This window comes from Sander vitreus, chromosome 16 (assembly GCF_031162955.1).
Source record: "Sander vitreus isolate 19-12246 chromosome 16, sanVit1, whole genome shotgun sequence".
Lineage (NCBI taxonomy): Eukaryota > Metazoa > Chordata > Actinopteri > Perciformes > Percidae > Sander > Sander vitreus.
The window spans coordinates 30603845-30728392 of record NC_135870.1 but is presented as its reverse complement, the minus strand read 5'-3'; the positions used below and the strand labels follow the sequence as shown (position 1 = coordinate 30728392).

The 124548-nt window shown below is 42.9% G+C and overlaps 3 protein-coding genes across 4 annotated transcripts; 2 read left to right on the top strand and 1 right to left on the bottom strand.

The window, feature by feature from the left end:
* The first annotated feature begins 995 nt into the window (after window positions 1–995).
* fbxw2 (F-box and WD repeat domain containing 2) lies at window positions 996–15059 on the top strand. 2 transcript variants are annotated; one of them, XM_078271443.1, is made up of 8 exons: window positions 996–1534; window positions 2778–3113; window positions 7682–7904; window positions 8888–9082; window positions 9747–9880; window positions 10071–10157; window positions 10238–10407; window positions 12329–15059. In XM_078271443.1, exons 2-8 carry the CDS (start codon window positions 2847–2849, stop codon window positions 12615–12617), a joined length of 1365 nt encoding a protein of 454 aa, XP_078127569.1. In that variant the 5' UTR covers window positions 996–1534; window positions 2778–2846; the 3' UTR covers window positions 12618–15059. The 2 variants fall into 2 exon arrangements, with proteins under 2 accessions (XP_078127569.1, XP_078127570.1); XM_078271444.1 differs by lacking the exon at window positions 996–1534 and adding an exon at window positions 1571–1876.
* A 7444-nt stretch (window positions 15060–22503) lies between these two features.
* On the top strand, window positions 22504–27651 carry minar2 (membrane integral NOTCH2 associated receptor 2). The gene is made up of 3 exons (XM_078270770.1): window positions 22504–22650; window positions 23827–24075; window positions 27460–27651. Exons 1-3 carry the CDS (start codon window positions 22504–22506, stop codon window positions 27649–27651), a joined length of 588 nt encoding a protein of 195 aa, XP_078126896.1.
* Window positions 27652–33955: 6304 nt separating this feature from the next.
* Window positions 33956–109668, bottom strand: slc12a2 (solute carrier family 12 member 2). The gene is made up of 27 exons (XM_078272242.1): window positions 108622–109668; window positions 84731–84850; window positions 78890–78965; window positions 74815–74910; window positions 71989–72128; window positions 71412–71522; window positions 71166–71274; window positions 70911–71035; window positions 70041–70125; window positions 69775–69935; window positions 69533–69640; window positions 66308–66431; window positions 63592–63693; window positions 59909–60064; window positions 58600–58699; window positions 55772–55883; window positions 52870–53010; window positions 51985–52091; window positions 50327–50406; window positions 49752–49895; window positions 48167–48214; window positions 45869–45991; window positions 43904–44015; window positions 38502–38588; window positions 37165–37300; window positions 36891–36958; window positions 33956–35037 (listed from the first exon to the last, which is right to left on the bottom strand). Exons 1-27 carry the CDS (start codon window positions 109204–109206, stop codon window positions 34902–34904), a joined length of 3492 nt encoding a protein of 1163 aa, XP_078128368.1. The 5' UTR covers window positions 109207–109668; the 3' UTR covers window positions 33956–34901.
* Between the last annotated feature and the right edge of the window lie 14880 nt (window positions 109669–124548).

The following is a 124548-nucleotide window of genomic DNA, read 5'->3' as shown; positions in this document are numbered from 1 at the left end:
TTAAGTCAATTAATCCCATCTGGAACAAGCCTGACTTGCACAGGGTCAGAGAAAAGTATCACACAACAACTCACTGGTCTCAGTTTGCCATCTGGTCCAGAGGTACAGCATCAGGGGCAACCAATACCTGCAATATTTACAACTCAAATCAGCCATCCAAATGTAACACTACATCCACTTAAATCTCAACACTTCAAGCTCAGAGTTAATTAACATTTAGCCTGCAAAAAAAACAAAATACAAAATAATATCAATAAAGTGGGAACAGGACTTGTCCATTGCCCCTGATGCTGACTTCTGGAACCGAATCTGCCAAAATAGCTACCTCATGACATAAAAACTAATACAGTACAAATAACTCCACAGAATTCCCTCCACTAGGCAGAACATTTTCAAAATGGGATTCACATCAGAAATCTGGACTAAGAATCCAGATCTCCGAGAACTCCTGATGATTACATTCACCCCATCTGGCACTGCACAGCTATTCAACAAGACTGGAAAGAAGTCCCAGAATCCCTGGCTGCTCGGGCTTAATTTCAATCATCAATCACTGGATAAGGAAATTATATTATTAACTGGTAAATACATAGACATTTATAAGTGATTTAAAAAATGTAATTTCTTTTAAATAATTGATTAGGCTATGTACACTTTTTTGTTTTTGTTGATCTGCTGTGTGCGTGCCCGCCTCCCGTACTGTTTGTTGGTGTGCCTGCACATGGTGTCAATGAGAATAAAGCTAAATTGAATTGAAAAGTCTATAATTATTGGGATGTCACGGGACCTTCCTGGCTGCATGGGACCAATGCATCAAAACTACATGCAGGAAATAATATGCGTTATTAGTTTGCCCTCTGGTGGTATTTATTCGAGATAGATCCCAGTGCACACACAACGGCACCACGGAGAAAGTCAGGCGTGGACCGGTCCACGTTGTGCGTGACACCGGAAGCTAGTGATCTGACCTGAGAAGCCATGATGTAAAAATAGCCCGCAGCGTCATCTTACAGGAGAGTTAGGTCCTATGAAGAGGAAATTCCAAGGCAACTGCAAAGCAAAAATAAAATAAACTAAATGTGTTTGTGTAGCGGATACATATGGAAGGGAGGAAGTAATGATACTTGACTTGATGTTCTGAATATGTTCACTAGCTACGTGTTGTTTTCGGGAAAATGTTACATCTACGGTGCCTCCTGTAAGACAAAGCCGAGGGTGTTAAGAGCCCAGGCCACGATTAGCGTTTCCATTATCTTGTGGTTTTCACCATCGGGCTGTTGTCTTTATACATCCATATGCTGTCAGAGGCTGCTCTCTATCTCTTCTACTGACCTCACGTACACAATGAGGAGAAGACTGACGTCACTCTGTTAGAGTAGCCTACTCTCATCATGGTGGTTAGCTAACGGGAGCTACGAAGCTAGGTCACTTCTGGGACAGCCCTGACAGGTTAGCTTCGACAGCTAACCGTTGGCTATGTGTGGCTAAGTGACTGACCGGGAAAGATAAAGAGACTCCCTGCAGCAGCTCTCTGGTTGGTGGACATTACACACGGAACTGTATTCACTGCAGTAACGTTGACGGTACCAGACACTGTTCACGGATTGTTTGGGTGGCACCGGTCGTGTTACTTAGCTAACGTTGCTGCAAAAGTTGCTAACTAGCCAGGTGGCTAACGTTAACTTAGACTAAATGCTAAGTAATCATCTGACAGTGGTTGACTGCAGCTATTTCTGTCATGTTGCCACCCATCCATAAGTCATTGTATGTGGTGCTGTGTTCTCTCTGGCTTACCAAACTGTTACAGTGTGACCCAGTCAGAACGCTACGCTGAATACTGGACCGTATCGTGAATGCTTGGTCTGTTGGACTACATGTGAGAAACGTATTCAATCAAAATGATTTGAAACATGACATTTAAAACTCTTTCACCAGCTAATTATCGGCAGTTTGACTCGATAGACTATTTAAATAGTGCATTAATTATTTATTAATTCTCTGAGATGACCCACTAATTATGACTTATGTCATGTCTATTTTTACATTATGCTGGTGTGTTTTGCTCTCTGTGAATTCAAGATATTTCAATGATGTAACACATACTGATGATGGTACCTAATCATCTACAGTGCCTGATATGTATTTACTCAAGTAACTAGTTGATACATTATGTATTATATTGCATCTGTATGATACATTTGGATGTCATGAAACAGTCAGTTCAACATCACATAAAGCCATGTTACTAAGCATTCACATTTCACCACTCACTCTGTTCCTTCACAATTAATAATCAATCAATCAACAGTATAACAATTTGATTAAAGTAAAACTGTCATAGCTGGGCCATATGGAGAACATCACATATCCCCATATTCTTGACCAAATACATACATAATGTTGATATTTTGGTGATATTGTAGAGTTGATTATTGGTGTTTTAACAAAATATCTTCACAATGAGATTTGTGATTAATAATCATCAGTAATGTGGATACAATGACTAAGTGGGTAAAGGCAGATAACCGAACATCTAGAACAGTCTGGTAAGTTCAGAAAATGACATCACTTTACTGTAATGTAGCCTTTAAAACCAGGAAAAGGCATGTTACGATATTACGATATCCAAAATCTAAGGTGACATCTAGCTTCATATATCGATATATTGCCCAGTCCTACTCTCAAAGTCTATTTATGAATGATTGCATATTGAATATCCTCGTCCTATGGGACTCCCTGGGGTTATGAATGGTAACCCTAACCCTGTGATCTTACAGAGTGGATGATGAGCTGACGTGCGGCCGGGCGGCGTTCCTGTCGGTGTTGCAGCTGGCTCTCATGTTGCCATGGAGACGGCAGCCTTCGAGGGCTGGCTGCAGTCCGTCTCGGCCTCTTTCCTTACCCTGAACGACCAGCAGCGCAACCAGTCTCTGGACCAGCTGATCTCTCTGAGCGGAGCCGTGCAGCTCCGCCACCTATCCAACGGGCTGGAGACGCTGCTGAAGAGGGACTTCCTGCGCCTCCTCCCCCTGGAGCTGGCCTTCTACCTGCTGCACTGGCTGGACCCCGAGACCCTGCTCACCTGCTGCCTGGTCTGCAAACAGTGGAATAAGGTCAATACCCTATATGTGATATGTATCGCTAATGGTTATATAAACAGTTATATTTTACAGTGTTTCTTTACAGTGTCCATCGCGATATGTCGTGGCCTTTTGCGATGTGTTTATTTCAGAAGTTGATATTGCGATGACAATATAAAAAAAAAAACTATATATTGTGCCGCCCTAAGGTGAATATAGTACTGTAGTCATGGGTGCATCAGTAATCTTCTCTTCTCATTTGTCTTAAATGTCTCCTCGTTTCCCTCCAGTGTTCCCTGTTGCTCCCTCGCGTGAACCAAAAACCTTTATTCAGACTGTGTACAGATCAGTCAAACACTTTGTCAGTTAAATTGTTATCGGCGTCTGTACTTAAAGATATATTTGTAAACTCCTCATTTAATAATCCAGGTAATGCTCAATGTGTGTAAAACGATGTAGTAGCCTAACAGTGTAGGGACAATCGGAGTAGTTCAGTCAGACGCACGGTGAGTGACTCAAAGCATCACAGACGGCGTTAATCACTGAAATGACATGAGGAGCTGGACTGTTGTAAATATATCTATCCATCCATTAGGTCGCCATTTACAGACACCAAATAAGCTACAGTTACCTGCTGTTGGACGAAAGCCACGCAGTGTAAATGTAGTCTATAGAAACAATCTTAAGGAATGATGAGATACACAAAGAACATGAAAGTGGCTCCATGTTAATTAGTTCATCTGGCCTGCAGTCAACACTGCTGCGCTGTTTAGAATTGTTGCATTGGGAATAATCTTACATGTGGCTGTGTTATTTGCCCACATTGAATCAACCAGTGTGTTGTGGTGATGCTGTTTCAGAGCAGCTTGTGCCGGACCAAGCCGCTCTCTCTCCCAACTCGCCACATACTGCCTATAAGCAAATTGTAGTGGATCCAATTCAGAACGTATCTCCGCTTTCAATAATGACTCCATGTATTTTTCAAAGCATTTCATGATAACTGAAGTCTATAACCATTATTTTCTGTAGGATAGGAACAATAGCGGCAGGAACAATGTGTAAATCCAGCGGGCGCTGGGAAACGCACCCAGCAAAGAGATGCCTTCAGGGCCTGTAGATTTCCTTTTGCGTACATGCATTTTGAGAGGGTTAACCACTAATCTTGAACAGGGATCAGTAGTTGTAATAGTCAGTAGTACATTATTAAATTCCAGAGAAGTGTTTTGTGTCTCAAACCCAAGAATACAATCATTAAGTTCATTTGCTTTTTTCAGTTCATTATTTGTTATGAGGCGCTTGGTTTGTGTGGTCATATTGGTAGCAGCTTTCCCAGAGTCCAGCAGATGAAACTCTGTTGGACGATGTCCTTGTGTTTTCTTCTTGCATTCCTCAGCAACTAATTGTTTTTACCCCCCACTCTGTCTTGATTTCTAAAAGCCATTTGTTTCCGGTTGATGCAGTCGGTTATCTCTGGTTCTTCAGGTTTATTGTTAGGATATACTGTAATGTTCTTCTTGGTAACCACACAATCCACACAAAATGTAATATCTGTAATGGTTTCAGTTCATCAATACCCACAAAAACCGCCCAGTTGGTGCAGAGGAAAGATCCTTTAAGTATCTCTGTGCTGTCCTTTGACCATACGTTCACTGTCTTAGTCTGTGTTTTACTGCTTACAGACAGTCTTATAAGTTGGAATCAGATGGACTGTATTAGGGTCTGAATTTGGCAAAGGAGGCACAGTCTTGCACTGTATGCATTATTTATATTTCCATAGCATTTGCTTGTTATCTCGCTGCATCTCTTACTACGCTACAGTTTGTTATGAACAGTGCATAACTGCAATTCGAGCTGCATTTCCACTGTGAGGAATGCATGATAATATTCCAGCAGTTCAACGTAGGGGTGTTGAAATGAATCATTGCATCGATGCATGGCGATGCGGACGTGGACGATTCTTCATGGATGCAGTGACAGACCATAATGGATTATTGCCTACTGATGTTTCTTGTTGATTTTCTGGTCGCTGCTTTGTTGTTTTAGCCTTTTGTCTGCTCTCTGCTGTGTTCAGACTCTGCTACATTCAGGAAGTGTCTTTTTTAAGAGCAGATGCAATACAAAGGGGAGTTTATATCTGACTGCTTGAATTTGATGAAAACCATGTGTAGCAATAAATAATAATATTGAGGAGGTGACGCATCGTGATGCATCATCAAATCGTGAGACCAGTGACGATTCAATCCCCTAGTTCAACGTCTGCAGTGCGTCTCTGGTGTCACCTTCCACGAGTGGAAATGTTTGGCATGATCTCAGCAACCTCCAAATAATCAGCGGCAGTACATCAAAATATTGTAAGATAGTTGTATGTACACTGTAAACTGACCACGGGTCAGTTGTTGTAGAGAAGCGGAGGACTGGATGTAGCTCAGCTTGCTTCCGTGTTGTTGGTATGTTGTTGGGACTAGAGATGCCTCGATCACCTATTGGTCGTCGATAAACGGCCAATAGCAATCGATTTCTACAGTAAGTCTAAAACAGTGGTTCTCAACCTTTTTTGTGCCAGCGCCCCCTTATCCATTATCCAGGTCCCTAACCGCCCCCCATCAAATAAGATGTAGGCTAATTGCCCCGAATATGAATGATTACGCCCTTACGCCATAATATTAGGCCTATTATTGTTGTTACTATTGTTATCAAAAATAATCAAAAAATCATATCATTGAATGACAAACAACATATTTCTTAGTTTCCCAGGTATCAAAAAAGCCATGTGAATATAGAAATTATATCTACAGGTGTTTAAAAAAGGCAAACATTTGACATTCAATTTAAATAACAGCAGCCAATCAGAACGACTAGATATGTAACATTCAAACTTTAATTAGGGATTACAGACACTAACGGTAGCCAATCAGAAACAGTTAGCAATTTAACACTCAAATATTTTTAATTCAAATCTAAATCTATAATCGAATTGTTCCAATAGAAAATAAGCTGGCAATTATAAAGGGGTAAAACTAGCAGAAGGAAATAAGTTTCCAACCTTTGAAAGTTAGTGAGAGCTCTTTGTTGATGCTTAGAAGAGTTTAGGTTTGCTATCGCCTGTCTTGCGAGTAAATAGCAGAAGAAAACGTTTGGAGAAATGCAACCCCACATCGCGCTGTGTTTTGAGGACGTGTGAGAATCCCGTACAGGAAACAGTTACATCACTGCCTCTATCTCTGCCACAAGACAGTTTTAAAACACCAAACACAAGCTCTGAACTGCCCAGGAGTTAGTGAACACACAGTCGATGTCTCTCGCTCGTCTCTTTTCTTTCTCTCTTTCTCTGTGAAATGAAGCTGCCTTCAGGTACAGTAAGAAAAGGTTGTGTCCTATAAACGATCTGACGAAAAACTGTTACTGTGAAATATAAAGTCGACTTGTGCTACATTGGGGGGGGGTTAAAGAACACAACAGGACGTCGCACCACCCTGAACGCAGCTTCACGCTGAAGTACGGAGCTCATTTAAGATGATGCTCTGACGTCTCGTTTTCATGAAGGCAGCACGGAGCTGGGCCAAACAAAGCTGACGGCAGTCATAGGCAGTTAAAGTTTTTGCAAGTAGTTTTAAAGTGTAAACATGTATTGTTATTGTGAATCTTTGGTTTAAACTAGCTTTCAAACAAACACCCCCCTCAAGGGCACCTCAATGCCCCCCTTTCCAAAATATTGCTTCCAGCGCCCCCCGTCCTCTTCTGAACGCCCCCGTTGAGAAACACTGGTCTAAAAGGACAATTGAAATATAAAACATGCACACTCTGCAGCCTGTGCTTCTGCTGAAAACCAACGCAATAGATTTAGTCTCAGTGTGCTATAGATCATAACCACCGAGAAACAATCCGACTTTACTGAGAGAGAGATGATCTCCCCTTGGCCTTAAATGTTCGGAAATGGACATGACAGTACTTCCTTGTGTTATAAATGAAGTATGGTTCTGTGTGTGTTGGACCAATCAGTGACTCTCATCCCTGCCAACCCTACCCCCGAAGATTCTTGTACTTTCTGAAAGTACCACCCTCCAATCAGGGACATTTGGGGGGGGGGAATAAAGCCCCCAGAACTTAATGTAGCCCCTGGTCCCTGTGCTCAAAACACTATGAGTTCTTCAGAAGGTTCTGAGTTCCGGGGTAACGTTCCTGTGGTTGAAACACGGCTTCGGTTAACACGATCGGCAACAACAGTGGTTGAATTACCTCCGATTTTTTTTAAACCAAAAAACTTTGGAACAGCAGACAAACATGCTTATCTCTCAAAATAAGGTGCAAGCTAATTTGGTATTGGTACTCAGGTGTTGGCACTAGTATTAAAAGTTACAGAGTTACAGGATGTTTTTATGCCAATTATGCTAAATTGGCATACATAAATTACAGTCATTTCCTAAATGGATAGGGTTACCTGATATCATATTAAAGGCAAAGCCAGAAATAATTCAATTTTAGAATCTAAACACCACATGTAAAAAGTACTGTGTATCAGCTCACCCTTTCTAGTATTGAAGTACTGGTCATTCAGCCATGGAAGTGTTCCAACATTCCACCGAGCGTTTGTCTTCTTGCAGGTGATCAACTCGTGTACAGAGGTGTGGCAGGGTGTGTGTCGGGAGCTGGGCTGGAGGATTGACGAGTCCATTCAGGAAGCCCCCCACTGGAAGGGGGTCTACCTAAAGGCTAAACTGCGCATGGTGCAGCTGCAGGATCAGGAGGCATTTGAGACATCATCCCTGATTGGCCACAGTGCTCGGGTCTACGCCCTCTACTATAAGGACGGCCTCCTCTGCACAGGTACGCTGGGGCTCGCCTTCACTTTCTACGTGGCAAAGGCTGACCATACTATGACCATAGCTTTGAAGCAACACCTCAACATGCAGAGGGCTGTTTTATTCCATTACACTGAACCAATGCTTTTGTTATGGCATCCAATCGCTGCATTCATTGATTCACCTTGTGTAACGTTTTGTGTGTTTGCAATCAGTTGCCTGTTTACACATCCAGCAGACACCAGACCAGCAGGTCCATTGTGTGTCACTTTTCAGGGGCCTGATATTGTGCTTGCTAGCTCACTTATAAGCTTTACTGCGATGCTTCACTGGAAGGGAGCTTTGATTAATGGTATTTATTCCTGCTATGACAAGCTAAAATGTCTGCTGTGAAAAGGGGCTATTGTTTGATTAATTCCGCCCTATTTCAATTACGCAAACGCAAAACGGATAGGCTTTAATAGCCAAGCGGTAGGCCTCGGCCACACAGACTGTGTGGCCATTTTCAAGGGAGATGCTCTCTTTTGCAGCACTTCTTAAAGCAACGGCTGCAGATGTATTTACATACTTTTTGTGTCCTGATATCTGCAGAGATTTAATGAACTGACAGAGAAGCTTTTCATACAGGAAAACGCAGACGTGGACAACAGATACTAGAAGAATCACTCCTAATCATTTAGAGAGAAATGCAGAATGATTTAATGATGTTCCTGCCAGTGTTCATTTTGTAACAAAAACTATGACTTAAAATATTCGCCAACGACCTTCCATGACTAAGGCCTTGTCCACATGTACACAGGTATTTTTAAAATCAGGGTTTTTCCTTTGTTCATTCTCTAAACAAATCCCGTCCACACATGCGCTGTTTAGAAAAGTCTCCACATGAACTGACACAACTTTCAACAACACAACTGAAGCGCTGTCGAGAGCATGCCAGGCCAACAGCGATGGGCTGCTCTAGGTGTGTCCTAGCTCGCAGCCGTAACAGAGATGCCCTCTTGTTTTCAGGCTCCGATGACCTCTCTGCCAAATTATGGGACGTGCGCACTGGGCAGTGCATTTATGGGATTCAGACACACACCTGCGCCACCGTGAAATTTGATGAACAGAAGCTGGTGACTGGGTCCTTTGACAACACTATGGCATGCTGGGAGTGGAGCACAGGTGCTAAAATCCAGCAGTTCCGTGGCCACACTGGAGCAGGTTGGTGTAAATGTAGCAAATATATCTGTTCTGGGCTGTTTGGAGCAATAAGCAAGCAACACTTTCTTTATATAGCACATTTCAACCCAGTGTACAGGGGTTTTCCTGAATAGAGAATTCTTTGGCGCCCCACAAAGAGCTTTTAGCCACTGGCTAAACATCTTTGACTTTGATTGTTAACAGAAACATCCTATTTTGAGTGGATTGTTCATTTAGTTTGTAGAACTTGATTTAACATGATGGTAGAAGGTGCCAGATGTAGATGCTGCTGTTGAACTGAGGCAGATCACACATTTCTGTTTACAGGAAAATACTGATATCTTTTATTGGAATTGTTTATTATAACTTTATCTTTTGTGATAAATGGTCTGTGTTTGACAGCTCAATGTTCCACGCTTATTAAAGAAAAACACTTCATATCCATGTTCTCATCCTCCCATAAGAACATAGAGCAGTGTAGATGGTGTCTCACGTTATAATACTCCATGACATGTTTTATCTGTTACGCAGGGAATATTGAACGTTAGCTAAAGTTTTTGCGATGATTTACAAAATCACAATTAGATGTGTTCACCAAATCGTTCAGCCCTATATGATATCTTGGCATTTTGATGAATCTTGCTGTATTGCATCTTCTTTTGAACGCCTTGTTGTGTGTGCTCAGTGTTCAGTGTGGACTACAACGATGAACTGGACGTGCTGGTCAGCGGCTCCGCCGACTTCACGGTGAAGGTGTGGGCGCTGTCTGCTGGGGCGTGTCTCAACACTCTGACGGGACACACCGAGTGGGTCACCAAGGTCAGCCATCTCATCCTAGGAAATGAGTTTGATCTTATTCATGCATAGTTTTAGTTAATACTGACATGTTCCCAGTTTCCTTTTGTTATAAATGCCATGTGTTAGTTCTTCAGCAGCGAGGAACTAACACAACTAAACTGACAGGATCAGAGTAACGCAGCGCTGGATGTGTTTGGTGTTCTCCCATCAGGTGTTGCTACAGAAAAGTGAGGTGGAATCTATGGTGCACAGTCCTGGGGATTATATCCTCCTAAGTGCTGATAAGTATGAAATTAAGGTAATGGTCCAGTCGTCTCCTGTCTTTGTCTCATGTTCTCATGTGTGAGCTGCTTTACCTGAAGTGTGTTCCCTCTGCAGGTCTGGCCTTTAGGGAGAGAAATCAACTGCAAGTGTTTGAAGACGCTGTCAGTGTCCGAGGACCGCAGCATCAGCCTCCAGCCTCGCCTGCAGTTTGACGGACGCTACATTGTCTGCAGCTCTGACCTCGGAGTCTATCAGTGGGACTTTGCCAGTTTTGAGATTCTCAGGTAAAATATATGGCTGCCCTGTAGCTGGTCTCCGTGACGTCATCCACAGGTTTCTGAAACATGAAGCTCAAAGTGGGCAGCTCATGCTGGCTCTGTCCGTTGCCGTCTTTTCCTCGGCTGGCTCCGCTTAACTCCCGTCTAAACCAAAGATGTGCAAAGAGGGGGAGTATGGTGAACCCGAGGTGGGGTGAATGAAGCCCTCAGTCTATGTTGGCCACATGTGACACACCCACCTGTCACTCAAAGCTGAACTAGCTATCTAGCTAGCTGTAGAGACCAAACCGTTTTTTTGTACTAAGCTGTTAACATGGTTACTTCTGCTGTAAATTTGGGCATTTCAGCATAGATGTCAATGGTGACTGACTCACTTTTGGAGCCAGTCTCGAGTGGCCATTCGAGGAAATGCAGCTTTGGCACATTGGCCCTATTTTTCAACACCTGAGGTTGCCTCTTGATTCTTGTATAGTTTAGAGCAGATGTCACAAGGTGTGTAACAGTAATAAATACAATCATACAAAATTTAGAAATGGCATAACAATAAAACAAAAATGGGTTTCCAAATTGGCTAGGTTCACTGTCCAGGTTTGAGCTTTTGCTCAGGTTTTGTGCAGCTTCTTGTGTCACTTGAAAAGAGATGGTCTTTTGGTCCCAGGTAAGTGTGAGGGTAAAGTGAGCTGTGACACTGCTGGTGTTGCCAGCTGCATGATTAAAGCTGAGATGGATCATGAGAGATCTCTGCTGTAAACCGACGACAGCTTTGAGCTACGCTAAATTGCCTTTTCAAGATAATATTGGCTGACATACAAGTATGTAGCTTAGTTTATTTAGTATTAACAGGCGTCCTATCATCATCGTTCATATACCCTAATTCTAGTTCTAAGAGATGTGTCTGAGAGAACGGTCTGTTAAGGGGACAGAAATTGCACCCAGAATGGGGAACACCAAGGCAACTCAGTCAGTGAGTGCGTAATGTGACCCAGTGCAAGGTTTTAGCAGTGTCTGAGCTGCACTGCCATCCGTCAGTACCAGTGGAGAACATTCACCTTTAACACCTTCAATCATATCGTTTCAGAAGCCAGGCTGAACCTTAACGAGCATTGGAGCTGCCAATGAATATTCTAAATCTGATTTTATAAATGGATTGTAAAAACAAAAACACAGACATTCGATTTTGAGAATGCGTAACTGTTACTTATGAATAAATGTCTGTACATTCAAGCCCTCGATAATGAGTTTACGCAATGCTGATTAAGGCTTCCACTGTCAGGGAATCTCTCTGGATCGCTCAGAATACAGAGCTGTGGTGTCTGGTGTCTGTGGAGACATTCCTGCGCTGTCACACCTGACGTATGCCCATACAGCTGATTTGTACTCGAAGCGTCTTAAGTGTTATTTACAGCCAGACGAAAAGGAAAAAAAAGTCTCTACCACATTTTGCTGTCATGTATGGTCGTGCTAGCGTCTCTGTCCTCTGCTCTCAGTTTGACCCTTAGACTGTATATAAAGAGGGACAGCTTTGAAGCCAAAACATATGGATGGCCTTGTGGCTGGCTGTAGTGTAGGTCAAAAGCCCCACCCCCTCCATGTTAGTGGATGGGACATGGGCCAAACAAAAAAATCTAAGTACATGTCAGATAAATGTTTCCCAAAGATATTTCTGTCATTTTAGGTTGTTCTGATCACGTTGATGTTTGTCCAGGTGTTCATGTTTCTGATCACTTTGGTTTTTATTAGTTATTTGATGGTATAAAAACAGTGAGACCACAAAATATCTTCCTTTGTGACCTTTTATTAATGTAACAGCACCTGACAGTTAAGTACAGGTGGAATCGGCTGGAATCATTCACTCTGTTTTATTATTATATAAATAATTATATTATAAATATATAATTATATTAACAGCATGTTTTCATGTTCCTAGGGTGATCAAAACGCAGGACCCAGGTAACCTGTCCCTGCTCAGCTTTGGTGAGGTGTTTGCGCTCCTTTTCGACAACCACTTCCTGTATGTGATGGACCTGAGGACAGAGGCCATCTCGGGCCGCTGGCCTCTGCCAGCCTACAGGAAGTCCAAACGGGGATCCAGCTTCCTGGCCGGTGTGACGTCCTGGCTCAATGGCCTGGACGGGGACAATGACTCTGGACTGGTGTTTGCCACCAGCATGCCGGACCATAGCATTCACTTAGTACTGTGGAAGGAGAACGGATAGACAGCACGCGCACTCTGGAATATAAGAACCTTAACAGCCAACATAGATCATGCATGGACCAAAGCATTTAGTTTGTATCTGTTTCTTCCTCATTCAGTCCCACTCCAGACACCCACGGATGGAAAACTAAGAAAGATGATGAAACTATTACTGTTGTGCTAGATCAACCCATCTGTGACAATTAAAGGTTCCAAAATAAACACAACAATATAATTTCTCTTTTAATATATTTGAACGTAGTGGTGTAAATTGTTTTGGCAGGTTTTCTCTTTGATCCGTTTGGCGTTGTGCAGTCACCCTTAAAGAGCCTATGTTTAGTGTCTGAGTGACTGATGGGACAACAATCTTTGACACTGGTCCAGTATTAAGAGAGATCTCTGCAGTCAGCAGCAGTGAAACAAGCTACAATGTAAGTTAATAGGACAATTGTCCAGCTTGTATTTACGTTCACAAAAGTTATATTTTTGCCGCTGACAAACTCAGATTAATATTCTGAGTGTCTGACAACATTATGGAAAGGATCTCTTCAGAGATAGAACTTTAAAACCTCTTTAAGACCTTTCTATTTAACCAGAAACAGCTCTGAGGGCACTAGCTCTAAACCCACCAGACTCCATTTAAAAAAACAGTACTTTTAGCGTGTATAGGGCCAACATATTTTCACGTGTAAATCTGTAAACTGTGTGTTTATTTCAACCAAAACTAGAGTTGTGATGGTTGGAAAAGTAGAAAGACGACCCAAAACGGCTTTTCATAGTTTTATTTTGTGTCCACTTTGAATGAAGTGTGTTTCACGATGCTAAAATTACTGTTTATTTACATGGAGTCTGGTGGGTTTAGCGAATGCAATTTTGCAGATGTTTTTATGTTTAAAAAAAAGGATCTTACTCTACCAGAAAGGTCGACCTCCTTAGAAATCCTTTCCATAATGTCAGAATATTAATCTGAGTCTGTCAGTGGCAGAACAAGCACTTTTGTGAACGTAAATACAAGCTGGACAATTGTCCTATTAACTTACATTGTAGCTTGTTTCTCTGCTGCTGACTGCAGAGATCTCTCTTAACACTGGACCAATGTCAAAGATTGTTGTCCCATCAGTCACTCAGACACTAAAACATAGGAACATAGGGTCCAGGTTGAAAGAAACAGTAGTTACCTTTTAATCCATAGTCTAGTAACTGGGTGCCAACTTTGGACACTTTGGACCTTTTCCTTATCAGGAAAAACAGGCCAAAGACAAAGTCAGGCCAATGCCACGCTGGTCACTGGGCCGATTTGCCGAAACATTGGTCTCCTTGAAGAAACGCAGGGTCGCCTTAAACACAGTTACTGTAAATAATGGAGAAGATTTCCTTTGACATCAGGGTAGATGGAACGTAACAGATCATCCTTAAGGAAGCTGGGAACTGAATGGTGTAGGAGAAGTGGTTTGGTACATTGTTGTGTACCATGTAAAACAATGTGAGGTTTCATGTAATTCACTGAGATGTCTGGTTTAAGTGTCAGCTTCAGAAATGTGATGTGCCTTTTCAGTTCATTTAATGTAACAAACTAGAAATCCTCTAACTCCGGCACATGGCAGTAAGGTGATGACTGCATTGTAAATCTTTCTTTTATGTTGAGTTTTTCATATTTACTGTGCTCCAACAGTCTGAGATGTCTGTAATTTTATAGTTATCTACCTGACATGACTTGCTCAGTGAATTGCTTTTATGAATCATTGACTGTGTAAAACATCAGCTTTATTTTTGCATTGCACAGCTGAGGAGGGGACTTGGCAAGCAGTTGGTTTTGTGCAAAATGACAATTTTAGACTTAAAAGATTTGAAAGGGTGATTTTCCTGAGAGATACTGAGAAACCATGCATTGTTCTGTGCATCAGTTTCAACATCATGTCTCAATTTGGTTTTCTGCTTTTATAAAAACTGAACTTTTACCATTAGTTAGTGCTTTGCCCTCAATTTGCATTAATGTCTTCCTTTGCATTAGGCAGACCACAGACCACAGGTTAAAATGTATTCATGTGCACCAAACCCCATTTATGACAGATTAGTTTTTCTTGTATGCAGTCTGTAACCTGTTTCTCACATGGGTCGCTGTACACAGCAGATGTACAGACTGTTGGCTTAGGTTTTTCAAATCTAAGAAAAAAAATCATCTCTACCACATTTTATCCTCCCAGCAGCACTCAATATGAAAATTCAGTAATATGTTTTGTACATAAAGTGATAAATTGAAATGGGCCAGGAAGAATTTTCAATGGAACGTAAAAGGTTTTGTTGATGTATCTATTCAGAGTTAATTGCTGTTGCATTCAAGTACCACACTGTCATTATTTCACCAAATCTTCTATTGCACTGTCAGAGCTCTTAGGTCACCTGCATTAACGTACAATCAGCTTCAATATTGCAGTCCTTCAAATGAATAAAAGTAGCAAATGCACCTAGATGTGTCTGTGTATTTGGTCATGCCACCATTTTTAAAACATATACCAGCATCATGTTCAATGCTTTAGGGAAGGCAATGTGGGTCCAAATACCTCTGTGTGTACCCATGATGCACTGACAACATACTGTACTATGCCTTTTTTTAATCACTTTTATGACTATCCACCTTATGCTGCCCCGACTTTTCTTTTTCTGGTTTGAACGTAATTGTATTCGTTACCCTGGTTAGCATAGTACTAGCACCAGTTGTCGTTCTGAACAATGGGAATATTTAGCAGCGACACTGTGGGTGATTGAATTGGTTTTACAATGCACAGTTTCTCCCACAGAATTAAATTATATTTGTGGTTGTAGCTGACCAGGAGGGGGAACCTTCAGTTATCGCTTGTAGCAACTCCACTTCATCCAGCCCCTAGCCCAGCTCCAGCATGGCGTCTGATCCCAGCCTACTCAGACTTTGCTGATCTGTCGGATCAGCAAACTTTCTATTACTGCCGTACGCGCTGCCACTGGCAACCAGCCCGCTGTGACCCCCGGTGCTGGGGTTTGTGTTTGCTGAATATTAGTTGTTACTGCCGCGTAATTGAATACAGCCTGCCCAGCAGCTTGTTTGAATGTGGTTGACTAATTACAACATAGTGTGCCAGCTGACCAATCAGAGCAGACTGGGCTTTTCAGGAAGGCGGGCCAAGAGCTTAGACAGAGTGTTTCAGACAGAGGAGCAGCAGCAATGAGCAGTATGAGAAACATAGTATTCATTTTGAACATTAAAGCATGTAGACCTATTGCAGTAGACCCCAAGAGTACAAATATGATGCTGAAAAGGAGTATAATGGGGGCTCTTTAAGATTTTTGATTTTTAGATCATGAATTCTGTTACTGTGATTCAGCCATTTTATTTGACCATCACTTCTGTCATCCCTTCATCCTTCGAGCCTTCCTCCCAATGTTATTATAATTATTATTATTATTGTTACAAAGACAATGGCGACATTAGCTGGCTATGCTAAGCAAAGTAATAGCACTTCCACTCTAAAACAGAAGTAAGATTACAAAATAACAGAATGAGAAAGTGCCCTAGTTCAGGCAAAGAATAAGGTCAATACTATGACTTTTTATGAAAAAATTTCATCATACTATACTGTGACTTTTTTTATCCCTCCCAACATTCTACACTGACTTTTTATAAAAGAATTTGACATACTATATGTGGCAAGGGTCACCAATAAGGGGGGGGGGAATTTAAATGAAGAACCGACAACGCCACCCTAGGAAATACTATGTGAACCTGTACAACAGCTGCCCCTCCAGTCACCAGTCTATCAAGCTTCTGAAGTTTGCGGACGGCACCTCCCTTATCGGACTCATCTCTGATGGAGACGAGTCCACCTACAGGTGGGAGGCTGACCACCTGGTGAAGTGGTGCTAGCAAAACAACCTTGAGCTCAACGCTCTAAAGACAGTGGAGATGGTTGTGGACTTCAAGAGGAACTCAGCCCCACCTGCCCCCATCACCCTCTGTGGCTCCACAATTGACACTGTGGAGTCTTTCCACTTCCTGGGAACTATCATCTCCCAGGACCTCAAGTGGGAGCTGAACATCAGCTCCCTCGTCAAGAAAGCACAACAGAGGATGTACTTCCTGCGGCAGCTGAAGAAGTTCAACCTGCCAAAGACAATGATGGTACACTTCTACACAGCCATCATTGAGTCCATCCTCACATCCTCCATCACCATCTGGTACGCTGCTGCCACTGCCAAGGACAAGGGCAGACTGTTCTCACATCCTCCATCACCATCTGGTACGCTGCTGCCACTGCCAAGGACATGTGCAGACTGTTCTCACATCCTCCATCACCATCTGGTACGCTGCTGCCACTGCCAAGGACAAGGGCAGACTGTTCTCACATCCTCCATCACCATCTGGTACGCTGCTGCCACTGCCAAGGACAAGGGCAGACTGTTCTCACATCCTCCATCACCATCTGGTATGCTGCAAGGACAAGGGCAGACTGCAGCGTGTCATTCGGTCAGCAGAGAAGGTGATTGGCTGCAATCTGTGTGCCACGTAGGTGACAGCGGCGCAGAACAACATCGCTCTGCTGTCTCCGCCATGACCGCTAAGCCTTTGGCTGTCCCCCGGAGTTATATCGACATCTGGCTGCACATGTCACAGTGGAACATCTGCCTGCACAGGTCACAACGCCCAGCCAATAACAGACGTGTGCTCTTGGACGGTCCCATTGCCCCTGGTGGGTTGTTTGGCCCACACCTTGGACAGTCATGTAGGCAGAGGAGGGGATGCAGAAACACACCTCCAGGAGAGCGGCACCTCGGCCACAACAGCTGCACCAAGATGTCAGCTCGAGGAGAAGGGGCCCCACAAGCTGTACCGCCCTTCTCCCCCACGGTGGTATCCCCCGCCAAATATCAAACCGATGCGGCCATAAGGCCCTGCGGGCAGCACCCACCTGGTTCAATCTATCCCTGAGCTGACTCGCAGACAGCGGCGTCAGTGGCAGTGATGGGGCACTGGGAACGCATGGGCGGCCACTGAGACACACGTTCCCCTCACACACACAGACAGGCTCGCCGCCACGCTCACACGTAGTAACACAGACAAAGCCCAACCACACTGTGTCAGAATTAACAGGAGCAAATACCCATTCAAAGTGCGTGTTGATAGCCTACTCAGTTATTCTCCACCTCCGAGCTGATTACGTGGATTGGTGAGAGTGCTGAGTCCCCCCCTTAGCGGGCCTTGTTTTCGGTACTCTGATCCGAATACACATTTTGGTCGCTGACTCCGCCATGCATCCCCAGCATATATCGGGCAGCAGCCGCACTTTCAACTCGCCTACCACGGCTTGTGAGAAACGAATAAATTGCTTCGGCTGGGAGGGCACGATCCTCACTGCTATGTAAACAGACAACACACAATGCCACTATGAAAACCAGGCTGGATGCATTAAACTCTCCGCTGTCACACATTGGGCCTCACAGGGTGGTGTCAGCACTGTCAGTGATGCGTCTGCTGGTGTTGATGCCCACGAGTCACGTAGTGGCTCCTCTAGGACATGAGTAAACACACACGTTGCACACGAGGAAAAATTGAGAGATGGTTCGGCCGCCTCCGCCTCAACCCATCACGGCACAAGAGGCGCATGCTGACCATATCTTCTTCTCTACAGTCAAACCTGGCCTAGTGGAGCCTGCCACGGTGCTAAAGTGCTGAAACACTTTGCTCTGAGTCTGTCAGGTAGACGTGTCGATAAGAACAGACAACGTGACAGCGGCAGGTACACTGAGCCCAGCTATTAGAAATAGCCAGGAGCCTGCTGCTGTGGTCACACAGACACCTGCTATTAATCAGAGTGGCGTACACTCCGGGGTTACTAAACCACGCGGCAGACCTGATGTCGCGGGGGTCCCTCTCACAACGAGCGGAAATTAAATCCCACTCTCGTTCAGATGCTGTGGAACAGGTTGGGAGAGCGAAAGTGGATCTGTTCACGAGAGAATGCACAGTGGCACTGTGGTTCTCTATGAAGGCGCGAGACTGGCCCCTGACTCCTCGTCTCCTGGCTCGCATTCAGGAAGAGAGCCTGGCGGCCATTCTAGTAGCACTAGAACACACGAGCGCACCAAGGTTCCCAACTCAGGGGGACGTCGTCATCATGACAGCTGCCATATGGCACAGGGATGCACTGTCGCAGCTGGACTGTGCAATCTCCCACCCCGCAGTGATAAGACAACGGCTGTTGCCCTGGCCGCTGAACAGGAGCGCTTCGAGAGGTTAGGGTGTCTCGTTGCGCTACTTAGGCAACAGCTCCACCCTGTGGTTAAGTCGGGGATTTTGATCTGTAACAGCAGAGCCCACTGTGTGAGCCAATATGCTGTATGTGAATACACGGATCTTAAGTCACAGAATGACTAGCGGCCTAATTCATTCAGCGTGTTACGCTTGACGGCGGTCCGCTTCCCAGCGCTGGTGTGTGGAGAAAGGCTCTGACCCCACCTCGTGTCGAGAGTTTCTGTGTGTCCCACTGTGTTTCCTGATTTATTTTCATGAATACAAATGTTTCAAAAAACATTTTGATTCAACTCTGTAATGTTGACATGGCGGAGTGATATTTTTAGTGACGGGTCAGGTGTATTCAAATGGCTCTGGGGTGACAGCACTGTCATGCTTATTTGAGCATGTTCTAAATTTCTAGTTGACCAATTAGATCACCTGATCGGATCTACTTGTTGCATAATGTAACATAATGGCACAATAATAATAAAAAATCTAAATGTATGAAAACATCCTGCTGTCATTTTCTTCACTTTCAGTTGGGTCTGCAAAACACCAGAAGTGTCCACATACTTTTAACAACAAAGCAGGTTGTATGTTGTATGTATGTTTGTTTTTTTAACAGTTAAGGTTAGGAAACGATTGTCTATGAATAAAAATATGTGTGCATCACGAAAAGGTTGGAAAATATGTGACTTGTCTGTCTTCTTTCTTCACATTATGACGCTGTCCTCCCTATGTGTTTGATGATGGAATGAAGATTGACAGCCAGCCAAACTCAGTTCAATAATGACATCAGCGAGTCAGGAAGTTGACATCTGATCTTTTGACCTTTAATGACTTTCACTCTGGCATCACATTGATCTCATTGAAAACACAAATGACCGTTTTACCAAATCATCTACAGAGCTAACCTGCTAGCCTTACAATAGATGCTATGAACAAATACATGCAGAGCAATAAACCAATAATCTGGTACATTAAAACATAAATGGCATAATATACAAACAACATGCTTAGGCTTAGTTAGTGCTACTTCACATATTCATTGTATGTTATCTATGCAGCAACACATTTACATGTGCACAACTAAACATCACAAACACAGTAATGCCAAACATCACCTGTCATAAATCCCAATATGGGCTTCTATACAAAAGTAAAAAATGTTCACTTACAGCCATCGCTTTCATAAGCATCACAAATCATGATGGAAAGGGATCTCTTCTGGTGCTGGTGCATGGCTGGCAAACAGAGAAGCATGAGGGTGACAGACGAGTAAAAACTCTCTTCTTCTTTTAGTTTTTCAGCGGTTGGCATCCAGCTTATTGGTGCATTACCGCCACCTTCTGCTGCGTGGATCAGACAATAGACTTATTCAATGGATTCATCTTCTCCTTCTTCGGTGGTCAGCAACAGAAGTTGTATTGGTTGTACATCACTGTCACCTAACCGTGGATGGATTTTTATGCAACAAATAAGAGCTGCACAACTAGTTGCAATTTTATGGAAATCGTAATATGGACTAGTGCAATATCCAAATCGTAGGGGGCGCAATATTTGTTAAAGGCTAAATATGTGTCAAACCATTCTGAATGAAGTAATGTGGAGCTGCAGAGACGTCCCGGCCTACAAATCATATCCTACAGACTAAAGGACACATCTTTGTTTGGAACAGATCCTCGCATAAATCACACTATAATCAGTTATATTTTTTTATTTTAATATTTTTTAATGAAAATGGGGATAATGATACAAATGATCATTCCCTCCAAAATCGTAAATCATATCGCAATTGCAATATCAGTCATAATAATCACAGTTAGATATTTTACTCATATCATGTAGCCCTACAACCAAATGCATAACTGCAATGCATTGTGGGTGATATCCATCTCTGGAGGGACCTCACTGGCTCCTATGACTGGCTCCCTCAGACCTCCGAGGGTCGATCTCACCAAGTCCCTTTCAGTTTTTCAGACAAACGGTGGGTATTCCCCCGAGGGGAAGTGAACAAGGTCATGTTGAACCGCTGATGAAATCCAAATCCCTAAAAAAAAATGTCCTGTTTCTGCATAGAAAAGTCCAATAGGTGGCATGATTGCACATGGTACAAGGCAGAGGACAGAATACATTATACAGTCGAATATATTTGTCTTTTAACTCTCAAAATGTCACATGCCAAGTTGCCAAATAAAACTACAAATGACACAAAGTCATAGCTTACTCAATAGTAATAATAATAAACAAAATAAAATAATTGATTGTGGTAAAATAATCCACACTTAATTAGTAAATGATAGAATCACACATTCAAGCTCCTGATCTTAAGTGTCACCTGCTGCTCAAACACCAGATGGCAGCACAGATCAGTCCGTCTCCTCAGCCTGATTGGTTGAATCAAACCCTGGAGCGTTTACCCCCTTAGTGTTGATTCACATGGTACAATATTATCACATAACCTCTGTGTTTGGCTACATATGGTCAGTAATTTGTGGTGGAATATTTACTACTAAATGGCAGAGTCACAAGGGCTTAAGATCATATTTGATCATGTGATGAGATGATACAACATATGGCACCTAGTGTAGGTGCAAAATCTGTCAAGACTGACTGGACGCATCTGCAGGCCGAGTGAGCCGTGCTGCCTTTCAAACATAAAAAGGCCCTCATCACAGTGTGTACTGGGGCCCCCTCATACAGTAAGTACCTCACGCCACTGAAAATGTGCTAATACCAGACTGTGAAAACACTCCACAAGTTTAATCATAAAAAATTAACTTCAATATTAAAAGTCAATATAGTCAATGCAGAGAAATGGCCACTGTTATTGTTATTCTATATTATATCATTAGATAATCATTTATCATGCGTTAATGTGTAAGCAGAACTGAAACTGTATAACTGGAGTTGTTTGGTGTGGTTATTTTCTTCATGGATTCATCTGCTGATATGATTATATTCTCCATTCATTCAGTTTGTGAACACTGAAAATCAGTGATAAATGCCATCACAATCACCCTTATTATCTGGCAAAGGGAAATTCATGTGGTCTTCCACGTCTCCTTAAAATATGGTCAGTACAGACATGCAGAAGACAAGCAGCAAGCAATTCCTAACCTGAAGAAACCGACAATAAAAGTAGTATCAAAAGGTAATATTTGCAGCAATGAAAAAAGAAATGAAGTGACAGAGTGTAATAACTGCAATGATGCAGCTTAAACACCAATTGTGCAGTCTAATTGCTGTAGGCAAAAATGATTCGCTGCAGATATCTACCGTTTGACCGGCTGCTGCTTCTGAATTTCTGATGGGGAGGATGAGCAGGATCATCGATCTGATCTGTCTTTTTTAGAAGAAGCTGAGCTGCAGACACCTAGTCAACCCCAATCATCCTGCTGGCAGTCTTGGCTCTCTCTCTCTCTCTCTCTCTCTCTCTCTCTCTCTCTCTCTCTCTGATACTGGTGCTTGTCAGCGTGTCAGGCTCTTAATGATCAGATTGGGTTACACACACCTGTTAGTGATACAGGCTCATGAATACCTTGCTCTCCATGAATTATTAGCAAGCATGCAAGTTGTAGTGAGCGTGTGAGTTACTGCCGGCAGGTCAAGCCATCAGTTTGGACGGAGCAGCACAGCCGCCATGGACATCTCTGTCCTGCCCAACAACAATCACCCAGAGAAGTTCTTCCAGCTGGACGTGGGGATGCTGCCGGCCACACACGGCATGTTCCAGGTCGGGGCACTCGTGTCCAGTCAGAGACACTGGCAGAACAGAGTCTACTCGCAGGTATGGAGCTCTCCTACTGTACGCTCATCTTCTCTGTATGATTGTCTTGTTTCTCCCCTTTGACATGGACAGCTGTACTTGGTTCCTTAGAAATGATTCCACATTACAAGCCAAGTCTGCAGGAATGATCTTCTATCAGAGATCATCATGGTAATCTGGAGCTGTGTAGAGAAACAGGAGAACAGGACAGTGCTGCATTCAGTATTTATCAGTCTTCATATCCAGGGACAGGAGTATCCTGTCTAATATTTGATTCAGACTCTTTGTAAAACGCTAAGTGTATATAGCTTTACAATCTGTACAACATACCACAGCATCTATCCTTAGACCCTGTTCTTTTGAGATTGAGATCTATTGCAAATGTGTAGGTGGCTTTGCATTAACAATATTAACTAAGATCACTTTCACACCAGGGGCCTGTATCACAAAGCAAGTTCCACTGAGTGTTGCTCCCTTTGGGTTACGTGGCTCCACTGAGCCTAACATAACCACTGTCATGAAGCTGTTATTCCTGACTTCTAGTCTCTCATTGCCAGCTCTATCTCCAAAGCACTGTAGAGATAGGCCTGGCTACACCACAGATGCATTCTGGGATAGGAGAAAAAAACACTTTGGGTTGTTTGTTTCTTTAAACCAATCACAATGGTCTTGGGCGGCGCTAAGCTCCGGACGCAGTGACGGTGGCTCTGCTAAATAGCCTCAGAAAGGAACTTGTTTAGGTGGAACATTTGCACCCTGCAAAAGTAAAGCTGGATACATGGTTAAACCTCATTGGCTCTTACCAGTGTATCTCCGTGTGTACTTCGTCCACAGCAATCCTTAGGGTTAGGGGGGTTAGGGTTACAGTTAGAGGGTTAGGGGGTTAGGGTTAGAGGCTCAGGAGGAGCTGCTACCCTCAGGAACTGACAGAATTACATTTAACCTTCTTGTAAAGTTTTTTTTGATTTCCAGTGACAAATAATGAGTTGATTGAGCGATTGAAGGAAACGCAGACAATAAGGAAAGCACAAATAAAAAGCAGAAATAATCCTCATCATGTATTTGATGCAGAAGAGTTGTTGTTGAGGCTACATTGTACCTGTGTCTCCAGTGTCTCCAGTGTCTCCTCTTTGTCTGGGGAAAGAGTTGAAGGTAGATGTGGTGAAAATTCAAATCGCTGCCTCATTGTCTCCGTAGAGGGAGCAAAGGGTGAAGACTGAGAGCTGGTCTCCTCCGTCCCCAGAGGGCACTCGTGTAGAGTTTGAGGACAGATACCTGGAGAAGCACATCACACCGCTCACTCTCAAGTCCAACATCAAAAGGAACCCTCTGTACATGAACATGAGATCCATGGAAGCAGCGGACAACAAGAAGTCCAAGCCTTCCTGGACTGTCAAGGAGTACGACACACAAACAGTTCACGGAAACCTGGCAGGTTATCTAAAGGTAAAGTGTGGGGAGGAGAGCTGTGGGTGATTGACAGGATGAATGGCTGCAAAACAAGAAGACAGACAGATGGGCAGCAGACAGATAAAGGGATACACTGTGTAGACTGTCAGAGGATTTGTTGGTGCTACTCTGCAAACCAGTTACTATTGTGACAGAGTTAGTGACTGCAGACCTGCCAACCTTGAAGAAATTTTATGAGTACAACCCCCCCACTCCCGGGCCCCCGCACGCAGCAATCACCCGACAGCCCACCGCCAATGTACGCTCCACCGTTGCCCACCCACCAGTGAGAAACCTATGAGATACCTAACACCATACTACATAATATACACATAATATACTTTCATCAATCAATATCTATTAGTTACTCCATAACCATATACAAGTAGACCATAAATGTTATACAATTACTGCAACCACTCCCAACATTAAATTGAAAACAAACTGTTGTACAGGAGGCATAGCCCATGGAAACTTCTTCCACCTGAAAATACATTGTTTGGCTCATCACTACCTTCTAGATTACAATAAATTATTATTACTGTGTAGAGGAATGGAGTGGATGAATGGCTGTACGTGTAGTGAAACTACGCAAATGTTTTCTTATATCCTGTCCAATATTTTGTGCCCATATATTTTTGTTAGTGTAACTAATAGGAGGCGGGGTGAGCTAATAAATATGCCTAAGTATTTCTATGTTAAAGATGAGAGTTGACCAGGTTAACACAGAGCCTTCTTCTGATTACTGAAGGGAAATGAAGTAGTCTAATGATTTACTCATAAAACAACTTTAAATAGGCCTAAAGCAACTACTAAAAAAAGCACAAGATTGAAGACTGGCAGAGATTATTATAGGCTAATATATAACATGGGTCAGATATTTTCAGATAGGCTTTTAAAAGGTTGACATGGGTGACATTGCATTATGTCAGTTGCCATCACATTGGCCTAGCAAATAGCCATATTGTAATACATTATTGATTACTAGTTACTGTCATTTGAGAGTAATTAGTTATATTACAATATTACTGTCTCTGAATTGTAACGCTTACACTACTTTGGCGTTACGTTTGAGTTACTTTCACCAAAATAAAAGCGGAAGAATGACTTGGCAGGTAGCTTGTGAATTTCACCACGGGGTCAACAAAGTCTCATCTTTATCCACTTTAATAGATCATAATTTATTCATATTATTTTGTATTATTAATCTGACGCTGCAAAGTAACTAAAGCTATAAAATAAATAGTTAAGTAAAACGTACAATAGTCTACTTGACTCTGAATTGTGGTGGACTAGAAGTAGCCTAAGTAGGATTATATGAAAAATACCCAATTAAAAGCGGTGACGGGACAGTGACGGGACAGCTCGTTTTAACACAGCGTAAAAAACTCCGGAAAATAATGTCCATGTCGCAAATGCATCCGTCGCTGCAGTCATTTCAACCACCGGATTGTAACGCGTTACTCCCATCACCGAAGGACACTATGACATTTTTTTTTCTTATCATCCATTTATTTTTAATATCATTATGTTTCAGGGGGTGGGGAGTATTTGTTTATGGGACTGTGTTCGTTACCTGTTGCCCCTTGGTGACTGATGTCGATGTCTGTGTTGCACACGGTGCATAACGCGTGATGAGGTAGCCTGGACATGTGGAGGCACGGCCATCTCTCCCGATAAGAAATCGTTCTGAATCTTTTTTTGAGGCAGTTCAGCCATGGCCATGGCATGCAAGCCTACAGTTATTATCCAGCCAGCCCGGCTTGCTTCAATTGAATTGAACGCGCAAAGCATTTGGCTAGGAGGGGTAGGTGGGCGGAGGGTTAAAATGCAGCGCTCTGATTGGATAGAAACTGAAACCGGCGAAATGCTAGATGCAACAAAATGCGTACATAGAGAGCAGCGAATCGTACAAGCGTACTTAAGGGTCAAAATGCGTGCCAAGTACGAAAAATGCGTACATGTTGGCAGGTCTGTGACTGCTGAGTCACTCTTAAAGGCTGAATAACCAACTGGCCAAAGCACCAAAAGCCCCAGGTTCTCTGCATGTCACTAGTTAAAGTTACGTTGCCACCAGTGGTGTAGTCTACGTGATACGCAGGTATAAGCCATATACCCGCTAGGAAAGGTCAACCCACTAACAAAAGTGTGAGGATAACGTTACGTAACGACGATTGTTTTGTGACAGAACGTTCACACTTTCGTTCGTAAATCCCCCCCCGTCTGCCTTGCAAGTCACATAGGAACAACTACACAGTTTCTTGGCGTTCATTCGATGCGCAAATATAAAATGAACTAATGTGAATGACTAAAGGAGACCGAAAAGCGAATTTAAACTACACTCTCACAGTGTTTTGGTGAGCCTGTCCTGAAGCTACTGGAGGGACTGCAGCAGACGTTAATGTCACAGAAACTACAGCAAATGAGCCAGATGAGGCTGATGCTATACTGTACATGGTAACGTTACAAAAAACATATGGGGTGTCGCTCTGGGACGGGCGGGTATGAGGCTGGGAGGGAAAAATCCTATATACTCACTACAAAAAACTAGTCTACACCACTGGTTACCATAGTACTTGTACTTGTGGTACTTTTACAGTACTAAGTATTTAACATATGGATTGTAATATTCAGGCATTTTGAAGACACTACAGGTGAACGGGGTCAAAAATCAGCATGAAACCTCCCCAGATGATTACTGACTGTTTTACAAGTTTTCTGAAATGTCATGTTTAAATATGCAAATGAGGCACTATCTAATGCTAACTTTTGGTGAATTTAGGAGTCTACAGACACAAATACAAAGTTTTTGTGCCTGCAGCTATCATTAAAGGAATACGAAACTGTAAAAGAAAGGGCTACACAGTACATATTCCTTAAAGTTGTGTTATTAAATTAAATTGCCACAAACTACCTGACACCCTGGCCAGGCACAAGTCCAGCGGAGCAGAGTGGTCATGTGTGGTCTGTGACAGGTTTGTCCAACAACCAAACTTCTGCATCGGACCCCCGAACAAATGAGGACTTAAAATCTGCAACTCCATCCACTCATCAGTACTTTTAACCTGATCCACACTTGTCATTATCATAACCTATATCAACAAGGGAAAAATAGGACGTTTTTTTATGACATTACAGACCAAATGGAAATGATGATCAAGGTGATATGATATCTAGATTACAATTGAACACCATTCATTTGACTAATGTCTTTCCCAAACTTCTTTTTTGTCTACAAGATGGTGAGCGTGAAGGGAAGCGCCAGGCTGTGTGAATCCCTGCATGGCTTATTATTAATATTATGCGTTATATATATTATATTTGTACCTGCTGATGTCTCAGAGTTCAGCCGGTTTTCCTTTTCCTTTGCAGGAGGAAGAGAAGAGTCCTAGAGATCTGGACTTCTGGCTCGAGGATCTCTACACACCAGGATTTGACTCTTTACTGAAGAAGAAAGAAGCGGAACACAAAAGAAAAAGACTTTGTAAAATTCTTTGCGCGATCATTGTGTCTGTTAGCGCAGTACTTATCGTTATCATAGTGCCAGTTGTGGTTCTACACAAGAACAACTGATTGATGGGGACATGGCCGTTTATTGTTCTGTTCTCACGTTATGTTGACAGAGAAGTAGAGATCTGGCTGTAGTCAGGACGTTTGGCCACTCACCTGCAGCAGTACGCTGTAATACTGTTATGTCGCTCTGCACCAACATGATGGGAGTACAGACACATGAGCAGTGGAGACAAAGGTTGCTATGGGGAGCGGTTTAGACCACAAATCTTCAACAGGGTTTTTTTCTCCAAAAATTAAAATATCTTAACATGATTCCAACATATTATTAGCAAACATAAATCAGCCTATTTGTGAAAAAACACATTGATGATAGGCTGACTGGCCTATAGGTAAGGTAGTCACTAAAATCCACAGATCCAGTTCATCCTAAGGATTCACTGTGACACATGTATGTTTAACATTATAACATGATTTATAAAATCATACCAACAATTATTTTAATAGCTTAGTATTCTATGCATTTAAAAGGTATGTAAAGGCTTTAGACTGCCCTACACATTATTGTAGGCCTAGTTTATTAAGCAAATTCATTGTATACAATATATGCAGTAGGGGCTCCCTGCTCAAGCAATTGTACTGTATGTATAATCAGACATTCAGCACCATAGGCCAGAGGGAATGATCCTTTGTTTCATAAGCACATTTTCAGACAATGCGGCGAGACTGCCGTGAGATTGGCAGTCCAAACAGACTCTTCAGAAGGAATCATCGAATAGTCGACTTTACGGGGACGCCTCTAAAAGATAGAAGTATGAATATAGATATATCCAAAACACGTGGAATGATTTTGTCATGCAAATGCTGAATTAGGGTATGGGCACCTTTTGCGGTCCAATTCAGGCACTGCCTACACCGGAAAGCTTTACTCGTTATACTGACTCCCACGTGAGGGGAAACTGATCCAGTGGCAGTATAAAACATGGATATGGCATCCATAATGTCACCAGTAGGTTTGTAAAGAGATGCCGCAGAGCAGGACACGACAGAGAATAAACCGGGGGCCCCTGACTCTCTGTCCCTCAGAATCATTTCATGTAGCCCATTTTCTCACACTTCTATAGTCTGAACTACGGTGGCGCTGAAGGACAAAACACAACAACATTTCACAAAATACGACATTTCACATTTTGTGTTTTGTGAACTGTTGGTGTGTTTTGTCCTTCAGGGCCACCGTATTTGAGTTGTGTGAAAGAACAACACTAGAGAATACATATTTGTATAAGACATATTTGAAGAGTTGTTAGATAATTAATCCATTAACTATTATAGATTTTAAAATTACAATATTATTTGTTAAACTATGAAGCCTTTTATAAAAGTCATTAAATGAAATGAATGAATGTGAAACCCATCCTCTGAAGATGGACGTGTGAACAGCTGGAGCCTGCTGGGAGGATCAACAGGCAGAAACCAGCAAACACACGGCTGAAATCATCTCAGAGTAGCCACGCAAAAAAAGTTCCAGTGGCTTCACAGCTACGGAGGTAGATTAGGATTTTATTTGAGTTCTGATTTTAAAGTCAGAATTCTGTGTTTAAACTCAGAAAATGTTCACATGTGGCCCTAATCTCTCTCCGTACACAGCAACTTAAAACCAACTGAAAATCTTTTTTGCAGCCCTCCAGTGGTTTAGCTGACAACGTTGTGCAGGTGTAGTGCCGAGTGTGTCAGTACACCGTGACATCACTGCTGGGTGCTCCCATCTGACCACATGCAACCACATGACCAACTGCCACGTTGCTCATTTGAAAGCCATGTCTCTCTCTCTCATGGGGGGGCCAAATGCTCTGGGTGGGTAAACCAGAGAAAGGGGAGGTAACCTTTCCCCTTATGACGTCATAAAGGGAAGATTCCTGATTGGCCCATCTGAGCTTTCATTTTCTCAAAGGCAGAGCAGGATACCCAGGGCTCGGTTTACACCTATCACCATTTCTAGCCACTGGGGGGCCATAGGCAGGCTGGGGGAACTCATATTAATGTTAAAAAACCTCATGAAGTGACATTTTCATGCCATGGGACCTTTAAAGAGAACAGGGACAAACCACAACCACTAAGGGCCACTAAACAAGCTCAATAAATATGTAAATCTCTGGTTTATTTTTCATTATTAGTTCAATCTTACCTTTTTAAATAGCTTTAAATGTTTGCACTTCCAATAAAAACATAGTGAACAGATGTTAAGCTTTAGCAGATGGAGTTTATTTTAGTTTGTTGTTGTGCATATTGTAAAGTCATTGTTTTAGGAGGCAAAACTAACCTAGCTTTAAACATATTGTAACCACCTTTCCTATTCAGTAACTGTTAGAACAATGCAGAGCACACAAAGAGACTTCAAATGTAACTGATTTCATTTGATTTATTTATTGCAATAAAGATGTACAAAGTATTGGTAATCATAAATGTTAGAAAAAGCATATCAGTGACTGAACAGTACAGCGTATCAAAACAGCACTGCTTCAACCGGCGGGTCGATTCCATCCACGTGTGTGTGTGTGTGTGTGTGTGAATGCAGGTTGATCTGCTTTTGACGTCATGTCTTTTCTTCAAAAAGGCAATAAAAAGACTGAAATACACAAAACCAAAAACGGAAACAATACACAATGCTAAAATCGAAAATGTAACAAAACAATGAAAGATGGGGCGACGCCTAGCTCACGCTTCTCTCCCCCCCCCCCATTTCCTGTCACTCTACAGCTGCTCTAATAAAGCTTTAAAATAACCTGGAAAAACGAACAAACATGCAAATCGCAGACAACCTAAACCAAAATATAGCAAAATCAATAAACTGTGGAGAAAATCCTGAACTAAAATAAATATCTTTCTCCATATTAAAGCTCAACATAATTATTCCTCTCCCTTAATGTATGCCATTAGACTAGAAAGTGTATTTACAGGTTGCTTTATGTTGCAGTGTGAACATGGCGACACATGACAGATTGCAAAGGGGGGGGGGTACAGTTCAGTGGAACAGTGTCATCACACAGCTTTTAGAATATATCAGGAGATAAATGAAGACACACAAACACCAGTATTTGGTAGTAAAATGTTGACAGGAGGTCTTTGTTTCATTTAATGTAACATATCAAAGACAAAGATCCCCTTCAGCTCACACTAATACATTTAATTATATATATATATATATATATATATATATATATATATATATATATATATATATATATATATATATATATATATATATATATATGTGTGTGTGTATATATGTATAGGCATAGATATAGTCTTTAATATACAAATATAAAGTAACCCGTGTTCTTGTTGGAATATTGTTGCTATGTAACAGTAACGGAGAGCAAATGCTTCACAGCACAATTAAAATGAATTAAAGACACACTTTGTTATAGTGCACAACAGCGCCCCCAAATGTCACAATCTCGTTCCAGCTCACTACATTTTTGAAACCTTTGCCGTCCCAAAAGCATACTACGAACAAAGTTGACAAAAAGTACAGTGTCTTTCATAAGACGACAAAATACTGATACATTGTTATGGCAGTTAACTACACAAGAGGTCGATTATCATTTTGTGCTAAGAGGAAGTGATGCAATATTGACAGACATCAATCAAACTGTGATTTTGGAACACTACTGCCAGTTAAGGTGAAACTGCAGTGATTTAGTGTTATCATAAAGTCGGGCTACTAGCAAGAAACAGATTTTAAAAATGGACAAAATCAAAGCAGCAGAGGTAGAGAGATCTGACTGTTAGTACCTAGTTTGGGTCAAGTATACATTTTTATAGTTTAAACAAGCAGCAGTACATACATGTGTACACGGGTCCATGTGGTTCCTCCAAACCAAGGTCAAAATTTAATTTAGTCTAATTGGATCAGACAGGCTCTCAATCTGTTGGTCAAATTGTCTAAGAATAGAGTAGGGGATATGAGAAGGGGGGGGGCATCCCCTTTGTTAGCAAAATGCATGCCCCTTGATAACCTGCCTCCCCCTCTCCACCCCCCCGTAGCAGAGAGAGTGAACATGTTAGTCTGTCACGTTTGTGACAGTCAGAGTCTACGGCCCCGACCAGGGCTCTGAAACATCAGCAGCTAACTGCGTGTTAATAAATCTGTGGTGCTGAAGTAGTAGACAGATTTGTAATTGTGACTTTTGCTCTGAGTCCCCCCCCCCCCTTCTGTCAGCTTCCTTTCAAATCTATAATGTTATCAAAACTATATAGCTGTGAAAAATACGGAACCAAAAGACCTGTTAACGGGGCGGTTTGGCAGTCATGGGAACAAAACGAACTGGTGTGCCCCCGATGTAAAAGTTACCAAATCGCCTACTGCCAAAATGGTCTGAGGGGACTATCAGCTCTGCGTCTGGTTGGGTCCATCGCATTTTGGACTGGTCTCTTCTTTTGAAAAGTTAAACATAATGATGTGTTCAGGAAGGTTTTTCACGGTCTGACGTGAGCTGGAAGATATTTGGGGGAGGCTGTTGCATGCTATAACTGAAGCAGGGATCGTCTTTGACTGTGCCTTTAATCAAAGGGTTTACAGTTCCTCAGCCAGTACACGCTGTTTACACACTTGGAAAGTACTTAGGGTATATTTAATTTACACATGCATCAGTGTGTATACAGTCAGTTTGTATATACTGAATGCATATATTCACACTCATTACAACCTCTCCACACACACACATTTGTACAGTATGTAAATCAAAGTCCTGGCCTACACATTGTGCAGGTGATGGAGGATGGGATGCAGCTGTATGAATACTAACAGCACAATGAAGCGGACACACAGTATACTGCACCACGCCAACTGCAATCGCTGCAGGAGACAGTTCATATACATGATGCAAAACAAAAGGACACTATGTATGCCAACTCCTAGGGGTAGTGTTCATTATTATACAGTACATTCAACTAAGCTAAGCATCGTGTGACAATCCTCTTTGACATTGCATACAGTACAGAGGACAGAGCACATGAAAGCAACGTTTCAAAGTACATTACGAATAAAGAGAACCCTGTTTTATTCCGTTAGTTTGGTGGCAGTTAACTGCTTCAGCAGACAGTGAAAGAATGGCTACTCCACTTTGTCCTGTGCAGTTATTGTTTAATAAACTGCAGTTAGCATGATGCTGCTTATACCACGGACTCTTTGAACATTCAAATAACATTTTTCAGGGCAGTGCACTAAAATAGAACATTTATGTGGGCACCGCTTAAGCCAACCTTCCGATTCCTTCCACTTATCTATGCTAATTTCACCATTTGAAGAATTTAAGACTAACTGTGTTCAGCCATCCAATGGGAGATAACAACTCAGATTTCATTTACTGTTCTCTGTTTACTGACTCATATGGCGTTTTTCATGTCTCCATATTTTCAGGAATTGGGACTCTTCAGGGATAATCTTGATCACTGCCCTCATGTTGAAACATTTTAACTCACTTCGATGTGTTGATGCCTCAGTTTGGGCGGCCCTGGGGGGAATTTGCATCCATTTGCACAGATTTTTATAAGAAATGGTGGAGCTTTTAAAATTCACTCTGCATTCAGTCCGAACGCACCTTCAGAATAAAACTTAACCAGCAGTTAAGTAACAGCAGAAGAGTTTTAATTTGGTTCAACTACATCTGAGATGAAAATGACCCACACCCTCTGGCCAAGTCAATATTCCCTCCGACCGCGGTCCAACAGGGACTACATTTGACCCATTTAGAACATCAGTATATACAATGGTGAAATTGTCCATGCTGTACATGGCTTTTTTTGGTACCCTTAAGCCAGACTCTGACGTGCCCCTTATATGAATGGAGGTGAGGAGTTCCTTTCACGTGGACTTTTATTACACGTACTTACTCAACACAAGCTCATATGCATAGAGGTATTTCTTGCCTCAACACTAATGTCACATTTTCCTGCCAGCAAGTCTTTCAGCGTGAAGCTTGTGTCCTTCACTCTCTCTGTCCATCTAGGCTGCGTAGGAATGGAGACCAGTGGTCTAACAAGCAGCCAGTCTACTGGGCCACTAACTCTACATCCCCAGCAAAATGGAGGTCTACAGAATGCAACAGAACAGACTGATGCAGGTGGACTATGGGAAGAAAAATGAAGATGCATATACAGTAAATTGTGCTGAAACAGAACATGGAACCAATGGATTGCTATCTGTATTTACCCAGAAACCATTCAGCCAGTATGGCTTATAAGAGAGAAGGAACTCCTGACAATCGTTAGTTCTAGCATTAAGGCAAGGTTTCAGCTAGCTTGTTGGGTGGAGCAGTTTCTCTTCAGGGGAAGAACGGGACATGTGGAGACAGAAACACAAACGTTGTTGAAAGGAAAAACTTCATTTAGTCATCAGCAGCTACATGGGACAAGGCTAATCTTTTCTAACAAAACAAGAACCATAAAAACACTTTTAGGCACTGGGCCAAAAACAAAATGTGTCTTGTGTCGCGTAGCTGAGGCTATCGTAAATATTCAACAGCTTAAAAAAGGAAGACTCAAAAGTGGATAAAAAAAAAAAAACGGCAATGGTCCAAAATAAACATATTGATTAGGGTAAAAGAAAAAGAAATGACAGAGAAAGTCTTCATGCAATCAAGTGGACACCCTTAATTAAATACAAGCAATCCACTCGAATAAATACAATGCTCCATCTAAGAAGGAATTACATTTAAAACTCAATAAAGCTAACTATTATCCACTAATATAATAGGTAACATTGTCAATCTGGATAGAGATTATAATTATTTTATCTGATTCAACTGGAAGGCACATCCATAAGGCTTTAGAAGGTGTTGCAAAGCATTCTGCATGGTTCTCTCCCAACATTTAGGAATAACAGGGTGATTATTGCTGCATCACGAACAAAACAACTGGTCCAATTAACTTAAGTATGACATCAGGATATTCCATATCATGAGAACAACGTGAACATGGTGCACGACTGCTTTGGAGCCTGAGAGAAATCAACTTGGACAAAAATGAAGGTTTCATGAGGAAATTAGAAGAAACTAGAGCTACAAGAGCCCAGACATCTTGGAATAAATAGAGAGAAAGGAGCAGAGTGGGCAACCCTGACATTCCTCCATCACCTTTAGGGCTTCTACACATCTTGACCATTCTCACTTCCTTCATCTTCATTCATATTAGCGGCATTGTTTCCATCAGTGTCTCTGGAGTGTGTGTGGTGCACCGGTAGCTTCAGACTGGATCTGGGATGTGGATGCGAGACTTTAAAAAGGTGGATTTTTTGTTCTCTGTGCGTGTGTTTAAGAGTAGAAGGTGAGGACACTCTGGTGGTTTCCGCGCACCAGGAGAATGGGAGGCAGGTCCCGGGACAAGGCCTCCAGCCAGGCCATGTACAGAGCGCTGGACACGGCGCCCTTCCTGGCCAGCGGCAGACTCCTGCACACAGGAACACAGGGACAGCATCAGCAGGCTGCTTCTCTTTGACTTCACTGATACAGAGCACAGCTTTAGAACACAAAAACTAATAATGCTTTTGATACCTTTCTTTTAAATTGATATGTTAGCAATAGTCTTGCATAGCCAGACCTTCCTCCACAGCGCTGCGGAGGAGGGTCCGGCTAGTCCACACAGCATTCTGGGATGGGAAAAAAACGTGTTGCCTCTGCTGAATAGACCTTTCTCACAGCAGACATGTTGACATGTCATAGTAGGAAGAGCACAGGTGTATTCAAACCATTAATGATGGCTGCATTCCACTTAGGAGAGGCCCTGGTATTGGGCATGCTGATACTTTATTCACTTTTTAGTCAACTTTAGCATGGGTGTATTCACTTATGCTGAGCACTGTAATTTGACAAAAAATATTGATTTAAAAAAAGATTTTATTGGCGTCAGTGGAAACGAGAACGGGTCGTTGAAACGTTGGCCACACTCGGCGCTGTGCTGCACGCTGCCAGCCTTCTGCGAGAGATTGGTGCTCATACAGACGTTACCTGCTGATTACACCGCACGGCTAACTTTACCGCTGATGAGCCCGGCTCTCCGGTGCAAGCCAGGTCGCCCCAGTGACTGAGCTAACCACAGCGCTAACTAATGCTCCGTTTGCACGGTAGCCGTTAGTGCTGTTAGAGATCCCTGTTTCCTCCACCCTCTCCCTCCCTCTGTGATCCGCTGATCAGCACTATGAGCTCCGTATGAGCACCGCTGTCCCACAGAAGCCCGACCCGAATGTGAGCTTCGGCCAATAGCTGAGCCAGGTTCAGACGGGCCTGCGGGTTTTTTGTAGAAACTCTTTGTGCCAATGCTGTGGTCTCAGTGAAATGAACGAGGGCACTTTAACGCAGAGCTAGTAGTGGTTGAACACCGCCTTAAAGTTTGTACGACGTGTCGTCCAAAAAAGGTCACAAAGCGGTGGAAGCTCCGCCTTCATGGGGGGGGGGGGGACATCAGACAGACAGACTGTCCTGCTGGACATCCATGTTCACACAGCGATTAACAGCAGTAGTTTTGTGAAGAAAAAAACCAACACTTTAGAAAGAAGTTGTCTCATACAGCCCCCCCCCCCCCAATGTTGTTTGTCCCCATTTCTGTTTCTGTCTTTTCAAATGACCCGACAAATATCCAGATACAGTCTTTGCTGGTCTAGAAGTGGGGATGTTGATACAGCTACATATCCAACTCTCTCTGGGCTCTAGAGAGAGATCTTCAACAGGGGGTCCGGGGGCCCATAGGGGGTCTTCAAAGATACTGCAGGGGGGCCACTAAATTATTGTTCATTTTTTAAAAGATGTTTCAGTAGAGAAAAATTCTTCGCACATCTGTAACGTGACACAGGTGCATCGGAGGGGGATTAGTAGGTGAACAGTTTGGGTACTAGACAAAGGTATGTATAAAAGCTTTAGGCTTCTATTGTAGGCTCAGTTTAAGATGCTATGCAGTTTTATAAAATATGTAGTAGGGGGTGCCTGCTCTGTCTCTCTTAGACAAGGGGCCCTTGGCTTAAAACATTTTTTGTAGTTGGCGTGGTATAGACCACGTGTAGTATTGACACATGGTTGCATGCAGGTAAACCGTCTGTGTGGCGAGCAATAGAGGTGGAACACATTGCATGAAAAATCTTTGAACCCATTGGCGATTTAGCTTTTTTGTTAGGTTGTTGTAAATGTATCTGCATTTATATGCAGATATCTGATTATTCTGTAGAGATTAGCCGGAATGTCGTCTGCGCGCGCACACACACACACACACACACACACACACACACACACACAGAGGGAGCGGCAGCTTACATGACGATGAGGTTGGCTGTGCTTGAGTGCTCCTTCAGAAGCTCGTTGAGTCTGATCTGACGATTAGTCTGAGGAGCCAAACAGACACAAACAGGTTCAAACATTCAGGTATCAGCCTACCAGATAACATCACACACTGCTGCTGCTGCCCTGTCCCGAGCCAGCACTGTGTTCACAGAAAGCCATCCACTCCTCTCAGCTTTTCTTGTGTGAGGTGGAATGACACTGAGTTTTGAAACTGGTGAAGTGGTAGAGAACAAGGTGAGTTACTGACCTTGGCGCGGTACAGCTCCAGCTCGTTGTCGGTGATCCTCCAGGGCTCGCTGTCCTTCAGCACCTCCGCCGCGTCCTGCTCCATGTCGTCTTCCTTCAGCCGATACGGCTCGATCATCTCCTCAAAGGCCGACACGCTGCACAACAACAACAGCAGCTCTGTGGTTAACCCCATATCAGCCAGCCAACCACATGCTAAAGCCTTAAACAGCACTCAGATGGCACACAGGGATTCAATCGGCCGCGGCTGTGTCAAGTAGTAGAGCTGCAAAGATTCATCCATTAGTTCTGACTATTACCATTATTATTCCAACTATTACATTTATCATAAACTATTTGGATAATCCAACAATCGTTATTTATCGGTCATTTTTATGAAAAGAAAGTCAAACTTGTGTGAAGTCAGTGTGTTAAATGTGAATATGTTGTAGTTTCTTCTCTCCTCTGGGACAGTAAACTGAAGATCTTTGAGTTGTGGACTAAACAAGACATTTGAGGACGTCATCTTGGTCTTTGGGGAACACTGATCCACATTTTTCACCATTTTCTGACATTTTAGAGACAAAACAACTAATGCATTGCACATGCGCGATCACAGAAGGCTTGTATCATGTAGACTTTGTGTGTAGACAGAGTGTGGTCTAGACCTACTCTATCTGTAAAGTGTCTTGAGATAACTCCTGTTATGATTTGATACTATAAATAAAATTGAATTGACGCGCCGACAGTTTTGTTGTCATTACTTAGAATTCCTCATGGGGCAGATATACAATACGCACTATAGCTTTAAAGCAGGAAGTGAATCTGTAAATGTGACGGGAGTTTGGGTTTATTACCGATTTCAATGATGGACAAATCTACAAAAGGGAAACCCACATTGTAATTAGCTGGAATGATCCTTTAAGTTAGAGCAAAAAGACAAACACTGTTATGGACCCGCACGACCTAAAGCCATGTAGAAATACGTATATAGATACATGGATTTTCAAAGCAAAGTGAAATGTGCCTGAGCTTCAGGATTCTGATGATGTAATGTGTTCACATGGGGGGGGGGGGGCAGAGGGCCCAGACTCATTTACCATTCATTTATTCAGCGTGCTGACACATACAGTACTGTAGTACCGAGTTACTGCAGGTCTACTGGAGAACGGAGGAGAAAACTCAAATAAAGTTCGTTGAGTGAAAATGCGGCAGCGATGCTGCGGTGCTCGTGCACATCTGTTTGTGGGCAGAGCCCCGAGGGGAGGGGGAGGGGTTGGAGAGAGCGCCTGCAGTTATTGGCTGATCCAGACGGAGCTGATAACAGAGGAACGGAAATGGGACTCGGCTGGTACTTACTGCTCCTTCTTAGGCTTGGTGTTGATGTCTCCCAACACGTTGATGTCCGAGAAGTCTATCCTGAATTTGCTGAGCAGAGTGGCCATCCTGCACACAAAAACACAAAACAAGAGGCTTTGGGAGAAATATGGGAATCCAACTGCAAAACATTTCCAATCCAAGGAGCTGTGGACAGAGATGAGAGTCATCCCGAAGGCAGGGAAGCGGCTTTAAATAGCTCTGTTTGGACATGTTTCTGGGAGGGTGGAGGCTGGTGGGACAGGCTGCACTGGGAGTAATTTCCTTTAGCTTCAACTACAAAGAAGCCGAGTGCCTGAACTCATCATCTGTCACATATGGAGCGCTTTAAAGCACTGCGTTATCCAACTGGGATGCTCCTGCTTTCATGTCAAAACCCAATAATCAATATTTTCCATTAACAATGTGTAATGTGAAAGACGGCACTCGTAGCGACGAACCCAAAGAGCTTTATAAAACCTACAGCAGATGACACAAATAAAAAGACACCAAATGATGTGTGTATTTTAGCCCAAAAAAAATAAAGAAAATCTGGGTGACTGACTGGGTGAACTGACTCTTTGAACTGAATGAATGAAGATACAGAAAGAAACAGTTCAAAGTTAAAACACACGTGCACCTGTACAATCTCAAAATATGAGGGCTAAAAAATAAAAAAATACATCAACGTGCCTATTGGTAAAACCATGGTGGAGTGTGAATCCATTCAGGTTGGACAGGGAAACATTGAAGTGTCAGATATGGGTTGAAATGGCCAGTTTGTAGTTGTACAGTGAACAGACACAAAGGGGCTTTCAAAGAGCACATAGCGCTGTGTACTGTACTGCACACAGAGACAAAAGGCTCGGCTGCTAGCACCTCGCTAATTTAATCCAACAAAAAGGAGGTAGGAGGCAGCTGTAGGAGACAATGAGAGACAGAGACACAGAGAGGTGTGTGAGTGTGTGTGTGAGTGTGTGTGGAGGGGGGGGGGGGTGACAGTACGAGCAGCAGATGCCTTTGTGAGGATTCTGTCGTGAAGGTTTATGCAGATATAAATAATATTGGAAATATTGCATCCCATTACATCCAAGAACAGTTCCAGATTTTGTGAAGGAGGCTTCTTTGCATCCTTCCAGGGAGTCGGATGAGAATATGGATATCAATGTTCTGTTTTAAGTACAGAGCTGGAGCCTGGACATGGTTAGCCTAGCTTAGCATGGAGATTGGAAGCGGGGGAACCGCCTACAGGGGTTCCCCCAGAAAAGTTGTTTAGCCTGGTGGCAAGTGTTTTTTTCTTCCAACGAGCGCCCGGAGTCCCATACTGATGGCAGCGTTAATGTAGAGCCCAATAGTTTCTGTGATAACAGAATCATGGACGGAATTGCTAAATTGAGAATTAATAAAAAGCTATAAGACAGATTCCATAGGACCGTACATTCAGTCAGTGCTAAAATCTGACTGGAGATTTGAAAATATGACTAAGGTCTAAGTTTCCCACCGACCCACCCCACTGTAACTGTAGTTTAAAAAAAACGTAAAAATACAGTACAAATAATTCCCAGTAACTTAGGCCCGGTGGGCCACCAGGCTTGCAATACACTGGAGGAAACGCTGAGCCAGCACCTGGCGCTGTCCAAATCTACCAGCTCCTCTAAAGCTCACTGACTTCATTTGTTTTACGTGTCCACACAAAGTAGGAATCAGAGTTTGTGGTTGTGAGGGAACTATTTCCTGGTGAACTGAGATTGTCAGGTTTGGTGCCACCGTGCGTGTATAGAGCCAAAAACCAGTACTCACCAGTGTTTACTCCAGTACTGTACTTCAGTCCAAATGTTGAGGTACTTGTACTTTACTTGAGTCTTTTCTTTTCATGCCACTTTCTACTTCTACTTCGCTACATTTCAGAGAGAAATATTGTACTTTTTACTCCACTACATTCATCTGTTCCAGCTTTAGTTACTAGTTACTTTAGTTACTCCACTACATTCATCTGTTCCAGCTTTAGTTACTAGTTACTTTACACATTAAGATTACTGCACACAAAACACATGTAGTTTATAAAATCTGATGTTTGATTCTAAAGTAAACTAGCCAACAATATAACGGCCAGCTGACATGATTAGACCATTACACACACAGCTGTCTGTGTGTGTCTGTGTGTGTGTGTGTGTGTGTAGACCATTAAAACACACAACTGGTTGGATCCTTTACACTTTCTACAATGGTTTAATACTTTAACTACATTTTCCTGATGATACTAACAGACTTTTACTGAAGGAACATTTTCAATGCAGGACTTTTACTGTATTGTATTTCTACAGTGTGGTATTGGTACTTTTACCGCAGTAATCTGAATACTTCTTCCATCCCAGGTGCTCACCAACCCAGTCTGGTAACCCACAGAAACACTGGGTAGGTGGATACACTTTTTTTTGGTCAAAAAACTAGATCCAGAACATGACTCCCCCTAAAAGCACAAATTATTATTTTGACATGTTGAGCCATTGACAGATTAAACAAACATGATAGAGCATGATAATCAGTGAGCTGGTACGTTTATTTTTTTCTAATTTGGGCAGAGCCCTCTGTTTACAGTCTTCATGCTAAGCTAAGCTAACCACATCCTGACTTCAGCGCCCTACACAGACATGTGATTGATATCCTTGCTGTATGAAAGAAAGCTATTTCTGAAAAGGTTGAACTTTTCCTTTAATACCACAGTAAACTAATGTCCGAAGACACGGAAATAGAGTGTTTGTCCACTCAACATGCCTTCATTTCAGTTTGGATAATTAACAGAGATGGGACTCTCCCACAATAACAAGGAAATGAGCCCTGCTGGCCACACACTAATGGTTCTGATGAAGACCTGATCCGGGGGGAATACAACCACAAAACAGACAGGATGTTCTCAAACAGCTGGCTCCAGTATTTAAAAGCCTTTAAAAAAAAAAAAAAGGGACCACACTTCATACTTATAGTTTCTGGGATTTCACCAATTTCCACAATCACTTGTAACATTTTAGATTGCATTTAAAGTTCAGTGTGATGTTGACTAAACATTCAGTTAACGTTTGGTTGTCTTTACCTTTTGTGTAAGTGGAGTAAGGGCTTGAAATACCACGTGCATATGACAGTAGTGTACGTAAAATGTAAGCTGTGAGCGTAATTCTCAGCTCTACATGCACCAGTACACGTAACTTGGTACAGTAATTAGGTAGTGCAGGGCTGCCGACTCTTTTGCATTAACCGTGAGACTCACGCCACACGCTCATTTGGTCACACGGTGGAGAACTACTTCATAACTCATTACTTCTTGGCATGATGAGGACAGAGACAGTGCACAGACAGACAGGACAGAGCAGCACACAGCTGACTGGTACGTAGAGCGGCCATAAAGGACAAAGGAAGACTCATTTCAGAAAGAATGTATTAAACATCACATAATAAATAAGTCTTGACTATGACCATATAAAATGTGAAGTAGTTTCACTGTACATTCCTGTACAGTGAAAGTAAGCTCAAATGATATTGTTATACATTGTCCTCATTCTTAATGGATTGGTGTTATTGAACTGTACAGTGTCTGAGACGACTAAAGGGAAAGTCAGCTCAAATGACATTACACATTGACAATTTCCTCATATTTGAACGGTCATTAAAAAAAAAGTGCTAAGAAAAAAGGACAAATACACCAAATGGTGCAAAAAAAAAAAAAAAGGTTTTAAGAACTTTTAAGACATAGGCACCAGTGCATGTCCATAGAAATAAGTTTTTCAAGCCCTGGAAGTCATGGCGTCCTTGAACACACCACAGGACAGTTTTCAAAGCAGAACTACATTTTCCTGATGATACTTATATACTTTTAATGAAGTAACATTTTCAATGCAGGACTTGTACTGTAACAAGAGTATTATTGCAGTGTAGTATTACTACTTTAGTAAGTAAAGGATCTGAATACTTCTACCACTGTTCACCACTAGGCTGAGCTGTGTTTTGGTGCTGGGCTCAGTCAGTTTGGATGAATTTTCTTCATGTGGCTGTGCATGGCAGTAAACAAACATGGCTGCCTACGCATAGCTGAGAAGCTGTACAATGTTATGCATTTACAGCTCCTTCATGTAAATGGTTGATTTGATTTTTTTTTTTTTTTAAATCTGACATGTGAGGTTTGTATCCAGATTAGTGTTTTTTTGGCCTACTTTGGAGCTTTTTCACATAATGTCGAGGCGCATTCAGGGACGTCGGAATTTTGAGAATCCGACAAACAATATTTTTCAGCTTCTTTCTAGGGTTAGTGGAACATGCTTTTTCTAACCCGCCGGCGGGTTTTGGGGTTCGGAGGGTTAATAGTCACTAACTACAATACAACAGCCAAAGTTGACCATTTGTCATACAGAGAGGAATGCAGTTGTTATGCAGTGTTATGTGCTGACTAATTGGTGTCCAACAGTATGTGCCAAGGACATCAACCAAAGTGTCACTTTGGAATGGTTAATTACAAATTTGAAAACTTTACAAGTCAGTGGCAAGTAACATGTTTGGTGATGTACATGAACTGCATGTTGTTGTGTGAGCTGTACACATTTAAACATGGGTCCATTCACAAGACACTGAGGGTTAGAATCTCGAGTGCCTCTTAGTCAGGTTGTGTATCAATAAATCAGCTTCTTATGGCAAACGTGAACACACACTTGTGTGCAAAGTGGCCGGCGTCAACAGAACACAGTGGCAGTGTGTCAGCAGCAGCTGAGGAGAGAGAGTGCTGCTGAAGGAGAGCAGATGGCCACAACCCAAGTCATGCCAGAAATCTACAAACAGCACTAGGAACCGGGAACAACCTTTCCAACCATTGTTATTTTTAACTATTATCATCATTATTATTGTATGTAGAAGCAGTAATAGTTGTTGTATATCTTCTTTTTTTTTTTTTTTTTTACAACAATCCAAGGGTAATAATTGGGGAAAGTGAACAGTCATTTCTTTTGCTAAATGTTACCTTATCTACTAGGATTCCAATGGAATAGTTTTTTTATTGCAATCGTTTGGAAAATTTGGTTTCAAATCTGATCATTGATTCCAAATTTAACCTGCCCAAGTGTTGGTTTCCGTAGCGACCACTGTACTTCCAGGTGCTTCTTGTGTTGCAGCCATGGAGCTCAGTAAGCAGAACTCTAAAGTCTGGCTGAAAATAAACTGTAAAACTGTCAATCACCATTAAATCAAATGTTCCTCTTATCTGTGAAATAAGCATGTGACCCGTTCCAACTCCAGGCCTCAAAGAACCAGAATCAAAAGGAAGAATCAGAGATGTTAAAATCTAAACGATGCCCAAACCTATTATCTACTCGTGTTAACCTTTGAATTTGACATGGTGGATGGGAAGAACTTGCAGTACTTACGCTCGGCGGTCGTGATCGATCCTGTTGATCTTGCCCCCGATGAAGACCCGGATCTTGCAGTCCTTCCACCTCTTCTTGTTGGTCAGCAGGTAGGGGATGAGCAGGGTCAGACCTGGACACAAGACATGTCAACATGTAGGCTACATTTACATCGCTACGTTTTGGTTTTTAAGTGTTTGAGTGTTGATCCCAAAGTGATCTCGGTGTACCAAGTGTTTTTATCTCCAGTAGAAGAACTAATCTCTGTTTAAACTAACACGCCCAAACCTCATATCTCATCATCATTCTGGTATACTGGGCATAAACAGGAGGCAGCGTGGAGGCTCCGCCCACTGCTGGTAGTTGCCATGGTAATGTTAGTAGCTTTAGTCTCAGAGAAGGAGACGTCGTGACCGATAAGACCCAATCAGGAGGAGAAACGTTGGCGTCAGTGTCGGTGTTGCCAAAGGTCTCCGTTTGAAACACAACCTCCGCAGATTCAGAACCAAAACGGGTCAGAAGTGTTTCCTAATGTCGCCGCTTTAGGGGCTCAGAAACACCAGAGCAGGGGGAACGAGAGAGGGAAACATCAGAGCAGGGGGAACGAGAGGGGGAAACACCAGAGCAGGGGGAACGAGAGGGGGAAACACCAGAGCAGGGGGAACGAGAGGGGGAAACACCAGAGCAGGGGGAATGAGAGGGGGAAACACCAGAGCAGGGGGAATGAGAGGAGGAAACACCAGAGCAGGGGGAATGAGAGGGGGAAACACCAGAGCAGGGGGAACGAGAGGGGGAAACACCAGAGCAGGGGGAATGAGAGGGGGAAACACCAGAGCAGGGGGAATGAGAGGGGGAAACAACAGAGCAGGGGGAATGAGAGGGGGAAACGTAGCAGAAGATATTCCTTTTTAAACCAAAACGTAGCAGTGGAGATGTAGCCTCAAAAAGAGAAGAAAAGAGAAGACAGCTCATCCAGAGACAGGCGTGAGCCTGCACCACAGAGTGGCAGTGTCTCTGCTGTCACAGTGAGGACGCCGCCTCTGGCCTTGTTCACATCTTCCCCTCCGCTGGGCTGACAGCGAGTCACATTAACATATTGTACTGATCAACATATCACTAATAGATTTCATCATACAGCTAGGGGGATCCATCTCATGCCTCTGTGTTGTCCTGACTTGTTACTCATATTGTTCTGTGTCCATATCTGTTTTTAACATGTTTATGTGCAAAATGTCCCTGTGCATTTAAGACAATCATTTATGTTGTATACTGTATTTTTAAGACAATATTCAGTTTTTCCAACACAAATTTATTATTTCTTGGCTGCAAACCAAGCTACCTAACAACAGAATTATTTTAATCTGCCAACAAAAAGGTGATGCATGCTTTTCTTCTAAAACATACAAGTATGTACAATAATAGTTATTTGGACTGAATATTGGATGCACTGGGTGTAGTGGATAACTTGGTTACGTTCACCATTGGACCAAGTCTCGCATTGCCAGACCTTCCTCCACAGCACTGTGGAGGAAGGTCTGGCTAGTCCACACAGCATTCTGGGATGGGAGAAAAATGTGCTCTGGTTTATTGACATTTCTTTAAACCAATCACAATCATCTTGGGCGGAGCTAAGCTCCGGACGGAGCCACGGTGCCTCTGCTAAATAGTCTCAGGAAGGAACATGTGGACGTTCAAAAGTAGTTTTAGTCGTGCAACAGAAAACTCCGATTGGACAGATAGTCTAGCTAGCTGTCTGGATTTACCCTGCAGAGATCTGAGGAGCAGTTAACCATAGTCCTCACAAATCCACCAGAGGTTAGAACGCCAACACAGAGACAGAGGAAGGGGACGGACATCCACAGAAAATGAGGGACATCCGGCGGAACCTCCGGCAGCACCGGTACTATCCCGTATATAAACCACCCTCGATATAGACTGCCATTGGACTGATCTCCCAATAGAGGACATTTCTTTTCCCAGACTCACCTCCGTCATCAAACAGCCACCAGACGTCCACTGTGCCCTTCCCTTGTTTCTTCTGGAACTGCTGGCTGGCCTCCAGCAGCCTCTGGTCTGACCCATTCAGTGGCAGAGTCGGGCTCCTCTTTTCTGCAGGGATAGTTGCCAAAAAAACACACACACACACACACACACACACACACACACAACACCAACACAGTAAAAGCTCATTTAGATGATAACATACAACTGTAATTACTAGAATATGTCAGCCTGTGGGGAGTCCTGAGAGTGGAACCAAACCCCCAGTGGATAAACCGTGCAAACTTTGGATGAGTCATTTATGTACAGTCGGACTTTTGTGGTTTTAAAAAGGGTATGATGGTAAGCACTTAAAACATGTTACACAATTCTAATTAAACTAAAAGGCGTATGAAAACCGCCACTATACAGTTCCAGTGTTTCCTCTGCACATTTTAGATTGAGATTTCAGAATTGTTGATTTTGGTGTTAGTTGGTAGTATTACTTAAAAATCATGAAAATGTTACATTTGTAACCAATGCCTCCGAGTAGAGGAGAGGAAAGACACAGACTCAGAGGCAATCTTGTCATTTTTAGTGTTATGAATCACTCTTAAAACGAAGAAGACGAGATGTGAAGGAACATTGAGTTCTTCATTTTTAATGTTTAAAGTTTAAAAACAAAAAAAACATGTTTAGATGAGGTGCTGTTTAAATATGGAAGAGGTCATGAGGCTTCTGGGTATTATTTTATGCAAATGCAGAAGCTGGGGGATGGAGCCTGGACAGCCCTCAAGAAGACATGGGAAAGGGATCTGAGTTGATGAGGAGTGGGACAGAATCTGTAGGAAAATTAAAACTACGTCACGCAATGATTATACATCGCTTCTATTGGGACTCCCTCCAGTTTGTTTAGAATTAGGCTGAAAGACACACCAAATTGTTGGACATGTAAGACAGAGGACGGCCAATTTATGTCCTATAGTCCTGTGATAAGATCCAGGAATTTTGGACTGGGATACATGATAACCTATGTCAGATTGCAGGGACCCAGGTTCCATTCAGCCCAGATGATTTGTTCTGGGAGATGGGTCAGTCCTAAGAGGGATGGGCACATAAGAAGCTGGGTCCAGACCAGTTTACTGATAGCCAGACAGATTCTTTTAAGAGGATGGAGGAATCCTAGGGCGGCGGCGTTTGAAAAAAATGTCATAAACTGTCTGCCAGATTGGATGTCTACACTAGAAAATAGAGAAAGTACCAGAATTTTCTGGGGGGCTCCTAAGAAGCTTTGTGCTGGGGGAGAGACGTGTATGATGGGCTGATGTGTGCTCATTTATACATATGTTCATTTGGTTTGTGGTTTATTGTCTATTTTGTTATTTTGTTGAATGGTCTTGAATATTGTAGTTACTGTGTCATCTTTTCTTGATTTTTGTCTGGGTGGGTGGTGATGACAAAGGGGAGGGGGGGGGGTCATATTGCGAGTTGTAGGTTTTGTTGAAAGACAAAAAAAAAGAAAAAATTGTTAATCACAAAAAAACAACACTGGTATGGTCATTAAATGAAGAACGATAACATCAGTGAACGGACTCAGTCCTAATATCTCTAGCCAGCATTAGGAAGGCTGTCACAGTAACATCTGTCAGTTCATTCAACAGAGAGAGTGGTTGTTTATTGCTTCTTAATGGGACTTTTCATTTGAAAGAGGAAGACGTGTTCTTTTAAAAGTTACATTGTTGCTCTTTGAAGTTTTGATATCGGTAACTATTTTTCTGATGCATGGATGATTTCTTTCATGTTGGCCTCATCAACACGGGGGAACACCAGCGATCAGAAACAGGAGAGCAGTTTTTATCCTGGAAAAGAAAGCTGCAGACAAAGTGTCCCCTCCAGAGAGAGAAGAAGCAGCAGGCGACAGAGACTGAAGACGAAAGGAGGAAATTGAAATGTTGGCACACACTCACAACATTAAATACTCAAGACTTGGACTGAGCGCACACACACACACACACACACACACACACACACACACACACACACACACACACCAGAGACTGGGCTTGAGCTACAAGCTGGAGAAAGAGGGGAAAAGACAGGATGTTATTTCCCAAAGCCAAGAAGCTAGACGTTGAGAGACACAAGACAGAGACAGCCGGGCGCAGGACGGGATGTTAATACAGGAGGAATTCATAATATACTGTGAAAAATGAGGCGACAGAGAGCTCGATGGATGGAGATTCAGATGAAAACAAAGCAGAGAGAGAAAGGTTTAAAGGCAACACAATAAAGTGGATCTCCTGCCTTTTCTCAACAGGGGCTGAGTCGTAGCTTTGCCATCATCGTCGTCATCTGGGAAATGTGAGACAAAAGGAGAGATATTGATGTGAAATGTTGGTTTGATGTGCCAAAAAGTTACTACCAAGGCTTCATGAAGAACATGTACAGTATTAAGAAGGATTAAAAGTGCAACAAAGCAGACATTCACAGATGGTCCTGGGGAGACAGCTAGCTTCATGCTAACTGAAGCTTTAACAGAGGGCTCAACTTAGTCTCTCCCATTTCTGGAAACGTCTTACACCGGCTTCCAATGGCCATTTGGAGGGGATCAAATCCACATAAATCAGCTGCAACTCTCGAAACTCAACTCTCCACCGACACTATGCTGAGATTAAAATGAAAAGCTCCCACATTGAGGAGGGTGATTCTGTCTTAATGACGGCTCAGGTACAGTAGGAGCTCAGGCTCACAGTAAGAGGATTAGCCCAATCAAGGCATTCATCTTCACCAGACCCACATGTTCACAATGTGTGTGGAGAGCCTTACAGGAACTCAAGAATGACCAAAAACATACAGAAGCCATTCGATTTAGAAAGTGAATTAGAGCTGTACCTCTGTTAAAACGACACAGCAATGCTGTATGTATGGATTAAGTGCTGCTGTGGAAGTTATGTTTGTGAGACAGTTTACATCAACAGCAAAGTTAGACTGGCGAACAAGTGTCAGCAGTTCCTTTGGTGAGCCGAGCCATAGAAATGATGGTAACTACAATACAAAAATACAACCCAAGTTGTAATAACCTGAAATGATCCCTTATCAGTAGATTTGAGTGACATGTGCACCTCTCGTTGTAGAGCATTTGTTTTACAGATTTAATATTGTAAACTTTGACCCAAAAAATGTTAACACAGCTCACCCTACAATAAGACAATAAAGTAAGCATGCAGCAGGACAGGGCCAAATACTCCAAGAGCCTTCATGAATCCAGACTGGATGAGGCTGGTGCTCGGCTGCCACGAGCTGGGAACACTTGGTGGGTTTGTTTGTTTGCTCCGAGTTGCGTGGGTAGCACTTCTCCATCTCTCTCCCTCTGGGGAGTATTAAACTGGGACCAGTGGGACGACTGGAGTCATGGGTCACTGAGACAACTTCCTGTTTGAGCTGTGTGTGTGTGTGTGTGTGTGTGTGTGGAGGCACAATAATAGAAGTCATTGATGGATTAAGAGGGTTCTCTGAGAATGTTGTTAAACTGATTTCCTGAATGAAAAGCCTTCCTCTGTCATGACCTAAAATAGTGTTTGAGCAACAAACACACATGCGCGCACACGCACACACACACACCTCAATTTGTAGTTGAATTGATGAAACTATATATTATTGAGCTTCAGTATGAACCAATGGGCTTGGAGCGAAGAGCCACAGACATAATGCATAAAAGGATACTATACAGTATGCTTAAATAAGATGTTTACAATATAAAAGTGCTTTATTGTCTTCAATATGCACTTTTTTTTTATCTAACTTCATCAATGATGATGTTTTCCATTTCACTACTTCTGCCTTAAGTGTGCTTGGCTGATCAAAGTCATTGATACTGAGGCGGGCTGACCTTTGTGCACAGCCGGACTGTTCTGGAGGCTGGTGGCCTTGGACGACAGCTTGGAGGAATCTGCGTCAGAGTCTTTGCTGGTGTCTATGGACACTATCACATCTTTCATCCCCGAGGACTTCTCCTGGGAGGACAGCAAGTCATCTGGGAGGAAATGGGAGGAGTGGACACATGGAGACAAGGAAGAGAAAACAAGGCAAGGAGAGGGAACAGAAGATGGTGGGAATTAGAAATGTGTGATGGTGTAAGGACAAAAAAAACCAACACAAAAACAGGGAAAAAAAGGAAATCAGACCTTCACACACAAACACTCTTTAAATTACTCCAGTGATTAAACTATTTCATATGCAATTTTGGAGACATCTGCCATGTTGTGTTCCAGGTGCTACAATTTAGAAAAATTATTTTGATTTCAACCACACTGCTAAACTCTTCTCTGGAACAGAACTCTCTGTGTGTGTGTGTGTGTGTGTGTGTGTGTGTGTGTGTGTGTGTGTGTGTGTGTGTGTGTGTGTGTGTGTGTGTGTGTGTGTGTGTGTGTGTGTGTGTGTGTGTGTGTGTGTGTGTTTTGATACCTTGTCCTTGGATATGAGACACATCCAGTCCCTCTTTGAGTCGCAGAATAACAGCACCAAACTGGAAGTCAAAGGAATCACTGAGAAGAAAAAACAACTGAAATTAAAGACTGAGAATAAAACGCCTCCAGTGGATAGCTGCTGTTAAGCCAATGTTATGAGTATAGAGCTCAACAGTGTGGTTCCACAAGTGAAAATCCCGTTGATTTTTCTCCAAAAGAATGCCATAAAGTCTAAACCATCCCAGGAAGACGGCCCCTGAGCTGTGAGGTTGTGTAACAAAGGTTTCTGCTCCTGTAGAAGACACAAGTCTGTATGAAGATACAACCTGGTTCTAACATTTATTCACCATGTCATGGAGAAGCACTACACTAACCACAATCCTAACCGTAACAGCAACGTCTCTGATTGGTGGATCAAAGGTTTTATGGTCACGATTCATCTCGTAGCTGGTTGCCTCGGTTCCAGCCTTAAAACTCGTTATATCAGCCTTTAATGAAATGTCAACAGAGATATTGAACAGAGGAAACCATTTCTGGAACCAGAGCCGTTCAAAAAATAAAATCTCTTCCGAAAGAGACTCGAGCAGCCTTGCACCCGGCTGCAATATAAGATGCATGTTGGTCTCATTTGTAGTCCTAATACAGCTAATTATATTTGGAGTAGCGAAGAAAGAACTACAACACCACGGAATACCAAAATAAACATTGTAAAGCACTGCGGAAGCATTTCAATGAGACTCATTTAAAATGATTTTAGACATAGAACACCATTCTTCAGTGAAGACTTTGTAAGAAACTAAACATTTTATTTTGAAATTTTAGACTTCTCAAGACTTTAAGACTCCGTGGAAACCCTGTGTTGAGCTCAATAATTCTCAACAAAAATCAGCATAGGACATGCTCAGACAGAGACAGTCAAGAAGACGTGGCTATTTCAAACAGAAGAGGCTGCTGAGAGAAGGCCCTAACGCGTGCAGGCTGAACCTTGCAGCGTGTACTCTGCCTCGGCTCTCGCTGGATGGAAAGTAAAGGGCGCATTGCTGAGCGTATTAGCTAAGATTTTAATATTGTGGGGCTGAACCATCTCTGACCTTCAGCTCTAATGCCATAATCTCCACACTTTACAATCAGGAACTCATTCAGCTTAAGTCCTTCACTCACAGTCTCACATGACTGCTTTAGCGTTCAAATGGATGCACACTGCACTCCTGTGTTAGCACAGTACACACAGAGCGTGTGCAGCAGTACCACACATACTCGGGCAAAGTCAGGATACTGGTCAGGGCTGTAGTGTCTGAGCCCTGAGGCTGCAGACCCTCACGGGGCCCCTGGACACTCATGGGTGTCTGAGGGCGCTTTCACACCTGCCTTATTTTATTCACTTGAATGTCACTAGAGTTGGTTTGCCCCGCTGGTGCGGTTCGTTTGGGCAGGTGAGAATGCAGCAATCACACTCGAGTGTACCAAAAGCGGACCAAACAAGCGTACCGAGACCTGCTTGATGAGTTGGTCTCGGTTCGCTTTCAATCCAACTCTGGAGCGGTTCGTTTGTGGTGAGAACGTGAGCCGACCTCGAACAGACCCAACTATAAATATAATGAAGTCTGAGCTAATGTCTCCTGTAGTCAGGTGTAGTGTGTAGTCTTGTCCACTTACTGGATCATGCTGATGTAAGTCTCCACGTTCATCATGTCGCCGTCCCTCCAGTCGTTCTTGAAGCCCAGCACCAGGGTGTTGGGCTTGAGGCGACCCAGGCCGGCAGCCTTGAGAGGGGAGAAGAAGGGAACTCACAATCACATGAATTCATTGCGCGACTCTTTTCTTAAAGGCTGGATACCTTCCTAGGAATCATTGACACTTTCATTCTGGAGCAGGAGAGTAAGCGTTAAACCCGTCACTGGTGCCAGTTCCCTCTCAGGCCAGTTTGAACATTTCAGATGGAAACGCTGGCAGCACTGTGTATGACTCAACTCTGGGAGCACTATGCCTCAGCAGGACATTTATTTTGAAACTTGTTTAACTAATTCTATGAAACAAATAATGAACGTAAGTATTGTGTGGATCACAGCTTCATATACAGTATATTCAAAACACCACACACGCACACAAGAGTTGTAGGCAATAAGAAAAATACAGAATAATATCTTGTAACTAAGCAGAGAATGCATTTCCTGAATGGTTTCCTTTTTTCTTTTCTTTTACTGGGTTATTAAAATAACATAAATTTGATTTGAGATTAACTGGGATCATTTGAGACAGTTTAAAGGCATGCAGGGGCCAAATTCAATAAAGTTCATAGCCTCTTACACAATGAATACAACTATCCTCAAACAGGAACTCAAACATTTGTGGTTGGCAACACTTGAGAACACAAGTTTCCATTAGAAGCATGTGCTGCTTATCAGCAAGCAGAGTGTACGGAGCCAACACGGCTGGCTGCTGTTAGCCCTTGCTGTGCGAGTCTACAGGAGGCTTGAACAATGCTTCCTACAGAGCCGTTGTTTGCCGTTGACTCAGTGACAACGTGTGCTGTGTTCCTACCTGCAGCAGGTACTGTGTCCCCTGCCTCATGTCCTCGGCAAACACCGGCGTGTAGAAGGCCTTGGTCTCATTCTTCAGCAGCCAGCGCTGGTACCGGGCCTGGTCCGTGGTCAGGTCTTTGAAGTTTGGCCGTCTGTAGCCCTACACACACACACACACACACACACACACACACACACACACACACACACAATGTAACAAACAACAGCAGGTCTGCAAGTAATTCTGCAGCCCCACATTACCCAGGTCAGACATCCAGCAATGCTTCATTTAAATCAGATCACAGACTAGAGAATTCAAACTGTAGACCAGAGTCCTGCTCTGAACCTGCTCATCAGGGACTTTGTTTATTCCTGAAGAAAAGAGCTCACAGCACTGCCCTTCAGCCAGGAAACTCCACTGCCATTAGCTGAGAGTGTTTACAGCGTTTAGCTTGGGGGCAACAGGAGCAGGCAGGACTGCACACAGCCCGCATTCATCCAATCAGAAAGACCTTTCCATCGTGAAGCAGTTACGCCTGGCTGGGGATTGGTAAAAGGCTTTTTTACGGTGTAAACGGGACACTTCTGTGGTGATGGAAAATCACCTTAAAATGAATAAATAATGCATTTCTGTCGAGCAAGAACAGAATATAGTGATCCATAGCTGGTTGCAGCAGCCTTTGGAACCGATGATCAGATTCTAAACCAATTTTTCCAAACAATTCCAATAATAAGAAGAATTAGCATCGAAACAAGACTGGATTCATCAGGTAACATCAGTAATTAGGACTATGCTAGTGTAGCTAACTTTAGCTATCAACAATAACAGCCTGTGGTTAGGAAAGACTAGGATTACCACTATTTGTTATAAATGGACCTGTGATTAGGGTTATAGGATACCACAGTCAGCTGATCTCATTCAGTTGTAAGGCAGGGATACAGTAGTGCACATAATCTCCATGGTTACCACCCATTGATCGCCTGGGGTTGTCCTTCACATGAGGAGCGTAGTAGACCCCGCAGATCCACGCGACTACGCAGGCCAAGTGTCGCTCCCCGTGTGAAAAGCCCTTAACATGTCTGGGTCATCATTCTGTGTTAATGGGTGCACTAAGAATGAACAGAGATCTGCCAATAAACAGTTATTGGCTGGTGTTCAATATTGATATCACACTCACAACTCTATGACTCCGGCTACAATTTTTACTATATATGTGTAATACTGTTGAATGACTGCCAACTGACACAATGGGCTGGGAAACATGATGAATGGGTGCCTTGATGGGAGTTGGTGGAATAGATATTTGAGCCAACTAATACACTGTGAACTCAAATGACACTGAGCCGGCTGCAATCAGCGGAGAACTCTTCAGCCAACATCATCACGGCTCGGATCAAATATGAATCAGTCACGCTACATCCCACGTGGTAACAGCTGGCTAGCAACAACAAGCAGAAGGTGTTATGTTATGTGTGCTTTGCTTTAGGCTCCTGTCTGAAACATCAGACAATATATTCATCCAGAAATATAATCAAACCTAGATACAAGCATGTTGTGGTTCAGTAGTGTGGGCAGCAGAGTGGTGCTACTTATTTTATATTTTAATGGATGCTGGCAAATGATGTGTGCATTAGATGGAAGCATGCTGCTGCATGCAGGTTACAATTCAATGAACTGGTCAGACATCAACCCAAACATGCCATAAGAGCTACAAATAACTTCCCTATTAAAAAGAACACTTTTTAAATTGAAATTGTGCAAAAGTTCCCCATATTCCCGGGCTTAAAATTACAATCTTGAAGATCTTCATTTCTTTCTGTCTGGTAGAACGTCAAATTAGTCTTTATTCTTTGAAACTGACTTGTTTTTGAAGTTTCATCGCCTGTAGTCGCTGCTCTTTTCGGTGTTCTTCCATAGCAACCGTTTACCCACAACACCAGAAGAGAATGGGGAAAAAAAAACAGCACGCCGCTTCACACACAAGTGAGCTAAAGAGCGAGTCTGGTGCGTTAGCTCCGCCTACCCTCTCTGGCAGACCAATCGCTGATGGGTGATGGAGAACAGTCACTAACCGTGTGCCCCTTGTGATTGGTTCGGGAATGTCCCTCAGACACCCAGCTCATAATACTGCAAATGAGTGGGCTCCACCACCACTGTTACCTCATCTATCAGAGATAGAGAGTAACTCAACAGACATTTATTTACATGGAAATCTTTCCGACTATTACTTTAACTTCCCTTGGAACTTCCGCGACTTTTTGCAACCTTTGTGGGAGAAACAGTTTGCTTAGATGTGGATGCAGCAGGAGCATGATCTGACTTTTAAAATAGCTGCTGGATCAGGACAGCTGCTGGATCAGGAGAGGAATATTGATTATTACTTCCATTAGTTCCAATTTAAACCAACATCACTAATGGGAAGGTTGATTGCTGTTGACTGTGTCAAACACATCTGCAGTATTTAATTCAGTTCTCTCATCAATATCATATTTGAGTAGGGCTGGCTATCATTCAAAAATATTTGATACCAGTACCGACCCCAATACTGTGACTTCGATACCGGTTCCTGAACAATACTTTTTTCTATACCAATTGTATATTTGTATTACACATTACGGCACAAATCTTTGTATTTATGTCTCAGCTCCGACTACGTGAGCCGTCTCTGTGTAACGTAGAGTTTAGATCTTGGTAGAAGCATGCTGCGTGCTGATTGGCTCACTGACGCTGATGAGATTTACTCTTTAGGTGTTGAAATTGGGTTTTGAATGACGAGACATTTTTCCATTCGGTCGGTGCCTAAAAAAATACTGAGTTGGGTACCCAGCCCTACAATTGAGTTGGGAGCATTACCGATCTCTGAAGCAATTTAAAACCACGGGTGTCGTGTTGTATGAACATCTTTTTAATATCAACTCACCGTGCGAATATGACCACAGATCATCAGCCCGACGTTCTTGGTGAAGCTGTTGACCAGATCCAGGAGAGCTGGCCGAGAGTTGGGGTAACCCGTCATCACCAAGCACTGGGGTCTACAACACATGTCATCTTTAGCTGTAACATCCACGATTATTCATTTATTTAACATAAACAATCACCCCACAACATCCACCCCGGAGACTGGCGAGCACAGACAGACAAAAAAGTAGTAGACATTGTTATAATAGTCCAGCAACGGTTGCTATGCTTTATGGCAGGGGTTGTCAGACGTTATCACTCAAAGGTCTGCATCTGAATTTTGTTTTAGGTCAGGGATCTGGAACTATTGGTGATAACAAAAACAGGTCATCAACTTACTTATAACGTTTAAGCAACACACATTCAAGTTGAGTTCTCCGTTTTCCTGGTCTACTTCTGGACCGATACCTACCTGGAATTCAGTACCGGTACCTTTTTGCAGTAGCCTACTCAAATAATTTTTGTAAAAATAAGTCCAAACCTATTTTTCTTTTTAGGGAAGGAGATCAACTGCAGTCCGTTACACCACTAGTGTATATTAAACTTCACTAACGATTTATTAATCAGTATAAAATGTATTTAAAAATAGAAAACGTTAGACTTCATAAGGTATCGTATTCATAACCAGAGCTTTATGGGCTGTGTCTGGTTTGACTTTGGTCTGGACTTTGAGAAGCCCTGCTTTATGGAATAGATTAACCCATCGCTTCCAGGTATACCTGAGCTTTTCCAGTTTCAAGTGAGCCATGACTTCATTGACCCAGCGACTGTATAGGGGGGTTGCGGGGGGGTAGGTGAGACTTCCAGTTATACAGAATGAGGCGTCTCGCTAGCAATGATGAAAATGCCAGAGCGCGAGTCTGGGACTGAGAGAGACCCAGATCTCTTTGAAAACACACCAAATATTGCCAACTGCGGTTCTGGGTCTATGGCCTTATTGCACATTTATGTAAATGTCTCGAAGATCTTGTCCCCAGACTGTCTCATCCTTGGGCATGCCCTAACTGAGTGAAAGAGAGTCTGGGTAGCCGTGACATTTACAGCATTAAATATGCTGCCACTTTCCCTCTGACCTTCACAGTGGCCTGTGTCTTCTCAGCACAGGACAGACGGAACAGGAGCAGAGTAGCGCACATCAAAGCAAAAATGTTAAGCACCATGGGATTTAAGAGAGGCGGGGAGAGGAGGACACACGAGTCATTCTGAAGACACCATCAGATGCCTTTTAATCCCCTGCTTGGTTTGCTTCCATGGGAACAGTCCAACGGCACATCGGCACTAATCGTCTTCCAAAAACACCACGTGTGTGCGGGCATTTAGAGAGAGAACACACTCCGCGTAGAAATAATAGCTTTAGGTGTACTTGTACATTCGTGGATTATCAACAGAAATGAAAAGATTGAACCGGCAACCTCCCGGTCACAGCTCGCTTCTCTAACCTTTAGGCCCTACTGCCCTGTCATGTGATCATGTTATTGCTTCACACATCGGCCGTACAAATAATAATTCCAAGTAAGCTGTGATTCAAAACTAACAAAATATGTTACAGGAGGTCACCCATGTTAAGGAATACCGACGGAACAGTAACAGTGATTGCTTTGATTATATTGAGATTCTGTGTGTGTCTATTTGACATTTCCTGATATTATTTTATATTACCTTATAAGGGTGTCACGATTCTCCAAATCCATGGTTCCATTTGACTTTCGATTTTTAAGATCATGATTCAATTTGATTTTAAAATTTTCTTTTTGAGCTGTGACGGCTCATCTCAGACTTCGGCAGTGGCCACGGTGTCTGGAAAAGAGCAGCTGCAGGCTACCGCTAAGCTAACGTCACCCTGTGTCTTTAGCTGCATGCTAACAGCCGCTAAGCTAACATCACCCTGTGTCTTTAGCTGCATGCTAACAGCCGCTAAGCTACGTTGTGTCTGTTTTGGGGTGGAGACAGAAAAAAAACTCCTTACTCGATAGTCGAAATAGAATGCTCATTTTGATCAATTTTCGATTTAAAATCGTGACACCCCCATTATGTTATGTTTTTCAAATATCCTATTAATATTGTCTTAGTGATTTCAACACTGCTTTGTCCAACGGTAATGACTAATGATTAGTGGGGCCGCTTCTGTGTTTTTATATATATTTAAAAAAATAAAATAATAATTATATATATATATATATATATATATATATATATATATATATATATATATATATATATATATATATATATATATATATATATATAATGACTTCATTCAGGACACAATGGAAGGTTCCCTAGTACAGTACACAAAATAGACAATGTATACAAAAATATAGCATTAAATAAATAGAACAATTCATATAAATGAATAAAAGGTCAGCAACCTTTATCTGTAATATGCAAACAGGAGCGTCAACGTCTCCACAGTCTAGATGTATACCTGACAGAGCTGATATCAGCGTGGGCTAAAGCCTATAATTCTGTTTGTTGAGACTGACATAAGATAACATAGATTGTATTGTCCTGAAGGAAATTCTTCTTGGACAAACAACCAATATTTGCCGTTCAAAAAATTCAACACAACATAGTGCATACTGTACATACAATGCACTGCTGTTGCATCGCTCTGTGTGGACATGCTCATGTTGCATGCAGAGACTGGCACTAGCCAACAAAATTGCACACTGCCCGTTGTACAACACATCATAATAGTCGTCATGATATGTGCAGTAAGGGTAAGCTGCCTTATCAACATAAAATCCTGGTAAAATAAAAATAAAATATACACATGTATATGTTTGGTACCTGAAGTTCTTGATGTGGTCCTCCACGCCGCTGAGGTGCAGAGTGTGGGTCAAGGCCTGGTGGTAGGTCAGAGCCTGGGTCGACGAGCCCCAGTTCACATCTGGAGGGGAGGACGCATGCAGGCACAACACACACAGTGCAGTTTAGAAGTGTGTTTACGGGTCGTCCTGCTGGGCCAAAGGCCTGCTGACCCATGCGGCGTTACCGGCAACGAGAAGGCCTTGTGTGTGTGTAGCTGCATGTCAAACTGAGTGTGCACACAGGTGTGTGTGTGTGTGTGTGTGTTCAGAGCTGCACGGCCAGCTTTGTGTTTGAAGAGGTGCACAGATGTGTGTGGAAAACTAGTGCAAAATATTAATTCACACTTTTACAATGATTCACTTTGGTGAACTGAACAACAGATAGCTCCAGCTGATGTATAGTCTGTTAGCTATGGATCCATTTTATATGTCCATTTACACATGTAGAAATAATAAAAAACATATTTGGATTTCATGGCCATTGAGCATGACAGTTAGCTCTTGGCTAGCCAGACCTTCCTCCACACCGCTGCAAAGGAAGGTCTGGCTAGTCCACACAGCATTCTGGGATGGGAGATTAACGTGCTCTGGTTTATTGGCATTTCTGTAAACCAATCACAGTCGTCTTGGGCGGTGCTAAGCTCCGGATGGAGCCATGGTGCCTCTGCTAAATAGTCTCGGGAAGGAACTTGTTTTGGTGGAACATGTGTACGTTCTAAAGTAGTTTTAGTCGTGCAACAGAAAACTCAGATTGGACAGATAGTCTAGCTAGCTGTCTGGATTTACCCTGCAGAGATCTGAGGAGCAGTTAACCATAGTCCTCACAAATCCACCAGAGGTTAGAACGCCAACACAGAGACAGAGGAAGGGGACGGACATCTGGCTGAAAAGAGGGACATTCGGCAGAATTTCCTGCGGCACCAGAGCAGTCCTCAAAGTGGAACATTGTGGATATAGACTAACTCTTGGCAAACACGGCTGGGTCCAGTGACACCCCACACATGAATAAAGAACTGAAGTCAGGCTGGTCCGGGATCAGACCCTGGCTAAATTTGAGCTGCTACCCCAGTCAGAGTCAGAAATAACATGCGTTTAAGTGGGAAAATAATTTCTAACATAATTTTGTCAACTATCATATATTGTCATGTTACCGGCACTATTGTGTCATGTTTTCGTAATTGGAGCATATTTTTATTTTATTCTGAGGGTATAAAGGTTGGTTTGCAGGTAGAAACATTCCTGAATTCTGTAAAACAGTGGCTAGAAACAAGAAATGTTGTGTAACTCACCTGGCTTCTTGTAGCTGACGTAGATAAAAAGGCCCAGAACAATGGCGTTGGTGAGGAGCGCGGCCCACCAGTTGATGACAAACATCACCCCACAGCACAGCACGGCTCCAGCCAGAGAAACCCACATGTTGTAGTATTTGAAGCTGGGTCGCCACCCTGCAGCACCAACCACAACCAGTCACAACATGGCAACAGAAGGCGAGTGATATGTAAAAAAGATCAAACAAACTCAGAGTGCTGTCACATACTGTTTCATAATGTTTCCAAAAATTAATAATGATGGTACATGGAGGAAATGCACTTCATGTTCTTTGGGTTGAGTAGAGGTCAGATCTGTCAGAGACTCCTTGACCAAATTAAGTTTGACCTGCAATTCAAAAGACTAACAATCAGAAGACACTGTGGTCATCTGCCATGAAAGGAAACATTTCCAATCATTTTTATGATCTTAAAATATTAAATGTTACTGTTAAAGAGCATGGATAAAGTTAAAGTTGGAGATGTGCTGGGTTAAAGAATGGGAGTTAGCAGCCTGTTAGACTGGAGACCGAAGTTATACCAGCTATTAGAGACCACATTGGTTTACTGGGTACCACAGACACTAGACTAGTAGGATTTTAGTGATGGGACAGTCAGACTGTGTGGTTACACAATGACAGAGTCTAAAACAAACCACAGGACATAAAGGGTACATGGATGGTGCCGTTTCTCTCGGGGAGAGATCGGCCCTGAAGAGGCCTACAACACCTAATGGCGCAGAAATAGTTTGTGGTTGCAGAGGCAGTAAAATCCAGAAGTCAATGTCTGTATTACTGCTTGCCTATAATTAAGCCATGTACCATTTAAGTCTGTGTACTTATATGACCTGCTTGGAGTAATAGAGAATCTGTACCTGGAGTTCTGCTAGAGCTTTGGTATTGTGGGGGGGTGGGGGGTGGGGGGAGGGGGAGAGGCACAGAACTCAATATAGAAAAGATCAACTGCTGTATATGCATTTCAATTAGCTATTCTCTACAATCTAAAAGGGCCAGTTCACCCAAAATTACAAGCATGTAAAAGGTTTGGTGACACACCTACAGTAGTATGAAACAGAATCATCTCGGTGCAGAAACAATGTTTCCAGCCCTCTGGATAATTAACGTCTCTAACTAAGGTAAGGGTTCAAAAGCATTTCACCCTAATCTAAATCTGGAATTTCATATCTTAATTTAATCTCTTACCGAATCTAGCTTTCTATATTTTTAAGTAACTAAGTGTATGAGTAACTAAAACTCAAAGATGTAGTTAAGATCTGTAATTCCCTTTTGAGATAACAAAAGGGAATTACAGATCAGAATCCAGAAACAGTTTCCAGTGGCTGTCTCATTAACGATGACAACCTGTAGCTACAACAGCTAAATGCAGTGTATTCCAAGCCTGTATCCCAAATTGCCCTTCACCAGGCCTGACCCACTGGGAATTAGTTTGTAATGTATTTTAAAGACGTTTTTTAAACTACAGTTACAGTGGGGCGGCTCGGCTAGAAATGTAGACAGTCATATTTTCTAATCTCTTAATGTAGAGCCCTATGGAATCTGTTTTATAGCTTTTATAAATTCACAATTTCCACGATTCCACCCATGATTCGGTTATCAGAGAAACTATTGGGCTCTACATTAATGGTGCCATCAGTCTGGCCCAAGCCGGGCCCTTGTAAAAAAACAAAAAATAAAAAAAGACAGTTGCCACCGGGTTAGACCACTTTTCTGGGGGAAAGCCTGAAATGCTGTCTCACATGTAGCCTGCTAACGTTTCCCCAGCTGCTTGATCCAAATGCTGCCGGTCCTGATTCAGAATTATTTCCTTGATCGTCTTAAAATATTGATATGATATACAGTACATGAAAGTTGAACTGGAAGATTGTGACGACTGCAGTAGGCGTGACACAATCAGCTAGTTAGTAGCAACACTGCTTCTGTTTAAGGATTCATATGGCTTTCTTCCAATTCTGCATCGCAAACTGAATTCCGTTGGATTGGAGACAGAGACAGATTAAAGCAACCATCTGTGTAGATAGTGACCATTGGAGGTCATGGAGAATGCTTTTGTGTATTTTGGTGAACTGACCCTTTACAAACAAATAACTAGCAAATATATAGGGTAGCATGTTTGTATGCTGTACAACATCACCTCTAAAAAGCTTCCGACATATTCAGATAGTCCTATGTAGTTGTGCGTGAGCGTAAAGTGCAGAGCCAGTCTGTCAGCCAGAGATGACTGTCGCTGCTGTATTGTCCCAGAGGCATTACAGCTCCTGGCAAACATGCGTCATTCAACAGCAGGGCCAAGCTACACAACAACAGCACTGGAATGATGCACTCGGCTTTTAAAAAAGGCTTTTTGTTCCAAATTAACAACCGTCACTCAAAATCATAACCCAGCCAACCCCATTAATGACTCCTCTGATGTGGCAGTGTGTCAGTAACAGTGACCCACACACTTGTGTACAAACATATTTCAGAGCAGCAATATAGGGATGGAGTGGAGGACAGGGCATGTTGGAGCATATGGGAAACGACAGCGTGATAACCCTTAAATATGGTATATAACGGTGGATTACAGCACTGACGTTTCAATCCATTTGCCACTAATATCACATTACACTGCATTAGATAGCTACAGTTAAAAGTAAGAAGGGACTAGAATGGTAATACTAAAGAACTTTAACTTTTATTTATTTTTTTAAAAGATTATTTTTTGGGCATTTTAAGGCCTTTAATTGACAGGACAGCTGTAGACAGAAAGTGGGAGAGAGAGTGGGAATGATATGCAGCAAAGGGCTGAGGGTCGGAATGGAACCCACGGCCGCTGCGGTAAGGACTGAGCCTTAGCACATGGAGCGCACCCTGAGCTACCAGGGCGCCCTGAGAACTTAACTTTGACAGAAAATGCATTAACATTCATTGACAAACATTTTCATCATTTCTTCCTCACACTACTGTATTTGATGCTTATTGTATTATCAAGGTAAAAACCCAGAGGATCTGACAACTGTTCTTTTATTTCAAAATGAGCTTGGATTACAAAAAGTTGTTTATCTCAAAATATTTAAAGTTTGAAATTGTACAGTTCCATGACAAGCAAGTAAGTGGAGTCAAGAGTGTGCGTGTGTGTGTGTGTGTGTATTGCGTATTTTGGTGCAAGATTTGGTTAATTTAAAAAGGTAACTGTAATGTAACCATAAACTGTTAGACCCAAAGGCCATTTATAGATTATATATTAGTAGTATCTGTACTATGAATGTTACCATAACTCTCTGGCTTGTGGGACCCAAACCTGCAATGGCTCGGTCACACCAGCATTTTAAACCACTGGATTTTGAAAGGAAAGCCATTTTTAAATGTGAATGAAATCAGTGGACCACTGAGTGAATCCACGTGAATCTTTAGCACGAGGGTTAGCTTTGACATGCAACACTACGCTGATGATGAACAGCAAACCCATTCCCTTTGCCGACCTTTGTCAGAAAGACGGCCAACTAGCCCTCAGCTCTCAGAGCAGTCAGACATGAAACACAATCACAATCATTATTAAAAACACCATATGACATCACCACCACGGCTGATAAGCCACTTATATGATAAGTTCCCCCTTTAGCCTCAACTTCTAGGTCTAGCCCATTTGACTCCTTTGTGTTGTCTTACCTGGTGAGTTAGCCAGGGAGGCATGGAACACAGAAAAATTGATCAAGGCATAGGACGCCAAGAAAAAGTTGGAGATGATGGGGGCAATTATGTTCAGCTCAGCTGCAAGAAGAAAACATCAAACAGTTAAATTAGACAGGGCCAAAACTCAAGTTTCACGTCCTCTAGGCCAGGGGCCTTCAACTTGTTTTAGGCCAGGGACCCCTTAGCTGAAAGAGAGACTGAGTAGGGACCCCCTACTACATATATTGTACACAATTGTGTTGCATATTAAACTGGGCTGAATGGATGAAAATAAATGGTTCATCATCATTTATACGTCATGTGTTAACCAGGGTTTCCCGCAGCACTTTCCAGTTTAGGCGGCCCGCCTTAACACGCATTTCACCGTCGCGTGTGCGTCAGAGTTTGTCAACAAATGTGTGGCAGTTGGGGCATGCCCGGGCAGAGACGGGGTGATGGACTCACCGGAGCGTTGGCATACGGCAGGCAGAGAACATTTATATATGTTTCTCTGTCCTATTCTTCACATCAGTGAGGCTTTCTTCTCTTGTTTCAACGAAGTGACTACATGACGAAGTGACTGGAAATATCCATCACCTCTCGCGCCTGGATTCTCAACGTCCCGGCTGCTGCCCGGTCTTTGAGACACAGCTGGTTTTTTTTTTTAATCACTACACGCGGTTCACAACACACGGTTAGTTAGCGTAGTTAACAGTGAAGCTACGGGCTGAGCTCTGTTCTCTCAGCGCAGTTTGTTTTGGAGAAGAGTTGTCAGGCAAAGTGGAAGAGAGCGTGTCACGGAGGAGAATGGGAGAAATTAAAATGCCAGTAAAATTGTTCACACTCAAACACTTCTTTTGAAAATAGTTTAATGAGCTTAAAATTGCACATTGCAACTGTTATTTCGAAAAGCTGGTTATTTATTCATTATTTAAATGTAATATTTAGTGTAGTGTTTGCACTACAGAGATGTATTAATTATACATTTAAATTTGATATTTAGTGTGGTCTGTAGTACAGAGTCTGTACTACAGACCTCCCCCCCCCGGTCAGATGGCAACCACCTTAACTAACAAATTTACTGCGGGAAACCCTGTTAACGTTAAACATGCATGTTGAAGGCACAGTGAATCCTAAAGGCTCAGACACACCGACCTGACGGCCGACCGTCGGACTGACTGCCTCCCCGAGTTGGTCAAAAAAGTGCCTCGGACAAAGGTCAGTTTAAAAGATTTTCGTCAGATTTTGAGAGCCGTTAGTCAGGCTCATCCTGCTCGCCATTTCCGGTAAGTGTTTTAACATAAGTGCACTGATTCGCTAGTCAAGGGCTAGCACTCCACCAATCAGATTGGTCATTTAGTCTGACTGCCCACTGGCCGATTCAACAAGTCAAATCGGACAAAATGGATGCCGACGGCTCCTCCGACTGACGACGGCACGGAACACATCGAACAGACTCAGGTCACCGACCTCGCCAGACTGTCAGACGGCTGATAATCGGGTTGGTGTGTCAGCGCCTTTAAGAATAACTGTTTGGCTACCATACCTATAGTAAGCTCATCTTCAATGTGTAAATCCTTTTTTTCACAAATAAGCAGATTTATCTTTGCTATTAATGTCAATGTATATTTTCAGACATTAACTTAAAAATGTAAGAAACTTAAAACAAAATTTTTTTAACATATTTCACACACACACACACACACACACACACACACACACACTAACTCTGAGGACCCCCTGTAGAAGATCTCTGGTCTAGACCACTCAGCAACAGCAAAAAAAAAGGCTTCTAATTTGATTGAATTGAGTCATTCTGGAAGAAAACAGCTGACCCTGCTGGCTTCAAGAACTCAGTACAGAAAGTCAGTCAGTCCATTCATCACACCATCAAACATAAAATGTATCAATAACATTGGCATCAAATTTGGTTCAGATATTCATGACTCCTATGCTGTGTCTCAACCCACATACTTACACTTGCTGTTTTGAGTGCCTAAGTGCATTCACATAGCCTGGGAAAACCCTGACCAACTTCCTGCAAATTTGAGATTAGCTCTGCAAGTCAGTCTGGCCATGAGCCCATTCAAGCCCATTTCCAATTTTTCCAAATCGAGGCACCAATCACAACCGTTGAGGCGGGCTTTACACGATGACGATAGCGCAGCGACAGCAAGCAGCTTTTTGTTTACATTCAACATGGCGGCCACCGGAGCACAGCGACCTGTTGAAGCCGCTGTCGCTGCTACGTCACCCAGATCGTTGGTCTGATTGGTTGAAGGACTATCCAATTGCGCCCAGAGGCATTTCAGCGGCGTCCGTTGGTGACGCCCCTTTGGAAATGAGCTGTGAATGAACCTTGTCCAGACCCACTCTCAGTTACAACTGAGAAGGGTCTGGTGTCAACCAGGCTAGCGTTCACATCGACAAGTATGGCAAAATGCTTCTGGATGCTGCACTCCTAACGGTCAAAAGTGAATGCCGAGTGTGGAAACGCTGGACCCTCTGGGAGGGACCACCAAACAGTAAACCACTGTTCATTTTTAATCAAATTAGTTTCAGGTTATCATACACTAATGAAAACATAGTTGAATATTATATTGTAAAGGATATTCCACTTCTGCAAATAGATCACCCTAAATCCTACAAGCTTCTCTTCTGTTTATTGCGATCTCTTACAAGACAGCCTTATAGTGAGATTGTGCAGCCATACCGATGAGGATGAAGGCCAGGGCGATCACAAACGTCAGGATGTAGCCGCGGAGGGGCTCATTGTTCTTCCCGTAGCCTTTGGCGAACATGTCCAAGCCGGGGTAGATGTTGTCCTTACATAAAGCCTGTGGAAACGGAAAGCATCATGTAGAGCAAACTCAGATTCACTGAGGACCACAGTGGAAAAAGAGAATCACATCAAGAGCCAGACGTGTGTAGTTCATTAACATGCTTTTATTTCATCCAAAAAGTCAAATATCTTTGACTGTTCATTTCTCATATAGCTTTCTCACTCACAGTTTTGGTCCACATAAAGCCCTAAAAAAGCTCAGCCATCATAGAAAAAAAGCGCCCAAAAGGTCGGAAAAAAGTGACAAAAACGTTGGAAGAAGTGTCAAAAACGTCAAAAAAGTGATTTGTTTTGTTGGAAAAAGCAACAACAAAGTGACAGAGATGTCGGAAAACTGATAAAAACGTTGGAAAAAATAAAAAAAACTAGGTCAGCCAAATTCATTGTGAACCTACAAGGCCTCGAGTTTGACACATTTTAACCAAGTACATTATTACTGTAGTTGTTAATTGTTTTTCTCCTGGTTTAGTATCATTTGTCGTCTTCCACCGCGGGTCAGATTCCCGTGAGCTGGAATGAGCTAGAAACACGACACTTGGCCCAATGACTGGAAATGATGTGCAATCGGTTCCTAAGAACTATGAGCCCAATCTGCCACATGGTGGCGCTACAATAAACGATCAAAAAAGCAATTTTGGAAAGAAAACGCTCGTCAGGCTGCAAGTCTGATTGACTTGAATTTTCTCACACATATGCAGCTCAATGTGCTCTACAAAAAAGCCTCTTGGACCTTAGAGGTCCGCAGTGATGGAAGTTTTGGCTAATTTGCATAATGTGAAAAACAGTAAAATTAATAGAACTTTGTCAATTTTGATCCTTTCAACACCAAATGAGCAAGATTGGTGAAAAAACATGGCCGGGGCTTAGCAGTAAATTGGCCATAACTAACTAATGGTTTGACCAATCATCATAAAATGTGTAACATATCTTCAGTGCATCATGAGAAATAGGCTGACCCAAGGATTATGAGTTTAACTCATAGGAGACGCCAAAAACGCCACAAGTTTGTACCGCAAAACCCGGCAGACAGAATTTCACCAAGATTGGTACACATGGTCTGGGGGCGAGTAGTAACCAGAATCTGAAGTGTCAGACCTCAACAGTCCCGCCCCTCCTCCAAGAGACCTTGGGTTCCGGAAGTAAATTTCCCATTCGTTTCTCCCATTGACGTCTGGAAAATCATAATTTCGAGTGAAAAAACGAATAGAAAATCCCAAAAAAGTCAAAAAGGTACAAGACTGTGTACATATTTTCATTTCTGAGCGAAGGAACTACTCATCCCATAAACCACCGCGCACCACTGAATAATATAGTCGAAGACACAACCGCGAACGAGCCTCTTGAACAACTTCCAATCCAACGACAGGCTCGCGCACTTTTTCCTCCAAACATAGTGATTTTTATATAGTGAATGTACAGTTAATAGCAGTTCTTTCAGTAGTAATCGTGCAATGATTGATATGACTCATACAGTATGAAGGCTACAGTAGCCTAGCTAAAGTGAACGGATAATGTTAACTAATGTTACCAACGTCCCTGCAAAACTCACCACAACTTTGTAGGTCTTGTCCCTCATGCTGGCCCTTACTAAACCCACAAGCTGAACCTCGGACACACTACATTCAATAACGTGACCCGATTTAAAGTGGTTTTCACCCCTTTGGACACTCTTGTTCTCGTCATGATCATGATCATGATTGCACTGATAAGTCTACCGTGCAGAAACTTCTTTTTATTAAAGATCGTACAGTAGACAGTAATGTTACACAGTAGCATACACAGTACAGCAGTAAAGACTCTCGCAGGGTTTAGGGTTTAACCAAACAGTCACATGACATGAGTTCCACCAATCAGAGGCTTCACTGTGGGATTGTGGGTAATGGAGTACTTATCCAAGACATCGCGAATAAAAGACATTTATCTCAAAACAAGGTTAGTGCCCTATGAACTGTTGGCGTCTATATGAGCATATACAATCACTGAGTCATGTCGTAGCTGGTTTTAATTCTACCATCAACAGTTACCATTTTATGGCTTATACTCCAATTGTCAATGGAGAAATTGCATTGTATTTTTACTTCTGGAACCGGCTGTGGGCGTGGCCTATTTAGCATTATATGCTAAATTATGCCTTTTCTGAAGTTACTGGGGGTTGGAATGAGTTAGAGATATGAAAATTGTCACCATAACTGATGTTGTGCTCATGCTCCCCAAAGAAGATAATGCAATTCAGCCTGATGGTGGCGCTATAGCTTAAGCCAAAAGTTTTAAAGGCCACGCCCCTCACATGGTGAGTCCAATTGACATGAAATTCCTCACACCAGTCCAGCTCAATGTGCGCTATAAAAAAGCCTCTTGGGCCATAAACATCCACCATCATGGTATTTAACTAATCTGCATATTGTCAAAAACAGTTAAATGAATAAAACTGTCAATTTTGATTCTATCAAGACCAAAATTGGTATAGAGCCTTGCAGGACTGAGATACACATTTCTACTATAAATGAACAAGACTCGTCATAAAATCTGGTCGCCCTCAATCAAATAACTTCCTAAAGGGCGGGGCTAGCAGGGAATTGCCTATAACTCAAGCTCTGCCGTAGCAATCTTGTCTAAAATTGATAGAGACATTTAACACCATGACTGGGACGTACATACCAAGTTTCGTTAAAATCTGATAAAGGGGTGAAATCGTGGGACTTTCTGCATCTATTGTAGTGATGAAACAGGTGTGTGGTTGGTTTCACCACTTTTCTATAGAGCATTAAACCATCTGAAGTGGTTTTGCTCAGCTTTGTGAAGCTACAAACCCGCTCAACTCTGCTTGCAGCTTTGACTTTTGGTGATTGGGCTGCTTCCCAAGCCTGCTGTAGCTCAGGCGGAAGGGCATTTGCCTAACAATCAGAAGGTTGGTGGTTCGAGCCCAGGCCCTGCAGTTTGATCTCTAAGTGTATGAATGTGAGTGAAAGGTACCTGTAACAAGTGAAAGTGCTTTGAGAAGCTGGAAAAACGGTTTGAACCCGCAAAAAGCCGCTTGCGGCTATTTGTCACTTCTGTAAGTGTAATTGGTTAGATCCAGTTTAGGTCGGGCCTTACCTGAAAAACTTTGGGTGCACTGACTAAAGAGGCCAGCGCGGAGGACAGAGTGGCAGAGAAGATTCCAGCAGTGATGACGGGTCCAAAACCAGAAACCATGCTCATCACCTGAACCAAAGATTGAAGGCAAATCAAACGGTTTGACTCTTGCACACAACAACCAACACTGTTATTTTAAACTCTGTCTCCCAAATGTTCCTAGCATGCTTCAGAGCTCATCTTCTGGCAGAGCTGCGTAATACCTGGAAGTCATTATGTAGTCCATGGGGGCAGCCGCCTTTTTGGCTCCTGCACGTCGAGAAATCATAGCCAAATTTGCAGGCAGCTTCTGTGCAGTTTATCATGAACTGAGAACTGACAGTGTCATTCACATTCCCACTGGCGTCTCTCACAATACAGGAGCCTGGTGGGAAACAAGTTAGCACATAAAACCATGTTAGGGGATGTGATTCACTTTAAAAGGAGAACAACTGTCAGATAATATACCATATAGTAGGTACTACTGCACCTGTGGAAACAGCAACACCCAGGTAGACTATTCCTGTGATCAATATGGCCAGCAGGGTTCCTCTGGGGATGGCCAGCTGTGGGTCCTGTAACAAACAACCACAATGCAGACCATCACAAACCTTTTAACCCATATCAATAAAGGGGTTTTAGGTAATGACAGCAATCCACTGACTGGTACTTGATTCACTTTGTCCAACAGAGTAAACCGATGAAAGCAGACAATGGGTTTGCTTGGTTTGACAGCTTTAGTCAAATCTATGACAGCAGGATGAAGCCCTTTAGATGGATCATCTCTTTTTGTTCATATTTACAGGTGATTTTAGAGATGTTCGATACCAGTATCGGAAAAGCCTCCGATCCTGCCTAAAATGCTGGTATTGGTAAGTACTGGAGTTTATGCACCATTTCCATACCACGTAATATAGCCCCGAAGAAAATCTACTTTAAAGTATTTTTATTTGTTTTTTTTCCCGTTATGATTGCCTGTCAAACTGGAAAGTAAAAGAACGTTTCTATGGCATTAATAGTTTGTGTTTGTTTGTGTTTCACAAAGAGTTTAAGCTGAGCCAGGCCGTACAACAATAACAATCATATCACATCCATACAGAGATAGTAGTATACAGCTGTTGGACATCATATAATCATACAGAGATAGTAGTATACAGCTGTTATACATCATATCATCATACAGAGATAGGAGTATACAGCTGTTATACATCATATCATCTATACAGAGATAGTAGTATACAGCTGTTAAACATAAAATATATGACACACTGGTATCGGATCAGCACTCGGTATCAGCCGATACTCAAGTTCAGGTATCGGTAAGCAAAAAATAGTAGCCGACCATCTCTAGGTGACTTACAGCAAGGTCTCCTGAAATGTTGGCTCCGGCCAGAATACCAGTGGCTGCAGGGAAGAAGATGGAGAAGACGGAGAAGAAGGTCTCGCCTCGGAAGTCAGGACCCATGTTTTCCCACATGATCGAACCTGACAGGAAAACAGAGTTCTAAACACCAAAATGGCATCTCACAAAGCATTCGGTGCCAAAACTGCTAATGCTAACAGCCCTCAGGGTTATGATTCTGCCTGAAAACAATCCGTGTGTGTGGGGTCCTACCGTGGTAGCCAAAGAAGCCCTCAGATTCCTTGGCCTGGACAGGAATGAAGGTTCCGATGAAGTAGTTGAAGATGGCTGTGATGAGGACAACGAGCAAAAATATCTGGGCCTGCAGAGAAGACCGTCATTAGTCACACGGGATCTCTTAAACCAATGTATGAATCGCTGCCAGTGTGTGTCCTGAGTCTGTGGGGGTTTTCATCATGAAGCCTCGGACTTGCATCAGAGACAGGATCCTGTTCGTACCTTGGCCTCCCATTCCATTCCTGCCACAGAGATGCCCAGCAGGAGGATGACCGTGATGGTGCCGATGATGCGAATATCGTTGATTTCATCCGTCATTACGAGCCCTGTACCCTGAGAGACAATACATGCAGCTGTTAAAACAGTAGGACCTTGAACTGCCAATGAACAACATGCAGACACTGGACTTATTTGATATTGCAAAACACTGATGGGGAGCTCGCAAATCAAACTACAATTAAGATGCTGAATTCCTGTTTTCACATTCACATTCCGACTGAGAGCCAAACAGTAATGTGTCAACTACAAACCTGCATAAGGAAAAATACTGTTGCTTTCAGCTTACTTTAAGTAAGATTTTCTGTAAAGATGCTTTAGACAGTGAGTGGATATCGCAACCACCTCCACAATTTCCACTGGAAAACAGAAGCTAGTGCTTTTGCAAATGTGCAGGGCGGTTTGCTGCAACAACCTTAAAGCTCAGGTTCTTAAAACAAAATCCGACTTCCGAGGACTTACAAATGGAACGCACTAATACACCAACAACTGTCTGAAGGCATAGTAAGCCACAAAGACTTACAGCAAGAAGTTCCACAACAGTCTCAGCAAAGCCCACCACATACATGGCTACAGCCACTGCATTGGCAAAAGCAAAGATCAGCCCGATGGAGCCTCCGAACTCTGGGCCCAGACTCCTTGAAATCAAGTAATACGCTCCACCTGGAAATAAAAAGGAATGGACAAGACGTTAGTAAAAGTTAACTGTTGTGAAAACTTGGAACTAATTTTATTTTTAACAGTACAGATTTACGATTCTTTGATTGACTATATGTGTACTGGATTGTTCATACATACATACAGCAGGATGATCTGAGAGTATTGCACTGGGGAATAACAGTCAGCAGCCTGTCCCAGGCCAAGCAAACATATAGTCCAAACTGTCAGCCCCCCCCTCCTCCTCCTCCGAGCTCAGGGCCCAGCTAGAGCCTAAATCATCTACTTACACACCCTGCTCAGATGTAAAGGGCCGTCAGAGGCTTCATGAGCACAATCGTACACTATCCTGGTCCAGAGCAGCCCATGCCCCACATCAGGGTTACTTTAGTTCCAGGATCACACTTCCAATCCAGGGCTGCAACTACCGATTCTTTCCATTGTGGATTAATGTGTGGATTATTGTCTGGATGAAGGGATTAATTGTCTGGTCTCTAAAATATCAGAAAATGGTATAAAATGTGGATCAGTCCAGACCAAAGCCCAAGATGACGTCCTCAAAGGTCTTGTTTTGTCCCCAACTCAAAGATATTCAGTTTACTGTCACAGAGGAGAGAACGAAATTGAAAATATTCACATTTAACAAGCTGACTTGTTTTCTTTTCATAAAAAATGACTCATTATCGTTTTCTGACATTTTACAGACCAGACAACTAACCGCTTAATTGAAACAATAATTGACAGATTATTCAACAATGACAATAATGGTTAGTTGCAGCCCTGCTTGCTGTTTTCTAATCAGGAGTGAAGCCGCTATGGTTTTCACACTACATGACACCATACCAATAGCCAACTACTATCCCTTGGCTCTTGTTCACTCCTCTATTGTTGGACAGAAGACAACGGCAGGCCAAGGTAAGCTTTTATAGAACTTTAATGTAGCAACTTCTCAGGTAACGCACAGCTTGTCAGTCTGCTCCACCGCTAACAGATTCTTTTGTTTGCGGTGCAACTGATACATCTAGACTCTAATCTCCTCTTTTCAGATGGTTTTTAATAAAAAAGGTTGATGATTGATCATTTAGGTCTAATCATTTGTTTATGTTAAAAGTCACTTTCACAGATTTTAACTAATGATAATGTAGACTTTAAATCTGGGACTGTCCACATTGACTTCAGGACGACTTAGATCGGGTTCCGGGAGGATGGACTGGGACCCGCCCAACTCACTACACTGAGTATGTTTACATGCACACCAATATTCCACTATTATTCTGAATATTCCAAATTTGATACTGGACGGTTTAGCACATTGCGATGAAGACATGTATGATATGTCGTTATTATTCAGGTTTTAGAGGCATTCATTGGACATGTATACAGCACATTTGGGATATTTGAGTATCAATCAGGTTTTTTAACCACAGTTTGCAACAGTTTACGGCCCGTTTACAGCCTGTTACAGCTTTGTGTGTTGCTATGGTTTGTTGTACACAAAACAACAACAGCAGCCAACAGTTCAAGAACAGTCCGGCTGTGGTAGAGAAGCATGCCCAAGAGAAAAGAAACACAGCTACTTTTAAACATTATCAGAGACTCAGATATCAACAGGTTTTTGGATATGAGTCGACCTTTTCAAGAAGCTGGTTGAAGGAATGAAAGAGAGACGCTGAGTTCACACGCTCCAACAAGTCCTCCACCGCTGGAGAACTTCTAAAATCCTATTTTGCACGGCTACATGTAAACAGAAATTTTAGTGGACCATTCACTTTCATTAGCCATGTAAACAGCTTAGTCAGAATATTGTCTTTTTCAGATTAAGGGCGAAAAGTGGAATATTATGCGCATGTAAACAAAGTCATTGAAAACCTATCAACATCCCGGCATCTTACAGTCCTGTCCCGAGGCAGAGAACACCCTCACTGAGCCAATTTAAGGAAAATAAAAATATCCACTCCAATAAGAGTTATTCATCTCACTATGAAATATTGATCTAATTAGGAGCCTATTTTGCCTGATTCAGTGACTGAGGAATGTGTAATATCCACGTGGGACCTCCCAGTCAGACCTACCGTCGCTTCGGCTCACTTCAACATGAAACTGGTTGAGTTTCTGCTCTCCCCGAGAGGACGGGAGAGATTTGGGTTTAACCCTTCTTTCATCTGGCTGCAACTAAAGCTGCACACATAATGCTAGGGCTGGGCAACATATTTATATTATACCGACATCGATATATGCGACTAGATACCGTCTTCAATTTTGGGTATTGTAATATTGTAAAAGTGTTGTCTTTCCCTGGTTTTAAAGGCTGCATTACAGTAAAGTGATGTCATTTTTTTTTAACTTACCAGACTGTTGTAGCTGTTCTGTGATTTGACTTGACCACTTAGTCATTATATTCACATTACTGATGATTATTCATCTAAACTCTCATTGTGTAAATGTTTTGTGAAAGCAACAATAGTCAACTCTGCAATATTGACGCAATATCCACATCCATGCATTTGGTCAGAAATATCGTGATATTTGATATTCTCCATATGGCCCAGCTCTACATAATGCTACACTAGGATGCGGTGATGAATGACTGATGGCGGCTCATGCTGCCTTAAAATCACACAGGTGGATTTCCCGCCTGGCTTCACAGCAAACACTGCAGCGTGATAATTGTACAGAACAAAGGGATGTATACCTCCTCGCACAAATCCGTTGGTGGCGATGGCAGAGGTGGAGAGGCCGGTGATGGTCGTCACTACGGTGGCCATGGCAACGATCAGACAGGAGAGAGCTGCGGAAGAAAACACGGTTTGAACTGAAAAATGTGCAACGCAGTTAACAGATTTTTAGCAGGGCTGGCAGTAACTCTGTGAAAAGCAACAGTGGCGCCACGGAGACAGGCTAATGCCCTCCAGTCAGCCACATGTGCCACTTTGTGCCGATATTTCACATCAAAGTGCTGGGGGATCAGGGGCAGTGGGGAGAAAGTGAGAAAATAACTGACAGAGTGTCGACCACCCAGCCAGCACCACAATGTCAATAAATACAGGCTGCGTGCCACGCTGCCTGGAACTTCTCTTCTCAGTGAGATTTGAATTAGTCAGTCATGTGCAGTCACATCAAAGTCAAACATTGGCTGAGTATCAAACAGCTCTTTGAGTCTCTGTAGCCTGGGTTATCTAACATCAGTTAACAGGGACAACCACGCTCAGGAGTAACAAAAGGAGAGAATTGACCCAATTAACAAAAAAACTGTTGCTCACTTCTCTCCAGTGGTATATTTCCATGCGTCCAGGGGCCTGTTGCACAAAACCAGGATAAGGGATTAAGCCGGAATTTTCAAGTTATCCTGGATGAATTTAGCTTTGATTTGGTTGCACAAAAGCAGGTTGAATTAAACGCAGCCAAGTAACCATGGAGATTTATTCTTTGCAGCTAGCCTGCTCCTGACCAGGCTAACAGCCAGGCTAACAGGGCTAACAGCCAGGCTAACAGCCAGGCTAAGATTAATCCTGGAGTGCCGTTTGAAGCTCAACGCTGACTTTCAGTTGTTCCTCTTTTGCTCCAAAAACAACCACCTCAGTTTTTTTCTTAATTTCATTTAAGAAAATTTTGGCACATCCAGTCGTTGATTTGTTCAATGCACTTACTCAGTTTGTGTATTGGACTATAGTCTCCTGGCGTTAAAGTTATATCAAGTCGTGTGTCGTCCGCATAACTATGGTGACTTATTTTGTTGTTTTCCATAATCTGACCCAGTGGAAGCATGTAGATGTTAAACAGAAGAGGTCCCAGAACGGAGCCTTGGGGAACTCTACACGTCATATTTGTATGCTCAGATACATAATTACCTATAGACACAAAGTAGTCTCTATTCTTTAGATAGGATTCAAACCACTTTAGTACTGAGCCAGAAAGGTCAACCCAGTATTTCAATCGGTCTAGTAATATGTCATGGTCGACCGTATCAAATGCAGCACTGAGATCAAGTAATACCAAGACTGAAATTTGGCCACTATCTGTCTTTAAGTGGATGTCATTAAAGACTTTAACAAGAGCCGTCTCAGTGCTGTGGTGTGGTCGAAAACCCGACTGGAAGGCATCAAAGCTGTTGTTTAGTGACAAGAAAAGGGTGAGTTGTTGAGAAACCCTTTTTTCAATGATTTTACTTAAAAATGGAAGGTTTGATATCGGCGTATAGTTGCTCATTAGTGACTCTAGATTGTTCTTTTTTAAGAGTGGCTTAATGACTGCAGTTTTCAGGGCCTGTGGGAAGATACCTGAGAGAAGAGACGCGTTTACAATCTGTAGATCTGGAGCCAAACAACTTAAAACATTTTTGATAACGTCCGTTGGTAGAATATCAAGGCAACAGGAGGAGGTTTTCAGATGCTGTATAATGTCCCCCCAGGTTGTTGTGGTTGATCATATGAAATTGTGTCATAATGGAATTTGTTTTGCCTGGACACTGTGACAACACATATCCTGTACTTGATGTGGAGGCACTGATTGTTTGTCTAATTTTCTGAATTTTATCTGTGAAGAAGATGGCAAATTCATTACAGGCCTCGGTGGATAAAAGTTCAGATGCTACTGGTACTGGAGGGTTTGTTAACCTATCGACAGTAGCAAACAAAGCACGTGAATTATTATCGTTTCTGGCAATAATGTCAGAGAAGAAGGACCGCTTTGCATTCCTCAGTTCCAAATTATAAATACAAAGTCTCTCTTTATAGGTGTTGTAGTGGACCTGGAGATTAGTTTTTCGCCACCTGCGTTCTGCTTTTCGACACTCTTTTTTCTGTTCTTACCAGTATGGCATTTGTCCATGGAGATCTTTTCTTATCAGAGACTAGAGAGAGATTAAGTTTTTACCTTAATGGGAGCAATGGCATCAATAACATTTGTAATTTTACAATTGAAATTGTCTACAAGCTCAGTGACTGAGACCCCTGAGAGGGCGGGTGTGGAGGAGAAAAGCTGAATGAATGTTTCACTGGTGTTTTCAGTAATTTTTTGATTACCTTTGTTTGAACACTTTTTTGTAAAGAGATAGTGCCATTAAAGAAAACACAGGAATGATCAGAGAGAGCAGCATCAGTCACCACAACCTTGGAAATGTTCAAACCCTTGGAGATAATCAAGTCCAGAGATTGCCCCTTGTTGTGTGTTGGCTCTGTCACATGCTGAGTCAGTCCATAGTTCTCAAAAATACAACACAGTTCTTTGGTCCCTCTGTCCTGGGGATTGTCAACATGTGTTAAAATCACCAGCAATAATTACACAGTCAAAATCAATACAGGTTATAGACAGCAGTTCACTAAAGTCGTCAAAGAAGGATGCACAGTATTTAGGTGGCCTGTAGATAATTAGAAATATAGGTCAAGAGGGGGACCTCAGCTGAAGAGCCATGTATTCAAAAGAAGCAAAATTTCCATAAGATATTTGAGTACATTGGAACAAGTCAAACAAAATGGCGACTCCACCTCCTTTCTTATTAACTCTATTCTCACTCATAAAGCTGAAGTTAGGAGGAGCTGACTCAATGAGAACAGCAGCACTGTTATTATGGTCCAACCAGGTTTCAGTTAAAAACATAAAAATCAAGGTTGTGTTTGATAATAAAATCATTGATTAAAAATGATTTTCCTGCCAAGGACCTAGTGCTTAGTAGGGCAAATGTCAGTGTGTTAAAGTTATTAGCTGTCTCATTTTTTGTGACAGACTGTGGCTGACAAGAAATGGATACTAAATTCACTGTCTTTGCAGTTAAGTAGTTGTTGTTACATAGTGGCTTCACCAGTTTGTTTTGTCTGTTACTGATTCTAACTGGAATGATGGAGCTGGTCGGTGGAAGTGTGCAAGTGCACATGTCCACAGGATGTAAACAGTCAATCATGGGATACATGATGAGTCCGAAACTTTTTGTGCAACAGACTGTGCAGAGTGGTTCATGCGATTCGAGGTGAAGGGAGTTCACAGTGATGGTCGTAAACATGGCAGATTGTTGTCTGCTCCACTCGTTCCTCAGAATGGCATTGCAGTGCAGAAAACAAATGCAGTCAACAATTTTTCAAAGAGGAACAAGTCTTACACCATCTGCTTCTTCTGTTGAAGCAACAGTGTTGTCACGCCCTCAACCACACACACACACCCACACACACACACACCCACACCCACCCACCCCTTCTCAAGTCCAAAACACAAACTCACAATCGATACACAATCTAGTGTTGTCTCTCGGTTTGTGGAATATTTAGGTGCGCGTATTTGGCCAGGGGTTTAGGCGTCCGTCAAGAAAATGTTAGGTTTTTCTATTGAAAAAAAAAAGTAATTTCCCCGTACATTTTGCGTCTCTTTGTAGTTGTGTTGCGTCTCTTTTTGGTCATTTCTGTTTTCTTTGGGGTAGATTTGGGTCTCTGTGGTCATTTGGCGTCTTTGTAGTTGGTTTGTGTCTCTTCGTGGTAGTTTTGTGTCTCTTTTCCACATCGTTTTGGACCGTTATTACCATAACTGTCTAAAACGTTGGAAAAGCTAGAACAGAGAATAAATAACTTAAACTTAAAAAGCTTAAAGACAAAACTTGTTTAAGAAGTCCATCTACAATCATTAGACCTGAGAAAAGTCTTTAAGTTACATTCATTCTGCTAAGGTGCTGCACCTAAACCTTACAGTGGCAGGGAAAACCCTGCAATTGATGGAATATTATTCTACAGGTCACACGTGTGTTAAAAGTCCCAGCTTTCATACTATAGGTGATCTGTGCTTACCAATTCCAGCCTGACCCACGATCCATGACATGCGGATGAAGAGCATCACACCCCAGATGTTCAACATGCAGCGGACCTGCACAGAGAAAGGGACGGGTCAATTCCTCCGCACAATGTGGTTTTCAATGCTCCATTTATGAAACTGCTGGCTTTTACTAATTAAAGGTTTCCACCATTATTTGATATTAAGAATAGTTGGGTGAACTTTTAATGCTTCACTGCAACACATGCAAGATTTTAATATGAGAACCAAAAGAAACCTGCATGTTGCTCACAGGGCTGGGAACCAAATTCAGCACTTTTTAGACACTGACCAAATTGCCTCCTTATTATGGAGTATTGAAAAAATGTCTCGCCATTCAATACCCAAATTCAACACCTAAGGAGTAAATCACATCAGTGTCAGTGAGCCAATCAGCATGCAGCATGCTTCTACCAAGATCTAATAATGTCTGTGATTGGCCGTCTAACGTTACACGTCGTAGAGACACGCAGGAAGAACTCTACGTTACACAGAGACGCTCACGTAGTAGGAGCTGACAAATACAAAGATGTGTGCCGTAATGTGTAATGTTGTCATTACGTTTTGTTAAAATGGATTTTATAAAATTGGTATCGTTCATTGTTCGGGAACCGGTATCGAAGTGACTGTATTGGTACCGGTATCTGTTCCCAGCCCTAGTGGCTCATGCTGGGGAGAGGTAGCTGCAGAAAACCACAGCACTGCATGCTGCTGCATGTCCTCGCACTCCTTTAACACTGGAGCTGGAAACTCGGGAGACGTAATCACAGAAAGAATAGCGGTTTCCTCGTGCTACAGGACTTCTCAAATGGCTGCATGGCACTGTATTTTGCTGCAGCAAAGTAAGGCCGGCTTCACACTGGCTGCGTGGCGTTTCTGTTTGTCAGTTGTGTGGCGGCTGCGTGCATTTTTCTGTCTTTTCACACCAGAAAAGGTGTCTGACGCTGCACTGCTGCTGCTAGCCTTGTCTGTACACATGTATGTTTCCCATTGACTAAAAGCAGTCAAGCTGTAGTATACTTCATGTTAAACAAATATATACTAGTTTGATTACAGCAAAGACAACGTCAGCAGTATTGACGGCTAAATAGGCTACCGAATATCTCATTCTGTATTGACAGGTGCAATGTCATGCCATGCAGCCGGCCTAAGAGCACCGAATCAACAGTTCATTAAAGCCACGGATGGGAAGATGACCATTTGGGACTAAATTCAGATTTTATTTCATGAGAATAAAGTTGTAGTTTGAAAAGAAATAAAACATAAAATCCTTTTGATAAAGTTAGAATGTACTCAGAAAAACCCCTAGTATGAGAATCAAGTGGAAAAGTCACAATATAATCAGAATTAAGTGGAGAAAAGTTGCACTACAAAAACATTGAGAACAATCTTTCATTAACATAATATTGATATTCGACTTTCTCACATAAAGTTAAACTTAATTCTCTTAACTTCTGATCTCATGAATTACAACTTCATTCTGAAGACTTTTAGGTTGTCGAGTTGACATGACAAAAATTTCAGTTCAGTGTGAAAAATGTGCATCATGTTTGGTTGTTCAACAGTCTGACTGCTTGAGGGAAGACGCTCTTCCCCATTCTGAAGGTGTGGGCAGTTATACTGCGGTACCTTCTACCTGATGGCAGTGAGGAGAAGAGTGCATGGGACAGGTGTGTTGTGTCCTTAACAATGCTTATGGCTTTGTGCAGACAGTGGGTGTTGTAGATGTCAGAGAGGGAGAGAAGAGAGGCCCCAGTGATCTTTTCAGCTGTCCTCACAATCCGCTGCAGGGCCTGTCGTTCTGCAGCAGTGCAGTTACCAAACCACGCTGTGATGGCACTGCTGAGGATACTCTCAATAGTCCCTCTGTAGAAGGTTGTCAGGATGGGGGAGGGGAGGTGTGCTTTCCGCAGCTTCCGCAGAAAGTAGAGGTGTTGCTGGGCTTTCTTTGTGATGTGTGTAGTGTTCTGAGTCCATGGGAGGTTGTCTGTGATGTGAACACCCAGAAACTTTGTGCTCTGAACAATCTCAACTGGAAGGTCATTTATGGACTGGGTGTGCTTGCCTGGAGGTCGTCTGAAATCAATGATTAGTTCTTTTGTTTTGTCCACATTGAGGGACAGGTTGTTGTGAGTGCATCAGTTGCTGAGCTGTGTCACCTCCTCTCTGTACAGGGCCTCATTGTCTCTGCTTATCAGCATATAAACATCAGACCACTTACGTAGGCTACGGCAAAAGCTCTGCGTGGACCCTCCGCACAACCATAAAACAGGCTTTAGAAGAGTGAACAGCAGGGGGCTGAGCATGCAGCTTTGAGGGGCTTCTGTGTTCAGCATGGTGGTGTTGGAGGTCTTGTTTCCTATCTTTACTGCCTGCGGTCGTCCTACCAGGAAGTCCAGGATCCAATTGCAGAGGGTGGTGTTCAAACCCAGCTGATCCAATTTCTTTCTTTAAGTGTCCTTAGTATCCAGATGTGTGAGAGCCAGGTGAACGGCAGTGGTGATGGCATCATCCGCGGAGCGGTTGGGACGATAAACAAACTACATGGGGTCCAGTCCAGTGTGACAGGTAGCTGGGACTTGATGTGTCTCATGACTAGCCTTTTGAAGCACTTCATGATGGTGAATGTAAGTGCAACTGGGCGGTAGTCACTGAGACAGGTCACTGTGGTCTTTTTGGTACGGCGATGATGGTGGTGGTCTTGAAACAGGTAGGGACAACAGTGGCGCTCAGAGAGATGTTGAAGACATCGGTCAGGACGTCAGCCAGTTTGCACATTCTCTCAGCACACAACCTGGTATTTGGTCTGGCCCAGCAGCTTTCCGCAGGTTGACTCTGAGCAGAGTTTTCCTCACTTCAGAGGTGGACAAATATAGCACCAAGTTGTTGGGGGGAGGGGTGGCTTTCCTCGCTACGGTGTCAGTCTGTTCTTCAAATCTTGAGTGGAACTGATTCAGTGCTTCAGGGAGGGAGCTATCACCATCACAGGAGAGTGGAGCTGGCCTGTGGTTGGTGATCGCTTGTATTCCCTGCCACAGGCGTCATGCGTCTTTGGTGTCTGTGCAGTGGTTGTGAATTTTCTGAGCATGAGTGCACTTTGCGAGAGAGAAGTGAGAGTGTGACAGCGATTAGCTTCAGAATGAGTCCCGACTCTAGAGTCCTAGTGAGAGAAACAAAGTGTCTCCCCTGTTCTTTCTGACCATGGTGTGAAATCTGGAGCAGGAGAAGTTAACCCTCTCCTTGATTTCATGTTGTTGAAGGAGAACCAGGAAATGAGTCGGGGGAAATGCAACCCTACCAAGACACGGCCGAGCGTCGCTGCGACATGTCGTGTAGTTACATTTTTCGAGAGGTGCAAGTCAGGCTACGGCGTAGACGCAGAGGGGTCTGCAGGGGTACGCCGTCGATTCTACACAGAAGCATAAAAAAGGCATTTAGAAGTGGTTACATCGCCAATGCACTTGCTGATGTAGCTAGTGAAGACTGATGTGTATTCCTCTAAGTCAATGGTGTTGTAGATGGCTGCCTGCTTGAATACATCCCAGTCTGTGCTTTCAAAACAGCCCTGAAGAACTGACATGGCTCCCTCAGGCCAGGTCTTTGTCTCCTTATGAGTTGGTTTTGTGCGTTTGACTAGAGACTGTTATGCTGAAATTAGCACAACTGAAATGTGGTCCGAGTGTCCCAGGTGGGGGAGGGGCGCAAAATCCACATACTGATGAAACTTTGGTAGAAATGTCTAGAGATTTGTGTGGTTGAAATCACCAGCAACAATAAATAGTCCATCTGGATGTGCGCTTTGGAGCTCACTGATAGCTACTGGTAGTATGATACCCAAGTATCATACGTTAAGATTATATTCAGAACGACTTGATAAAAGCCATTAGAAACCAAGAGACATGATGATTAGTGCGAGGTTTGTGTTAGAGAGGAAGTACGGACTGAGCAGGGTGATAATATCCAGACACGTGTCATCCTCTGAATATACTTCAACAGAAGGAAACGTGTCAAACAGAGTGCAACATGAACCACATCTCTCAGGCGCTGAGTCATTTCTCCCTCAGTGGTAAAGCTACCACCCCCCGACCTGAGCCACAAGCCATTCACACGCATATTCCAAAATCCTCAACACCATGTCATCTACTCCCACGTACACTTCAAATTATATAGCAGCACGCTTTTATCACCTGTGATCCACTTCACTCAGTTTAACCGCCCGCTCGGACATATCAACACATCACGACCATCGATCAATACGGACGTCAAATGTCTTGGCCCTAAATACAGTCAAATGTAGGGCCGCCCCCTTTTAGTCTAATCGGCCGTTATGGTCTTAGTCGACTCAGATTTCTTTAGTCCATTAGGCATTTCTGTGTGCTGAAGGATTTCCCAAGAAACATCTGAGGACATCTCTGGTAAACAATAGTGGTGCTGTTCCACGATTCTTTGTGGAGAAACTCAGTTTTACAGACGGTAAATGGACTGCATTTATATTGTGCTTTTCTAGACTTAACCACTCAAAGAGCACAGATCTGTTGATTAAATCGACTGATCAATAAGTCGACAGTGTGTTAGTGTTAACACACGAGTGTTAGTCGAGAAGAAGTTCTTTAGTCGACGACAGCCCTAGTAAGATCCGAGACGTTATGTGGAACCACTGGTGAAGTGAACAAACATTAAGCTATTTCTCTCTCAGTAAGCAAGTTGCAAAATGTAGAGGAGCATTTAGTTTGAGTCTAGCAGCTGTTTTAGTGCTAATATTTCGTAACTCGGTTTAATCTGACACTGGCTGTTTCTGGTTTCTTTCAAATGTAACCTAACAGTAAGACTCTGTTACAAAGTCAAATGTTTAATGACGGTCTCACCTAAACTCACTCATTCAACTCTCCTAAAAACATGTTTTTGTATGCATTATGTATCACATATTTCACTTTTAATATGCATTACTAGTTTTGGCTCACATTATAATACGGTTTTTACTCAAAGCTATAAAATGAACCGCTTTGGCAAAAGCCTGGTGCCTGCAGCCCTAAACAAGAGGCCAGATAAGCCACTAGGATTGGCCACCAAGAACCGGTTCCAACTTGGAATCATTTGAAAAATTACCATTCCAATGTAATAGTTTGCTTTATTGGAATTGTTGCAAAATTTGGTTTTGAATCCGATCATCGGTTCCAAATTTTAACACGCGCAAGTGTTGGTTTCCGTAGCAACCACTTTACTTCCAGGTGCTTGTTGTGTTGCAGCCATGGAGCTCAGTAAGCAGCGCTCTAAAGTCTGGCTGAAAAAGCCCAGTAAAACTGTTAATCACCATTAAATCAAAATAAATGTTTCCTCTTATCTGTGAAATAAGCAATCGATAAGAACCGGAATCAAAAAGGAAGAATCAATATTGGAATCAGAATTGTTAAAATCAAAACAATGGCCAACCCTATAAATCACTGCCACTTTGTCTGCGTTACTTGTCTGTATTATTCCCCTGCATGTCATTCTCTTAGGTTTGTACTTTTGGTTTCTCTGTAAGCATGCTGTGTCCACAACATACAGTTTGTGACAAAGAATTTCTCCTTGAGGACAATAAAGTCTAAAGTCTATCATATTACCTGACTTTACCTTTTTTGTAGTTATCTCAGGACACTTTACAGATAGTGTGGTTAGATCTACTCTATCATTTACAGAAACGCAACTATTTGATTTCCATGTGATCCTGACAGTTCTTGGGTCAGTTGAAGAATAAGAAATCTGATGAAAAACAAAAAGGTAACAAGAAGAGAAGACTAAATGAGGAGAAAGGAAAGCAGGGTTTGGAAGGGACTCACCAGCACCCCTTTGATCCAGCCAAACTTGACCACTCCTTTGGACTCAGCTGCTTCTTTAGCAGCAGCCTCCTCGGCCGGGGTCAGCTCGTCCCCGTTGGCGAAGCCATCCTCAAATGGCTCCTAGAAAGCAAAGGAAATAAAATCAGGTTTATATGTGGAGAAACATTGGTAATGTCATCAATAGCTCGCTGAACAGACATTTTAAAACCTGGATTTTAACGCAACTACTCATGGTAACCTTTAGCGGTGGGAAAAAAATCCAAACCCGTATGTATCGTGATCATTTTTTGCCACAATTTTTAAAATCGATTCTGTTCCCTAGAATCATTATTTTTTTACCAATGATTGACCTAAATAATTTCGGTTTCTACGGTACCGCCGCAGCGACTACATCATATCAGTTTCCAGCGAAACAGAGCGAAAGCTGACTGACATGATGTCATTCGAAATGTCTAATGATATATTGTCTCTAGAAGTGTTTTATTCAACTTTTGTTTTTGTTAAAGAAAAAAGAAAATCCCAATACTTCTTGAATAGCAATAAATGAAAATCACAATACAAATCTAATCAGCACCCATGTATCGGGAAATAACTGAATCGGGACAAAAGCATATGGTCCCAGCTCTGGTAAACTTAGAGCCAGAACAGTCAGCTTTAGTCGGGGGGGGGGTTCTGACTGTAGCTGTGCTGGGACAAGGAAGCCCCAGGGTGGAGTATGATTGGCTGAGACAAAAGGTTAATCAAACAAACACGCCGCAAAACATACGTCCCTTTCAGCCTTAGTATCTCCTTAACAGACCAGTCCTTTACAAAATCAAGTAGAAGTCAAAAATGCATTAGAAAAACTGTACATTATAGAAACATTAAACCTCTAATTATTCATTCTGACTGAAAGTCAGATCGGGCTGGTTCACTGTACATGCTGAGGGGAAACTATGAAATTAATGCCACACATTTGAATATTTTAATGGTTCAAATGTGAGAGAATAACTGGCCGACTGTATTTCAATGTGATAGCTGGGCTACTTTTGATTAACACCACAATATGACTATCTGCACAATAATCATGTAATGTAAATGTGACAGATCTCAATTCTCTTGACAACACTGGCTCTTTAAAACAGACAGACACACATGGCTGTTACTACAGCAGTTAAAGACAGGAAGCCCCCCCACCCTCCCATGCACAGACAATGCTGTGACGTTGGTGGCCTCCCTGCCAGGACTCTTTGGGTATACAGCATACTGTCCTGTGTGCATTTATAGCACTTGTAAGGATCTCAAGAACTCTGCAAACCAAACCTCGCCACTTATTGTGAAGCTTTTCACAGCATTTCCTCCCCCCACCAGCCAGGAAGATTGCTCAACAACATTGTTCAACAACAGTTGAACAAAAGTCAGCCATAACCATCCTTCTCATGGCATAGCATATATGGCAGACAATTAGCCACAATAGAAGTTGGAATGAAAAACACTGACAATGCTGCTGTCCTTAGTGGCTTGCTGCTTAGAAAAATACAAATGTTTAATCTCATTTATTTTCCAGGACCATGATTGCATTAAGCAAATGCCAAGGCATGACTATGACTATGTGCAATATACTACGTGTACGTTGGGTTTTAGGGTGGTTTTAAGGAAAGCACATTGGTTCACCCTCAGGGACAATGAACACCTAATGCTAATAGAGTTTCCTTGTGAACTAACTGCATTCAATCACCTAAGCCCGAAAGAATGCAACTGAAAGACTTTTCTCAGATCTAACGATTGTAGTTGGACTGCTTTAGCAAGTTCTGTCTTTAAGCTTTTTGAGTGTTATATATTTATCATCTGCTCTAGCTTTTCCAACGTTTTAGACACAGATATGGAATTAGTTATGGTCCAAAATTATGTGGAAAAGGGACGTAAAAAAACAAACAAAATCCCACAAAGAGACACAAAATCTATGGGGAAATATCTGTTCTGGTTTTAACATTTTCTTGAGGAAGGACGCCTAAACTCCTGGCCAAATACGGGCACCTAAGTCTTCCACAAAGTGAGGGAAAACACTGGTTAAGGTTCTAAAAAAACCTGTCTCTGTCGATAGTGGCAGCAGTGATGTCACCATTCTTGAGTCACAAAAGGCTTCTGGTTCGACTTGCTTTTGATCTAGATATTCTCTGGACATTATGGACCACAATTTACATTCCCGTTTGTCTGTTTACATATTGAGACAGTTGTCTTTGGATATGGATGACCTTGGCTTTATGGATCCTGTAAAAATGGAACAATTCCAGCAGTAGAAAGGCCGTGTGCTGCTGTAGTCCTGGCCTGCTGTGCGAACATGTCCATTGATCAGCGGTGATGTGTGCATGCCCTCAGGGTCCATGTCCACTGATGAGGACAACAGTGTTTTATTGATGCACATTATGAGGATACTGAACAACAAGCCTTTGTTTGAGTCTGACACTAACTGATGTAACAGTGAGTCATATCAGATTAGTGTGTGTGCATTTTCCTCTGACAGGAAAATTATTCAGGTATTCAGGGAAATAAATGCATATATTAAAAATGACGGCTTTAAATAGTGTGAACTGCAGAGGGAAACGGGCTAATCTAGAGAAAAACTATTCTTAATTCTTCCTGTTTTTATGAGCACATTTAATGATATAGATTCTAGATTTTTTTTATAATACTTTCTACTGACTATGAAAGTTAGCCGTTTATTAGTTAGTTAGCATTTATTTTCTCCTTTTCTGGTTAGGCTTTTAAGGTTTGAGGTGTGAGTGTGTGTCGAGTTTTACTTACATTATCTTATTAGGGAACAAAACGCAGAAAAGTGCAACCGACTGCTTTAATTAGTGAAGGAAACCCTATTAACAGTATGTTCACAAGGAAGACTCGTAGGACTTGACTCTTGTTGGACTGATTGAATTAATGCTGCCGAAATTACATGGAAAATTACACTATATTTACCATATTAACTATATTACACCCCCCCACCACCTCAATGACCGTTCACTCGATAATTTACTGCATCTAAACTAACATGGCTGCATCCCAAAGGATCGATGGTAAAATATTCATTTGATTTGAATGACGTGATTGTCCACCTCAGTAGAAGTATGTCTTTGGATCTCCAAAGTACTTCAAAGTTTCATACACACATACAACACCATTAAAAAAGTATGCAAATGGAAAGGCGGCAGCAAATAATCTCTATAAAGAATAAAAGAGCACATCTTATAACATAACAGGCTTTCCCTGATGCAGGACTTCATTCTTTGTCCAATCCCTGTATGGCAGAGGGAATAAATGACCTTTGGGACCGTAAATCAATGCCAGACGGAAGCAGCTCAAACTCTGAGTGTAATGGTGTGAGGTATCTGCGGTTACATGTTTAGCCTTCCTGTGTACAGCACATGAATTGCCCATTGTGAGAGGAAACATGAAACAAAAGGGAGGATCTCAGCACAGAGGCTCTGTTACCATCAGCGTATGGATGGTGTTATAAATGACCTGAGAGTGGCGGGCCTCTGGGACTTACAGAGCCGAGAGGTGGGAGGGAGGGAGGAGCATCACTTCACCTGGGCCATCTGTCGACAGGAGCACTCTGCCTGTGTCCCCTCAATGACTCAGCAACACTGCTGCGATCGGACACGGCAGCTCCAACAGGCAGCTTCAGCTCCAAATGTTTCCTTCCTCCTTTTCATTTTCAATCTTTTTTAACAGCCAAAGCACCATGTGCGGGTATTCTGTATTCTATAACTACGACCATTCTAACTAATAAAATCAAACAAAGATATAGCAATTATTTTGTCCACAGTTAAAAAGCCATGATGTCCTGATATAGCTGCATCGGTAAAAGTGAAACAAATCTTTGGTCTTTTATTAGCATGAAGCATTCATTTTAGCATCAGGTGTAAAATAAAGAAAATAGGCCAAAATCAGGAGCTGGTTTGGAAGGATCAATACACTTTGCTGGAGAATACCCAACTTCTGACCATAATGGCCGTGCAAGTTCCAATTAGAGCTGAACATTGAAATTTAATGCTTTTGGGTCTCTGATGCCTAATATGTTTTTGAACTTGTGTCTTCATGTTGTTGTGTTGTCTTTTTAATTGTTGGAGCTTGTATTGGAAGACAAAGTTCCGTGCCTAAGAAGAGAACGCCGCTCCTCGCTGGGTTTTATGTTTTTTCGAAAATTGATCTGATCAGTGACTCAAACCAGTGATCTGATCCATACCGTGAGTTTTGTGATCCATTGCACCCCTATTAGCAACAGACTTGAAGCTAAACTATGCAATGTGTGCTGCCAACCTTCTCTTCCTGGTCAGGGCAGAGTTCCCAAAACAGAAGTCTGGTAACTGCTGTACTGTGTGCAGGTATAAAGCCTGATGTCAACTGCAGCCAGACCATAGTCCAGCACGGACCCAAAGCTGTGGAGAGACTACCGCGACACTGAAATGTTATATTACCACTTTTATGAGGCCATGCTGCTGCAGAGCACAGCTCCACTCTGAAGAAGTACAAAAGCATGCAAACTGAAAACAGATGTTCCCCTGGCAACGGATATTGAAGCAGATATCATATTTGTTAAGGGTTTGGTCTTCAGAAGTATTTCCAGGTTATAAACTTGGGAATGAAGGAAACGTGGGTATCTGATGTAATAACTGAGTGCATTCATGTGTATGTGTTGTGAGGGGAGAGAGTATATCTTACAGATTACATGTGGTACCTGCATTAGTCATCATATGACCCTCTTGGGATGGTGACTAATGCAGACAGTAAGACTAAAGGAGGATGTACACTATCGGCCAGCCCTAAAGTACACTCATAACAGAAGAGATTCATACTAAATGTCAGGTATGGAACACAGACATCAGTAGGGGTCAAAATACAATCCTTGGCAGGAGCACTGTTGGGATCAGTCCAAAGGATAGCTACACAAGGAAATTAAAAAGAACAGCCAACATCAGTGTGCTCTGACTCTACATGAGTCACACAGTCGTCTTTTAACTACTTAAGTATTTGCTGTTCAACCCATTGTTCTTGGTTAGAAACCCTGCACGAGTCCAAAGACTGAAGAGCAAAGTGAAGTCATGAAATCACCCCGTTCTGGGTAATAACGCAGAGTCTCTGCTACAGTTTTTCTTGATTGCTTTGACGCAGCAGTCAACTCAAACTCCACATTTTTCAAAACAGTTAACACAGAGGCCCAAACAGCGGCACTCATGGTCTAAATGACACATTTTGTTTGCAAAAGGCTCTAACCGTGCCAAAACATTTAAAATATGCAACAAAAGAACATTTAGCCTTCAAACAACACAACTTGCAAACAAGTGTATGAGCTCTTCCAATCAACCATTACACAGTGGACACCAACATACTAAATACAGCTCTCAGTGGGGATCAGTGCACCATTGCTTGTCTCTGTAGCCTATTACTGGACGTAGCTTTCATGCCAGAGACATTTGTTGACATATTTACCTTCTTGCAGAGAATTGGATCCAGAATCAGAAATGCTTTGATGCAAATTGTATCGATTCCATTGATACTTATTTTGAAACTGTGGCTGAAAACTGAAATACTGTAAATATTACACAAAATACATGTAAACCAAAATAAAATATATTAGAGTATGAGAAATTAAGAAAATAAAAATCTCTTACAGTAAAGTATAAACATCTATTACTGTAGAGTATAAGAAATAGTCACTATTGAAACTCAGTCTCTTGTGTCTTAGACCTCTTCCATCCATGTTGGCAGAGAACAACACAGACGCTGCACCTTTAAGGCCTGCAGACTGATTGCTAATTGAAGATTTGTGTGAAGGAGTGTCAAACAGGAGCTTCAGTGATTTCATACTGATGGAGGTAGTTTCTAATAGTTAGGAACAGATGGTTTCTGTTTGGTTACCATAGCTAAAACAATGGAGTTTGGACTGCTTGAATGACATCCGTGTTAACTGTTCTGCAAAAGGGGGGGGGGGAAATGTGTCAATCCAATGAGAAAGGGTTAACACATTTGCAGGAGGTGTCTTCTGCTCTGCTGAGACAGTGATGATGAAAACTGAGTGGATCCCAGTTTCTTTAAGCAGGTCAAAGCAATCAAGAAAAATGGTAATGGGCTCCAGCTGTACAGAGGGAAGGTGCACGACTTACGAATTACAGTAGACATCACTTTGAACTTATTTTACGTGCTAGTTTAATTAAGTCTACACACGTCTCAATCATTTGCGCACTAACCGAATTCTGTCTGTGCACAACATGTGGAAACTGTGGAGCTCTGAAGGTTGGTGCTAAATGAACTTCCATGTTAAGTTCATACATCCTGAGTGTTATTCTTTAACTAACCTACCCAATCTCCCAATGATGTTAGGATAACACCCAGCTAATAAATCACTTTATTATTAGGCAAACTGAATGGTGCGAGGGAGTGAGTACCAGCTGTACAAACACTACATAAAATAAAACTTTGGATGCCAGCTTTTGGTACTTGACTGAGTTTCCACACTGAGCCCTAAACCATAACCAGGCTCAGGTTCACATGGCTGATATAATGAAATGAAACGGCTGTGGTTTGATTTGAAAAGCAAGAGAGGTCTTGCTAGCTTGAGCTCATCCTCTCACCTTTCCCTCTGTGTATACATTTGAAAACGTGAGCCAGCTGCTAGCAGAGTCGGCAGGAGGTTGGCAGGAGACTGGTGAGTTGATTTCCCGATCCTGAAGAACTCAGTCAGATGCCATCACCATCCAACGTCAACCACATCAAACTAATATTTGTAAAATGGACAATTCAGCATACATTTTGTGGAGCTGACGGAGAGGCGACTCCAGAGACAGACAGTGGGACTCCATTCATCACTAGGCCTGTAACAATTATTAAATAATAATCACGGTTTCTTTGTTTAACAGCAATGAATTGCTAACATGGTCTTAAGGTGTATGACTGGTAATTGTTGATTTTGTTTAGATATGACAAGTTATAATTATATAAGTGATAATTGGTTAGTCTATATATTTCAGTTATTTTTTGGCACCTGAGCCTATACATGTTCATAGAAACAAAAATGACAAGGGTGTGTGTGGGGAGGGAGGGGGGTACAGTTAAAAAAAAAAAAAAGTTTTATGATAATAAAGAGGTGTGGTTTACTTTAAAGGCTGTGTATTTGTATTATATTATTTGGGTCACATGACAGTGATATATAACTAAAAGATGTATCCTGGGATTCATTCAAAACTTTCATTTGTTTAAAAAAGTAATGCATAAATACATATTTTTAAAATTTGACTAAAGGAGACAAATATTGTTAATGGCAATTATTTCTGAGACAATGAATCGTACAGCAACATTTGGAATTGTTGCAGCTCTATTCATCACTCCACTTTATCTTCACACAGCAGATATTTGTGTGCTGCTATTTTAATGTTCTAAATGGTGATTACAGCCCCTTTAAATCTGCTTCTGGCACAGATGATTGAAACAGCTGGGCAAAGGGACACATTCTTCAGGTCATGCTGCTGATGTCATTATGCAATGCTAAAAACTAAAGGTCGGCTGTGCTCGTGTGGCACCAGGGACACCGTCAGCCTGTTTCTTCAGGTCATCTCTGATGGAGACCAACAGTACTGTGAGTACTGTTCTGGTAGATTATCTGGTTATCTTCTACTGATGATTGAAAGAATGCATTAACACCTGTATGAGGCCTGTTTGCTTCGACTCATTTATCTTTGTGACACTAATGAAGTTAAAGCTCAGGAATGTGAAAAACAACAGCTTCTCTGCATCATGTGCATGTTCAGTAGACTGTCCACAAATCTGTCAAAAACAATAAAGTGTTTTGACAAACTGTGTCCATTGGGTTCATTTGCAACAGAAACACCATGGGCAGAGCTGGAACGCTGCAAAGATAAAAAGCTGTCATCGCAGGGTTTCTTCTTAGAAGAGTTAGGACACAGACTGCAGCCAGCAGTATCAAATCACAAACTGAAGTTTCTTTGTTTTTGCAATCCACTGATGATAAGCCCTGTACAGTTTGGTCTACATAGTGGCGTCTGCAGCCATTTTCGAATGGCACAAAGAACTATTTGAGAGTTTGTAATTAAACAGACATCTACGCTTCAGGCTTAGGTATCCACCATTATTTAACTGAGAAAACTCTGCTCACAGAACCCTCTGATTTACATTTAAGGAGTTTAATCAATGCTGAAGCATTCCAGACAGAATGCCTCTAGTACAGGGGTCAGCAACCTGCGGCTCTGGAGCCCCATGTGGCTCTTTAGCCCTTCTCCAGTGGCTCCCTCGGCTTTGACAAAACAACTGATATGGAAATAAATCACCTTTATTTTTTATTATTTAAGCACCGAATCGCTAGGTTTACAATGGATTTCACATTATATATATAAAATTTCTAATGTGAAATCCATATATACACATTGACCAGTGTATAAAATAAAAAAACAAAAGATTTATTTATTTTAGTTTTTTTATTATATACACTACCGGTCAAAAGGTCCTGTTCTCCACTCATTACCTGTATTAACTGCACCTGTTTGAACTTGTTACCTGTATAAAAGACACCTGTCCACACACTAAATTAAACAGACTCCAACCTCTCCACAATGGCCAAGACCAGAGAGCTGTGTAAGGACATCATGGATAAAATTGTAGACCTGCACAAGGCTGGGATGGGCTACAGGACAATAGGCAAGCAGCTTGGTGAGAAGGCAACAACTGTTGGCGCAATTATTAGAAAATGGAAGAAGTTCAAGATGACGGTCAATCTCCCTCGGTCTGGGGCTCCATGCAAGATCTCACCTCGTGGGGCATCAATGATCATGAGGAAGGTGAGGGATCAGCCCAGAACTACACGGCAGGACCTGGTCAATGACCTGAAGAGAGCTGGGACCACAGTCTCAAAGAAAACCATTAGTAATACACGACGCCGTCATGGATTAAAATCCTGCAGCGCACCAAGGTCCCCTTGCTCAAGCCAGCGCATGTCCAGGCCCATCTGAAATTTGCCATTGACCATCTGGATGATCCAGAGGAGGAATGGGAGCAGGTCATGTGGTCTGATGAGACAAAAATAGAGCTTTTTGGTCTAAACTCCACTCGCCGTGTTTGGAGGAAATAGAAGGATGAGTACAACCCCAAGAACACCATCTCAACCGTCAAGCATGGAGGTGGAAACATCATTCTTTGGGGAAGCTTTTCTGCAAAGGAGACAGGACGACTGCACCGTATTGAGGGGAGGATGGATGGGGCCATGTATCGCGAGATCTTGGCCAACAACCTCCTTCCCTCAGCAAAAGCATTGAAGATGAGTCGTGGCTGGGTCTTCCAGCATGACAACGACCCGAAACACACAGCCAGGGCAACTAAGGAGTGGCTCCATAAGAAGCATCTCAAGGTCCTGGAGTGGCCTAGCCAGTCTCAAGACCTGAACCCAATAGAAAATCTGTGGAGGGAGCTGAAAGTCTGTATTGCCCAGCGACAGGATCTAGAGAAGGTCTGTATGGAGGAGTGGGCCAAAATCCCTGCTGCAGTGTGTGCAAACCTGGTCAAGAACTACAGGAAACGTATGATCTCTGTAATTGTAAGCAAAGGTTTCTGTACCAAATATTAAGTTCTGCTTTTCTGATGTATCAAATACGTATGTCATGCAATAAAATGCAAATTACTTAAAAATCATACAATGTGATTTTCTGGATTTTTGTTTTAGATTCCGTCACTCACAGTTGAAGAGTACCTATGATAAAAATTACAGACTTCTACATGCTTTGTAAGTGGGAAAACCTGCAAAATCGGCAGTGTATCAAATACTTGTTCTCCCCACTGTACATGCTTCGGATCACATTCCTGCTGGAACAAGCCTGGTCGTATAATATTTGGTTCACAAGCTTTGATCTGTAGTTTCTGACGGTAGAAAAGTGCTGCTATATTCCATTACAATCCATTACTAACTACATGTAGCTACATGCGAACGCCAGGGAAAGCCGTAATCTTGGGCACAGTAGAAAGTCTGGCTATATGCTCTGTTACAGTCAGTCTCCGGACTGTACAGAGGCTCAGACGTGGAGACTACGGAGATCCGGAAACACTGACCAATCAGAGCAGACTGGGCTTTTTAAAGAGACAGGCACTCCAACAGAGCATGTCAGACAGAGGGGGAACACAACAGCAGCAGAGAAGAATAAAAAGTTGTTTTTTAACATTAAAGCATGTAAACATGTTCTGGTAGAACAGTATAATATGTCCTTTAAAGAGAGGATGTTCAAATCTTCCTGCCACAGCGGCTCCACACTAAATGGATTAAAATCACTACAGAACATTATAGAAAACACCATCTTCTTAGGAAGCAGGTGGGAGCCACAGAATCACTGCGGAAGACTCAAACCCTTTCAGTAACGTCAGTGAAAGCTAAAGGAGAAGGATACTGTGCGTTAGGACAGTTTGCTGTTGAGGCCATATGTTAGGAACAGGTTGAAGTCAGTCCTAAAGTCTTCCACAGTGTGGCCCGCTCACAAGTACCAAGCACACATTCAGACTTACACTCAATAAGTGTATCTGGTGTGGCTGAGGGGGTTCACTGCTGAACGCACAGCACAGAACGAGTTAGTGAACATTATCTACATGGCTGAAGCAACACAAAGGCTGGCTTTGCACGACGACGACAAAGCATCGAGAGCTTAGCACGCCAGTGCAAACTGTAGCATGACTCGCACGGCAGCACTACAAAAAAAACAAAAACACGATGCACTTAGATTTATCAAACTTTAACCTTGGACAAAGACAGTCTCAAAGTCAAGCGAGGTTTTAAAAAAAACTTTAAGACCTTCTACAAATGTGTGACGTGACAACAAGATAGCCAGGAAGGACAGAGCATGGCTACACACAAATTATTATTTATAAATTATCAGGACTGACACAACACGCCTAATCAAAAAACAAATAAGCTTCTGTTGTGTCAGCAAGCCTGGAACTAAGAGTTTCCCTCTGAACCACATCACAAAAAAGTCAGACAGCAGTACAGGCCCAGGATTATGTTGGCTTGTGTAAGACTGAGCACTGAATTCAAAGCCCCATGCTGAAGGTAACTCAGCTGAGGGAATCATTTAAAGCCAGGAGTTGGGATACTCACTGACTAGGGCTGCAACAGACATCTATTGTCATAGTCCTTTAAGGTGTGGATTACTTTCTGGATGAATGGATCATTTGTTTGGTCTCTAAAATGGTGAAAAATGTGGATCAGTGTTTCCCCAAGTCCAAGATGACGTCCTCAAATGTCTTGTTTAGTCCACAACTCAAAGATATTCAGTTTACTGTCCCAGAGGAGAGAAGAAACTACAACACATTCACATTTAACAAGAAAAGAAAGGCTGCAAATCACATACGTTTTAAGTTTAGTTATAAAATATGACAAACCAAATAATTATCAAAATAGTTGGCGATTAATTTAATAGTTGACAACTAATCCAGTGATCCATTCATCTTTGCAGCTCCATCACTGACATCAGATCAGACTGTAAATGGTCGTATATTATGATTATTAACTGGTCATTTCAATTGCCAAGGTTTCTGATGACATGGAAATGGAAAGAGCACTTAAAAATAGGAACAGGCTGCAAGACTGACCTCCTCAATATCAAGTCTTAAAAATAAGTCAACAATTTAAGTAATTGTTTAAGTTTCTGTTAAGCTTTATTAAGATATACGCATAACATCAGAGATCTTCAACAGGGGGTCCGGGACCCTTAGGGGCCTGGGGTCCTCAGAGTTACTACTGAGCCCCCTCCCCCCCCCCCCCAAGTTATTGTTTATTCTTTTTTCCATAACGTAATGTCTGAAAATATACATAAACATGAGTCCAACATATTATTAGCAAAGATAAATCAGCCCATTTGTGATGTTTTTAAATGTATACATTTATGACAGGCTTCAGATATAGTTAAGCTTGCAACATTTAAACGGTATGCATAAATATATGGATATGTCATTAATTATTATTTTAATAGCTTAGTATTGCATGCACCAAAAAAAAAAAAAAAATTAAAAAAAAAAGGTATGTAAAAAGGCTTTAGGCTGCCCTACACGTTATTGTAGGCCCAGTTTAATACGCAACTCAGGTGGTCCCTGCATTAGATAACATGACAGGGGTAAGCATCTTTGGAGCCAGGCTGATGCTGATGGAGTCTCAGATCCCCGTTTCATGGCCTCCCTGCGTGACTCCGTCCAGGGCCGAGAGGAGCGATCAGATGTCCTCGGTCTTACACATCTCCCCATTGTTTGGGGAAAACCTCCCACCACTCGGTTCATTATTCTTTTACTGCACTGAAACTCTCCCAGAGTTGGATTCCCTGCTGCCCCCCCTGCTCAGGCGTGTTGATGGAACAGAAACGGCCTGGTCTGACGCTGCAAAGCTTTCTGTTTTGGAATTGTGTCGAATTACTCTCAGACTCTGGCAGGAGTGTGAAAGAGGTGAGGAGTGAGGCGCCTGCAAACACTGAGCAGCTTTGTGGCTCAGCCAGGTGACGGCACCTGTGAATGGACTCGGATGGAGAGGGGAACAACAGGGGATCTGCCACCCCTAGGTCCTCAAAGTTACTGCAGGAGGGTTGCCAAAACTTATGAGCACCACTGTAAATCAATATGTTATTTAGGGTTGGGCATCGTTTAGATTTTAACATCTCTGATTCTTCCTTTTGATTCTGGTTCTTTGAGGCCTGGAGTTGGAACGGGTCACATGCTTATTTCACAGATAAGAGGAACATTTGATTTAATGGTGATTAACAGTTTTACTGGGCTTTTTCAGCCAGACTTTAGAGTTCTGCTTACTGAGCTCCATGGCTGCAACACAACAAGCACCTGGAAGTACAGTGGTCGCTACGGAAACCAACACTTGCGCGTGTTAAATTTGGAATCGATGATCAGATTCAAAACCAAATTTTGCAAACGATTCCAATAAAAAATGGATTTCATTGGAATGGTAATTTTTTTTAAACGATTCCAAGTTGGAACCGGTTTGCAATGCCCAATCCTAATGTTATTCACTTCTGACTTTCCATCACATGTGCTTTGCAGAAGTTTATAGAAGTGGGCCACCAAGAACGACTTCATTTTGTAATTGAATGGAAATTGAGCGGATCGTGGGCACATCCTGCCATGCGGCTCGCATGCGTTCACATGAGCACACATGTGGCAGCCTGTAAACATGTATAAATAAAAGGATGTCTGCCAATTTTCCATGATGCTAAAGACGCACTCACAGGAAGCTGACTTAAGCTTCCTTCCTGGCTTAAATAAGCAGAGGGAGAGGCGACCGCTGTTTCATCAAACTGACCTCCAAACATCTTTGACTTGTTCCTTCTAACATCGTGCACATGGCCGCTCTGCAGACAGGAAAGTTATGGGCTGTATACGGACAAAAGCTCATATTGTCCAAGTGTCCTCTGTCCAAGGTGAATCATTAAGACCCTGTTAGCAGGTGAATGAGGCGACTATGAGGCAGCACTCATTTCCTGTTGAGGGCAGGCTAACTTAAACTAAAGGAATCCATTGAAGAAAATAAACCAAGTGATGTCTAAATACAAGCAGGATACTTTCCCTTAATAAAATACAGTTTAAAAGTGGAAAATGATTGGGCTTGAAATCAGAAACTTTGTGATCAAAGAATAAGGGACGACGGCAGGCTTCTGCCACTTCCAGCATGACTGCTTGATCAGGAGGTCAGGAAACTCAACTTCTAACACACACTTTAATGTCCAAAGTTCACCGTTTGTTCCAGAAAGTTGTTCGGACCGTGGTTTTTTGTTGTATGCATGTCTTTGTTTTTCCTCCAGTATCACAGTCCTGCCCATTCATAGCAGCCACAGCCAGTTTGTTATGCCACTCTACAGGGGTGGTATCATGTGAGACAGTGATGTCAACATTCATCCCTCATACTGTGACTGAGCCCCAAGTAGAAATAGTGCATGTGCTTTGTGAAGTGCTGAGCTTAGCAGTGCGCTGATCGGCCAGTCGATCTGTCGTGCGGTGCTGAGCGCTGCAGGAAACAGGAAATGGGAATATGAAGGTCAGAGACCCCAGGAGGGAATGTTGTGTGCATAGAAATAAAATGGATTATGTGGTTATTTGATATGGTTGTGTGTGCGTTTGGAATGTTGGAACAGCAATCACATGCTTGGAGTGACATTGAAAGCCCGAGTAGTGGAGGAAACATTAATAATAGGCTAATTGTGAGCATTAAATATTACACTTTACACCGTTCAGCGTTAGCTGTCAGAATTGTAACCGTGTTTAATCCAGCTACTAGCTAGCGGTAGGCTAACGTTAGCTGCTGTTGAGTATAGTGTTAACTAGCGTCATGTGCAGCGATGTTTGTGTTTCCTGTAACGTCTGTTTCAGAGCATCAGAGAGAAGAGCAGACATATCAGTGGCACCAGAATGAGGCGCTGAAATCCGCGTTGCTATTCCTGCAGCAGCAGGATGTGTTAGAAGGAAGTACGGCAAAAATAGTATCCTGTTAGGCACGATGCAAAGCTGAGTGAGGTGAAAATAAATTAATAAATGGCGGCATGCGATTAATACGATTAAAAAAAATGAACGCATTATGCTCGACCCTTAATCGCGATTAACGCGTTAATGCTGACAGCCCTAATTTGAATATAATTCAGTGTTTTCCATAGCTTTGTGGAAGACTTAGGTGCATGAATTTGGCGGGGAGTTTAGGAGGTCATTCCTAAATAAAAACAAAATGCAATTGCACATCATTTTGGAGCATTATTATCACCAGATCTGTGTCTAAAATGTTGGAAAAACTAGAGCAGAGAATAAATAAATTACACTCAAAAAGAAGACCGTCTTTGTCCAAGGTTAAAAGACAAAACTTGCTAGAGAAGACCACTGGGGACCAACTACAGTCATTCAATCTGAGAAACGTTAAGTTATGTTTAGATGCTCACATTGATTTTACATTCATTCGGCTTGGTAGGGAAAACCCAGACATTTGAATATTAAAAATAACAAATGAAATTCAAATGGTATTATAGAGGAGTATTACCAGCTCTAGTGTGTGTGTGTGTGTGTGTGTGTGTGCGCGTGTGCGTGTGCGTGTGTGTGTGTGTGTGTCACTGATTTCAATGTGCCCCCACAGTTTGAGAGATTTCTAAAAGAGGACATGGCTAATAAACATTTAAAGCTGACTGACGGTTGGCCCACACAGCGCTGGACATACTGGCTGAACGGGACACCAGTCACTTCAAGCTGCAGCGATGACATGTTCACTGACATTCAGGCCAACACAAAAATGTTCAGTATTTCTCAGCATGACACAAAAAACGCTGCATCCCACAAGTCAGCTAAGCCTCTTTCATCACAGAGGGTTATCAGGTGCCGCCGAAGCAGCAGCATTAAATGCCGTTATCTGGCCATTCTGAGCTACAGTGCCCTTGAGCAAGGCTCCTAACCCCATCAAGTTACATGAACACAATCACATAGCAGGGTTTTCCTTGCCACTGTAAGGCTTGGGTGCAGCACCTAAGCCAAATGAATATGACTAAATGACTTTTCTCAGATCTAATGATTGCAGTTTGTCCCCAGTGGACTTTTTTAGCAAGTTTAGTCTTCAAGCTTTTCGAGTGATATTTATTTATTATGTGCTCAAGCTTTTCCAATGTTATAGTCACAGATGTAGTGATAATAACGGTCCAAAATTATGTGAAAAAGAGATGCACAACTACCACAAAGAGAGTCAACCCGACTACAAAGAGAGGCAAAAATCCACAAAGTGTACAGGGAAATTGCATTTTTTTTAAATTAACATTTTCTTGAGGAAGGATGCCTAAACCCCCCGCCAAAGACGCGCACATAAGTCTTCCACAAAGCCAGGGAAAACACTGCATAGTTTGAGCTCAGGCTCAATAACTATCTCCAAACTCTATAGATAGAGAACTCAGTTGTAGTTATAAAAAAAAAAAAAAAAAAAAAAAAAATCTCTCTCTCTCTCGTAAACACAAAAGGATCATTCCAAGGTCTGCTCCTCTACACTGAATCTGTGGGACTGTGCCTGCACTTCACCTTATTGGAAGGTTAGGGGGGGAAAAAAACTCCCACTTTAATTGCTGTTCTGGTACAAATGGTCTCGGGGGGGGGGGGCTGTGCTATTTCTGACTTTAGGCTCCATGTGACGCACTTGGATCTAGGGATAAGAAGGAAGCCAGGTCCTCGGCACACACACTCACCCACACAGAGGTTTACAAGCCTGTGTGTGTGTGTGTGTGTGTGTGTGTGTGTGTGTGTGTGTGTGTGTGTGTTACAACAGCTGTAAGGCCATCAGCCATGGCTGATGCTGAGACAAAAGGAAACCCTCTCCTGTCAAAGGCCACAGCAGAAGCCCAGGGTGTCCTTTGCTTCCTGTCTCTGTGTACAATCTGTGCAGCAAACAAAGAGAAGGTGGAGCAGGATCCAAACAGGGTGAGGGAGAGATTTGCTAAAAAAAAAAAAAAAAGGAACGTGCGACGCTTAAACAGCGGTTCCATTGTGCAAGTTCCCAACATCTCCCGTAAAGAGCAGCAAAGCCAACAGCTGTAGCTCACTGTTTGTACTCGGAGCAGAGCAGCTGGCACCTTGTTTGGCTCATTTTCCTTGTTTCCTTTTTACATCATAATTTCACAAGGTAGGACATGTTGTTCAGCAGTAAACTTCGGAGAACTACAACTAAATACTCCAAGGCCTTGTATGTATTATATTTTATACAACTAACGCAGAGTGAAAACTAATGCAAATCATGCTCAATAACACCTACCGAAGTCAAATTCCTTGTGTATGCAAGTATAATTGGCCAATAAATCTGATTCAATTAACTTTTCAGGACTACATCCAGTTAACAGTTAAAAAGTGGAGGTGCGTCTATAATATCAGGTTACTACTAAACGGGGTGCCTGGGTAGCTCACGCCCATATACAGAGGCTTAGTCCTCGGCGCAGCTGCTGCAGGGTCGACTCCAACCTGTGGCCCTTTGCTGCATGTCATTCTCCCTCTCTATCAACATCAGTTAAGCTAAATGGCTCATTTAGATTGTGAGTGGGCTGTTCTCTGCACTGCATCACACAGCAGCATGTATGCAGCTCCAACTGGCTGAGCACTAGGGGTGGGGGGGAAATCCATACAGCATAGTATCGCGACATTTTCTGTGGCAATACTGTATCGATACACAGACGCCCAAGTATGGATCTATTATTATATGTGTGTTGGTCAGTTTGTCTGCTTGACAATCCCATTTTGCAGCGATACAATTGAAGTGAGACGAACAGACAGAGAAATGTATCTTTTTAGATAAAACACATGTTGACAAAGTTTCCTTTTGGGGACATCATTTGAAATTTGGAAACATTTGAAGTTGGAAAAAAGGTGATAAATTGCAATATATATACAGAATATTGCAATATGTTTGAAATTGCAATAACATTGTATCGTGACATAAGTATCGTGATGATATCGTATGGTGAGGTCTCTGGTGATTCTCTCCCCCCCCAAATATACAGACTATTATTTTCAGTGAATTAAAGGGAAACGTAAAAGAGAATAAGCATATTTCTCAAAATATTGAGCTATTACATTTATACTGGGACTTACTTAAATTCTTTGAAAAATTGATTGAATCACACTTTTAGATGTTCTTTTTTAGATTCTGTTCAAAGTTATTCCTAAAACATATTGATATTTGGATTTGTATAATATTTTGTAAATAAAGATTTGGGATTGTATATGCACTTGTGTTCAGCAAAATAGTCCAACTGCAACTACTGGCACCAGAACTGGTGCCATGTGTACACAGGCAGTAACACACCAAAGAAATATTTTAGATTGTGTTTTTATTGTTACGGCTGAGATGCCACTTTTAAACTGGTGGGAGTTTACTTAGTACTAATCTAAACGTCACCTAAATTACTCAAAAAGTAAAGGGCATGCTACAGCTTTGGCTTTTTAGACACAGTGGAGCTGCTACACTGGAGCAACACTGAGCAGGCATCAATATTTAAGCAAGGCCTTTATGCTTGGCCGCTCCAGCCTGAATAAATCTGCCCCGTCACCGTTTCCCTTCTGACTCGTCAATATAGACCTACACTAGGGCTGCACGATTATGGCCAAAATGATAATCACGATTATTTTGATCAGTATTGAGATCACGATTAATTATCACGATTATTTGTCCATTTTAACCAAAACAAATGTTATTGTCTCGTAGGCTAATTATAACTGCTTTCACATCCATATTGTGCTACATTACTGCTAATGTACAAATATGTGCATCAAGTTACATGATGCAACTGTGAAAAGTTTGAGGCATGCCTCCCCATCTCCACATGGTAGTTGATGCATGACGCGAGAGCATGGGAGAAGGGCTACTGCTTTAGGTAGGTTGAATGAACGCAGCAGCACTGCCATATCAAACAGTGTTGTGTAGCCTGTGGCTCTTATCAGCATAAGGAACTTAACTCTGACAGTTTACATAGATTAAAGTAGCATTTAGATGTGGTATCATACAGGCTAGCCCAAAGTCAGTGGACTAAAAGAGTTAGAAAAACATAGTATTAAACAGTAGCCTATAGTGTCATGGGTGATTTAAAATACACATGACTAATTAATGAGGATTAAAGTGATTAAAATGCCAAAAACTGTCATACCTGTTCAAGCAACTGGTAAGTAGTTGGGACGTTATAAAAAAATCTGTTAGTTATATAAATGTATGCATTGCATGTTTATTTTTTACAATCCTTTTCTGTGTTATTCGCGACCATGTGACTGCCCTTTGTTTTTTTTGGGGCTGCCGTGCAAGTGCTCCATCTTGCCCTCGATCGTTGGAGAGAGCACGCATCAGAATCCAACAGCTGCGCTGTGAGGACTCGCCAAGGAGAACAAATATGACTGATGAGGGGGAAACGCCAGAGCAGGGGGGAATGAGAGGGGGAAACACCAGAGCAGGGGGAATGAGAGAGGGAAACACCAGAGCAGGGGGAATGAGAGGGGGAAACACCAGAGCAGGGGGAATGAGAGAGGGAAACACCAGAGCAGGGGGAATGAGAGAGGGAAACACCAGAGCAGGGGGAATGAGAGAGGGAAACAACAGAGCAGGGGGAATGAGAGAGGGAAACACCAGAGCAGGGGGAATGAGAGAGGGAAACACCAGAGCAGGGGGAATGAGAGGGGGAAACAACAGAGCAGGGGGGAACGAGAGGGGGAAACGTAGCAGAAGATATTCCTTTTTAAACCAAAACGTAGAAATGTAAATGTATCCTCAGACATTCCTGCCTGTTTCATCCCACCTTCTACTCAGGGGCTCGCCATCCCCACCATGTCTGGCCCCATCAGGTTACACGAAGAAGCTAAGCGTTCAGCAGCTATCAGGGAAAAGCTGCGGCACTCAGTCTCTTAACGCCCCTGACGGGACACTGAATGGCTCATTGATTTCTGTGAAAAAGCCCTTGGCTAACAGTCAATTGATACAGTGGAATTTCCATTCCACATATCGAGCTAAGCGTGCAGACTCCAATTGTTGGAGAGGAAACACCACGGTCACCATGACCTTCAGACCAGTACAAACGCCCCACATTTCAGACGCCAAAGCTACGGAGCCAAACAGTGCTGCCTCTATGAACGTGAGCCCACCACAGCTGCTAATTAAATCGCGCTGGCTATCAGTTGATGGTGCAGATCTGCCAGCAGCAGTAATTCAGTGGTGATGAAACAGGCTCGACTCCTGATACTGTACGACATACTTGCCATGAAGAGCCAATATATTCTGATCAGGGAACACAACGCCTTTTCCCAACCTTGAGACCAGCTTTTCATCACTTACTACTCGGCGGCTAGATATGGGAACAGAGATTAAGGAGCAAGGAAGGGAGATTGCTTTTCACCATTTTTCATTTACTATAACTGACCGGAGGCAGTGATCGGGGACAAACGCATCCTGCTCACGTTGAGGACAGGACAATGTCTCGTTATTCAGACCCCAGCCCCTACCCGCGTCTTCAAGACCTGACCCAAATGAACTCTACTCAACTTAACCCGACTTGTGCTGCCAAATTAAAAACCCTTGACTCGATTATCGATTCCAATTCTTTGAGGGCTGGAGTTGAAACGGGTCACATGCTTATTTCACAGAAAAGAGGAACATTTGATTTTGATTCAATGATGATTTAGTTTTACCGGGCTTTTTCAAAATAAAGTTAGGTTTGGGTCTTACATGTGTCACGGCATTACAGTGGATCCTGCCGTGACACATGTTTGCAGTCTGCAGCCAGGTTCAGTTGGGCCGGGTCCTATAAAAAGGGAAAGACCCGGTTTGGGTGTCAGTTTTTGATCCTGACTGACTGTTGACCCGTTGACCAACTGTGTTTGCTCTGACTTTTTGCATTTACGAGCCCCAGAGGTGAGCAAACTGAATGAGCAGAACCCTGCCTCCTGCTTCTTCATCCTCACTGTTTGATACAGATTACATTTGACTTTATTCTGCACATGAAAGGTGCTTACTCAACACCAGCACACAACTTTTGCAATATAGGGTGTCATTCTGCACCTAAACTCTAGCAGGGTATAAACATGACAGATGAACATGCAACAATTTCAGAAGTTGCACAGAGACAGTCTTCACTGTATTGTTGCAATGCTTTGTACACTAGACAATGTGAAAGTCGGTCACTAGTGACTACTGTTGGCCTTCTAGCCCACTGGTATTCAGGACACCTCCCCCATCTCCATCTGTACTGTATGTATATATGTCTTTTCATGTATTGTTTGCCTTGCTGTAAACCAAGTGCCCTCTGGGGATAGTTGAAAGTCGAAATTATTCCAACTGATGACTCATCCTCTGTCTCTATTAGCCTAACACATAAACATGGGCTGGGCATGGTTTCAATTATTTTAGAAACACTAGTGGTTATATGATAATAGCCTCCTGTATATTCTACAGTGTCAAATGTCCTGCTCACTACATAGCTCGATTACACTCCAATAACCAAATGTAAGTCTCTTTTGTTTGTTAAGAAAAAATAAATATAAAATCAGTAGTGGTGTAGCGGACCCTAGTTGATCCGTGGTCCGTATGGATCAACACTCATGATTCGGAATGCATCTGAACCGCGGATTAATTGCAAAGTTTAACCATGATATTATTGTGAAATAAATGTCTACTGTCGCGGTTACTTAAAGTATGGAGGCTTGCCGCAAAAAGATACAGGCAACGCAATTTTCTGTTCATGTGAACGGGGCATGTTAAAAGCAGTTGATAGACGGTCATGGGCATGGGGGCTGGAGGAGCGGAAGAACTCGAAAAGCTGTGACGCCGGCTAGAGAGCTCCGTCGTATCAGCGGCAGTTGGTAGTTGAGTTACCCGAGAATAGGGGGCTTTGAGCCGGGTACAGAGCACCGTGAGCCGCCGGTCATTTCAGTGGACATGGTGGTTAAGTTTAGGTGGAAAAAAGTGAAGGTTATGCGGCAGTGAGATCTACGTTTAGGCACCAAAACAACTAGTTAAGTTTAGAAAAAGATGGTGGTTTGGATTACAACACTCCTGAGTAACACGCATTTCCGGGGTGAAAGTCCTTTTTTGCCTTCGGGAAAGCATACTCCGCTCCCCAGGTTATTTAAGTAATAAATGGAAAGCATTTAGAAAAAATATTTCCCCCCACTTTTATGTGCTGATCTGAAAATGTATCCGAACGGTGACTCAAAACCGTGATCTGATACGAACCTTGAGTTTCGTGATCCGCTGCACGCCTTTAAATCAGTATCTGCCTTAAACTCCAAAATATCAGCCAGGCTCTCTTGAAACTTCTGAAACAAAGATCAGACTTAAGTACTACACACAGTCAAGCAGCTACTTCTACAATGCCCCTCTGAATCAGCTTTGTTACCAACTATGATAACAATTGGCTTGAACTGCATCAAAGAACTGTTTTTCTTATTCAGAAAAGACACTTGGGGCCCCAGAGCTGAGCGGACGGACTGCATTTCATGAATGTCTTCTATTCATAGCCTAGATGTTTACAGTGCAGAGCTCTCTCTTCCAGAGTGAGTAACCAGTGCAAATTCATCAGGGGTGTGATGTATTAGCCAGGCTGCTGCTGCCAACAGCCACTGTGAACTTTATCAAAATGTAACCTTGACGATTGCAAGCGACTTGGGGTCAGATAAACAGGTGAAATTACTCTTTATAATCACTTGCTAATACGACATGATGGAAACGCATCGATGCCAAACTGAGCTAAAGTCACTGAACCACCTGACAGATGTTTAGAGATATTTTTGAAATGTTGACCATCTTTAAAAATTATAGGGCTTAGGTGCAGCATCCAAGCTGTTTTGGCACCACTTAAGCCTGAATGTAAAATCAAAGCTAACTTAATAACTTTTCTCAGATCTAATGACTGCACTTGGTCCCCAGTGGACTTCTTCAAAAAGTTTTGTCTTAAAGCTTTTTCTGTGTTTTTTTTACTTTTTATTTATTATCTGCTCTAGCTTTCCCAACTTTTTTTTTTTTTTTTTAGACACATATGGTAATAATGACTAGAGCTGGGCAATATATTCATATTATATCGATATTGTGATATGAGACAAGATATCGTCTTAGATTTTGGATATCGTAATATGGCGTAAGTGTTGTCTTTTCCTGGTTTTAAAGGCTGCATTACAGTAAAGTGATTTTCTACTTTTCTGAACTTACCAGACTGTTGTAACTGTTCTATTATTTGCCTTTACCCACTTACTCGTTATATCCACATTACTGATGATTATTTATCAAAAATCTCATTGTGTAAGTATTTTGTTAAAGCACCAATAGTCAACACTACAATATCATTGCAGTATCAATAGAGGTATTTGCTCAAAAATATTGTGATATTTGATTTTCTCCATATCGCCCAGCCCTAATAATGGTCCAAAATAAATGTTAAATTGCATTTTTTTTAAATACATATGAAGTTCATTTGAGGCCTTTCAGGTGGAAGAAGAATCATAAGAAGCCACTTATGCTATATGGCCCAGATGTGTCAACACCTAGGCCATATACCATATACTATACTTCTGGTCTGGGCTGTCGTGGCATAGGCCCCCATAAGGTTCCACTAGTGAAAACCCAATGCTCCAGCATACACTATGGTATTTTAGACAACACTGTTGTTCAAACTTTGTGGCCACAGTCTGGAGAAGACAAAACCAGCTCCATAAAAGTAATGGTTTGGCCTGCACAGAGCCCTGACCTCAACCCATCCAACACCTTAGAGATTAACCGTGAGCCAGGTCTATCGGAGCTGGACCTCATTAACGCACAGTTAGTTACATGGAGATGTCACTAAACACTACAGAATAAAACCTGGCTTTCGGTCAGAGCGTGCCTTTCACAAGAGAATCACCTGACCAATTACAACCAGCTCAAACTGCTGTGTACCTTTAATAAGTGTATTGTTCATAAAGTAAACACAATGACGAAGCAGCATAAAAGCATCAGCTGAGCACATGTAACCAAGGGACAGGGCCAGTCATTTTGATAACCTCCGACTCTGAGCCATAGCTTCTGTCTGGACACTGAAATCTGTGAATGCTACAGAGAAACAGAGCAGCTTACAGGCTGGCTGGGACTCTCTGACCTAGAGGGAAACGCACATGATGTTTCTGTCTGCACAAGTGTGCACACACACACACACACACACAGTACCTATGCTCATGCATGTCTGTAGTAGGCTATTTGAAGATTAATTGATGTGAGCACTTGATTTGACCGTCATTTGAAGTCATGGCGCCGTGCAATAATTGTTATTACCAAGACTTATTAACCGCTATAAAAGACATCGACTATGAGGTAAAGCCACCGCGGCGTCATGCCTGTCTCACAACCAGGTGTGGGGGCTTACCTTGTCCAACTCGTCGTGCAGCTCCGACAGGGTGGGTCTGATCAGTTTCTCCCCCAGCGGTGCTGATGTCTGCCGATAAAAATCTATGTTGGGCACGGCATCGATGGTGTTATGGCCAAAAGTCCTCAGGTAATAGGTGTTGGTGTGGGTGTCATAGTGATAGTGATGCTGGCCCCCTGTGGACGAATGCAAGCTGGTCTCGCTCATCACAGTGTCCCCGTTCTGCAGGCTCTCAGCCGGCGGCGCCTCTGGAGAGGCCGCGCTCACCGCTGCGCTCGGATCCGCGAAATTCACCACCCGAAACCTGCCTTTGGCTTCCTCTCCGCCGACACCTGGATCAGCACTCAGAGCCTCTAGAGGAGCGACAGGAGTGGCCTTATCGCTGGATGGGACAGTGGTGGAGGCGTCAGAGCTAGGAGACTTATCTTCATTGGCGCCCGCTGCCTCAGCAACAAGGTCCACCTGGAATCGGCTCTGGCTGGGCGTCGGACCGGGCGGCCTCAGCCCAGCATCCGCAGCTAGAAAATCATTTTCCGGAGCGGCATTCTCTGTCGGAGCAGACGTTGTGGAGGAAGTCGCTGACATGGCACACACACACAAAAAACAAATGTACGTGAAAACAGTGTGGGTAAGAACCACGTTATGGCCCACAAACTAACTGGAGGAAGTGTGGAAGCCCGGGAGCCGCCCCGTGACAAACGGACAACTGCCTTCCTAATTTCAGGGAGAACACGCTGCTCTGCCTGCAGCTCCGAGACGAGCGGAGAGCGATAGAGTTAACGTTGGTAGCGGAGGATAGCTCGTTAGCTGCCTCAGAACATTAGGCTACAGTCTGGAAACTTTCGGCCACTCTCCTTCCTCTTCTTCTTTCGCGTCAGTACATCCAAAATATCCCCGGTAACTTTCACTCGCTCGACCACTGGACTAAATCCCGTCCACCTCCGGTCTTTGTGTCGTTCCGGGCAAGATGCTGTTGTCGACCTTGCTGCACCTTCTCCTAGACTCCCGCTGCTGCCCTCGCTGCTATTATACACACACTGCAGTCGGCATCACTGAAGGGTGGGATCGCGAGATGTCATCGATCGCGTCTCTTTTTTTCAGGCGGAGGGAAATGTCGCGAGAAGACATCACATTTCCCAAACAGTAGGCGTGACGTTCTGCTCCTGTGGAGGGAAGAGACGGTGAGGTGGGGGGTGAAACTGCACCAACGTGCTGTGTGTCTGGAAGCTTCCTGGCTGTGGGGACTAACCGTTAATAACATGGTGTTTTTACTGACAGATGGATCAACACTTCCCTTGTAGTAGTGTATTGTCACCAAGAAGGCCTTTTAGGGCCAAACCGAGTTTGGTTTCCCACACCTGTGCCTGAGACTAAGCCCCATATGATCGCCTCTAACAGAGCACACTCTAACATATGTCTGAGAAACTGCAGTGCACACATGGTCATACAGCATTCCATGTAACCTAACCTCTGTAAACAGTTCGGAGACAGCTGTTACCAGTACAATACTGTTAAATGCTTTTAAGCTTTTCTCAATTGTTTGCTCAAACGTTTTCTGAAAGCACACCTCACATTCTCTGCACACACTAATCCAAAAACACACATACACAAGGCAAAACTCCACAAATGTGCTGCAAAATGAAACTCTGCCTATAAAACAATGGTATCTCAAAATGGTATTTTCTGCTCAAATCACACACCCATGTGAAAAGACCTTTCTAAGAACCAGATGAACACTAATGTGCTCAATGTCAAACACTACTATGAATGAAAAACCCATCAGGAGACCTTTTGCATGTTCCGTGTTACCCTTAATACGTATGTACGGTTGTCTGCTTTTATATTTAAATAAAAAACACATATGCTGTATGTAATATAAACGAAAATGTGTTTTTATTTCCCCCCCAAAATACTGTGTATATATATATATATGGCCTACATCCCAACAAACACAAAGTTGGATGTGTAAAGTGTTCTACATAGGCCTACAGTAAAAATAAAAGCAGGCTGCTTCCTGTTCTCGGTTTGGGTCTGACCACAGCACGTTCTCCCTGGTCAAGCAGTGGGGGACGTGTGAACACAAGAGATTTTATTTAAGAAGATTGTGCCAAATGTAGATAATTGTGTGTACTGTTTCAAAAAAGGTGTGGTTTAAAACTTAAATCTGAGTGTAAAGCAGGAAATGTGCTTGTATTTCGGCAGAGGAGAGGAGGAGAGGAGAGGAGAGGAAGAGAGGAGGAGAAGAGAGGAGAGGAAGAGAGGAGGAGAGGAAGAGAGGAGAGGAAGAGAGGAGAGGAGAGGAGAGGAGGAGAAGAGGAGAAGAGAGGAGGAGAGGAGAGTAGAGGAGAGGAAGAGAGGAGAGCAGAGGAGAGGAAGAGAGGAGAGCAGAGGAGAAGAGATGAGAGGAGGAAGAGAAGAGAGGAGAGGAGGAGGAAAGGAGGAGAAGAGAGGAAAGGAAGAGAGGAGAGGAGAAGAGAGGAGAGGAAGAGAGGAGAGGAGGAGGAGAAGAGAGGAGAGGAGAGAGGAGGAGAAGAGAGGAGAAGAGGAAGAGAGGAGAAGAGGAGGAGGAGGAGAGGAGGAGAAGAGGGGAGAGGAGAGGAAGAGAGGAGAGGAGGAGAAGAAGAGAAGAGAGGAGAGGAGAGGAAGAGAGGAGAGGAGGAGAAGAAGAGAAGAGAGGAGAGGAGAGGAGAGGAGAGGAAGAGAGGAGAGGAGGAGAAGAAGAGAAGAGAGGAGAGGAGAGGAAGAGAGGAGAGGAGAGGAGAGCAGAGGAGAAGAGAGGAGAGGAGAGGAGGAGAAGAGGTGAGAGGAGAGGAAGAGAGGAGAGGAGGAGAAGAGAGGAAGAGAGGAGAGAGGAGAGGAAGAGAGGAGAGGAGAGGAAGAGAGGAGAGGAGGAGAAGAGAGGAGATCACTTCAAGGATCCTTCGGGAGCTTGAGCTGATAGCACATTGACCTATTGATCCCACTGACCTCATACTAATATAATAATACCATGTGAGACATCTTTGCTCCACTTTGTCTCCACAAATTGAATCACTGTAATCAGGTTTGGCTGTTTTGGTGGTAAATTCATTTAGACAAGGGATAGCTGTGACCTAAAATGAATGAAACGATGCTGTAACAAAGAATGTTAATATAATTTACAGTGTTTTACAGCTTTTGTACAAACAACATAGCTGAACATATTATTATTATCTTTCAGCATACCTCAATTAGTAGAGGCTGATAACTATAGGCTGAGAGCAGCTGTGAGGGTCTGGAACACAGGGCAGTGGTTACTGATCCAGCCCTGTCTCTACTGGACACAGAGATTACATTTACACTGATCTTGTCATTTTACATTTAGTTTAGTTTAATTGTTTCACAGAACATAAAATAACAAATTACATTGAAGAAATACAAAAATCCATGTGAGGTTATGGTAGAAACCTGTAACGGCTTATATAAAAAGCACAACCAAAGTACATACACTAATGTAGACGTACAAAATCCAAAATACATTTAAAGTGTTAGTGTGCAAAGAAAATCATAAAAAATGTAATAAAAATAAATCCATGTAGAGAAACAGAAATAATTGCCATGTTTACAGTAAAAACAACAGTTAACCAAGAGTTATTTTTTTCTTCTCCAAAATCACATAGTTTAGACAGCAGGGTATTTCTGAGTATATTTTTTTTTACATAGAAAATGACAGGAATCCATTAAAGGTCCAATATGTAATATACAGAGGTGGAAAGTAACGAAATACATTTACTCACGTTACTGTATTGAGTATTTTTGTTGTGTATTTTGTATTTTTCAAGTAGTTTTTAAAATCGGTATTTTAAAATGTACTTGTGCTCTACTACTACGGGCTCGTCTTACCCCGGAGGAGACTCCGGGAGAGAGCTTGCATCTACTGCGGTGAACTGGGCCATTTCATCGGGCGGTGTCCAGTAAAGGAGAGGCTCGCCAGTGAAAGAGGGTGCTGGTGAGCCGTGCTACTGTTTCTAATGTTTCCTCTCGTCCCATGTTTCCTGTGACTATATCTTCATTGGAGATTTCCAGGTCTCTGGAGGCTATGGTGGATTCTGGGGCTGACGCCAGTCTCAGACTTTTCCCTGGCTAAGGAGCTGGGACTGTGTTCTGTTCCTCTGCCTGCACTGTTGAAAGCTACAGCGCTGGATGGTCGGTTACTCTGGCAGGTAACTCACCAAACCAGTCCTGTCACTCTGGTTTTCCCTGACCAACATTCTGAGACTCTTTTTGTTTTTGTTGAGTCTGAGTATATTTTTTTTTACATAGAAAATGACAGGAATCCATTAAAGGTCCAATATGTAATATACAGAGGTGGAAAGTAACGAAATACATTTACTCACGTTACTGTATTGAGTATTTTTGTTGTGTATTTTGTATTTTTCAAGTAGTTTTTAAAATCGGTATTTTAAAATGTACTTGATTACATTTTGAGTGAAGTATAGTATTTCGCTACATTACAAATCCTATCCGTTACTGAGTAAAAATAAAAAACTTTGAATAACGAAAACCTCATGGGAAAGAAAGAAAGGTCGATACAGAGTGCCGAGTTTTTAACCAAACATGGACTTCTAAGTATGTCACGTCCTGAGCCTGTGTCAAGCTATTGATTTTAGTTAGATTCATATTTCTGGTTGTTTTTTCCATTTCCTGTTTTATTTTAAAGTATTCTGTTCCCCGTAGTGTTGTCTTGTTTTACTTCCTCTTGTATATTTTTCCCGCCTTTGTGATTACCTGTCCCCGCCCTGATGTGTTGCACCTGTGTCTCATTGTTTCCATTGTCTTGTGTATTTAAGTTCAGTGCGAGATCGTCTGTTTCCCATGCGTACAGCTTTTGAGCGTTTTTCCCTGTGTCCTGTTCTGAGTTTTGTTGTTTCCCTGGATTTTGCCTGTATTTTTGGATTTCCCTTTGCCTGCCGATTTGGACACTGTTGCTGTAAGTTCATTTGCTTGCAAAATAAACTTTTGCTTTTTACGTACCTGAGTTGTGTATTGTGGGTCCGTCATTCTGTGTGCGTGATAGTATGATCTCGCCACAAATATGGATTTCGCCGACTCAAGCAAAGTACAGAACGCGTTACGATCTCAAGGACAGAAGCTTCACCAGTTTGAGGAAGTGCTGTCCACCATTCAACAGGAGTTGAGAAGTATGACGGAGCATCAGTTGGGATTACAGAAAGCCGTCTGTGAACAAGTTTCCCTCCTGACCACGCAGTTTCAAGCCGTCCAGTCTGCTGCTACGTCACCTGTTTCTCAAGGCACCACGGGTGTCACCTTTGTTAGTGTCTGTTTCCTGTTTTATTTTGTAGTAGTCTGTTTTGCTCCCTGTCTTGTTTTACTTCCTGTCTTGTTTTCCCGCCTGTTTTGATTGTTCTGCCCCACCCTGATGTGTTTCACCTGTTGTGTCAGCTGTCCCTTGTTAGTATTCGTTACCCTGTGTATTTAGTCTCTGTGTTTTCCTAGTCTTTTGTCGGATTCTTGCTTTTTGTTAGTGTGGTGTTTCCTGTCGTTAGCGCCTTGTCTTCTGGTTGGAATAAATCTCTTTTTGAACTGCATCATCTTTTTCAACTGCATTTGGGTCCAAGCCTCTTCATCACCAAACCCTGACAGAAGAATCCGACCACAAATGGACCCAGCAGGTATGGAGTTTATCCCGTTTTTTTTTATCCTCTGGACTCTGTTGGAGAACTGTTGGTGGAATTTTTTTCGCTCCCTGCATGAGGAGGACCCTGCCTTTTCTAGGCACCTTATGGAGGTGCGTTGGCAGGCTACGGCGCAGGAGTTTGGCTTCCCTGTCTCCACGCCTGTTTTTCGTCCCGAGCCTCAGCAGTCCAGTGTTCCTGAGCTTTCCAGTGTTCCTAGGCTTTCCTGTGTCCTGGAGTCTATGCTTCTCCGGTGAGTCTGGTGACTGTTGAGCTTTTCTGACGCAGTGTGGATTACATTTTGAGCTCCAGTCTGTCTATTATCCTACGGACAGAGTTAAGATTGCTTACCTGATTTCCCACCTGACTGGACGAGCAGAGGCGTGGGCTACTGCGGAGTGGGGAAGGAATTCGCCCCTGTGTGACTAATTTGCTCGCTTTACACAGACATTCACACAGATTTTTCAGCATGTCACTCCCGGCAGAGAAGCGGCCTGGGTGTTGGTGAGTCTTCGTCAAGGCAGAAGGAGAGTGGCGGACTACGCCATTGACTTCCGCACGGTGGCAGCAGAGAGTGGGTGGAACCAGACTGCTCTACTGGATGCCTTTCTGTATGGCCTGTCCACTGCACTAAAGGATCAGCTGGCAGCACTGGATCTTCCAGAGGACCTCAAAGCTCTCATCGCTCTGGCCATCAAGATTGACAAGTGGCTATTCGAACGAGAGAGAAGCGACTCCAAGAGTTCGTCGCAGGATTATTCCAGAGGGTCCATTTCGTGCAAGAGAGGGTCATCACCACCGCCTCCTCGATCGATGGTTTCTTCTCCTCAGGCTTCCAGTTTGGAGGAGCCCATGCAGCTGGGGAGGGCTCGTCTTACCCCGGAGGAGACTCCGGGAGGGAGCTTGCATCTACTGCGGTCAACTGGGCCATTTCATCGGGCGGTGTCCAGTAAAAGGAGAGGCTCGCCAGTGAAAGAGGGTGCTGGTGAGCCGTGCTACTGTTTCTAATGTTTCCTCTCGTCCCATGTTTCCTGTGACTATATCTTCATTGGAGATTTCCAGGTCTCTGGAGGCTATGGTGGATTCTGGGGCTGACGCCAGTCTCAGACTTTTCCCTGGCTAAGGAGCTGGGACTGTGTTCTGTTCCTCTGCCTGCACCGTTGAAAGCTACAGCGCTGGATGGTCGGTTACTCTGGCAGGTAACTCACCAAACCAGTCCTGTCACTCTGGTTTTCCCTGACCAACATTCTGAGACTCTTTTTGTTGGTGGATTCTTCTCTACACCCGGTTATCCTCGGGTTTCCATGGCTCCTGAAACACAACCCCCACATCGACTGGACTTCGGGGGTTGTTAAGGAATGGGGGACTCCGTGAAGGATTATATGGCGGCCTGTCCTGTGTGTGCCCAGAACAAATTCTCTCATCAACCTCCAGCTGGGTTACTTCATCCTCATCCCGGTGCCCTCTCGACCATGGTCGGATATATCTCTGGACTTTGTCACAGGTTTGCCTTCTTCGGAGGGGAACACTACAATCCTCACCATTGTTGATAGGTTTTCTAAAATGGTCCACTTTGTTCTTCTGCCCAAGTTACCTTCTGCCAAGGAGTTGGCGCAGGTTATGCTTCATAATGTGTTCAGGCTACATGGACTTCCCAGAGACGTGGTGTCGGATCGGGGACCCCAGTTCATCTCCCGCTTCTGGAAGGCGTTCTGCAACCTTCTTGGAGCCACTGTGAGTCTGTCCTCGGGATATCATCCACAGTCCAATGGTCAGACTGAATGTCTGTGTCAAGGGGTTACCCCATGCCTTCAATTAAGCCAGTGGTAGCATTGGTCTTAGCATGCTAAGCTAACCCTAGCATGAGCATTAGCATAGGACTGTTAGCATTGGCATTACCATTAACATGTGGGCTAGCATCAGTGGACACATGGCTTGTCAATTCATGTTATTTCCTTTCAGTGTATTTAAGTACTAGTCGAAAGAGTAGAAATCATGATTTGATAAATACGACACATACACAGTTAATTTCAAGTTATTTATTTTAGGTTATTGCATTTACCCAAGGTCATCCAAATGTTTGCATGTCTCATTCACCTGTTCTTGTCTTCAAGCAGGGATCTGGGTTGAAGTGGAAAACAGGAAGTGACATAGTTTGGTGTAATTTATAGGGGGGAAGACCTGGAACGGTCCAAGTGTAAGCCAGTACAGCGGGGGGGGGGTACTGGAGTGCCTAAAGCTTTCTGTTTTGAGAAACTTGTTCAGCATGTAACATTTCATTTCTGGTTTTATAGTTGGTATATTGTGTATTAATGTAGCCAGAAATGTTTTAGAATGTCGAGGTAACATGATGGGGTTTGATTGGTTTCCAATTAACTTTGGTTTGTCTTGTAGGAGGGGCTTCAGGTATAAAGGAAGGAGGCAGAGGCTCCTCGGAAAGAACCGTTTTGGCCTGGAAGGGTGCAGGTGCTAGTCAGGACCTGATTTAGGTTTTTTTTATTGTTTAATATTTGTTTGGTATAATAATTTGAATAGTTTGTACTTAGTTTCCTTGTTTGTTTTTATTTTTGATATATTTTTGTAATAATTCATCCTTGCACTACTGCACATTCCCTGTGAATGGGGAAGAAATAAATCAAAGCACCAGGTGAAGAACTGAGTCCATGTCTCCTCCTTCCACCATGGGGCTAAACCTTACATGTGGTGTCAGAAGTTAAAACAAGCTGGAAAATGCCTCCCAAAAAGCCCCAACAGCAGCAGATTGAAGTGGAAGAGGAGGAAGGGGCCATTGGAGGAATTGAAGATGGGCCCCAGTCAGGCAAAATCCCTGGTACATCTGTTGAATCTAGTCTTGTCTCCTTGGCCAATATGTTTGAGAATTTCATGCACCTACAAATGGAGAGAGATAGAAGACAAGAAAAGGAAGCTACAAAACAGGAACAGAAATACAGTGTGCTGACTCACCAAGTCACACAACTTCAGTTGGATCTTGAGGCTGCCAGGAGTGGCCATCAATCAACACAAACAGCTGGGGCACTAAAAGGAGAACCTAAGCTGCAACGACTTGAGGACTTTGATGACATTGACCATTTCATCACTACTTTTGAGAGATTGGCTGAGGTCTATAACTGGCCACAGCAAGAGTGGGCCGTGCGTCTGATCCCACTTTTGACGGGTAAGGCCAGAGGGGCCTTTGTGGCAATGAATCCAACAGATACAACGAATTATGGCTTATTGAAAGCTGCAGTGCTGAAAAAGTACGAAATCAATAGAGAAACTTATCGTCAACGATTCCGCTCTTATGACACGCCAGCTGAGGAGTTCCCCCAAGAACTGTATACTCGACTCAAAGACTCTTTTTGCAAGTGGGTCCAGTACGACACCTGCAGTAAAGAGGAAATGATGGAGAAAATGGTCCTGGAGCAGTATTTGAAGGTGCTTATCCAGAGGTGAAAGCCTGGGTCAAGGAGCGTGATCCGCCTACTGCAGCAATGGCTGCTAAACTGGTGGATGCCTATGTGTCTGCTCACAAGGGACAGGGATCTTACCATTACGCGGGACAACACAGATTCCAAGGGGGTAAGGCTGAGGATTTTTTAGAAGGGGGTGGTTCAAGTAGCCATACACAGAGTCAGGCCAGCTATAGGAAACCTTCACAGGTAGATCAGACTAACCACAGGGTTTGGTCAGGTCGCAAAGCAGAAGTAGTGTGTTACAGCTGTGGTGAGGCAGGCCATACACGCCCCTTTTGTCCAGTTAAAAAGCCCACAGCTACAAACCTGTGTTATGTTCCAAGACCTAAGTTTGCATTTTTCTCAGAAGCATCTGATTCGCTAACTATTACAGTCTTGGTAAATGGTAGACCCCTAACTGCATTGTTAGACACAGGTTGTACCCAATCTCTTGTCCAGGCCAAGTTTGTGCAAAGAGAGCTTTGGAGTATAGAGGAGACAGAACCGGTTGTTTGTGTTCATGGCCACAGTTCTGAGGTGCCCACAGCAGAGGTTTATTTAGAGGTACACAACCAACCTTACCTCATTAAGTAGGAGTAATTCCAGAGTTGCCGTATCCTGTGTTATTAGGAACAGATTTTCCCATTCTCTTGGATTTAATTCAAGAGTGTAGGGGGAAGTTGTGTGGAGTTATCACTAGGTCCAAGGCAAAGGAACTCTCACCTTTACCGGTGTTAGTGGATCCGGAGGTTGAGTCACATTCAAGAGTGCTACAGTCAGTTAGACCTGTCTCGCCCTTGCAACTGCCTGAGTGGCTCAAGTCTACACCGGTGGAGATAGGGAGTTCAGTTTTAGAGGCAGGTACTGCAGAGAAGCAAATAACTGATACAGACACCCACATGCCCTCTAAGCAAGTTACAGACCCAGTTGACACGTTACATCTTATGCCGTTTCATGAGGAGCAGATAGAAGCAGGGTCAGGAGTCACACAGGAGGACAGGTTGGAGTCACGCAGAGAGCAGGTGTGGGAAGGGTTAAAACAGTCAGCTGAACAGCCAGAGCAGGATGTTGAGGCTCCAGAGCTAGCTGAGGAAGATGTTTCATTCCCCTGTGACCTTGCTGTTCATCAGGAAAATGACCCCACACTAGCAGAGTGTTTCAAAAATGCAGAGACTAGTCATGGTTCACTTGCTGAGTTTTTGGTGGCTGAAAATGGTGTGTTGTATAAGCAGTCAGAGTATGGGAAACAGCTTGTTCTTCCTGAGGAATCGAGGGCTGAGACGCTCAGGGTAGGTCATACTGTTCCGTGGGCTGGTCATTTGGGCTTCATGAAGACTTTCATGCGAATAAGTAAGAGGTTGTACTGGCCAGGAATGTATACCCAGGTTCAAAATTACTGTAAAACATGCCCAGAGTGTCAGCTCACTGCAGGAAAACATATAGCTCCTCCACCCCTCATTCCACTCCCTGTCATTTCCACTCCATTTGAGAGAGTGGGTGTAGATATTGTTGGTCCTGTAGAAAGGAGTCAGACAGGCAACAAGTTTATTTTAGTCATTTGTGACTATGCCACTAGATATCCTGAAGCCTACCCCTTAAGAGAAGTAACAGCTAAACAGGTAGCTACAGCGTTGCTTAAGTTTTTCAGCCAGGTAGGAATCCCCAGAGAAGTTCTTACTGATCAAGGTCCAAATTTCATGAACCGCACACTTTCTAAAGTCTATCAGCTGTTAGGTATTAAGAGAGTGAGAACCACCCCTTACCACCCTCAGACTGATGGACTGGTTGAGCGATTCAACAAAATTTTGATTGGTATGCTTAAAAAGTTTGTGTCAGACACAGGAAAGGACTGGGACAAGTGGCTCCCATTTTTGCTTTTTGCATACCGTGAAGTTCCCCAGAGTTCAACAGGATTTTCCCCCTTTGAGCTCGTCTATGGTCATCAGGTCAGAGGGCCTTTGGATGTTCTACGTGAAATGTGGGAGGAGTCTGATCCACCAGAGACTATGAACATTATCTCCTTTGTCCTAAAGATGCGGGAACAACTGATGAAAACCACATCCATGGCTCGTGACAATCTACTGAAATCCCAGGCTAAACAGAAGCAGTGGTATGATCGTTCAGCCAGGACAAGGAGTTTTGCAGTGGGTGAACAGGTATTGTTACTTTTGCCAACATCAGAAAACAAATTGCGGGCAAAATGGCAAGGCCCGTATGAGGTCAAGCAGAAGATGGGTGAGGTGACTTACCAGATCTTCATGCCACAGCGGAAACAAACACTTCAAACATTTCACATTAATATGCTGAAGAAATGGGTCCCCCGGTTGGTTTCAGAGGCATCTGCACCCCATTCTCTTTTTGTTCGAGCTGTGGAGGAAGAAGAGGATTTGGTGGAACAATATCTACCTACTGAAGAGGAGGAGAAGCAACTGGATCTTAACCACCTATCAGACGGGAGGAGAAAGGAGCTCCTTGACATCTTGCCTCTCAACCTTTTTCTACAGACACCTGGAAGGACAGAGGTGGTATGCCATCATATCGCCTTGAAGGATTCAACCCCTCTGCGTCAACCAATGTACAGAGTCCCAGAGCGTCTTTTGTTAGTGTTGAAGAAAGAGCTGGACATGATGAGGGAAATGGGAGTGATAGAGCCTTCTGTTAGTGAATGGAGCAGCCCAATAATTCTGGTGCCAAAGAAAGATACAACACTAAGATTCTGTTTGGACTTTAGAAAAGTCAATGGTGTTAGTAGGGTGGACCTATACCCCATGCCCAGGGTTGATGATCTCATTGAGAGACTAGGTAGTGCCAACTTCATCACTACACTGGACCTATGTAAGGGTTACTGGCAGATCCCACTCACCGAGGGAAGCAAGGAGGTGACCGCATTCAAAACCCCTTTTGGACACTTCCAGTTTACAGTGCTCCCTTTTGGCCTGCATGGGGCCCCTGCAACATTTCAGAAGATGATGGACAGGTTGCTGAAGGGCACAGAGTCCTATGTTGCGGCCTATTTAGATGATGTGGTGGTCCATAGTTCCAGCTGGGAGGATCACCTGTCTCATCTGAAGGAAGTGCTAGGGAGAATTAGTGATGCAGGCCTGACCGTCCGCCCGGACAAATGTGCACTTGCCAAGCAAGAAGTACAATATCTGGGTTATGTGCTGGGCAAGGGAGTGATCAGGCCTCAAGTTGGCAAGGTAGATGCTATCTTGTCAGCGGAAAGACCTCGAACCAAGTCACAAGTCAAGTCATTTTTGGGCTTGGTGGGTTGGTATAGGCGTTTTGTCCCAGGATTCTCTACCCTCTCAGTTCCTCTTACCAACCTGATGAGGAAGAACCTGCCTAACAAGGTGCAATGGACAGAGGGGTGTGAGGAAGCGTTTCAGGTTCTGAAGCGTGCTCTGTGTATGGAACCTGTACTGACGAGTCCTGATTTCCAACAACCATTCTTCAGACAGATGCATCTGAACTTGGGCTTGGGGCTGTGTTGTTGCAAGGAGACCCGGGTAATCTTCAGCCTGTGTTGTACATCAGCAGGAAACTCAACAAACATGAAGGGAGGTACTCCGTTGTGGAGAAAGAATGCCTTGCCATTAAGTGGGCGTTGGACTCTCTTCGCTATTACCTGCTGGGACGGAAATTTGTTTTGGAGACAGACCACCGGGCGTTGACATGGCTCCAGCATATGAGGGATACCAATTCCAGGATAACACGGTGGTTTCTTGCCATGCAGCCTTATGACTTTGATGTTCTCTACAGGAAAGGGAGAGAGAACTGCACAGCTGATTACCTTTCTAGGACGCCACAGGGGTCATCTCCAGAGGGAGGGAGAAATGTCATGGGGTTACCCCATGCCTTCAATTAAGCCAGTGGTAGCATTGGTCCTAGCATGCTAAGCTAACCCTAGCATGAGCATTAGCATAGGACTGTTAGCATTGGCATTACCATTAACATGTGGGCTAGCATCTGTGGACACATGGCTTGTCAATTCATGTTATTTCCTTTCAGTGTATTTAAGTACTAGTCGAAAGAGTAGAAATCATGATTTGATAAATACGACACATACACAGTTAATTTCAAGTTATTTATTTTAGGTTATTGCATTTACCCAAGGTCATCCAAATGTTTGCATGTCTCATTCACCTGTTCTTGTCTTCAAGCAGGGATCTGGGTTGAAGTGGCAAACAGGAAGTGACATAGTTTGGTGTAATTTATAGGGGGGAAGACCTGGAACGGTCCAAGTGTAAGCCAGTACAGAGGGGGGTACTGGAGTGCCTAAAGCTTTCTGTTTTGAGAAACTTGTTCAGCATGTAACATTTAATTTCTGGTTTTATAGTTGGTATATTGTGTATTAATGTAGCCAGAAATGTTTTAGAATGTTGAGGTAACATGATGGGGTTTGATTGGTTTCCAATTAACTTTGGTTTGTCTTGTAGGAGGGGCTTCAGGTATAAAGGAAGGAGGCAGAGGCTCCTCGGAAAGAACCGTTTTGGCCTGGAAGGGTGCAGGTGCTAGTCAGGACCTGATTTAGGTTTTTTTTTATTGTTTAATATTTGTTTGGTATAATAATTTGAATAGTTTGTACTTAGTTTCCTTGTTTTTTTTTATTTTTGATATATTTTTGTAATAATTCATCCTTGCACTACTGCACATTCCCTGTGAATGGGGAAGAAATAAATCAAAGCACCAGGTGAAGAACTGAGTCCATGTCTCCTCCTTCCACCATGGGGCTAAACCTTACAGTCTGAATCAGGAGTTGGAGGTGGGTCTTCGCTGTCTGTCTTCCAGGAATCCTGCGAGCTGGAGCAAGCAGCTGATTTGGGTGGAATACGCCCACAACACCCTTCCCTGCTCTTCTACCGGTCTTACCTCATTCCAGTGTGTTTACGGATACCAACCTCCCCTCTTTGCTGCTTTGAGAGCAGTAAGTCCTGTCAGAAAAGTTATTAATCCTGTCGCTGTGACACTGACACTTCCTAGGACCATGAGGGTCCATCCCACGTTTCACGTGAGCCGGGTGAAGCCGGTTCTGGAGAGTCCACTGGTGCCCGAGACTCCCGGTCCTCCTCCTCCGCGCATGATCGATGGTGGCCCCGTGTATACTGTTAAGAAACTTCTGGCTGTCAGGAGACGTGGGAGGGGTCATCAATACCTAGTGGACTGGGAGGGGCATGGACCAGAGGAAAGATCCTGGGTGTCGGCCAGTGACATTCTGGATCCTGATCTCATTCGTGACTTTCATCGGCTACATCCTGAGGGTCCTGGGCCGTCTGGTGTCGGCCTTTAAGGGAGGGGACTGTCACGTCCTGAGCCTGTGTCAAGCTATTGTTTTTAGTTGGATTCATATTTCTGGTTGTTTTTTCCATTTCCTGTTTTATTTTAAAGTATTCTGTTCCCCGTAGTGTTGTCTTGTTTTACTTCCTCTTGTATATTTTTCCTGCCTTTGTGATTACCTGTCCCCGCCCTAATGTGTTGCACCTGTGTCTCATTGTTTCCCCTGTCTTGTGTATTTAAGTTCAGTGCGAGATCGTCTGTTTCCCATGCGTACAGCTTTCGAGTGTTTTTCCCTGTGTCCTGTTCTGAGTTTTGTTGTTTCCCTGGATTTTGCCTGTATTTTTCTTTTTTCTGGATTTCCCTTTGCCTGCCGATTTGGACACTGTTGCTGTAAGTTTATTTGCTTGCAAAATAAACTTTGCTTTTTACGTACCTGAGTTGTGTATTGTGGGTCCATCATTCTGTGTGCGTGATGAAGTATTTATTTACTTAAGTCAAAGGTAAAGCCGTGTGCTTAGTTTGCAGAGAACATATTGCTTTGTTAAAGGATTATAATTTGAATCGCCACTAAACACACAGAGAAAACAACTTGACTGATGCAGAGCGGGCACGGACATCTGAAGCTTTGCAAAAGCAACAAGGCATCCAGCTTTGTGATATCCCACAAAATCGCCAAAAATAGTAAGCCATTTTCTGAAGGGGAGTTTATTAAAGAGTGTTTGGTGGACTCTGCTGCACTAATATGCCCAGAGAAAAAAGAGACGTTTGAGAATGTGCCGGCTGACAATATTGAACCGAATTGAGTTTAGCCTATAGGTCCGGCCCTCCACAGCAGTCCCTGTTTCTCATGTGGCCCCTTGGGAAAATGAATTGCCAACCCCTTCCGTAGGACAACGTATGTAGGAGACTGGCTAAATGAATTCACATACATCTAATTAGCTCCTACGGGCTACTTAGGTGTGTAGAAGGTAGCTGCTAGTCTGTGCTGTGAACATTAGGGTCTAACCCATTTATGTAGTCAAAACACGTGATTGGCCTTGATTTGCATTATTTATAACTGTATGTTTGTGAAAAAAAGAAGGATGGCCCTTAAAACTAACATGTATGGTACTTTCACTTTCAATTGTTTGAAAACGTTTTATGGGATGGTCTGAACTAAAATTGCACATTATACCTTTGTAAGGGTCTTAAATGTCATCTGTGACATGTTATCATGTTATTACATTTGTATAGATGTTTCTTTAATTAAAAACAATAGTTTTGGATTTATGACCCCTTGTCCTGTTTTCACTACATGGGAGAGATCCCCCCCGCCCCGTTTTACATGTTTTTTTTATGTAACTAAGTAACTTTTACTTAAAGTACATTTTAAATATACTACTTATTTCAGATAGGTATTTTTACTTGTACTTTCATCAACGTATTGGTACTTTTACTTGAGTACAATATTTTATTACTTTTTCCACCTCTGGTAATATATTTACTGTAATAAATCCAAAAATGACCCCAATGTGTCATTATATGTTAAGGAAACATGCTAAGTT

Coding starts and splice junctions, on each gene's coding strand:
- fbxw2 (XM_078271443.1), top strand. CDS start 2,847: ATGGAGACGGCAGCCTTCGAGGGCTGGCTGCAGTCCGTCTCGGCCTCT. Junction 9,083..9,746: donor CCGTGGCCACACTGGAGCAG/GTTGGTGTAAAT, acceptor GTGTGTGCTCAG/TGTTCAGTGTGGACTACAAC. Junction 10,158..10,237: donor CTGATAAGTATGAAATTAAG/GTAATGGTCCAG, acceptor TTCCCTCTGCAG/GTCTGGCCTTTAGGGAGAGA.
- minar2 (XM_078270770.1), top strand. CDS start 22,504: ATGGACATCTCTGTCCTGCCCAACAACAATCACCCAGAGAAGTTCTTC. Junction 22,651..23,826: donor AGAACAGAGTCTACTCGCAG/GTATGGAGCTCT, acceptor TTGTCTCCGTAG/AGGGAGCAAAGGGTGAAGAC. Junction 24,076..27,459: donor ACCTGGCAGGTTATCTAAAG/GTAAAGTGTGGG, acceptor CAGGAGGAAGAG/AAGAGTCCTAGAGATCTGGA.
- slc12a2 (XM_078272242.1), bottom strand. CDS start 109,206: ATGTCAGCGACTTCCTCCACAACGTCTGCTCCGACAGAGAATGCCGCT. Junction 48,215..49,751: donor CAGTCCGGCTGTGCACAAAG/GTCAGCCCGCCT, acceptor CACATTTCCCAG/ATGACGACGATGATGGCAAA. Junction 37,301..38,501: donor ACCAAGCCTAAGAAGGAGCA/GTAAGTACCAGC, acceptor GTTGTTGTGCAG/CGTGTCGGCCTTTGAGGAGA.